This window comes from Artemia franciscana, chromosome 8 (genome assembly GCF_032884065.1).
Source record: "Artemia franciscana chromosome 8, ASM3288406v1, whole genome shotgun sequence".
In the NCBI taxonomy this organism is placed as follows: domain Eukaryota; kingdom Metazoa; phylum Arthropoda; class Branchiopoda; order Anostraca; family Artemiidae; genus Artemia; species Artemia franciscana.
Window position 1 is genome coordinate 42,724,471 of NC_088870.1, and position 144,179 is coordinate 42,868,649.

The following is a 144,179-nucleotide window of genomic DNA, read 5'->3' on the forward strand; positions in this document are numbered from 1 at the left end:
ATTACAGGAGAAAATTTTTAATAGTTAAGTGAAAAAAAGATTACCGTAAGAGTTTTATCATGTTTTGTATTGTTTCGTCATGCATGCCTTACACGAAACTTCCCTAGAATGAGGGCGAACCACTCTGTCGATTGATGTCAAGACGGGGTCAAAACTCAACAAGGATCGGAGATTCACCCATTCGGCTCCACGGGTTGACAATTTTATTTGCGAAGATAAAATTTATACTTCTTAAGCTAAAGTATCCCTGGAATGCTTTTGGAGAAATTCCTCTTTTTCTTACCAAATTGTCAAGATGGATCAGGTAAAAGTCTATTCTAGGCTGTATCCAAGCAGGGGTGGGCTGCGAAGCTCTCTCCCTCCAAAAAAATTGATCGGACTCGTAAAAATGTAACAAAACTCACGTGGACCAATATTGTGTTCTTTACGTTTTTTCACCCCCCCCCCCAAGCAAAAAGTCCGAGACACGCTTAGCGTGTTTTACCAAGCATTTGTTTTATCGAACACTTTTGCCGATCGTTTTTTTGCCGTTGCTACGCAAGCGCATAAACTCTGGTCGGTAAACGTTCTACCATTGCAACATCAGTTGACCTCAATCGATCTGAGAGATAGTAAATAGATCTAAAACAGTGAAACAAGATTTTTTTTTTCATCCATAGTGTTGTGCATAGCTTGAATAGAGAAGATATATTTTACTGAGCAGTTTTTCAACGAACATTGTGTTTTTTATAGAAAATAATTGTAAAAATGACAAATTTGCACCCTCCCAATACACCTTACAAAATCCATTGTATCCCCTATATATTCATATAAATTTATTACACATACAGGCAGTGGGGGAGGAACTGGAAGCTATTTTAAAGATCAATAGGTAGAAGTTTTAATTTAAATGAATTCAATTTTTTTAAATGGTCTATTGTTTAAGGTACATAAATTATGATAAATGGATTTTGATTTGTTCCGAGTCGAAGGCAGGGGCTAATTTGGGCCAAATCCTCTGACACTTCAAACTTCCTTGAATTTCTGGACACTTCCAAATAATTAATTAGTTTCTTAATTTATAACCCCCTTTACAGGAAATGAAGTGGAGTAACACAAGAAAAGAGAAAAAAAAATACATTTAACATCAACGCAAATAAATAAATATTACACTTAATGCGCTATGGCTACCCGGATAAGAGGGTGGTTAACACCCAAGGTGGCATAAATATTCTCTTGAAGACGGCTACTTTGTCCGACAAAACAACTTACAATATCTGGAGCGCCAAAAATCCGCATAATATTTCTATTACTATATCTGCGAGGCAGATATAATAAAAACTTGCAATATCGGAGACACATTATTCTAATATCGCCAATATCCCTTGGTCAAAAAGGGATTTAGTCCCTTCTTTCGATACCATTGCACCATTTAGTTTAAATTAATTTTGTGTGTTTTTATTTAGGTTTTAAAAGTATTGACAATAAACCTCATAAAAAGATCATGACATAGCACTTTTAGTTTCTACCTAACGTCATTTTCGAAGGTTTTCAGACTATATTTCAAAACTCAAGAATTTCGTTTTCACATTAATTCTATAATCGTAATTATAAAAAAGGCCTGTTTCTGAGTTGGTTAGCACGCCGATTCAGTTATAAGAGTCTCATCATTGCTGTTCCCTAGTCAACTATAAATGAATTTTTTTTTTCTCACTAGCCAGATTGTTTTACATGTTTTTTTTTATTTTATTTTCGGTCACTACGACCTCGTTCTTTATTAGATTGCAGCTATCCCTGCAACCATAAAAGAAGAAATTACATCCCATAGCTATCAAATGTCTGCGTTTGGGGTCATAAATCAAAACAAACTACATGCGAGCAGGTTGTCAAAAAGTTGTATCATTATGGCTGCAGCATTACTTTAAAGAGAGGCTTGGTTAAAAGTCTTGGCACTAAAATACATCCAATATTGACAACATGGTTCATTCTTTAGAAGGTTTATTTAAGAGGCGTAAATTTTTTATGGGGCATGGGGGCAACTGCCCAGAGGCGCCATTTGGGGGGGGGCAAATTCCCACCCCAAATTTTCCAGGGGGCCCAAGATTCCACCAAAAAGGGTCCTTTGCCGGGCATAATAATAACAACATTTGCTATTAACCATTGTAAACTTTGAAAGCAGGTTAGATACATAATCTAATTCTTAAGTTCTGCCAAATACCCGTTTCCTAGATGATTATATTAATATTATAAATTCTGAATATTTGCAGTAATTCCTCTAAGCTGATAGACTAAAATAGGTCAGTTCCTGGCCTTTCATGATGGAATCGTTCCTCGTTATCTTCCAATTGCACTACATAGAAGCAATTAAGCCGCGACTAGACCCCCCTCTGTTGGTCAGAAAGGACGACCTTGAAGAATTCAAAAGATCACCAAGCATCGGAAACAATTTGTGACAACTTTGACGCTAGGAAAGAATTTCATCGAATCTGGAAATTGGACTACTACTTTGGCGGATGAAATGAAGCAAGAATACTTCAAAACTTTTGACCGTCTACTAGCCGAATTGGACAGAAGGTTCGCAGATAACTTGCCAGTGCTGATTACGTTCGAAGCCTTGGATCCAAGCTCAACAAAGTTTATGGACACAGAGCTGCTCAAGCTTTTCTCTTCTCTTTACGGCGAGCTGGATATTGACAGCATTCTTCTTGAATCTCAAGCTGGTATTGCCAAGCGTTTCTTGCTCAATGAGGAGAAAAAGCCGGAAAACTTCCTAGACATTGTCGACCATCTTCAGGCATTACCAGTGGCTTACTCAGAAGTAATTAAAGTACTTCGTATTGCTGCCACACTTCCTGAGACAACAGCGAGCAATGAGTGTTTGTTTTCTAGCCTAGAAATAGTGAAAAACTGCCTGCGGTCTACAACAGGAAATGATCGTCTCAGTCACCTCCTTTTGATATTTGCAGAGAAGGATTTAGTAAAATATTTGGACTACAACCAGCTTGTTGACGATTTTGCAAAGATGAAAGCTCGGCGGTTCCCCTTATTACCTTGAATGTTGTTATTTTTTTCTTGTTATGTTTTTCCTTTTTGTAAATATATTTGATCTGGAAGATTTCTGCTGAAGGGACACTGAGATTTTGGTTACAACCCTCAGCATAACAATGAAGGTTACTTTCACCGACGTATTGTTTACTTAAATAAGAAAGTTTCTCGCTGAGGAATGCCAGCCTGTAGTCTGGCTGAATTTTCCACTTTCAGTTTAATCACTTAACCTCGTTGATTGTACTCTTCGTTGTTATAATTAATCTTAGAGGTCAATGTGGCTGAGTTCCATATTTGGTTACAGTACATTTCCAAGCAACACACGGGTGCTGAAAATGCATTTTTACTTAGAATATTTGATCAATGTGCTGCCAAAACCCGGATTTTTCTTACGCGACACAAAGTGAATCGAGGGGGGGAGCATATGGAGTTCATACCCACCCCAAGATTTGGCCCAAATGGCGCCTCTGCAAGTGCCTCCCTACTCAAGCCAAAATTTATCGTCTTCAGAAATCTCGTCGAAGCTAGGAAAGGCCTGAATAATTCAAGCATCCACAGAAAAAGGTCAGTTATCTTTTTTACCCCCCCAACAAAATCCTGAATACAACCTTGAATGGTAGTAAAACTCTAAAATAAGCCAACTCTAGTTTCTTTATATGAAAAGTGACATATATTTGTGCACCGTAAGCCAATTAGGCAAAGTACTTGCACTGAAAAATGACAGAGTCAGTTCATTTTATGTAAATAGTTGTTCAGGCTGTGTTCAGGCCTTGCGGAAATCCAAACATCTTACTCCCTAGTCAATTCTTTTTCAAGGGCGGCAACTCGGTCAAAGACAAAGTTATTAGTTTTCTTCGTCGCTTCAACTAGATTAACATCAGAAGGTTAACCTAAGGGGTTTTTCACACAAAATTACGATTAGGCCCAGCTTATCCTTAGCAATTCTTCTTGTAATTACTTATACAATATAATTTTTATACATATATTTATTAACCGGCAGTTTGGTGTCTGCACGCTACTTATTCTCCAGACTCTGTTTAAACCGATTGCAACTAACTAATTTTTCACTGAATCGGTCAAGAACAATCCGAGTGGGCAGTCCCTTGGTCAAATTTATGCATTCTCACGCGCTCCAATTACAGCTGCATGTAGCCTTTTGAGGGGAATTTTTGACTTCGGAACACAAATATGTAAAGTATTTGAAAGGACTGCAGCCAGCAAGTAAATATGATAGAAATAAGTTTCTGATTGTTGAATAGAATATTTTTGCTCTATTTTTATATACCCCAATATAACAGTGTCAAGTGTAGCAATCTAGAATGCAAACCCGAAACAGATTTTATAATTATTTTGGAATTATAAAAAAAATAATTGTCAGCTTAAAGATTTGATTAGATCAAAACATTCACCAGATTTTTTTTTCTATCTGTTGAAATGCAAACCACCGAGATCACTAAGTCAGGAACGTCAGGCAAACTCCAAAGGTTTAACATGGAAGGTATAGGCAGATTAGTGAAGTATTAGGTAGCTGTAACCACTGTTACCGAAAATTGTCGACGGAAGGTCGCCAAGAAGTATGGAGATACGGAAACCGTTTATATGAATCCAATTATGCTAGGTGTAGGTAGTTGTCATGTGTAATGACTCTCTTATCCGAATATAAATTCATATATACAAATACACAAGCATCACTCAAGCTTTAGAATTTTTTTCTATGGACCTGTATATATAAATAAAATGAAGTAAATTGGTCACTTCGCTGCAAACAATTATCTAAATTTTATTTGTGTAAATAGGTCTGCATGAAGTAAAAACCCAAAAACATGAACTTTTAATTTATAATTTCCACAATTTTGTACCGCACCATGGCAAATAATGATGACCAGACCACAGGCGCGTACACAGGAGAGGGATTCAACCCCCCAGACTTTGCAAAATGCTTAATTTTCCCTGCGAAATGTTTAATTCTGCGGGTTTTTAGTTATTATTTTGCAGCAAACTGTAGGCTAAAAGCAATCCCCAACAACAGCGGAGAGAAACAAAAAAAATATAGTTTATTGATTAGAGTTAAAAACAAAGTCAAACTGAAGGGTCTTCATATTTGCTTCCATGAAAACAACGAAAACAATTTCATTCAGTTTTGAAATTTAAACGGAACTAATGAAAAATATTTTAGTTATTTTCGATTATCGAAAGCAAAAAAGGGATTTCCTTACGTGAACTGTGACTTTTGTCTCCCATAGAAAGCAAAATTCCGTGCAAGTTTTTGTGAAAAAACTCCTGATAATGACACTCCTTTGAGTAGGTATATAAAATATAATGAAAATAGTGCATTGTACTGGGGAAACAACATGTACTGGGGTTACTTAATATTTATTTAAGCAGCAGTTTTTCTGGTTGGATAAACTGATTTTTCGAATTCTTTATGTAAAACAATCAAATGGAGTATTTGTTTAATATATTTCTTTATCAAGCAGTTTGAATGCAAGATTAATAATCAAATCTCGACTCCGTTTGAATTCAACTGAATTTAAACTTCCGTTTAATTTAGTCCATGAAAACAATTCCTTACCTTAGACCTTGTATCTGCCTTTGCCCCCCTAGGCCCTCATGGGATCAAGAAAGATATACGCATCTTCAGTAGGTATCTTTACGTATCTTCATAAGGGAGATTCTAATTCCCAATACGGTATTTGGTCATAAAATTGACCAGTTAACATAGTGTTCATATAAAGTAAGACAGTCAACCTTATTGATTATGATGTAAATTACCAAAGTAGAATCAATACTAGGATATACAGGTGTGCTAATGTTAAGAGTAAATATCAAGACCTAGTAGTGCCTAAAGTTAATCAAATGATGAAATTTAGCAAGGTAACTACGTTCTGGAAAGCTGTGACACTGTTAGAATTTAGGATAGGAATTTAAGAGGAACTTTCCAGAAGCAGTTGTATATGTGACTGGAGAGCTTAAAATTTGACCATGGATATAATTGCCGAGGATCTGGAAGGTCCAGTCAGATATCATAATACAAAAATGCTGTATTGGCAAGTTAAGATACTGAGAGAAAATGGCGCCAAAGGCTTTGAAAGAGCATGGAATCAACTGAGAAGGTAAAATTCTCCTTCACTTAAGTTGTGTAAATAAACTGACTGTCCTAGATGGAAACGTTAGAAAAATGAATAAACTTTTAGAGGTTTGAGGATCTGGAGTGCTAGAATAGGGCGCTTAGCCTCGGAATAAGCGAAGGTAAAGAGGTGATGAGGGTAACGAGAAGATCCAACAAGTAAATTGCTTTATTTACCTAGGTAATATTATTAGTAAACATGGTGGATACAATGAAGCTGTTAAATGTAGACTAGCCTGGGCCCAGGTTTTTTTTCCAGTAGAACAAAGTTTGAAGAATAGGAAGACAGGTCATTGAAACAAGACTAGAATATTGGAATCTACAGTAATAACAGTGGCCAAGTGTGGTTACGAACCATGGGCGCTCCGAAAGACGGAGGATTCATTTGATGTTTTCCAGAGGAATTGTCTACGGATTGTTTTGGGTGCTCGTTTGCCTGACCGTAGTTCAAACATTAAAACTTTTGCGATAAATATACTTCTCTTCTGCTTTCTAGATTTAACGAGAGAAAGGTTGAGACGGCTAGGACACGTTCTACGGATAAAACATTGCCAAAAATTCTCCTTTTCAGCCGACCATCTAGGGTCAAACGAAAAGCAGGTCGTCCCCAAATTGGGTGACAGGTGTCGCAAAAAAGGATTTAAGGAAAGTTGGGACTTCTCGGAAGGGTACATAGAGCGAGGCTTTAACTAGATTGGAACGGAGGAGGAGCGTGTGTGGCTGTGTTGGCCTCAGGAGGCTTGATGCTGCAGTGAATTGTTGTTAGCAGGCAATTCATGTTTTTACAGAGCGCTTTTTACAAGAGTAGTAGTAGTATAAGAAAGAAACGCACTGTCATGAGAGAGCATGCTCTAGAAAACTAGAGGATCCTTGCTAGTAAATTGTTTTCCAGACACCCTCACGCTTTCTCTCCTCCTTTGTGCAGTCCCGCCAATTAAACTGAACGAACGATTTTTGGAAGATTTCTAACCAGCAATATGATTTCTTGAAAGCCTCTCAACTGATATAAACTACTTCAATCTTCTTCTCTAGTCTATGGGTTAGCGACCCTTCTCGTCTATAAAGGTACAGGCGCTAGCTGGGATCAACCACCCGACCCCGTTTTTCTGGGTAGAGATCAATCCACCATACCACCACAGGCATTTCATTCTTCCTTTAATTGTCAATCAGCCTACAGATTAGCGACGCTTCTCGATAACTTATGTGCTTGCGCCAGCCCAACGGCAGCTAAGATTAACCCCCCATCCCATGTTTCTGAGCAGAGATCTATGCAGATGTTGGCAATACAAACGAAATGTTGGAACTTTCGGGAGTTGTCACTTTGCTGAAAGAGAGACAAATCAGTGCTTCGCATGCGAATAGGTGATTATCCCTGGTATCATAGATCGGGGACTATAATACTCCTAAATAGTTTTCAAGTTAGCTTACTCATGAGCCTGCGAGCGTTATGTAAAGTCACCAGCAGTTCAAGTTTTTACAGAGCGCTTTTTACAAGAGGCTAGCCGAGCAAGTGCATCATTTAAACTGAATATTTTACCAGGCGCTTGTGATAAAACCGGCTTCTAACTTGTAAAAGCCTTAAGCTAAAAATCTTTCTTTTTTTAACCACTTCAGTGAGATTTTAGAGGTTTAGCGAAAAAAAGTTATCAACGAGTAGAATCGCATTTTTATAATGTTTTGCCATACATACCTTACACGGAAGTTCTCAAGAATGTGAGCAAATCTCACTAGCTCAGCGACATCAAATTGCTTAATCTATATACAATGCCATTTCCATGGTTTATAGAGCCATGGATTATAGAGATTATTCGATGGAAAACAAATTTAAGCTATGCGCGTTCTATCGATAAAGAGCCAATTTATACTGCTTGAGCTGGATCATACTTATAATACTTGTACAAAATAGCTTCTTGTTCTTTCCAAATGGTCAAAATGAAAAAGCGATGGGGCTATTTGATGATTCAAAAATATACCTCCTTTATTCCACCATAAAGAAGGCGTATTCAATATAATCAGTCAAGAAGGGTATGATATGTTAAAAAATAGTCCCCCCTCTCAACACAAGAATACAGAGCCGTCTAATGCCTCCTGTTCAATTCGTCACAAAGTCGAAAATGATTCAAAAATATACCTCCTTTATTCCACCGTAAAGAAGGCGTATTCAATATAATCAGTCAAGAAGGGTATGATATGTTAAAAAATAGTCCCCCCTCTCAACACAAGAATACAGAGCCGTCTAATGCCTCCTGTTCAATTCGTCACAATTCGCCTTAAGAGTTTCAAGAATTTTCAAGTTTTCAAGAATTTTTCCGAGTTTATTGATGGAAGTCATTATAAAAAAAAATGGAATTTTTCTTGCACACACTTACTGTGAACAGTAATATAAATCAAAACAGAAAAAATCAGCCCATTACTTATGAATTTTTCTTCTTGCTTCTCGTCCCTTACAAATGAATTAATCTTCGTCTACATCACGGCTTGCGCTGCGGCTGCGGGGACGACGGGGGCTCCTTGGATCTTCATCCCCACTGCAATAGGAAATAAATAAAAGGACAAGGAATATGCTGCGTGACCATAGTTGGCCACGTTGAAACCTAAAAAGTACCACTCTCCTTAATTTTTATAAACCAGGAGAGACATTCTAATCTACTATTTGCCCCCCCCCCCCCCCAGCATCCATGAAAGCCATTCCCTAAAATTCCATTCATGTTTAGTTTTTTTAACTTAGCATTTGCACTGAATTTTCATCTGGATCTTAATAGTATAAACAAGCGTGTACGCATAGCTGAAAAGAAACTTCCATAGCCCTGCGAGAAAAAAGAAAGAAAAAAAGAAAGAAAACAGATTCCAATGTAGCAAACAGAAGATCTGTCTGCAGAAACTGAACAGTAGAAAATGAAACATCTAGGGAGAGTTATCCCCCCTCGTGTACATTAAAGACGAAAGTGGTAGAACATATGCTGTACAGGGCTTCTGTGAGGTACTTAATACATCGCTGCTATTACAAATAAAAATTGTATGACATTTTCAATCTCCGAGGTGAAGGTGAAAAGGTGACTGTCCAAAGGCAATTGTAGAATAAGACTAAAGGAGAACTAAAAGGTCTACATAATATTTCGAATCTATGTGGTAAGTGTAAAAAGGTAATTCTTCAAGGTAATTCTTCAAAGGAAAATAGGGAATAAGATCAAAAGAGAGCTGAAATTCGTACGTGTCAAAAGGTAATTTGAGAATAAGGTGAAAGGAGGAATTAACTGGTAAATGTAGACGAGGATGATCAATGCACGATTATCAATGCATTCCCAACAAATCTGCGTAATGAATTAAGTCCACGAACGGTTTTTAGCAACTCAGAGGTAGTTTAATGGAAGAGTAACAGGTATAATCCTTTTAAATTTTTTTGAAATTTTGTTAAAATAAAGTAGAGGACGCAGGTAGCAGACGTATAAACAAATCAAATCCCTAATATTCATTTTCCCTATATTTTCATCATCATTCCTTGAAAATAAAACTTAGCAGATCGTTTTTAATTAATTTTAATGAGGCGTTATTTGGTTTTCAAACCTGTTTGTGTTTTACAGGATGGTCGCCTTGTAATAAGAAGAGCGGTGCTGCTGGTAGAAAACAACGTCTAGAGCCAGAAAATAAAAAAAATGAAGATGCAAAAATTGCCATTTTTTTGCAGATTTCTAGTTCAACCTCTATCTGAGTCACAACCGATCAGCATTCTAATTGGAAATTTTGTTTCTTGCTCTGAAGACTCAAGTGAAAAAACTCAAATTAACACTAATGTACCTCAGATCGACCATGGGCCGTGAACAACTAAATGACTTTAGTTGTTCGACTTTAGTTTAGTTGTTCTAAATGACGTTAGTGTTAATGAGCATAGAACGCGAAGAATTAGAAGCAATAAGTTGGGACGACATAATTAATATATTAGCAGAGGCTAAAGTAAGGAAAGCCACAATTAAATAAAAGAAAAATTATGTTAATAAATGAAAATTTTCATATAAACAACACTTTTTTAAAATTTTGCCTGCAATTTTAGGGAGACAGGGGGGAGGAGGGGTTGCGTTAATAAAGGTTTTGCCTTAGGCACAAGAGCGACGATTTTTAGACGTAACAGTGACGACATTTGAAGGTCACACAAAAGTAAAAATGATGAAAAATACAACCAAAAACAATTGAATATTTTTATTAGGTATCACAAATAAATCAATTCCTCGTATTTTTGAGCAATTGCTGTTTGAAGTCACCAGGTTGCAGAGGATATGCTGCGCCCCAAACAATGATTAATAAGAGAGACGACAATCTAGCAATTACACAACCGTCACTAATCGATGTATCGCTTTAATAATCAGCGTGGACCAAATATCTCGAAACTGTTTTTTTTCTCTCTAGGAAAGTATTTTTTCAGTTTAAGACCAACGACTTCAACAATACCATTTTTAAAAAATTTAAAAAAGGATCAGTAGAAACAATACCCGTTCAAGTGATATCACTTTTGAGGACGCATCGAATGCACAAATGATTTTGAACCGTCATGATGATAATAATGAATTATTTTGACCCATTATATGAGCTAATAGAAAATAGCAGAGTAGCGAAATTAGAAGAAACAACAACACGGACTAGCAAACATTAAAAACAGGAAGAACAATAGGGAATTATTTTCGTAAGACAGTAGAAATCTAATTTGAATGAATATTTTGACCTTATGTCCAAGGGCCGTCATAAACAAAACATATATATATATATATATATATATATATATATATATATATATATATATATATATATATATATATATAAAAGAAAAAAATTTACGACAAAATACGACCAATAAAACTGAATTTTTTTGTAAAGTCCCAGCATCCTTACTTCAGCAAAGTTCAACCAGGACTGATAAATAAAGTGAGACGAAACAAGACAATTCATTGAAATGAAAGAAGAATTATTAGAAACAAGTTTTTAGTGTTAATCTTACTTTTTTAATTTTATTGGTCGTATGTTGTTGAAAGTTTTTCTTCTTTTATATATTTATGTTTTGCTGATGATAACCCTTGAACATACGGCCTAACATTCATTCAAATTAGATTTCCACTGTCTTACGAAAAGAAATCCCTATTGTTCTTCTTGTTGTTAATGTTTGTGATGGAAAGGCAGTGTGATCTTCGTCGCTATTTAAGGACTAACAAAAAAAAGTAAAGAAAAACAACACAAATGGCGACAAGCAGAAAACGCATCATTAGACAGCCTAAATCAAGTAACAGGCTTAGATCAACTAATATGTATAAGATTGTACAGTATATCAGTAAAGGTCGTAGAACACGACATTTCATGAAACTTAATTATTAGAATCTAAACAAAAATCTTTTTTTGTATATATTTCATCTACCATTTTGTAATTTTTCTTTATATTGCGAGAAAGATTCATAGATAGAGTACCTTTTTATAGCAAAAAAGTACTTTTTTTATAGGTAATTTCATTTTTGTAGGGAGGGTTTTCTCCCGACTAACTGAGCTCTATTATTTTATAACCCCGGAAAGTTTATGCACTGCCTACTCCCATAAAATATCTCATTTTCTATATTGATCGGATTTTTATAGTCTTTATAGTATTAATCAGATTTTTTTTTTAGATTTGTAAGTGTTATGCCGGATAATATTATTCTAAACTAAAATTATTATTTGAGTAAAATAAATCCAAGTTTGGATCCAGATGTGTGCTAACTCTCTATAACCAAGAAAGAACTTTAGATTTTCCAAATAAACTCCACCTGAAGCCGAGTGAGCGTTTATGTAAAACGCATGTAAAATTGTATTTTTTTTAATATTATGTATATACTAGATGTATGTAAATTGCATGTAACAGATGTAAAATTGAGTTGGCGAAGAGAAAGCAACACTAATAAAAAAAATTCGTATGAAAATTCCATTAAATTATCCCAGTGTGAAACTGAAAAGTTCATTCCCCCGGGAACTTCTTCCCCTGAAAAATTCCCTCCGTAGAAAATCCCCCAGCGGAAAATTCATCCAAAATATATATATATATATATATATATATATATATATATATATATATATATATATATATATATATATATATATATAATATATATATATATATATATATATATATGTTGCGGCTAAAATTCTCTTTTTGCCCTTCTCCTCCTAAGAAAATGTCAATACATATCCAAAGAAATATGTCCATGCTACCTATATTGATACACATATAAAAAAAAAAAAAAAAAAAAAAAAAAAAAAAAAAAAAAAAAAAAAAAAAAAAAAAAAAAAAAGAGAAGAACTTACCGTGATTTTGAACGAGAGCGCGAACGGCTTACCGAACGATCAACACGGTTACGGGAGGGAGACCTGAAACATAAAAAATATCACCATCATCTTTATTAAAAAAGCCAATATTAACTTTATGTGTTTGAATGCTAAGATTTCACTTTCTGGTCTGTTATCTTTTTCTTGCATCACGGAAAGAACAGATATAAATTTAGTTCAATACGCTCATCTTTGCTTAAAATATATCATAATCAATTTCAAGAATCATTTTAGCCTCTTCAGCCAATATATTATAATGTTAACTTCTAACAGCACAAAAAACCTGACTGTGGGTAATTCTGGTGACGTATCGTCACGCCTCTTGTCAGGTGATGATTTTTAGAAATTTTCAGAGGACAAAAGTGATTTACCAAAGTCAATTTCTGAAGTTTACAACGTTAACAAATATAATTTGACAGTTCTTAATAGACAAACAGAGCCAATTTAATGTTCTTATAGACGAATCTCACGTCCGCCTAAGTTATAGACAATATTATCGTGTTTTGCCCTTTTTAGCCCATATGTAACGTTTTTTTGAAAACGAAGGAAAAATATAAAGATTCTAGCCTATTACAACTTTTGACAGCAAGTATTTCCCATCCTAGCCTAGCAGAATCCATATTTAAGAGTAGATACAACCCCCTCTCCTCCTGCACCATGGCTCCTCCTCAATATTTACTTGTTTAGCATTAACTACACTTTATCATTTCCCTAGATTTAAAAACCCAATCCCCTCCCACACAATCTGTTCTAAATGTTTTTGTTGCTATAAAAATTATCTAAAAGGCTACAAGGCGTATTCCCTCCGAAATCCCCCCCACCCACAGGAAATTTTTCCACATACAAAATTGAGCAGACAAAAAGTAAGTATGACAAATACAAAGTATAAAGAAGAGACAGAATTCCGGAATATTCTGCTTATATTCCTAAATGCAGACAGAATATGTAGTATAGAATATTCTACAATGGCTTATTAATTTTTTTTATTTTCATTTCTTTTGTGTGTTTTTGAGGGGGGGGGGGTGAGTTCTCAAAGTTTGTAGGAAAAGGTAAATAAAATAAATGAAATGAAAATAAAATATTTAAAAAATAATTTTTTATTGGAAATAAAATAATTTAAAAATATGAATTTAGTGGCAACTGTAGAAGAGTGGTCCTATGATGGAAGTACATAGAGATATCAGACTAAGACAAAGAAGTGTAAGTAATTACTCCCCGTGGACTTGATCTGGTACCAACCAGAGGCGTCACTAGCCAAAATGTTTGAGGGAAGGGGCGATGGGCTTTACCGACTGATTTTGTTGAAATTAATATCAAAATTACACACACAAAAAAAAACAACAAATTAACACATTTTCGTGATCTTCCTTCTAAAAAAAGGAATTATAAATTCCACATTTTGTAGAAAAAAAAACTTGAAGCCTCTACAACAGTGTTCTCGAATATGCTGAACCTGATGGTGCTATTTTTGATACGATCGCTTGTCTTTTGTTTTTTTTCTCTTTTTTTCGGATATCAGACAATTTTCTTGTGCTCGTGATGTTAGATGTACGGCAATAAACTTAATGAAATTTATAGTTTTGTAATCAGCTTAGAAAAAAAGATTCTTTTTGTGACGTAATTGTTACCAAAATGCCTTTTATTTTAGATTTTTTGTTACTATTGGCGAGAGTCCTTATTTACGGTTCGCTATCACGAACCGTTTGACCCTAAACCATATATTCTGTAAGTGTTTTGGAATGTCGGTTGAATTTCCATAATCCCCTCTTTCCTTAATTCTTTTTTATTGCGTTAATTGACTGTTCAATTTTACATGTCGGTAGAGTTTTCCAGGGGGAATTTTCCAGAGCAGTATTTTCCACAGGATGCACCTAACCCCATCTATAAATAACTAAATTAACAAACATTCATTAAAAAAGTTTTTCACAACCAAAATAATCAATAACTTTTTCTTTCTAAATAAATTTTTTTTTTCCGTCTACTCATTCATAACAAAAATAATACAGTTAATCATTTTAGAACAAGTTAAAATTATATTTTGTATTTCATATAAATGGTGTACTATCAACATTAGTGCTGATAAGCATATTCTAGGTAGCCATTTTACATTTGTGTGTATGTGTACGGGGGGTTATTTCCTTCTCTATGTAGAAACGCCAGTTCACGAAAATGTAGGACTCAAGGATTTGTTTATCCATTTTTTTTATATGCGTAATAGAAATATTTTTTATAAGTATTTTCCAAGTTTGGTAGCGGGATGGGCAATTTCCTTTTTAGGTCCTTTTTTTAATGAAAATACAAAAAAAGGACATTTTCCTAATTATGGCAGTTTTTTTTTTTACCTAAAAACTGAGAAAAGTTTTTCTTGGTCAAGAAAAACTGAGAAAGTTTCACTGCTTTTGCAAACAATTAAATCTAGTACACAAAATAATGTGCTAAATTCAGAGATAGCATGAATACATACTAAGCTCTTCGTTTTGAAAATTCCGTACAAAAGCTGTCTTGCAATTTTGAACTTGTTACATTATGGGCCAGCTATCTACTATTTTCCATATTTCAGCGATATATGAGATTAGGTTCAGTTACGCTAAGCCTATTTTACAAAATTTCGCAGAAAAGAAATGTAGAGAGAGTGAGATACCTAGTACGGGAGCGTGCCTTTTCTTCTTCTCCATTTCTGTCTTCACTTCGTTCACGGCGAGAAACTTCTGCAGAACGCTCGCGAGATTTGCTCCTAAATAAAATAGCCAAATAGTCGACAACTATAGATACTTTGATGACCATTTCATATATATATATATATATATATATATATATATATATATATATATATATATTAAAATGAGTTATCGGTTCATTCGGCTGAGCATGAGAATTAAATTGTTAACACAACGAAATTATAAATAAATTAATTATTTAAAAGTAAATAAAAATGTATATATATATATATACTAGCTGTTGGGGTGGCGCTTCGCGCCACCCCAACACCTAGTTGGTGGGGGCGCTTCGCGCCCCCCCCAAGCCCCCCCGCGCGCGTAAGTCGTTACGCGCCATTGTAGTTGTGTCCCTATGTCCCACCTGTGAATATAGATATATATATATATATATATATATACTAGCTGTTGGGGTGGCGCTTCGCGCCACCCCAACACCTAGTTGGTGGGGGCGCTTCGCGCCCCCCCCAAGCCCCCCCGCGCGCGTAAGTCGTTACGCGCCATAATAGTTACGCGCCATTGTAGTTGTGTCCCTATGTCCCACCTGTGAATATAGATATATATAAATATATATGGTTTTAACTACGTAAAACTTGCGAATATACAACATTCTTTGCTGTCCCATTGTCTTTGCATATAAATAGATTGTCAGGTTTACCGACTCTTGAACATGCAACATATAATGGTCCATGGGAAAACAATCTGTATTCAGATCTATACCTCATGATTCTAATGATTGCCCTTGAGCTTTGTTGATGGTGATTGCTAATCGACCATTCCCTGTCCCGGTGTCCCGGTCGTCATTTACATCCCCCTGTTTCCCCCGGTGTCCCCGTTGTAGTTGTGTCCCTGTGTCCCGGTCGTCATTTATATTCCCTGTGTCCCGGGTCCCGGTCATCATTTGTATCCCGGTGTCCCGGTCTGTATATACATTCGTTTTTTAGTTTTTTTTTTCTCCTTTATTTTTTTCCTTTTTTTTTCTTTTTTAGCTTATTTAGATTTTTAGATTTTTTAGTTTTTTTTATTAGTTTTTAGTTTTTATTTCTTTTTAGTTTTTTTGTCCCGGTCGTCATTTATATCCCCCTGTTTCCCCCGGTGTCCCCGTTGTAGTTGTGTCCCTGTGTCCCGGTCGTTATTTATATTCCCTGTGTCCCGGTCGTCATTTGTATCCCGGTGTACCGGTCTGTATATACATTCGTTTTTTAGTTTTGTTTTTCTCCTTTATTTTTTTCCTTTTTTTTTCTTTTTTAGTTTATTTAGATTTTTAGATTTTTTAGTTTTTTTATTAGTTTTTAGTTTTTTTTTCTTTTTAGTTTTTTTGTAGTTTTTACCTTCTTTTTAGTTTTGTTAATTTTTTTTTTTACTTGTGTCCTGGTCGTCATTTATACTCCCTGTGTCCCGGTGCTTTGTTGATTGCTAATCGAACATTCCTTTTGTCCTGGTCGCTTTCTCTTTGAGTGTCGTCATTTATTTTTTTCTTTTTTAGTTCTTTTAGTTTTTACCTTTTTTAGTTTTTTTTTAGTTTGTAGTTTTTTTAGTTTTTTACCTTTTTTTAGTTTTTTTAGTTTTTTTAGTTTTTTAGCTTTTTTATTTTTTTTATTAGTTTTTAGTTTTTTTGTAGTTTTTGCCTTTTTTTTAGTTTTTTTAGTTTTTTAGTTTTTTTATTAGTTTTTAGTTTTTTTTGTAGTTTTTGCCTTTTTTTAGTTTTTTTAGTTTTTTAGCTTTTTTATTTTTTTTATTAGTTTTTAGTTTTTTTTGTAGTTTTTGCCTTTTTTTAGTTTTTTCAGTTTTGACGTCACCTGATCCAGTTTTTTCAGGTGACGTCACCTGATCCACGATCCACAGATCCACAGACAACTTATTTTTATATATATAGATAGTTTTTTTTTTTTTACTTATGTCCTGGTCGTCATTTATACTCCCTGTGTCCCGGTGCTTTGTTGATTGCTAATCGAACATTCCTTTTGTCCTGGTCGCTTTCTCTTTGAGTGTCGTCATTTATTAGTTTTTTCCTTTTTTTTTTAGTTTTTTATTGGTTTTTACCTTTATTTTAGCTTATTTTTCAGTTTTTTCCTTTTTTTTAGTTTTTTTTTTATTTTTTATTTTTTTTAGTTTTTTACCTTTTTTTAGTTTTTTTAGTTTTTTTAGTTTTTTAGCTTTTTTACTTTTTTTATTAGTTTTTAGTTTTTTTTTGTAGTTTTTGCCTTTTTTAGTTTTTTCAGTTTTTTTTTTAGTTTTTTATTGGTTTTTACCTTTATAGTTTTTTTAGTTTTTTAGCTTTTTTATTTTTTTTATTAGTTTTTAGTTTTTTTTGTAGTTTTTGCCTTTTTTTAGTTTTTTCAGTTTTGACGTCACCTAATCCAGTTTTTTCAGGTGACGTCACCTGACACATCCATCCATCCATCCACAGACAGACAACTTATTTTTATATATATAGATATATATATATATACTAGCTGTTGGGGTGGCGCTTCGCGCCACCCCAACACCTAGTTGGTGGGGGCGCTTCGCGCCCCCCCCAAGCCCCCCCGCGCGCGTAAGTCGTTACGCGCCATAATAGTTACGCGCCATTGTAGTTGTGTCCCTATGTCCCACCTGTGAATATAGATAGATATATATATATGGTTTTAACTACGTAAAACTTGCGAATATACAACATTCTTTGCTGTCCCATTGTCTTTGCATATAAATAGATTGTCAGGTTTACCGACTCTTGAACATGCAACATATAATGGTCCATGGGAAAACAATCTGTATTCAGATCTATACCTCATGATTCTAATGATTGCCCTTGAGCTTTGTTGATGGTGATTGCTAATCGACCATTCCCTGTCCCGGTGTCCCGGTCGTCATTTACATCCCCCTGTTTCCCCCGGTGTCCCCGTTGTAGTTGTGTCCCTGTGTCCCGGTCGTCATTTATATTCCCTGTGTCCCGGGTCCCGGTCGTCATTTGTATCCCGGTGTCCCGGTCTGTATATACATTCGTTTTTTAGTTTTGTTTTTCTCCTTTATTTTTTTCCTTTTTTTTTCTTTTTTAGCTTATTTAGATTTTTAGATTTTTTAGTTTTTTTATTAGTTTTTAGTTTTTTTTTCTTTTTAGTTTTTTTGTCCCGGTCGTCATTTATATCCCCCTGTTTCCCCCGGTGTCCCCGTTGTAGTTGTGTCCCTGTGTCCCGGTCGTCATTTATATTCCCTGTGTCCCGGTCGTCATTTTAATCGAACATTCCTTTTGTCCTGGTCGCTTTCTCTTTGAGTGTCGTCATTTATTTTTTTCTTTTTTAGCTCTTTTAGTTTTTACCTTTTTTAGTTTTTTTTAGTTTTTAGTTTTTTTAGTTTTTTACCTTTTTTTAGTTTTTTTAGTTTTTTAGCTTTTTTATTTTTTTTATTAGTTTTTAGTTTTTTTGTAGTTTTTGCCTTTTTTTTAGTTTTTTTAGTTTTTTAGCTTTTTTATTAGTTTTTAGTTTTTTTTGCCTTTTTTTAGTTTTTTTAGTTTTTTAGCTTTTTTATTTTTTTTATTAGTTTTTAGTTTTTTTTGTAGTTTTTGCCTTTTTTTAGTTTTTTCAGTTTTGACGTCACCTGATCCAGTTTTTTCAGGTGACGTCACCTGATCCACGATCCACAGATCCACAGACAACTTATTTTTATATATATAGATAGTTTTTTTTTTTTTACTTATGTCCTGGTCGTCATTTATACTCCCTGTGTCCCGGTGCTTTGTTGATTGCTAATCGAACATTCCTTTTGTCCTGGTCGCTTTCTCTTTGAGTGTCGTCATTTATTAGTTTTTTCCTTTTTTTTTTAGTTTTTTATTGGTTTTTACCTTTATTTTAGCTTATTTTTCAGTTTTTTCCTTTTTTTTAGTTTTTTTTTATTTTTTATTTTTTTTAGTTTTTTACCTTTTTTAGTTTTTTTAGTTTTTTTAGTTTTTTAGCTTTTTTACTTTTTTTATTAGTTTTTAGTTTTTTTTTGTAGTTTTTGCCTTTTTTTAGTTTTTTCAGTTTTTTTTTAGTTTTTTATTGGTTTTTACCTTTATAGTTTTTTTAGTTTTTTAGCTTTTTTATTTTTTTTATTAGTTTTTAGTTTTTTTTGTAGTTTTTGCCTTTTTTTAGTTTTTTCAGTTTTGACGTCACCTGATCCAGTTTTTTCAGGTGACGTCACCTGATCCATCCATCCATCCATCCATCCATCCATCCATCCACAGACAACTTATTTTTATATATATAGATATATATATATATATATATATATATATATATATGTATATATATATATATATATATATATATATATATATATATATATATATATATATATATATATATATATATATATATATATATATATATATATATATATATATATATATATATATATATATATGTTTTTAACTACGTAAAACTTGCGAATATACAACATTCTTTGCTGTCCCATTGTCTGTGTATATAAATAGATTGTCAGGTTTACCGACTCTTGAACATGCAACATATAATGGTCCATGGGAAAACAATCCGTATTCAGATCTATACCTCATGATTCTAATGATTGCCCTTGAGCTTTGTTGATGGTGATTGCTAATCGACCATTCCCTGAGTCGCCATCGTCATTTATATATCCCCCTGTGCACCCCGGCGTCCCCTTTGTAGTTATGTCCCTGTGTCCCGGTCGTCATTTATATTCCCTGTGTCCCGGTCGTCATTTGTGTCCCGGTGTTCCAGTCTGTGATTTCTCTTTGAGTGTCCCGGGCGTCATTTATATTCCTTGTGTCCCGGTCGTCATTTATATCCCCCTGTGCCCCCCGGCGTCCCCATTGTAGTTGTGTCCCTGTGTCCCGGTCGTCATTTATATTCCCTGTGTCCCGGTCGTCATTTGTATCCCGGTGTCCCGGTCTGTATATACATTCGTTTTTTAGTTTTGTTTTTCTCCTTTATTTTTTTCCTTTTTTTTCTTTTTTTAGTTTATTTAGATTTTTTAGTTTTTTTATTAGTTTTTAGTTTTTTTGTAGTTTTTACCATTTTTTTTAGTTTTTTTAGTTTTTTTTTTTTTTATGTCCTGGTCGTCATTTATACTCCCTGTGTCCCGGTCGTCATTTGTGTCTCGGTGCTTTGTTGATTGCTAATTTATATTATATTTATATTTATATTTTTTATATTTATTAATATTTTTTTAGTTTTCTTTTTCTCTTATTTTTCAGTTTTTTCCTTTTTTTTAGTTTTTTCTTTTTTAGTTTTTAGTTTTTTTTTGTTTTTTACCTTTTTTTAGTTTTTTTTTAGTTTTTTTTTAGTTTTTTTATTAGTTTTTAGTTTTTTTTTTAGTTTTTGCCTTTTTTTAGTTTTTTCAGTTTTTTTTAGTTTTTAGTTTTTTACCATTTTTTAGTTTTTTTTAGTTTTTTAGCTTTTTTAGTTTTTTTTCTTTTTAGTTTTTTTTGTAGTTTTTACCTTTTTTAGTTTTTTTTCTTCTTTTGTATTAGTGTGAAATAATTCAGACGTCATATGCGGACAAACACGACGTCACTCGACAGACAGACAGACAGACATAACCCACAAACAACTTATTTTTATATATATTTATTCATATTTTTTAGTTTTCTTTTTCTCTTTTATTTTTCAGTTTTTTCCTTTTTTTTAGTTTTTAGTTTTTTTTAGTTTTTTACCTTTTTTTAGTTTTTTTAGTTTTTTAGCTTTTTTAGTTTTTTTATTAGTTTTTATTTTTTTTGTAGTTTTTGCCTTTTTTTATTTTTTTCAGTTTTTTTTTAGTTATTAGATTTTTACCTTTTTTTTAGTTTTTTTTTAGTTTTTTAGCTTTTTTAGTTTTTTTTCTTTTTAGTTTTTTTTGTAGTTTTTACCTTTTTTAGTTTTTTTCTTCTTTTGTATTAGTGTGAAATAATTCAGACGTCATATGCGGACAAACATGACGTCACCTGATCCACACACAGATCCACACACAGACAACTTATTTTTATATATATATATATATATATATATATATATATATATATATATATATATATATATATATATATATATATATATATATATATATATATATATATATAAACATATATATATATATTAAAATGAGTTATCGGTTCATTCGGCTGAGCATGAGAATTAAATTGTTAACACAACGAAATTATAAATAAATTAATTATTTAAAAGTAAATAAAAATGTAAAAAAAAACTTCTCTCTAATTGTTGTTTTCGCACATCTTATAACCGCGTGTCTTTACTCTTCATTTTCATTTATGACTCGCTCACTTGCTCTGTGTTGCATGTCTTCTAACCGCATGTCTTTGCTCTTCATTTTCATCACTGAAACGCTCAAATTGTCGTTTTCGTATATCTTCTAACCGCCCGTATCTTTGCTATTCATTTCCATTTTTGACGTTTTTGGATTTTCATTACTTCAGACAATTTATCAATGGCCTTTGCTTTAGCTGCCCGTATTGGTTTTATCGCAATTGATGGTCCAGGTTGTCGATTTTCATATCTTATCAAGTTTGATAGTTAAGGCGTTGGCTCCAAAGAATCATCATTTATAGCAACTACAACTGCAAATTTTTCGTTTTTTGGGCCTTCCAGCAGACATTATATTATATAAATAACTGATGTGTTGGAAACTCGATAAACTTATTTATGCTATGCATGATATCATATGAGAAATTGCTTATATGATGTCATAAGAAATGTACCGGGAGCCCGGGCCTTGGCACTTGGTAGGCATCATCACATTATTCTTTAGTTTTATTCATGAGACGTCAAATCAGCAATTTCAATTCAGAAATTCAGAAATTCTGGATGAAATTAATATTCCTCTTTCCTGTTACAGCACCAAGGAATCATCGATTTTATAGAATATATTTACTCTAGTTTTGTTGTTGTTGTGATTTTCACTGTTGCTTCTCTTCTAACCGTAGATTTCATTTACAACTTTACGTGTCCATCCCTGTCGCTGATCTTTTAGGCGTTGATTTCTTTTTCCTTTATTCCCATTTAGGATTCGTGGTGATGCTTGTTGTCGCACGTTTTCTAGCCACAGATCTTATTGGGCTTGATTGTCGTGCATCATTATCTCAGACATTTTACCATGCCTTTTGCTTTAGCTGCTTGGATTCATTCAAAATCATGTGCCATTTGGCATGAAGTCACAGATACCAAAAAACTTCTGTCCCGGGTTCTCCCAAATCGTTACATTTATGTTTTCACTGCGTTGTTATACAATCCAGTAACAACCAGCATGTTTCCATGCCTATGCCCTCTGAACCATCTGAAATGTGATTTTTTTATTTCTTGTTCCATGCCTTTTTCTTTAGCTGTTCAGAGTAATTTGTCATCTTATGTAATACAAGCGTCATAGATAATAAAAACGATGAGACCACTCTTGGTGGAAAAATAAAGAAAATTTTCCCCTTGAATTGAAATCCCCTTGAAACGTCACTCAAATGATTTTTTTTCTAGAGACTAAGCTCTAAACGAGTTTTTTCAAACTCGAGAAATATCTAAATTAATTTTTTTAGCCCAGAAATCCAAGGTTGTCAACTTTAAGCAAGAGCTATGAGCTCATATGGCACTTGTGACGAAGTCGGAAGAGTCAATAGCTCTAGCAAAATTCTAAGAATCAATAGATTGATTTCAAGGGAAAATCAGAGGCTTAATACCAGTCGGGATTTAAAATAAGAGCTCTGAGACACGAAATATTTCTGCATATCAAACTTCAGTAAGATCCGGTCACATTTCTACGACATTTGATTATTATACCCACCAAGTTTCATTCCGATCTCTCCACTCTAAGCGTTTTCCAAGATTTCAGGTTTCCCCTCCAGCTCCCCCCAATAAAACCAAATCTGGTCGGGATTTAAAATAACAGCTGTACGACATGAATTCCTTCTAAATATCAAATTTTAAAATACCAAAGTTAAAAATCTTTCAAATTTTTTCAAAGTTAAAAATACCTCACTTTTCCATTTTTTTCTGAATTAACACCCCCCCCCCACTCCCCCAAAGAGAGCAGACTCAGTCCGGTTATATCAATCACATATCTAGGACTTGTGCTTATTCTTCCCACTAAGTGTCATCCCGATCTCTCCACTCTAAGTGTTTTCCAACATTTCCCGTTTCCCCCTCCAACTCCCCCCAATATCACCGGATATGCTCGGGATTTAAAATAAGAGCTCTGAGAAACGACGTCTTTCTAAACATCAAATTGCATTAAGATAAAATCACCCATTCATAAATTAAAAATACCTCATTTTTTTCAATTTTTCCTCTCTATCCAGCCCCCAGATGGTCGAATCGGGGAAACGACTGTTATCAAGTCAATTTGTGCAGGTCCCTGACACCCCTACCGATTTTCATCGTCCTAGAACGCCCAGAAGCACCTAACTCACCAAAGCACTGGAAATCCCCCAACTTCCCCAAAGAGAGCGGATTCGGTCCAGATATGTCAGTAACGTATCTATAACTGTGCTTATTCTTCCATCAAGTTTCATCCTGATCTTTCCACTCTAAGCGTTTTCCAAAATTTCCGATTTCCAAGATTTCTGTTTCTCCCTCCAACCCCCTCCCCATGTCCCCGGATCCGATTCGAATTGAAAATGGAGCATCTAAGACATGAGACCAAGATAAAGATACCTCAATTTTCACGTTTTCTAATATTTACGGTTTCCCATCCAACTCCCCCCAATGTCATCGGAACTGATCGGGATTTAAAATAAGACTTCTGAAGCATAAGATCCTTCTAGATCTCAAATTTCCTTAAGATCTGATCACCCGATCAGAAGTTAAAAATAACTTATTTTTTCTAATTTTTCCTACTTAACCCCTCCCCCTAACTCCCCTAAAGAGAGCTAATCTGGTCTGGTAATTTCAATCATATATCTAGGACTTGTGCTTATTCTTCCCACGAAGTATCATCACGATCTCTCCACTTTTAGCGTTTTCCAAGATTTCTGGTTTCTTCTGCCAACTCCCCCCAATGTCACCGGATTCGGTCAGGATTTAAAAGAAGAGCTCCGAGACACAAGGTCTCCCAAAATCAAATTTCATTAGGACCCGATCACTAGTTCATAAGTTAAAAGTACCTTATTTTTTCATTTTTTTCTGAATTACCAAATTAGCCCCCCCAACTCCCCCAAAGAGAGCAGATCCGGTCTGAATATGTCAATCATGTACCTAGGACTAGTGCCTCTTCCTCCCACCAAGTTTCATACCGATCTCTCCACTCTAAGTATTTTACAAGATTTCCGACCCTACCTCCCCCCCCCCCAATGACACTCGATCTGGCCGAGATTCAAAATTAGAGATCTGAGTTACGAGATCCTTCTAAATACCAAATTTCAATAAGATCTGATCACTCCTTCGTAAGTTAAAAATACCTTATGTTTTCGAATTTTTCAGAATTAACCCCCCCCCCCCCAACTCCCCCAAAGAAAGCGGATCCGTTCCGGTTATGTCAATCACACATATAGGACTTATGCTTATTTTTCCCACCAAGTTTCATCCCAATCCCTCCACTCTATGCGTTTTCCAAGATTACAGGTTTCCCCTCCAACTTCCCCCAATGTCACCGGATCCAGTCGGGATTTAAAATAAGAGCTCTGAGACATGATATCATTCTAAATATCAAATTTCATTAAGATCCGACCAGCCATTCGTAAGTTAAAAATACCTCATTCATTTAAAAATAATTTTTCCGACTTAACCATCCCCCACTCCCAACCCCCAGATGGTCGAATCGTAAAAACGACATTTTCGATATTGGGCAATGAATCCAGCAGGTCTGGTCCCTGATACGCCTGCTAAATTCCGTCGTCTTAGCTTATCTAGAAGTGCCCAAACTAGCAAAACCGGGACAGACCGACAGAAATTGCGATCGCTATGTCACTAGGTAAATACCAAAAAAGAATGGAGCCGGAAATATTTAGTTACAGTTTGTAAAACAGAGCTCAAAATACAATTTTGACAAACATGTTTCGTCAAAAAGGAATCAAGCTCAGCTTATAAAGAAATAAATAAAAGAACGACCAAATATTTGCCACATAAAAAAGGCTACCTTGACTTGGAGGCAGTCCTGCTGCGATCTCTGGTACGGGAGCGTGAACGAGGAGAGCGACTGCGTGAGTAAGACTCTCTGATTGAGCGATCTTCGACAAGTCTAATGCGGCGACCAAATAGTTCAGTGTCATCCAGAGAATCCAAAGCATTTTTCATATCACTTCTAGTGGCAAAGTCAACAACTCTAAAAAAAAATAATTGTATGGTTTCGTCTTAGAATTAAGGTCTAATTTGCTTATGAGAACCTAAAATATCAGATTAAGACTCACTATATAATGCTTAATCCTCTCCCTCTTAAAACATATCCTCCCCCTCCCGAGAAATTAAAATTAGGTGCTCGTGAAAACAAGAGATAACACAAAATAGGCTAACAAAATTCGATTATTTTAAGTGCACGCCAGACTGCAATGTTAGCTCGTTTTACGTATTACGATCACCTGACTAAATTTGTTGTTACGTCACTTGAGACAAAGATAACATTAAATGATTATTGAAAACTAAATTAAGGAATCCAGCATTCCAAAATATCCATACCAGGAGGATCAGATGAGCTTAAACAAGAGACACATGTTCAAATCCCAGTACACTCTAAGTTCGAAGAATCGAAATTGTTGCAAACTAACAATATTTTTCTCGTATTTGAGAAGAAATCGTATGGTTACAGATCTATCTAATGAGGAATCATTATCCATCAAGGAGTCACGCTTTATTTTTTTTTTCCTTCAATAGCAATAACCCCGTAAAAGGAAAAGTCCTTAACAATGCGGTATGACCAATCCCTGGTCAGAAATGACCATTGATCTGGAAGTCCCCAAAAATTTTGAGGCCTAAAATTCATCTATTTTTGTATCTTCGCCTCTCATTCTCCAAAACTAGTAGAACCTCCTTTATCCCATTTTGTCTTCAAAGTTAAATTCCTTTCTTTCTTTAACAATCGAGACAAACAACTGCATCATTCTTAACATATTTACATTGCAAATTCATATTATGGATGTCACATTATCCCTCCGTGGCTAACATTTGTAGATATATTTTAAGACAATTTGATTCTAACTGAAATTGGAATTTAGAATCGACAAAAAAAAAGGAAATAGTCTCTCCTTAGGCTTTCACAATACCCAACTTGCAAAGAAAAAATCCTTTGGGTGTAATCAAAATTACAAATAAGCTGATTTTTCTATACTCGCAGAAGAATGTTAAGTGCCTGAGGTTGTCATGGGATTCCCATTCCTTAGACACATTTATATAATATCAATATAATGGTACTTTATAAATATAACTCTAACTATGTAGTGTATTAGGCAATATTAATATAAAACGAAGACGCCTATGGTACCAATTTTTAACCTACTCCAGAAATACTTATTCTATCACCATGGCAATCAGCTTGTACCGTCTTTTTTTGTAAAAAAAAAAGCTTTACAGTTTTTATCAAACAGTTCGTGGTAACGAACTGTAGTAAGGAGCGACCCAGCTCAATAGTAACCAAAACTCTAAAAAATGGAATTTTGATGCCAATAGTTGCATCAAAAGAATCGCATTTTAATGCTGATTTTAAATATGTAAGTTTCGACAAGATTAGTCTTACCCGTCAAAAGTTACGACCCTGAGAAAATCACACCATCAGATTCAGTGTATCAGAGAACCGTATTGTAGAAGTTTCAATCCCCTATCTACAAAAATGTGGAATTTTGAATTTTTTGCCAGAAAACAAATCACGGATGCGTGTTTATTCGTTGTTTTTTTTTTCCCAGGGGTGATCGTATCGACTCAGTGGTCCTACAATGTCACGAAAGGGCTCATTCTAACGGAAATTAAAAGTTCTAGTGCCCTTTTTAAGTGACCGAAAAAATTGGAGGGCACCTAGGCCTCCTCCCACGCTCATTTTTTCCCCAAAGTTACCGGATCAAAATTCTGAGATAGCCATTTTATTCACCATAGTTGAGAAACCTAATAACTGTCTTTGGGGACGACTTACTCCCCTGCAGTTCCCGTGGGAGGGGCTGCAAGTTACAAACTTTGACCTGTGTTTACATATAGTAATGATTACTGGGAAGTGTACAGACGTTTTCAGGGGGATTCTTTTTGGTTTGGGGGGAGAGTTGAGGGAGGGGGGATACATGGGAGGATCTTTCCATGGAGGAACTTCTCAAGGGGGAAGAGACTTTCAATGGAGGGGGCGCAGGATTTTCAAGCATTATTTAAAAAAACAATGTAAAAATAAATATGGAAAGTTTTTTCTACTGACAGTGAGGAGCAGCATAAAAACTTAAAACGAACAGAAATTATTACGCATAGGAGGGGTTTACCTCCTCGTAATACCTCGCTCTTTACGCTAAAGTATTTTTTAGTAATTTCAACTATTTATTCTACGGCCTTTGTGATTCAGGGGTCATTTTTAAAGAATTGGGACAAAATTTAAGCTTTAGTGTGAAGAGCGAGGTATCGACGAGGGTTGAGCCCCCTCATATACGCAATAAAAACATACGAATATAGAAGTTCGCTACGTAAGTTAATTAGTAATTTACGTATATTTTTTACTTATGAAAACGTTAGTAAAAAATTTAAAATTATAGTTGCCTTTTAAAGTAATCAAAAAATTGGAGGGCAACTAGGCCTCCTGTCTCGCTTCCTTTTTTCACAAAATCTTCCGATTAAAACTATGAAAAAGCCATTTAGCCCCCAAAAAATTAATATGCAAATTTCGTTTAAATTATTTATGCGCGGAGAGCCAAGATAAAAAAATACATTAATTCAAAAATGTCCAGAAATTAGAAAAAAACAAGTTTTTTTTAAAATGAAAGTAAGGAGTGACATTAAAACTTAAAACGAACAGAAATTATTCCGTATATGAAAGGGGCTTTTCCTCCTCAACGCCCCGCTCTTTACGGTAAAGTTTGACTCTTTCTCTTAACTCTACTTCTTAAAACAGTAAAAAATTTTAGCGTAAAGAGCGGGGCGTTGAGGAGGAAAAGCCCCTTTCATACACGGAGTAATTTCTGTTCGTTTTAAGTTTTAATTCATTTAAAAAAAACTTGTTTTTTTTGTTTAATATACAAAAAAGGCTATATAACTACAAGATAAAAAAAATTAAATTAGTGGCAATAAAATTAAGCTAAGAAAAGTTTTTCGAGAGGCTTAATGAAGGTCCAAAATATACAGAAAAAAAGAAAAGAATAAAAGGGTTATCTGTTCATATTTAGCAAAATAAACACACGGGAGTTAACGAGTTAGTCTATTCCATAAATTCCTCACATAATACTTTTCTCAAGAGCGACTAGCCAATTCCCTAACTTTCTCTATTCCATAAATGGCACCCAAAATCGGCGCTTTCAGTGCCCATCTATAAAAAGGAAATAGACGGGAGTTGCAATTAGCTTTGTGACCTATATACGTTGAAATCTATTTTATCAGTATTCTATATAACATTTTTCCAAAGAAGGCCTAACCAGTTTCCTAGCCCACATCCATTCGAGAGTTGGCACCCGAATCGGCGCTTTCAGTGCCCATCTATAGAAAGGAGATAAACAGGAGTGACAATTAGCTTTCAGACCTATATAAGTTGAAATTTATTCTAACAATTTTCTACATTATTTCACAATTTATTCTAACAACTTTATGTTGTGTATCAGAACAATTATTCTTTCAGAATAATGTATCATTAATATTATAAGAACAATTTATTCTTTCAACATTATTCCTGCTGTGTATCAGCTGTATTCTAACCTTTATTGTTCTATAAGGTGTTATAGAACTTGTGAGCATGCAATTTATTATTTAAACACTTTGCTTACAAAAGAATAAGATATTAATTTCTTATATATTTTGCAACTTATTCACAACTTATTTACAAATTATTCTACAATTTATTCTAACAATTTTCTACGTCTAAGTCGTAGAATTACAATTTTCTAAGTTGGTTCGAAAGACGGACTAACCAGTTCTATAACATTCTCCATTCCAGAAATGGTTCCCGAAATCGGCGCTTTCAGTGCCCATTTGTAAAAAAGAAGTGGACGGGAATAACAATTAGCTTTATGACCTATATACGTTGAAACCTATTCAAACTATTTTCTACATAACATCTTTCCAAAGAGGGACATAAAAGTTCCCTTACATTCTCTATTTCATGAATGACACCCAAAATTGGCGTTTTCAGTGCCCCTTTGTAAAAAAAGAGATAGACGGGAGTAACAATTAGCTTTCTGATCTATGTACGCTGAAATCTATTTTAACAATTTTCTACATAACATCTTTCCAAAGAGGGTCTTACTAGTTCTCAAACATTCTCCATTCCAGAAATGGCAGCCGAAGTCGGTGCTTTCAGTGCCCATCCATAAAAAGGGAATAGATGGGAGGAATAAATAGCTTTGTGACTATGTATGTTGAAATCTTTTTTATCAATATTCTATATAACATCTTTCCAAAGAGGGACTAACCAGTTTCCTAGCCCACCTTTATTCCAGAATTGGCCACCAAAAGCGGCGTTACCAGTACCAACTTAAAAAAAAAAAGAAAGAAAAAGAAAAAAAAGACTCCTAATACTTCAAATAAGCTAACAAATTAGTTTATTAAACCTTTATCTAACCTTGTTCGGATAGATCAGCCCCCAACCCTAAAACGCCAAAAGAATAATTAAAAGAAACAAAAGATAAAATAAAACCCACGGAACATTCTACACCATCTATTCTATCTGTATTTTGGAATATAGGTAGAGCATTCCAGAATTATCTTTCTTCTCTTCATTCTTTTTATGGTCTTACTTTTCCGTTGACTGCTCAATTGTATATCTCGAGGAAGCTTTCCTGGGGGGGGGGGGGGTATTTTGAAGAAGGCAATACAACAGACGCAGTTTTTATGTCTAAAATTAACTTAACCGAGCAACAACTCACTCCCCAGATACTTTTTTTCCAATAAAAATACCAAAAGCACATTTTTCTAAATCTAGAGTGAGGGCGAAAACTCTTCCCTCTCCCAATTTAAACCACTGATCGTGAATATTATGAATCATGCGAGTATATTCCAAGCCAGAGAAATCCAACAAATTGGGTTGAAATAGACACAAAAAAAATGTACCACAAGAGCGACAATAAAGCCCCTACATAATTAAGCTTCAATCAAAAGGCGACAATGAAACATTTCAAACTCAACCTTAATTATCTCAAAAGCGTTTCAACAGTTTTAACTGATGTGCATTAAATTGAACCCCATGTTCTTGTATCAAACTACCAGAATAATGAAAAAAAAACCTTTTCTTTATACAACTTTACCTTTTACCATTTAAACTAAATTTTTTTTTTTAGAGATTCTATTTTTCCAAGTTATTATTTTAAATCAGTGGGAACCGTTTTACTGATATCCCTAGATAAATTCTGTGGCAATAACTATATTTCAAATAAAAGATCTAAAGCCAAACTGGCCAACCATGACAAAAAATCAAAGAAATGAATATAAAGACATCAAACGGGTATATGGTCAGTAAGTGAAAACGAAGCGAAAAAAAAATCAAATGAATGTTTCGCCGGTATACAACAAAGCGTCTTCAGCGTAAAAAAAAGAAGATCGTTTCTTTGTTTTTTAACTGTTTCAACGAATTACATACTTACATTTGAAATGTATTAATAATAGATATTACAAATGCCGACAAAATTACATTAAGAAGAGCGTAATGATTGTTTTTTTGTAGATGGCATATGAATCGTTAAGATATTATACTACTTCTATGGACAGCTTTAACAATCGAACCTTCTAAACTAAGTAATAAATATAACATATAACAAGGGCAAGCTGGGCAATATGTTCATGTCATTCACCAAAAACTAACACATAAATACAGCCTAAAATAGTATTACTTTGTTTTGTGCTAATAGCATTAGAAGTGAAGAAATGACAGGGCTAAAATAAAACATTAACTTCCCTATTTGAAATTCAGTATTAGACCAGAAAAAAAGAATAAACAATGTAATTAACTTTGCATATGGTACCAGTATGACAGAAAATGACGTCCACAAAAATCTTTTTTATATTCATTTAATTCGTTTTCAAATATCAATTTTCAACCTCCTCCCCCTTCAATTTGATACATACAATTCCAGTTTATTGCCCTTTAAGAAAAATCAGAAAAAAAAACAGCATAATATCCTGTATGGATTAACAGCAAAGAGTCTCTCTTTAAAGACATTTTCTAATGCAAGCTACTTCGAATTGGTGACTGTGCAGTTAATCAGTGTCGCATATACAGAGCCAGTAAAAAAAAAAAGATAGCTTTATAAAAAAGCCTATAGGCTAGAACAGCCAAAAAAGGTGTTATAACAAGTTTCCCACACCCTTTATTAGGTCACTAGGAGGATCAGCTATAAAAATTAGTTTAATATTTCAACTTACAGTTGCTATTACACCTTACCGTTACCATATCAGCTTGAAGATGAAAGTTGACAGAATAGCAAGTAATAGTTTTTTTTTTCGTCCATCTGACCCAAACAAAAAGCAGGTCGATCCCGAAAGGGACTGGCATGGGTAATAAGAAGGCATTTTAGGGGAACTTGACCAATATTGAAGGGGGATCAAGACCAAAGGTTTGTACAGATTGGGGCAGAGAACAATGCTCAGCTATTGGCCTAAGGCGGCTTGGTGTTGCAGGGAGTTGTTAGTAGTATCACAAGTATTACACACGAATAATACGACAAAAAAAATGTATAAAAGTGAACTCACCCTTCATTCTTTCTTTTGCGGTGAGCGTCTGCAAAAGTCACTTCGCCAGCTTTACGCATATAATCTTTAACATCCTAAAAGATAAAATATGAAAACAAAGAGAATATGAGAAATCCCACCCTCCAACCCCCTTGAAAATTCAAAGAAAAGATAAAACCGATGTTTCTTAAAACAATCTGCTTAAGTAATTTTTTTTATAGTAGAAAGGAAACAAAGACTTTAGAAGTTCAAATAAATTCTTGAAAAAAAAGAATAAAAAATTATAGCGTTGGGAACTAAGTAACCACGTAAGTTTACTTTTTTGTGTTATAAAAAAAGAGCATCCGACCAAGGCTAAACCAAGCAGCTTTGATTAATGCCTAGTTAACAGATGTACTCTTCTTGCGAATTATCGGAAATTGTCTGATTTTGAAAGTTTGACCAGTTATGATAAAAGTATTTCTTGAAAAAAATGTACATGAAAAGAAAGATGAAACAAGCAAGGTTAGCACAGTTGCACACTGATCCAAGCCCTACAGGATTAGGGGGGGGGAGGGGGGGGGGTAAAGAAGTATAGTTTTATACTATTAATTTTCAATTTTTCTCGGTTAAATCAGACCAACCCGACTTCAGAAATTAGAATTTAATTAAGTTAAAATTGGCCAGAATTGCCCCATCTCTGATGTAATGAATTCTACTAAGGCAGTAGACAGCCACACACGTTTTTGGCCACTAGGCAGAAATCATTCAAGGTTGGCTTTGATGTTTCAGCATACCCAAAATAAAGTTGCGTTATCTGACCATCATTTATTTTGCTCTTAGCAGAAATATTTGAATGGTAGGGATTTTAATGACGAAAAAGATGTCTTCATTTTTTCGCCAGCGAAATCTGACGTTTTATTTTATGGATAAAGACGCTGTATCAAGGAATTAAAGCCATTTATTGAACTAAAACCCCCTTATTAAGTGGTCATAAGAATTCACACTTCCTTAGCTGCTAACCCTATTTTCGAAATCGAGAAAATGAAGCGTTTCAACTGAACAATTATAACTTTAAAAACAGTCCAAGCATTTGGTAGGTGACCTTACCTGGATCAATAGACCTAAGACAATAACCCAGATTATTTAGGACTGTTTCTCAACTGGCCCCAAACAGAAATTTAGAAAAGCCAATTTGCCATTTTGAGCCAAATTGCCAAATTTGCCTGGATTGCCAAAGTCAAACCAATAAACCAAAAACATGTTTGAGCAAACCAGTGAATGAAATTGGACCAAAAACAGGTTTGTGAGAACCAGTGAAGGAAATTGGATTTGAGCCAATTTGGCCAATCACTTGAAAATATTAAACATAATTAATATTTATTTGTTGCAAAATATTACAAAAACACAATTTTTAAAATTAAATATTCCAGATCCGAACATCTTAAGTTTTAGAGCAAATTATACAGGCGAATACAAATAATTTATTCGTAACAGTAGTGCTTTATATATATATATATATATATATATATATATATATATATATATATATATATATATATATATATATATATATATATATATATATATATATATATATATATATATATATATATCGAAAGTATAACAGTTCAAAATAGGGATGAAACCTTTTAATCGAAAGCAAACAGATATAAAATTTTTTAACTGGATATTTCGAATACATATACAGTATTCATCATCAGCAGTAAAACTAAAAGACATCAATAAAAAACAAAATTTATACCCAATAAACTAATTACATATAGTTTATTGCTCTTATTTTTTCTTGAATAATTTTTTTTTAATTTCGATTGTTTCCCTGAAACAATCAAAATTAAACAATTTGCTTTAAACCTTGGTCCCTAGAAATCAAAGAAACATTTTCAAACAAAATAAAATGATTCGAAATTTATTCAAGAATAATTCCATTAACAGAGATACAGGTGAATTTGGGTTGAATTCAATTTATGATAATTTACTGAGGTCAAATAAAGTAAATCTTATTTCACTTAAGAGCTATGACATCTGTCCACCTCATATGTCAGATAAATCTAATGAACCGGAACCGAAAAGGTCAAAGAGATTTGCCTCCGCTGTTGCATTGAAAAAAATAAGAGCAATAAACTATATGTAATTAGTTTATTGGGTACAAATTTAGTTTGTTTTTATTGATGTCTTTTAGTTTTACTGCTGACGATGAACACTGTATATGTGTTCGAAACATCCAGTTAAAATTTTTTATATCTGTTCACTGTCGATTAAAAAAGTTTCATCCCTATTTTGAACTGTTATACTTTCGTCATGGAAAGGCAGGGTGGTTATATATATATATATATATATATATATATATATATATATATATATATATATATATATATATTTCATGACATCTTATCTATGAAATTCATGAATTCATTATTCATAAAATTTGTCTCTTTTATTGAACACATAGTAATATTTGAACCAAATATAAATAAAAGCAATTAGGTAATAAATCAATTTTTTCAATGACGGTTTTGTTTTTTTTTTAGTTTCGATGGATAATCAATCATGTTCCAATTGATAAAACATGCATTATTCACTTCAGATTTTTACAGCTTTTTTTTGGCATTTTATTGTCTTTTTTTACATACCATAACCTTAATTTTCCATTTAGTCTTACCACTTGCTTCCCGATTAAGCAAATACAGCATGCGCTAGAATTGCGCAAATACTTGTATGGAAAAGTCTCAATTGTCTTGCGAGACTCGTCAGAATAAGAATTCTTATCTACTTTCTTCTAAAAATTATCATTATTCAGGGCCGACAGATTCGCACTGAATGCAAGGGGGATAGTTGCACACCAAAACTGCTAAGGACAATATATGGAAGCTTTTTGACTGGAAAACACAAAGAAAGTTTACTGAACAAGTTCCAGAGCCTTGTTTTCAGGTCACCCACTTCCAACACGGAGTTGGAAACAGGTTTTGCAGATTATTGTTTTTTGAGTGTCGTGTTCAACAAGGTTAAAGTTTTCTCAGAACCTGCGTTCAACCATGCTATTGTAGCACATTACAATAACCCGCTTGGAACTCGTATGATTAAAACACTTTAAAGTTTTGCTCGGTTAAACATGGAGAACCCGAAAATGCTTTTTGTCGAGCCCACTCAAAACACGCTTCTAACCCGGTGCCTCAAAACACAACTCAGCACTATCGGGCTGTCCTTTGTCAAAATCCAACATCTTTCAAGTTTTCAAGAAAATTGATAAATAGTAATTTTTCAAAAATCCTGTTTAGAACAGAAGAAGCAGATTCAGATACTGCTTTTGCCACTTTACTCACAGGGTCGTGTCTAACACATTATAGCAGATTAAACGAAATCGACTCTATAATTGGAGTCACCGTTTTGAGATTAGGGACGGGGAGAGGGTCGATCCTTAACTCAAACTTGAACTTTTGTTTTCATACTAAGATTTGGCAGAGGGTAGCCGTAGGTTCTGCAATGCATTTCTCCCCATAAGTTGAGAATTAATTTGTGAGACACCCTGCGAATATATATATATATATATATATATATATATATATATATATATATATATATATATATATATATATATATAATATATATATATATATATATATATATATATATATAAATTAATTGGGAAAATTTGCAAAGGACTATTTGTAATCTTTTTTCGTTAGCTATCATACCTTGTACCAACTGAACACTGAAGTTTTCCATTTTATTACACTTAATATTTGATGATGAGCTTTAAAAAGCAACATAAACTTAACAACAAACAACCAAAACTACAACTTTAAATACAAAGTATGCCTAAGTCAGGTCAACAAGACAATACATAAATACTAAAAGAAAACAAAAGATAACTACAAAACTCGAGACTTAACAATGTTCGTTTTTCGAATATTGACGATGAATCTTTCAAGCAAAGAAAATAAAACCTTAATCTGAATCCTCCCAGATCCAAAGACCTTATTTTATTAGACTCAAAATGCCGGTAAGATACAGTGAGGCTCCCAAACCCAATTATCATTGATAATAGTTAAATATTTGTAATTACCTTCATCCTAAAACGACTCATGTCTGTGCCTTATATGCCCAGAATAAGAAAAACTTCTCTGCAAGAAGCAATTATTCTTGCGGCAGAATAATGAGGATAGTAGTTCGTTTTCCGGGATGAAAAACGAGCTATATAGGTCAAGAGTTGGCGAAAATTTGTTTAGGGTCTTAACTAATTTTGGAAAAACCTTTTCCATATGAACGACACCACAAATTCCCAGACGTCCAACACCGTAATTGTAGGTTTCACTCTAGAGCAAATAAAACTGAATTAAAGTTGTTTCCCTTCTCAATGAGCGAAGCTCAATTCCCTGGCATAACAATATAGACAGGATTATCTCTATGGGTAAGAATATACAATAAAGTAAATAGTGAGACGGACACGCCATTCAAGTACAATTCTTTTCTGAAATCCACACGCTCCTACTCCACCCCAATCTATTCAAGGCCTCCATCTTTACACCCTCCCAGGAAATTCTCATTTCCCTTAAATCTTTCTTTACGACAGCCTCCCACTGCAACCTCGGACGACCTGCTTTCCGTTTAACTCCAGACGGTTGACCAAAAAGGACAATCTTCGGCAATCTGTCATCCTTCATCCGCAGAACGTGCCCTATCCATCTCAACCTTTCTCTTGTCATAGCCCTAGAAAGCGGGATTGAACCACACCTTTCGTACAGCCTACTGTTTGAAATACGATCAGTCAGCTGGGAACCCAAAACAATCCATGGGCAATCTTTGGAAAATATCTAGCAAATCTTTATCCGCTTTTCGAAGCGCCCATGCTTCCGAGCCATACTTTACAACTGTCATCACTACAGCTTCCAATTTTCTAATCGTGGTTTGCAGACTTATCTTTCTATTTTTACAATTTTTTTCACTGTGAAAAAAACGCCCTGAGCCTTGGCTATTCTACTTTTAACATCTGCACTGCTCCCACCGTCTTTACTAATAATGCTATCAAGGTAGGTGAAGCTGTCCATGTGATCAATCTTTTGGTTACCCAACATCATCTTTTCATCTTCACTTATTCCTAGCCTTAGCGATCTAGCCTCTTCTTAACATTAATTTTCAAACGACTTGGGAGGCAATACCATAACGCTACTGATTATGGTGCAGGTTAACAATATTAAAAAGCCCTTTAAACCCATTTCAATGAACCTAAAGCAAAGCCCCAAACTAGACAAAAAAAAGGAATGAAAATAAAAACAGATGATTAAGCCACCCAAAAGTGTAAGCATGAAATATACAAAACTTACCCTCCAGGTAGCACGACTTGACAGGTTCTCAATTATCAGACGGTATTTTGTATTTGATGGTGGATCATACCTAATTAGGGAAAGACATAAATTAGTGTTTTAACATAATAATCAGAAAACAAAACTTGACTCATTCCTATCTTTTTTTTGCCTAAGATACCGAATAGATAGATGTATAGATTTATCATAAGCTGAACAAGTCCAAATAACTCAATATTCGATAATTCAAATCACAATATAGTACCATAGATGTACCTCCCCCCTCCCTCCCAAACAATAACAACAACAAAACAAGAACTTAAATTACTCTCCTTTCCTTACAACATTAATAAGATACACATAATTTTATTCATTTTCTCTTCCGCCTTCGTTCTTTTTTCCCTTTCTTTGTAATTATAAGCTTAACAAAGTCATAACACTATTCTATAACACACATCATAAATAATAATGATCTATCACCTCCCCCTCCAAAAAAAATCGAGTCATTATCCTTAAGTCTTTTCCATGTTCTTTCCAACCACTTTTAACTATTAAGAAAAAAAAAATTCTCTGAAATATTTCAGAATCACTTTTTTGGATTCGACCCACGAAACTGCGATGGAAAACTTTTCTAAGTATTAATAAAATATTTTTATTCCAAACAACTGGACTAGAATAATAACCTATTTTAAATAACTATAAAAAACTAATAATCTCATACGGAAATTCTGATTGATAATCTGGAACATGTAGTGATTTTATTTACCTTGCTATTTAACTGCGCATAGGTCTTGAGTTCCATAGAAGCTTATTCTGCAAAAACCTTTCTCTGAACAGAAAGGGTGAAGGGTATGGGTGAGGGGTGAAGTCCCCTCACCCATACAAAGATTGAAGTTCTTTTGCCTAAGCCATTTACATTCTCTATTGTACCTTAAAATTTCAACTTCATCGTCTGAGCCATAATCGACATTTTGCAGATAAATTGAAAGGTTGGGTATATATATCGTCTATTGATGTACGCGTGTCGTTTCCATTGTATGCTATCCCCAACAGCTGATAAGCAACCAAAACCAAAGATGGTGACCTTTCTGCTAAAAACTGTCGATGAACAATGGCTAATCTACATAATTTAGTGTCACGACCCTTGGCGCCGTAGGAAAAACGTGGTCCCCGGAGGCTTACTTATTATACCTTTTGACGTTACCGAACAAAGCAACTATTTCAAAATATTGGTCCAAAATCAAAGGGATTACAGAGACCCGTATAGCATTGAAGTTCTTAGGAAGGAGGCTGGTTGCACTCGATTCCCTTCTGCCTTCCAACAGGACACTAAAATTTCCACTTTTGAAGCGAATGGGCCAGGCCCCTTCCCATCCTTGTGTGGCCACCCTCTTCTTACGGAGTGGCACTGGAAAAAGGTTTTTGGGCCTTGGTTCAGCCCCATTTGAAAAAAATCCAAATATTAGTCCTTGGATTGCCTATAACACCCACAATGGCTGTTACTGACTACCCTTAAGAGTTGTACGAACCTGAATGTTAATCCGTATATCTCGCTACACAGAAGAAGAAGAAGAGCTTATCTATTTACCGACTTGAGTGTTTATTTCACATTAATATTTTTTCTTTTCTTATTGCAGTGGAAAAACTAATTGTCAAGAACATTGCCCCAAGAAACTTGCTTGCGGTCACGGCTGCCCCAACTTTTGCAGCAAGCCTTATATAACACTAGCTCAGTGCCACCTTCGCATTAACTTAGACAAAGGTGATCTTTAACTCTTTATTATTAAAAACTTACATAGTTCCCATTTATAATGATTTGTATCGATTCTTTATAAACTCATTTAGTATTGGCAACAGCTTGTTCTTTAACATAAACTTCATTAGTCAGACATTTTAGTACATTCTATATGGTCTAGTGGTTACAATAGCTTGCTCTCACCTAGTTGGCCCGAGTTTATTTCCCAGAATGGGAATTTTTTACCTTTGAGATTTTTTAAGGAAAATTATCATCTATGTAGTGATTCCTTATAACATTTCAGTTACTATAAACTACAGTTCGTTCTTTAGTGTAAAGAAAAAAAGTGTTGTGGAAGCGGAATATCGTGGTTTCAGCCACTTTTCTTGATTTTTAAACCAATATATTTTCCTTGTTATTCAAGTCAAGGGACAGTTAGTTTCCTACGTAGGGGTATTGGACAAGGCGGTTCTTAGTTTACTTTTTTTTATCTGACTTTAGTTTTAGGAGTAACTGGCTATTTTGTTTTTTACTATGGAACGTGATTGTCTCTTACTGGGTTGCTAGCTACCGCTGCAACCCAGAAACTGGATCTCGTTTGGAGATTTATCGATCACCAGTGCATCAGGGAAAAGCAACAGCCATAAAGTAAGGTTCCATAGTGGAACCGTTGGATCCATTCCTTTCTAAAAATGGTCAACTATATTATTAACACTATGTAAACAACCGTAGTGAAATACTGCTACACTGTTTAACACCCTTTTTATTTCAAACGGCGACAACAAACCCTTATCCACGACCTTAATTGAACCTATTTATTTCCAATACATATCACCTATAATCTTCACAAAAAACCTTGGCAGGCCTATTTTGAGGAGAAACATACTGATGATAGTTTTTTGTGTAAAAAAGAAGGATTCGATAAGATAAAACTAAAATTTTTAAAGAGAGAAATATTTAGGGTAGTTTCAAGTTCTCTGTTCAAGTACAAAGGGCAGGAAAAGTAGCTGCCAAGTTGGTTTAAAGGAATACTACCGACCCTTTAGGAACTTCGTTTTAAGATGAGTGGAGGGAAAAGCAATCAAGGGGAGAAAGATTAGAGATAAAAAGGGAGATCATAGAACAGATATAAATTGAAGGAGTAGAGAGAAATCGTAAGAGGGAAGGAGAGCATCCATACTGAGATTAATGATGATTTAACTAAATCTAGTATTTTTCAGCAGGATAGCAAGCACTTAAATAAATACAAAGAGAAACATAAAAACATATACCTTCCACTAGCTCTTCGTCTATCATAGTAGTCACGATCTCCTCTATCACGTCGATCATAGCGCTCATTTCTCATGCGCTCAGACCTTGGGATGCCTCTTGCATGCTCTACTGTAACCCTTTCGCCCATCAGCTCCCTTCCATTTAAATCATGGACAGAATCCTCTGCATCCCGGCGATCGTCAAAGTCCTAAAATGTAGAGATGGGCAGATGAAAATATATCCTACAGAAAAAAATACTGGGAAACAGATTTGTACACTCGTATTCAACCTAACTCTTTATCAGAAGAGTTACCACAAGGGAAGGGGTGGATACTGTAAGAGCACATTCTTTTAAATTCAAACAAAGGAGGCAGCGATTAAGAATCACCAGTGGCAGCACGCTTTCTCACTAAACCATGCTTTTTAATGCAGTGAATGTCCCGTGGGCATCAGAATAAACATTTTTGTACTCCACCCGCTACAGCCAGAAATTGCGTGACTGGATATGAAGTCCTCTTTCATAAAAACTTGAACTCCCAATTTTTCCTTTGTTTTGTTCAATACAGATTGAACATAAGTGGATACGCAAGTTCACACTTCAACTGTTAAATCCATTTTTTGGTACCTGGTACAGAAAATAGATGTTTATGAGTGCATCTCTCATTCCTCTGAATAAGCTTTCCTAATTATTAATTTTGACAAGTTCATTTACTTGTAAATTACAAGGTTCCAAAACTAATTATTTCAGAGCTCGAAGTCTTTTTTATTCCTTTGCTATGGATACAGAAGTAAATGACATTAAAGTAAGTATCACTGCTTTCATTTTAGCACATGACGTCATATTGAATATTAATGTTTGGGGCTCAAATAGAAAATACCACTAATCCTACAATGACACTAAAAAGGGCAAACAAGGAGGAAGTGGCAGAGCAACGCAAAACCAGGCTTGCAGCTAAAAGAGAAAGGCCCAGATTAGGAATGTCCAATTAACTTCAATAAAGGCGTGTCGAGAAATCGCGTGGAAAAGACAAAGATAGGAGAAAGAAGGGAAAAGGAAGATATATTGAAGCAGAATTTGAAGAATCCCTTCAATAGGTTGATGTTTCTGAGTGTCTCCCTGAAGTTGCAAAGCAAGATATCGAACGCATAGATTTTTAAACAAATACTAAGAAGAAACATTAGGGAAAATCTTTTCAAGACAGTGGAAATCAATTCTGTGAATATTTCGGCCCTATGTCCAAGGGCCGTCTTCAGCACAATACGAGAACGAGAGAGAAAATATGTGTATACTTACATTAATGTATAAACTTACATTAAAATGTGAGAATTAAAACTAATAATGCTTTTTTTAAAACATTTTTAAAAACAGCCCTAGCATCCTTACTTCAACGAAGTTCAACCAGGACTGAAAATAGCGTCTTTGTCGCTATTTTCGCATAGATTTTTCTGCGGAAGAGGATATATTCCGTGCTAAAGATTATAGAAATGAGATGATACTCAAGTCAAATCACGAATCTCGTCCTTTGTGGGTGTTGCCAAATGGTCAAATTTTTCTCGAGTCTTTCTCTCCAGTGTAAAAACACGCCCACGACTTTTTGGTTGCCATTGCTGAACCTGTTTCGCGACCCAAGTACATACAAGAGTACAAGTTGACTGTATATTCGCTGTATGCAGCCGAGAGCGTAGGACTGGAGACAAAAGACATTATTGAGTATTTGAAAAGACTAAGTAAGACAACAGTGCCTAAAAGAATTAAAGAATTTATTACCCACTGTATATTGTCCTATGGCAAGGTCAAATTAGTGCTTAGACAAAATCGTTATTTTGTGGAGTCTCAGTATGTTGACGTCATTCAGAAGCTGTTGAAAGACCCCAAAATACAAAAACCCGCGTAACTCGAGGCTCAGCGGATGAGGTTGTTAGAAGTAGTCAGGCAAGAGTGGCAGCCGTGACCTCCGGATCAAAGGCTATCACAACTGGACCAAGCAATGATGCTGTCATTACCGGCACTGGATCAGACGCCCCTCCGTTAGTCAGTACTGCAGATATTCCTGAAGATATTTCGAATTTCAACGCAAAAATTGATAAAGACGATGAATATTTATCCAAAGAAATTATATCGTTCGAAATAGATCAAAATCATTTGGAACCCTTGCAGAAGAGCTGCATCGCGTTAGAGTATCCTCTCTTGGCCGAGTACGACTTTATAAAAGATACTCAGAATCCGGATATTCCCATTGATTTAAAACCAAATGCAATCCTCCGTCCATATCAAGAAAGGGCTTTGGGGAAAATGTTCGGAAACGGACGTGCGCGTTCGGGTCTTATTGTCTTACCATGTGGTGCAGGAAAAAGTCTAGTTGGAGTTACAGCTGAAAGTACAGTTCGGAAGAAGGCTCTGGTGTTGTGTAATTCAAGTGTTTCTGTTGAGCAGTGGAAGGCCCAGTTTAAGATGTGGAGCACTGCCACTGACAATATAATATGCAGATTTACGTCCGATCTCAAGGAAAAACCAATGAACGCCAGTATTTTGATTACCACATATCCCATGATAATGTATGGACAAAAAAGAACACATGAAGTAGAGCAGACAATGAAGTTCCACAATTCCAGCCAAAATTTTTCGTCGTGTTTTAACAATCGTTCAGGTTCACTGTAAACTTGGATTGACGGCCACTTTATTGCGTGAAGATCACAAAACTGTTGATCTGAATTATCTGATTGGTCCCAAAATGTATGAAGCCAATTGAATTGAACTTCAAGAGAAAGGCTACATAACCAAAGTTCAGTATGCTGAAGTGTGGTGTGACATGGCATCATAATTATACAAGGAATATCTATCAGCCAAGTCTGCTAAGCAATTGCTACTGTACGTTATGAACCCAAATAAGTTCCGGAGTTGTGAATTTTTGATTAAATACCACGAGAGGAAGCAAGAAAAAATCATTGTTTTTTCAGACAATGTGTATGCACTCAAATTCTCTGCCACTACTCTTAGAAAACCTTTCCTCTGTGACTCTACTTCTCAGGCTGAACGACTCGAAGTCCTTCAAGTGTTTAAAGAACAACCCGGCAGTAAACACAATATTCGTCTGTAAAATTGCTGACACTTCTTTTGACCTGCCGGATGCCAATGTTCTTATCGAGATATCCACCCATAGTGGGTCTAGACGTCAGGAGGCACAAAGGTTAGGAAGAATCTTGAGAGCCAAAAAAGGCGCCATTGCTGAAGATTACTATGCGATCTTTTACACCTTGGTATCACGTGACACGACCGAAATGGGATATTCTCGGAGACGTCAACGATTTTTGGTTAACCAAGGCTACAGCTACAAGGTCGTTACACATCTTAGTGGAATGGAAGAGGGAGATTTACATTTTGAAACTAAAGAGGAGCAAATTCATTTACTTCAACAAGTATTGACTGCCAGTGACAGAGAAGGACAAGAGGAAACTCCCTTAGTAGTGCTGATGATGCTATTTATTCTGAAAGTAGAAGACCTGGAGCTAGATCAAAGCATCCGTTGTTTAAAAAGTTTTGTTCAAAGTAACACTCTACGAGTCAATAATTTTTACTGTCTTTCAGTTTTTGTATGCAATACATTCTTTTTAACTAAGAAATAAAAAAAAGTTGAAAATTATTTAAGTTCAGTTCAGAATCACTAAAGTTGTTATGTAAACTGCAAAAACATTTATGGTGCCCGAGCAATAATTTTAATGTTTTAATTCAAACTAGGGAAATACCTGAAAATTTAAAAATTAGTTTGTCTTTTAAGATAAAATCAACTAACTGTCATTAAGCTTACAGGTTTCAACGTAACCAGTTATATAATATAGGTAGGAAAGCCCAAAAACGAAAATTTACCACTATAACAAACGATGAGACTCTTATTTGGCAAGGGATTACAACAATTCAAAAACCTTAAAACAGAAAACCAGAAGTTTCAAGCTTAGTACAAATCATTATTAGAAATTGGACTAGCTTCAATAATCAAATATCTTTGAAGAGATACAGTATGAAAAGACATTAAATTGGATGCAGAGCAAAAAACTGGTAATTGCAATAATATTTGTAAATATTTAACAAGGGATTACAAAAATTAAAAAAAAACCCAAAAAAGAAAACAAAAACTGAGGCTTAGTAGAAATCGTTTAGAAACAGGATTTGATTTAATAATCAAATATCTTTGAAAAAAGACAGTATGAAAAGACATTAAATTGCATATAGAGCAAAAACTGGTAATTGCAAAAATATTTGTCTATATTTTAACGACAGATCCAAAAATTCAAAAACCCAAAAAAGAAAACAAAAACTGAAGCTTAGTAAATATCGTTGTTAGAAATTGAATTTGATTTAATAATCAAATATCTTTGAAAAGATTCAGTGTGAAAAGACATTAAATTGCATAGAGCAAAAAACTGGTAATTGCAAAAATACCTGTATAGATTTCAACAAGAGATAACAAAACAATTCAAAATCTTAAAAAGAAAGCCAAAAGTTTGAAGCTTAGTAGATATTGTTGTTAGAAATCGGACTTCCTTTAATGATAAAATATTCTTTGAAAAGAAGCAGCATGAAAAGACAGTAAATTATCTCATATTGTCTGCAGTTAAAAGATAAGCAACAACCAGAAACCATATATAGAAGCCTGCCATGTGCCAAGTACTGGGACCAGGACTTCAGTATGAAAAGACAGCAAATTGTCTGTGGTTAGAAGACAAGCAACAATGAGAATCCATATATAGAAGCCTGCCATGTACCAAATGCCAGGGTATATCAGCTGGTAATTGCAAAAGTATTTTTGTATATTTTAATAAGGGATTACAACAACTCAAAAACTTTAAAAAGAAAACCAAAAGTTTGAAGCTTAGTATATATTGTTGTTAGAAATCAGTTTCATTTAATGATCAAATTAGCAAATTGTCTGAAATTACCAAAGGGTTATTAGAAAAATAACCAAAGGGTTATTACCAAAGGATTAGGTATTTTATATAATGCGTTCAGAGCGGCCTACTTTCCATAATTCTTTGTTGTAGTTTCCATAATTTTGTTTCTAAAGTTATTATATTTTCATTGTATTTTGCTATATTTCATAATAATTACATTATAATGATTACATTATATTACAATACATTATGTATATTTCATTATAATTTCTTGACCTTTGTGTTTTCAGTGAAGCGCTAGTTTTCTGTAATCTTGAAAGCATAGGGAAACATAATTAATTGGTTTATTTGTACTAGTTTTGTTGAAATATATTAGATAAGCTGTGAAGTAATAATTTTTGTCCGTTTTAAGTTTCACTTCGATCTTTGCTTCCTTCGGAAAAAATCGGAAAATTAATCTTTGTCTGTTTTCTATTGAAATTTAATGTAGAAACAACGCTGCCATAATCTTTTTTATTTATACGGAATAATGTGTGTTTATTTTGAGGTTTAATGTCACTCCTTAGCTTCAGTTAGAAACTTATTTTTGGGTATAAACCCCAATTTATATCCCCCAAATTATTTTTGGGGCCCAACTTCAAAGTAATATATAAGCTAAATTACATTTTCAGAAAAATAAGAAATTTAACATTTTTTCACACAGTGTCTGTTCCAGATTTGAAAGATTAAACTTTATAAGGCAGCTCAAGAAAATTTCCAAGATAGAAGTCATGACTCTTGGATCATTATTTTTTAAGAGTGAGGCAATTTTGATCAACAAGGGGAAGGAGGCTCCTTCTGATCAACCAGATCAAATTTGAAGCAGCATGGTTTGTCATTATTTTCCAAGATTCCCAAAGGAGATCATTTGAACCTATCTTGGGGGAGTTGTGCAAATAACATAAAAAACATTCTCCTGACAAAAGATTGCTTAAGAAAAAATGAAAAGTGGACTTGAAATATTAAGTAAGAGCTACACAAAATATTATCTTTAAATCGATATTTAGCATTATTATTCTATACCAAAACTGCCAAGTTTCACTACTATTAAAATGAACTTTCGAATTTAGAGCTATCTTCATCCTTCTCTACAGTTTCAAACCATTTTTTATTCATCAAATCATATGACTTAAAACTTGAAATTACCACAAAAGCATATCCATTTTTCAGCAAGACTTGTCGTATTCTTCCATAGCCTTTGAAAAACCTTTCAACATCTCTTTCTATTGCTCTTCTGCCTAAGCCACCAATATACACTCTGGTTCCAGCCATTATTATATGAACCTAAAATGATACAAGTGTTCAGCATGTCTTGTTGCATACTATCATTTTAATCTCATTTAGTAATTCTGGTAAAAAATTCTCTTAATTAGGAATACAGAACTAAAGAAGCTAAACTAAACAAATTAACTCTTTTAAAAAACTTGAAAATATTGAATTAATAAAATAGTGCTCATCTGCAGCATAATATGAATAACTTCCATAAAATCAAGAATAACAGGTTTTTATTAGCAAGAGACATTTGATCTCTCACAGGATTTTATCCCTAAAAGCCCATCTGTTCAACTGATACAACTGAGTTAATTTACTAAATTTTAGAGTAGAGGGGCAAAAGTTATTTTTTCAAAATCTAGGGGAAGGGGGCTTTTTTCACTTTTAATTTTTCCTTTTCAATTAAGATACCAAAACAGGCGTTTTTCAACGAAAACGCACCAGATAGCATTTCACAAAATCTAGACAGGGGGTGCAGCATATTCTGATCCCCAAATTTACAACACTGACTCCTGAAGAGGATGTCTGACAGACATATCTCTAGGAAGAAAACCTATGTGAATGGTTGGATAATTCAGCCTCTTCAAAGATATGCCAATTCACTTTTTGTTTCAGCTCAGTATTTCTTCTGTTGTGTTTGATTTTGATTATTATTTTCTGTGTATTCAGTGACTTTATTTTCTGGTTTCTGTTCTAACACACATTTTAAATATCACAAGACCTGAAGATGACATACATAAGTATTGGCATAAATATTTTTTTGCTAAAGACTGCATGGTAAATACTCATGGTTATGTCAATGGTTGGGCAGTTGTATATCAGACCCTGTTTTAGAAACACATAGCAAAGATATATATAGAACCCTATCACTTACAGAAAATAATGTTAAGGGTACAACAAATAAAACAGTATTTAAATATAGACCAGGAGAAGGGATCTGAGTAGCTGATGTGTTATCCTTAATTCACATGTCTAACACTATGTCAGAGCAAAAATATAGCAGTTTCCAAACTTCACTGACAATCCAGAAACAACTAGGAAGAATGAGCAATTCCTGGCTGAATTCAGATAGTTCTAAGCTATATGCTTTAAAAGGAATTATTTTCAATGGTTAGGTAAAAAAAAACAAAAAAAACTTGAATATCAAGTCCCATGCAATTGGAAACTACCCCACACCATGAAAATTTCTTATAGAGGTGGATGACACAGAAAAGGACTTTTATAGTTTAATAACTGTTGTTGCACCCTAAAGAGTTTTTACAGCCAAAAATTGTTGTTACAGCCAAAATGTTTCTCTTTTTTTCTTTTTCTTTTCTTCACAAAGAATAGACAAAAATACAGGTGTTTAATGGATTTCCGCTGAAATATGTAAGGTTTTTAACTAAACAAAGATAAAAACAATAGATCTACGTTTTCTACCGTTGTGAGAGTAGATCCTATTAAAACGAAACCAGTGTCTCAAACACAGCTTATTTAAGACTAATTCATAGAGATAGAAAAAAGAATATGTGCCAAATTCTGCAAAATTCATTTTGGTCATATTTCGCTGTTAACCTTCAACAGTTATGTTGAATAAAAAAAGATAATAACTGTAGTTCCATTAGTTTTGTTTATATTGCGTGCTATTATTTTGTTTAAGGTCTAATGGAAAATGCTGATGACACAGAAAAGGACTTTTATAGTTTAAGAACTGTTGTTGCACCCTAAAGAGGACAGTTTAATGACATGTTTTCTAACACCTTACTCATAATAAACCTAGTATCATCTGTGACAAGCAACATATATCTCTAACAGGGAAATCTCTAGAAACTAATCTCTTAGATACTTACAAGCAAATTACCAAGCTTCTGGATAAAACCCTTCAAGAAGATTTCATTTTTATGGATCTAGCAAAACCATTTGATAAGGTCACACACAAACAGCTTTACTTAAAAGCAGTAGGAATAAATTTAGATCTTTGTTGGTAGAACACAAATGATATAACTATTCATAACAGGCAGTGTGTGTGAGCCTAGCCACAACCTAACAAGGTCATAAGTGACATTCCTTAGGGAATTAAACCAACATTGTTTCTTTTCTATATGAACAATTTTGTAGCTGAAGTATACAACCACCTAACCCTCTATACCAACAATCAAAACTATTTAATGTCTCTGACAGTTTAAATATAAAATCTGGCCTTGATTGCATATATCCATGAGTAGACAGTTGACATTTCTCCTTCAATATTTCAAAATGTGCCATGCTTCACCCTGATCACAACAATAAAAACCACCAATAAAGCCTAAGGGACAACCTGACATCATCCTCCATACCACTTCTGATTTGCACCAGCAGTAAACACCTGTGAATTACTATAGATAATGTCCCAAAGTTCCATGATGATTCTCAGTTTCCAAAGCAAATTCAAACCTTTGACTGCATGGCTAGTCAAGTAGAATCTCCCTAAAGGTCCATTTTATAAAGTGTGACATGGTACAGCTGTTTGCAAGGGTAGTCAAGCAGAACCTCCCTGAAGCCTATACAAGGTACTTTTAAGACCAATACTAGACTTAGAGCTTACCCTGAAGGTCTCTTTTATAAGAGTGTGACATGATACAACTGATTGAAGATGTACAGAAGATGAACACAGAATATATTTCTGTACTTGTCAAGAAACCACATTTATAGGCTACATGCCATAAAGTTACCCTTGATGACTTTCTGATGTAGGCTCAGCCACATGCCACTGACATACAAGTGTGTCAATCAAACCAAAAACAAGCTTTTCACAGAGCATGCCAATTTAAAACAAGTTTGAGGACACTCAAAGAGGCTTCATAAGCCCTCAGTCAACCACAGAAGGAGAGAAGATTTTTCCAACCAAACTGAGACCAATGACAGGAACAGTTGAAACAAGGAGAATGTTTCTTTGGCATCAGCCAAGCTATTCAAAGGAAGACTTGACATGGAATAGGGTGTCAAACGTTCAAAATACCCACTTCTATGTTACCATTCAGAGATCAATTCTAGTGTACCACTGAAGAGGTTTGACAGGTATAATGATGCAATTAGGATTGTAAACTTCTTTTTGGGCCTTAGTTGTGCTTTATCTATTTATGGAAGTTTCCCCTTTATCACACAAAGTTGGTCCAAGTTAATCTAAGGTTGGGGCCCTTTGGATAGAGAAGAGGCGAAGTTTAATGCTCCAAAAGACCTTCCTAAGCATAATTTAGGTCTTACATCAATTTCTGAAAGGTCTATTCATTAAACTCACTGTTCACCAATAAAACTTTATCCAATAGTTTACCATTGGAAGACAATAGAGAGTCAACTTGGAGGACAATGCAGCTTGTCATACCCAACCACAAACAACCATCTTCTAAGCAACAAAATTGTGTAAACTATAAACTAGTCCCTGAAAAACTTGCCAATGTCAACTGGAAAACGCTTATTACTGATAACATTGAAGAGAGTTGGTCAAATGTAAAAACAGAAATTCTGCATGTTGAAAAGTTTTGCACCAGAATTTTTTCAGGTTAAACAGGCAAAAAGTTTACTTCTTTCAACTACTAAAGTAAGCAAACAATCAAGAGAAAAAACACAGAGCATGGAATTGCTATAGAAAAAATAAGACCACCGAAAATTATCAAGTCTTCAAATGTAATATAACAACCAATCAAATAAAGGCTATGAGGTCTGCTGCTGGGGTTAGTTCTACCTTGGGACTGATTATGCATACTATTTCCATTTGTTTCCCTAAGGTCATCAGTCTTCTATATTGAGGACTTGTGCATCCTAAGCTTGAAGTTGGAATGTCTCTTACCTCCTCATATTTTAGAAAAAACATAAAAGTTCTTTAAGATGTGTAGACATGCCACTCTGGCATACAGGAGCTTTCCTAGCCTGTGAGACTATCAAAGCTGAATTTTGCTGCACTTATTTACAAGAGAAATAGAGGGGATTCCATTTTAGCCTATAAGTTATTGAGAGCTAATACTCTCCCAGCATTATTCCCTACTGTTGGTACGAACTCAAGAACTAGAGGTCATCACCTGAAACTTGTCAAGCAGTCTACAATATCTAGAGTCTGCACTTGATTCTTTTCAACATGCACTGTCAACAGTTGGAACAAACTAATGAAACAGTTACTGATGGATCCATACATGTTTTCAAACAAAGGCTAGATGCTGAGTGGTCCTCTAGAGAGTGTAAACTTGATTGGGATGCTGCTGAACATGAAACAGCACCTAGTCACTAATGAACTTTGTATACAACTCGAGTCATCATTCTGGAGTTCTACAAGAAGAAATCCTTAGGTTGCTCCTAGCTGTAATTCAAGGTAAGGTAATAGCCTGCATGTACAGCTTTAAACTGGTTTTCAGATTAAACTGGTTTTTGTTTCTTTAAATATTCTTGAGTTTTACACATACAACAAGACTGCTTTCCAAGGTGGGAAATTTCCCCTCATCTAGGACTCTACCACAATTAATTGGACATTTTCTTTCTTCTCATTTTGATGGTCAAATTGTTATAAGTTAAATTGTTAAAGGCTAATGTATAGCTTGTGTTAATTTAAAAGCAAACAAACACTAACAAAAAATTTAACCATATATAAAACTGAATGAGTATAGAGATAGGCTATTTTCTACTATCCACTTGTTAGCTAATAGCTTTTGTTAGAACAGCAAAAACAGGATTGTTAGCTAACAAATTATGCTGCTTTGCAGCATAGTTTACATTTTAGACAGCTTGTGATGCAAAATAAAGTTTAACCATAAAAGTTAAAAGATGTAGGGAATGATTGTGGGTCTAAGATATCCTCTAGGCACCCAATTTGAGTCTAATTGTCCAAATTTCTTTCATAAAATATAGCTGAGCCATCACAAACTCTTTACACAAATATTTACATATACAAAGTATCTAGGAATTATCTGTTTCTGACTATGTCTATGATTAAGATATGTCATTTAAACTTAAAGATCATATGCCAAAGATTATAGCATTTCCCAAGATTAGGTATATTTTAAACAAATTTATAGTTAAAATTTAGCACTCATGCAAAGAAGGCAGAAGCATCAGCTAGCTCATCACTAGGGCTCATAAGAAGAACAATTTCCTCCCATACCCCTAAAATTCTGAGCCTTTTGTACAAAGGACTCGTTCAGCCAAGGTTGGAGACAAGTATGGTTCTTGTATCCCACTTTTTCAAAAAAGATGTCTAGAGAAGAGCCACTAAGATGGTGAGTGGACTGCATGAACTCCCTTACCCTACAAGGCTATTCAAGCTGAAACTCCCAACTCTGGTTTATAGAAAAAGATTGGGTGATGCCACTCATGTTCAAAAACTTATTAATTCAAAGGCATTTCCTGATCTCTGTCCTATGGCATCTCAGGACTCGGTAAAATTCTAGTTAATTGACTTCTTGCTATCTCAGAAAGGGTTTAGATTAGGAAAATGAAACTTTCAGTGATGGGTCTACAGGCTAAAGTATGTCCCAGGAGGGTATTTTAAAATACCCACCTCCACTCCTTTGCCCTCTAGAGGGCCCTGAAATTTGCCTACATGACAGGTCACCTATTGAAATTTTGACAAAACAACATTTTACCTCAAATTTCAGTTACTAGTTGCTTTTCCTCTGCCTTTAGTTCTGGAAATGCAATTCCTGTTATTTGGGTAGAATTTTGAGTCATATCAATGTTTCTTTTTCAAAATTTAGGAAATGTATTTGCACATCTTTAAAACCTTATAAAATGGAATTCAGCAGTTATGAAGCTGAAAAAATTTGGTAAAATTCTAGTTAATTGACTTCTTGCTATCTCAGAAAGGGTTTAGGTTAGTAAAATGAAACTTTCAGGGATGAATCTACAGACCAAAGTATGTCCCAGGAAGGTATTTTGAAGCAACTACCTCTACTCCTTCTACCTCTACACGGCCCTGACCTTTGATGACCTTTAAAAATGTGTGTGTTATAAAAGTGAAACCTTGCAAAATAGATCTTCTGCTTAATTGAAGTACAAAAAAATTGTTTTCAGCTTCATAACTTTGCTCAATTCCATTTTATAAGATTTTAAAGATATACAAATACATTTCCTAAATTTTGAAAGAAAACATTGAAATGGCTCAAAATTCTACTCAAATAACAGGAATTGCATTTTTCAGAACTAAAGGCAGAGAAAAAGCAACTAGTAACTGAAAATTAAGGTAAAATGTTGTTTCATCAAAATTTCAATAGGTATGACCTGTCATGTAGACAAATTTCGGGGCCCTCTAGACAGAAAAGAAGTGGAGGTGGGTACTTTAAAATACCTTCCCGGGACATACTTTAGCCTGTAGACCTATCCATTAAAGTTTCATTTTCCTAGCCCAAACCCTTTCTGAGATAGCAAGAAGTCAATTAACTAGAATTTTACCAACAATTTTGTTGTACTTCAATTAAGCAGAAGATTGATTTTGCAAGGTTTCACTTTTATAACACACATATTTTTAAAGGTCATCAAAGGTCAGAGCCCTCTAGAGGGATAAGGAGTGGAGGTAGTTGCTTCAAGATACCTTTCCAGGACATACTTTAGTCTGTAGATTCATCCCTGAAAGTTTCATTTTCCTAAACTAAACCCTTTCTGAGATAGGCTACCAAGAAGTCAATTAACTAGAATTTTACCCACAACTCTTGTACAGGGGGACATAATCTGCTGTTATCCAGGCATTTCTCCTCAAAGTGGCTACACACCCATTTTCTTACCAAACATGTTGCCAACCTCTAGAACAAATTACTGTCAGGTACCATTGCTGCCTAAAAAGCTTTAAGAGCCATCTTGACAATAAATGGTCAACAAAAGAATGGAAGTAGGCCTATAACTGGGAAGCAATCAAATCAGCAACATCAAACCACTAGTCAAGTGTACATAGCCTATTCAACTATGTGTCATATATTATCAACTCTGGAGTTTCTAAAAGGAAAAATCCTTAGATTGCTCCAAGCTGCAATTTAAGGTAAGTTGTAAGATAATTTTGGCCCTTCTAATGGTGAAACAATCCATTTTCTAGAAGGTAGCTTATGATAGATTTTACAATGATTAAACTATTAAAAAGCAGATTAGTTGGCCAAATACTGGGTATCTAACCCTATTTTAACAAACTATTAAACCAATTGAAGAAAAGAGTTCCAGGAGGAAGATGACGTCCATTTCTAAAATAAATGATTGTTATAGCCTATTTTGGCTCTGGATGAAATTCTGATTCTAAATATGTGAATTTTTTAGCTGTCTCATTAGCCTAACCTAGAGAGATAAGCAAAAAAAGCCCAGAATTTCACCCCCTGCCCAGGTTTTTTAAGACCTAATTGTAGACCAGCGTTATTTAAACTATTCCTTTTAGATATTAACCAACCTTTAATGGACAATTCGGTTCTTTGTGGTTACTGTTTTCACAATAGAGAAAATGGCTGCTGAGATTTTTATATTCTTTTCTACGAAAAGTACCTGCAGAAGAACTGAAGAAAAGAAAATCGAATTTCAATGCAAAAAAGCCGGGTTTCAATTAGCACACGTGTCGACACCAACTTGATGGCAGAAAAAAGGCTCGTTGTTTTCCAAGCCAGCATTGAAATTTTAAACTACCAACAAAAATGATGTCTGATTCTTCAAGTTCATTAAATGGGAATCGTTAGTCCCTCTTGGGCCATCCAAAAAAGATTAGACGAGTTAAAAAAGTAATTGGATTTTAAGCAGAAACGGTTTCAGAAATAGGTAAATATTAAGCAACTAGCTCAAAATCATTGCCATCAGTTTCTGCCACTCCTTTAAAGGTTAAGTTACTAGATATTTCGATCCCATTAATTTAGCAGTGAAACTGAAGTATTACAATTAAAAAAGACTATATATATACAAAACAAAATAATAACATCTGGAACACACATAGCTCCCGATCCATTGGCTTAGATGATTCAATAGCCGGATTCATTCAAAGTCTTTGTTCTTTGATATTGCCTAGATGTAGGATGAATTTTTAATGAAGGTGGTATAATTTTCTTCTTTTTCTCATTGCAAATGAACATATGTGGATTATAGACCATGCAAATTTTATAAACGTAAATTCAGCAGCATTTCGTTTGTAATGAGAAGAAGAAGAAAATTGCACCATTTTCATATAAAAATTATCTTATATTTAGGCAATATTAAGGAACTTAAGACTTTGAATGAGTCCAGTTAATGAACCCTCTAAAATGATGGACCGCACACTATCGTTGACCTGGAAGTAAATATTTTGTTCCTTATAAATATAGTTTGTTTTCATTGTAATACTTTAGTTTCGTTGCTGATCATTGATGTTTGCGATCGAAATATCCAGTAACTTCTGTAACTATTTCTCGCTGTCTTATAAAAGAACCCTTCCCAATAGACTCTTATTTTTATGGCATTTGGTATTTACCGAGTGAAACATAGCGATCACTATTTCTGTCCGTCGGATTGTCTTTCGGTACCAGTTTTGCTAGTTCGGGCACTTTCAGATAAGCTAGGACGATGAAAGTTGGCAGGCTTATCGGGGACCAGACAAGATTAAAGTAGAAATAGTCTCTTCCCCAGTTTGACTATCTGGGGGGGGGGGGGGTGAGCGAGCGAACAAGATAGTTGAGAAGAATTTGGGCTGGAGGGAAGGGAAATTGTGAAAAATGAGGTATGTATCTCACGAACGGGTGATCGCATCTTAATAAAATTTGATATATAGAAAGATATAGAGGCTCAATTTTCAATTGGGATTGAATCCGAGGACACTAGGGGTGGAGGGAGAAACGAAAATCTTGAAAACCGGAAATATTGGAAAACGCTTAGAGTGGAGAGATCGGGATGAAACTTGATGGGCAGAATAAGCACAAGTTCTAGATATGATATTGACATAATCCGACCATATCTGAGCTCTTTGGGGGGGAAATTCTATTGCAAGTTCTAGATGCGTGATTGACATAACCGGACCGCATCCGATCTCTCGTCACAAGTGCCATATGAGCTCTTAGCTCTTGTTTCGTCATAGAAAGGGAGTGTGGTCTGGGAAAAGTACCAATACAAAGTTGAACTTATTGGTGCCAAATTTGGAGTGAAAAGGCTAGGATGAATGAAAAGGGCACTGTACTCATCTTTATGGTTGAAAACTTCAACCCTGACTTTTATACGATCCTTCCTTATGTGTGTTCTCCCTTTCACTCCCTTAGTAAGTTTAAAAAATCGTGGCCTGACTAGCAGAAGTAGCAGGCTACTAGAATACCGTAGAGCTGTTTAATGACTCATTCTAAATCTTGTTATCATACCCACGTCCTCTTTGTAAATTTTTCTTGTGCTCTTTGGTTTGGATAACAGATTGCCAAAGATTGTCCTTTCGGCCAACCGTCTAGGGCTAAACGGAAAGCAGGTCTTCCTCGTCTAGGATGGGAGGACGACACAAAGAAAGATTTAAAGGAAATGGGAACTTCCTGGGAGGGTGCAAAAAGGGAGACTTTGAATAGATTAGGATGGAAAAAGAGCGTGTGTAGCTGTGTTGGCCTCAGGCGGCTTGGTGCTGCGGCAAGTTGTTAGTAGTAGTAGTCTTTGGTAGTATTAGTTTCGTTCAAGCATCGCAAGATTACTTATTGGTCAAGCACTGTAGCTTGTCCTTAGCGTTTCACGAGACATAAATGAAGTCAGAGGTTAGTAAGATTACTGCTTGAAACGGTCTGGGTTAGTTGTCGTATAAGTTACACCGTCCAATCGTGAAAAATGCAGGATAATTGAGGATTAAGATAAGCGACGTCACATATAAGCAAAGAATTCAATCTTTTGAAAAATGAACAAGGTATGTGAGTTTATATGGAGAGAACAAAAAGAGACCGCAATTGTGAAATGTGGTACACCTTCAGGGGTTTCTAAATAAGGTATGTTTACGGTGGAGTGTGCCGGACTATTGTTGTTATATTAGTTGCCAATTGGGTTTCAGCAGGCAAGTTGCTAGATAAGTATTTGTTTTTATCTTTGACGGATTACACACGGAGAAGTTCATATTAAGCGGATAAGTCGGACAAGGGGTGCTTGAGCGCACTCAATGAGGCTCGCAATTGTCTCTATTACTTTGTCTGTCGTTCAACCCAGCCATGGATTCATTTAGGGTAAATATTTGAATTGAATTAGAAGTGCAAAGATAACGAACTTTTACGTCTTCTTTCGACTTAACTTTCCAACTTGTGAATACAGGCCCTTTAGCTACCATCTTGTAATCACCAAACCTTGACTGTTCTGCGGTGTTAAGTTTTTTGTTATTACTCTTTTTACGAAGTGATTTGAGTTGATTTGGGCTAGTATGTCTTCAATTTGACCATGATCAAACAGGTGGAACGGTACTTCAATTTTAACAGGAGTCGAATCAAGGATGTCTCTGTAAAGGGCGCGATCTATTCTGTGTCATTCACTCTTTGTACAAACATGATCATTAGGGGCACCGCTTGCGAATCGAGAATGGTACCAATAAGTTAATTCCAAGGTGATCGTAGGATTGTTCTCAAAGTCTAGATCTGCTTTAATTCCCAAAAGGAACGGAAAGTAACAAAAGTAATCGGTAGCTGATGCATTCAGGGATGTACTACAAACAAAAGTAAAACTCAGATTTTGAGGCCATAGTGTCTAGCAGATACCCCCAAAAATATATTAAAAACGGTAATCGTGTAGAAGCTGGCAGTTGAAGTCCCTACAAATAATAATCTTTTCTGACTTTAACTGTTCAGCCAACCTGCTAAAATTCACAGAAGCCTCAGTATATCGCAGTTCTGAGACAACGACGCAATTATTTGTAGGGGATTGCACTGATAAAACCAATAGGCCCAGGAACTCTGACCACTGTGGAAGAGTATCAGCTCAAGTAAAAACAACAAGCCTTTATAAGAACTCTATCCAGAACTGCCAAATAATCAGATGTTCTTGTATGCATTTTATGCTATGCTTGGTTTACTGATCACTTAAACCAAGCATACGGGAGTGTGCCCGTATATATTTCTACTGTACACGGAAGTACTTGCATTTATTGTTTACCTTCATTTGAATTAAGTTCTAATTGTTTATTACATACCAGGCATTGCGAGCTATGACATGGGAGTTTTCCAGAGTAATTAGCACACTTAGTATCATCGGTACATAAATTGCCTTTAAAATTCTCGTTATCACCAGAGTACCTCGAACACTTCTCATTGTTGACATATCACATAGAATCAAGTTTGCAATCATTTCCACTCTCTTCAGTATTAAAAATGATTTCTTATGGTGCGTTAGAGAATACATTATCCGACTTATCTACTTCGCACCTAACCTCCCCGGATATAACCTTTAAAAGATTACAGCAAATAGCTGTCAGACAACTTGTTAACTGAAATGCCGAGGAAACCTAGGGGAATAACAATATTAATCACGTACACTCCACTGTAAACATAGCTTATTTACAAACCTATTGAGGTATACTATATTTTTCAATTACTGCCCTTCTTGTCCTCTTCCTCTACTGTCTTTCTCGGTTGATTTTATTATCTTTTATTATATTTTATGTTCTTGTTTCATTTTATTATGAGATCAACTTGTTTTATTTTGTTCTTGCTTTACATCCTCCTGACTTTTGACGTCTCCTCGTGAAAACCAAGAATAAAAATTTACTCATTTCCGAAATTTATGAAAAGAAATGACATCACTTATCATTACCTATTCTACATTTCTGGTGTTAGCCCGGCCAATAATCCAATCCATTCCAAGGAGTAATCCACCTGACCTTTGACATCTCCTCGTAAAACACTAAGGATAAGTAATCAGTTCGTCAGATAAGTCACCCTGGGATGCTGGAACGCACAGTTAGATTTATTTATGTTTATAATAGTTTTTTTTTTACCTTCACTTACTTTCATTGTTTTTGCTAGCTCATTAATTATATCCATTTCCTTTGTTTTCCATTTATAACTAATACAAAACGGATATGTTGAAAAAATAGATATTTTTTAAAGACAGAGTATAAACAAAAAGCAAACAAACTTAAAACTCCTATTTATTCGGACTTGTGTTATTATTGAAGCTTTTTCTATGTCTTATTGAAAAATTTGGCCGTTTTTGAGAATATACAGTTGGTTTTGATCACTCCCTAGTATAGATTTCTGGACGTAAAGCTTGAAAATAGAGGACAATTTATTTATTTGAAATGTATACACCATACAATAAGTCTTACCAGTTGAACAATAGAGGAGGAGGGCTAAAGTACGAACCAATCGATACGCAAACTCATTTGTGCCTTTTTTCACATCAGTTTTTAATGCTGAGTTGTAGTGTGTGATTTTTGTTTAAATGTATGATTTTTGTGAAAAAACGGAATTTAGCTATGCTACGATAGTTTTTAAATATACCGATCTCTCTCTCTCTCTCTCTCTCACGTATTACGTCCCTAGTAAGGTGTAGTTGTAATTTTTAGTTAAACTATATTTGGTTTTCACGTAAAGTGTAGAACGAAGTGCTGTTTCAGTAAAAAAAAAAAAAAAAAAAACTTTCCTCTTCCGTTTTTGAGAATATACAGTTGGTTTTGATCACTCCCTAGTATAGATTTCTGGACGTAAAACGTGAAAATAGAGGACACTGTTTATTTATTTGAAATGTATACACCATACAATAAGTCTTAGCAGTTGAACGATAGAGGAGGAGGGGTGAACGTATTACGTCCCTAGTAAGATGTAGTTGTATTTTTTAGTTAAACTATATTTGGTTTTTACGTAAAGTGTAGAACGAAGTGCTGTTTCAGTAAAAAAAAAAAAAAAAAAAAAAAAAAAAAAAAAAAAAAAAAAAAAAAAAAAAAAAAAAAAAAAAAAAAAAAAACTCAAATCAAACCAAAAACCGATTCTTGGGGCTTAACTGCAACAAAATAATGCAGTTTTATTTAACAAACTCAATCAAAAGTAATCACCCATACTAAGTTGGAAATCCGAAAAAAGACAAGGTCACCTAGGTAATTTTCTTTTATGTCGATTAACTTCCCCAAAATCTGTTGATATAATTTTTAACGACTTGAGTGCATAATTTTCGATAGAAAAGCAATTCACAATAAGACAGATTTAAGGAATTTGGATAAAAACACTTTAGACGACGTGAAACTGTTCATAGTCGCTAGAATTAGAGTTACATAAGAGTTACATTAGAGTTTAGATAAGTCTTAATAGACCGATAACAGGCTTAACAAACCAGATTTGATCAATTAGGAATTGTAAATATTTCCTTAACTGAAAATTCAATATCTATGATTAAGTTATAAAAATGGTACAACCAAAAATGCAACAACCCAATTAAGGCTAAATTACGCCCTTTTTATGCCACTTTCAAAAAACGAATAGAATAGTTACTATTCAACAAAAGCCCCTTTAACTAAAATCAATTTAGAATTTCAGAGATTTGGCAATGAGAGCTGCAATAGCTTGGGTAGAGTCACCATTAAATCGTCTTAATTCTTCTAGAACATCCTCTTTTTTAAACCCTTTGGATATCAAGTCTTGTACTTGGGCCTCTGTAAATGGTTCATTGACAGCTGATGATGAGGTATGCACTGCGGAGCTTTCAATTAGCGCTTTGGCCAACTCCCTATCTTCTGCTTCTCTCCCAGATTCTAGAAAAGAATGGAAGTGAAAAGTTCTCAAGTTCTCAAGATGGAAAGAAAAAAAAGGGAGAGAGAGAAAGCAAGAGAAAAAAACAACCTAGATTACCTTTACAAATGGACGTAAGTACGATACACATCTGAAAAAACAACCTATTGAGATTAGCAGGCCAACCTACTCACACTGGTGTGTAGGTTAGTCAGTCAGTAGGCTACTTAATGTCTTGTAGACTAATCAACATTATGAAACGCAAAACCTATTTAGTTGTCACCTTTTATTTTAGTTTATTTGAAGAAAATAAGAAAGGATTTCAATGTTCCAATTTGATGACATAAACGTAGTGCGAATAGCACGTTAATAACCAGGCTCCCAGATGTCTGAAAAATCTGAATCATTTCCCATTCTGAATGAATTTAAAAAAACAATACAAACTATTCAACTATTCAAATACTATTCAACTAAACAATACAAACTACAAACAATTCAAATGCAAATTCTTGTCAATTCAGTTCAACACTGATTTCAAAGATTAGTGAATTTTTTCCTGATACATATACCACAAGACAGAATACCTTGCTAAAAACTACCAGATATGTGAAGCCAAAAATAATCATCCCATAGCCTACTTGTCTCATCGCGGGGACGAAAAAGGGAGAGGCGATATTCCTATCTCTGCTGTGCACTTAACAGATGTCTGAAAAGCAAAAGAAGTGGGGTTCTTCATAAAACTATGTTCGATCTCCTTTCTAGGGATATAACAAAGGACAAGTTACGATGTCAAGGTAACACTTTACACATGACAGGTTGCCAAAAATCTAACTTTTTAGTAATCCAGCTAGGACTTAGTGAAAGCACGAAAGGAAGCAGGGAACCAAACGAGAAGCAAAGGGGAGTTAAGTTTCCAACAAGGTGTGGTGGGGGAGAAGCATGTGCTGCTTTATTGCCCTGAACCGGCATTGTTCTGTGATAAAGTATCAGTAGTAGCACTAGGCCTATGTACAAGCAGTATCCCATAATATGGGACCTATGACTTTTTGTACCTGTATATAGAGCTTCATATAAAATAAAATTTTAAAAATCATTTTGTATTATAATATAGATAATGATTATTAAAATGAATAATCCTATAGTTTGGATGGATTGAGCCGAATTTTCAATCGCAAAATTTCTTCAGCAACAGTGAAATAAATTATCGATCCTGGAACGATGGAAAACATGACATAAACTTAACATAAAAACGATTTTCCAATTACACTCTTTCGAGGAAATATTTAATTCCGAAGGCTAATTAGCCATGTGTAGCTTAAATGCAGTATGTATTTCTAAAAAACAGAGAGAGACAGTGATATCCATTTTTTATTGATTCACTGACTACTGATCTACTTCCCGACGTCAAAAATTTTCCCAACTTGTACACAAACTCTATTTCAGCGGCAACACGTCATTATAAAAAATTCGACCAAAATCGAGAAGAAGGAAGGTGTCATGAAATTGAGAAGGAGTACTTATTAGTACTAGCAAAGCGAAATCTATGAAAAAATATTATAATTTACAATTAAAGCAGTTATAGAGCTCCAATATGTTAACACTATTCTGGAAATCGATAGCAAAATTAATAGCCCACTTCACATTTCATTTTACCAATTCAACTCAGTTTGCACAGAAACTCAGACCTGATATATTAGACTATTATACAAACATAACGATACGTAGGGGGAAATGAAAACAAAATTAATAAGCTCACAAAAATTAAAATTATGCCCTCTTTTTCATGTGAAAAGAAAGAACAAAAACATCATACAATTTCTTTTTGAAGAAATTCTTGCAGATAATATCAAAATATAGGCTTTTATTTCTTTCTAGTTTTTTTTTTTTTTAAAGCAAGTCCAGTAAACTATACCTTATCTTATAAAAGTTGGAATAAATCAGACTAAAACTTGAAACAAGTCACAGAACAAAGTGACTGTGCAAGCTCAGCCGCCGTGGTTCTACAGATCTTAAGGTTTAACAAATCCCCACATCAAATCTTCAGATGCAAGGTGAGGCGAAAACATAGAAGGCTAAGGCTAAGACAGGACAGAGTCTTGTCAGTTTTTTGGCTATATTTTCCTTAAGGTTTGCCACTAATCCAGGGCTAAGACCTTGCGACAGACGGGTTTCAACCACCGTCCAAGGTGCAACTCTGTAGAACAACTAAAAACATTGGAGTTTTTCTATATCGACTATCCTCTATAATTTCCTGCATTTACTATACATAAAAAAGTAAAAGGAAGTAAAGAATTGATCCAAGAATGTACCTTCCATTGCTTCATCGACTGACGGTCCGCTCAGACGTGCACAGTCAGGAAGCTCGGATTCGGGTAAAAATCTCGTGTCTGTTCCAGTCGTTCCAATCACCAGCACGTTTCTTTTCAGATCCAACAAGCACTAAAATTATGCGTTATAAATTATCTAGAAAACTAGTATAAATTAAAAAAATCGTTGGAAGTTATAAGAGGAGAATCACAGGCACACACTATTGTGTTTACATACCGAATTATAACTAAATAATCTATTATATTTAGATTTTTTTTTTAGCTGAAAAATTTACGATTAATTGATCCGCAAATTACACACCCCCGCTTTCCTCCATTTCAGTGTTGCCTGAGTAAGTTCCAACTCACAAGCTAATGTCCTTTAGATTTCAGGAGTTTAAATGTAAACATTTTAATACACATTGCTATAATTTTCAACAATATAAAGCCCCTGAAATAGTATTGGGGGTCAGCGAAAGACCCTACAATTTGTAAAAGAAAAAACATCGATTTTCCTTATTTTAAACATTTGCTGTTTTCGTATGTTTTAGAGATATAACTATAAATGATCATTTTTTACTATAAAAAGGTAGAATGTGAATGAATCAAAACTAAAATTATTATTTAAACAATGAACATTATTTTTATAACGTTTGGTTCTAATAGGTAGAATGTGCGATGCCTCGAGGAAAGTATAGCCTAAGAAACGAGACATCATTTGCATTGGATTCTACTCAATGGGTAATCTCTGTAAGTTTGATCTGTTCTGATGGGCTTTTTTAGGGCGAAAACTTTCTACCTGGCGAAGTTATCTATTATGGGTTGCCTCCTCGCAGTAGCATAGTATTTGTAGACTTGAATATATAATAAGTCGGAGGTAATAGACTTGAGATTCAAACTCTTGTGGATAGCAGAGCATCGCCAAGTATAGGAAACTAAGTTGTGATCAAGATCGGCCCAGTATTGCATAAAACCTCCAGCCATACTGAGGTCCAAGGAGCTTCTCGCTGCTCGGATGTAAGCCGGCTTAAGCGCATTGTGTAGACTTGAGAAGATGTGTTAGTCCCCGTCCTGCAGTGATTCTAGGACCATTGCTTTCCCTGAGGCCATAATAATTCCAATGATTTACAGAATATGAAAATTGCAGCTTGAAATGTTATAGGGTTAAGAAACAACTATCGTATCGACAATTTGACTGACGAATTCGGAAGCTTCAAAACTAGACTTGTCAGATCTATCACAAACTCTTACTACAGGGATATGAAACATGAAACTTAGTTTAAGTAGAATTGATTTACTCAGACAGGAAGGGTGGGGTACATAGGCAGGGAGTAGCGTTCATGATGAATAAAGTAACTACTAAATCTTATTTAGGCTTGGAAGATCTTAATAATAGACTGATAGTTGCTCATTCTCAGATGCAACGCTATAGCATTGTCTATAGTACAGGCCATAAGGCTTCAACGTTTTTATTACTTATTTATTTTTCCCCAGAGGCACTTCATATGGATGTATAAGCTTCGGACGGGGGGGGGGGCATTCGATTGGAAATTGTAAGTTCTAGTGCCGTTTTAAGAGTCAAAAGTGATCGGAGGGCAACTAGTCCCCACCCACCCTTTCCCCGCAAATGGTTCCGATAAAAATTTTAAGATAGCCATCCTGTTCAAAGTAGTTCAAAGATCAAACAACAAAAACTCCAGGATCGATACAACCCCACCGAGCAAGGGGGCAGGTGTTGTTATGCCCCGGGGCATATATGGTTTTTTTGGAAGGGTTTTTAAAATATTTCAAAGATCTGAGTCTGTCTGACCCGGGTTTATCTATTCGTTTTTTCGAATTTCTGGTCATACTGAGTTTGATTTATTGTAGGTTTCTATTTCTTCAGATCTAAAGTTTTAAATGGCCTTTAGTTTTCTTTGAAAAACTTCTTTTTGAGAGTTTGTTGTAATTATCATCATTAAAAAGTGCAGGATATCAGGCATAGTTGCAGAGGCCCCTATAAAACCGACTGATTGAGAAAGTAGAGACTCAAATGAATTTTAATTACTGCTACAAGAACAAATACACGTGATCCCAGGTAGAAATATGGTATTTAGTCCTTAGCATTGTAGACTATAAGCAAGTGTCTCATTCAGCTGATATAAGCTTAGTGAAGGTCCTGTTCTTGTATGGCATACCAAATAAATACACTAAATTGATTAGGGCCATATAGGAAAATAACCTCGATGCGGTTACGGTCGGAAATGACATTAGTAGTTGGTTTTGTGTTAAATCTTGAGTTAAGCAGGGTTGCGTTCTATCCCTATTTATATGAATGATTTTGTTGAACTTTTTCCTAAGGAGTCCAGAAAGGGCCATGGGAGTACATGGAATCAATTGGGGAAGTAATCTCCTAGACCTATATTCTGCTGATGATTAGAGCATCTTCGATGAGAAAGTTACTAAAATGAAGGAATTTTCATAGGTTTTTAGAGTTCAGGGTGATAGAATAGGTTTGAAATTTAATGTTAAGTGAGACTTTTTAATGTGAAATGGACATCTTCATTTACCTAGGTAGTATTATTAATACGGTGGGCGCAGTGAAGAAGTTAAAAATAGAATAGTCAAAGCACAGGGTGTTTCTTCACAGGTGAAAAAAGTTTGGACGAATAGGATTATAAGTCTGCGAACCAAGATTATTATTTTGGAAGCTAGAATGACAATGGTCAAGTATGGTTCTGAAGCGTGGATGCTCTGAGAGACAGAGGAGAACTTGTTAGATGTTTCCCAGAGAAATTACCAACGGATTATTTTGAGTACACAACTGACTGACCACATCCCGAACAGTAATCTGTGCAAAAATGTGGTTCGGTCCCACTTTTCAGGGCTGTAATAAGAGAAACGTTGAGATGGCTAGGACACAATCTATGGATGTATGATGACAGATTGCCACAGATATTCTTCGTCGGCCAGCCATCTATGGCCAAACGAAAAGCAAGTCGTCTTCAATGGGGATGGGAGGATATGAGAAACTATTTTAGGGAAACAGGAACATCTTGGGATGGAGGAGGAGCATCCATAGTTGTGTTGGCCTCAAGTGCTTTGGTATTGCAGTGAGTTGTTAGTATTAGTAGTAGAATACGCGATTTAAGTAGCTTCTCATGTTTATCCATTTGTTTTTTAACTTCTTTGTAAGGTGATATGAATATTCAAACTGTCCTTTCGTGGATGAAATTTTTTAAAAGCTCTAGTTTTCGTTATCTAGTTAAGTAGTTTCTACACTGAACGAGTTTCCAATTCCACAGTGATTTGAATAGATTGGGATGGAGGAGGAGCCTGCATAGTTGTGTTTGCCTCAAGTGCCTCAAAACTGTAAACCATTGTAAGCCCTTAACCGTGATTTCTCAGGCCAACGAAAAGGGTATATACCAGGTGGTGTTCCTCATTCCACAGCTTGGGAGCAAATAGCTGAATGAAGTTGAAAAGAATATTCCAGTTTAGCTGGATTCACTCCATTTAGATTTGGCAAATTTTTGTTTTCGAAGTTTGATCTTACTTACATGACCAAGAACAATATGAACACAATATGTTCAATATGAATATCAATATGTTCTATATGAACACGACCAAGGATTTTTTGTGTTCCAACCCCTTTGAAACCCTCTAAGTAAAATAATATTTTCGTCCCTATAAACTGATACTGATTTTATATTGGACAACATTCATAAGAGATATTTACAACTTGGACAAGGAAGCTTCTCTAACTTTTTAAGTTCATCTTAACGACAAAACTATGTTAAAGATGCAGGCAGAAAATCATTTTCAATTTGAATCTGCACCATATGAACACGACCAAGGATTTTTTGTGTTCCAACCACCTTTGAAACCCTCTAAGTAAAATAATATTTTCGTCCCTACAAACTGATACTGATTTTATATTGGACAACATTCATAAGAGATATTTACAACTTGGACAAGGAAGCTTCTCAAACTTTTTAAGTTCATCTTAACGATAAAACTATGTTACAAGACAGCCGTATTCATCAACTAACCTGGTGTCTTTTCAGCATATCCAATCCTAATAGCATGTCCATCGGTTGATCTTCCAAGATTGAGAAAGATGCAGGCAGAAAATCATTTTCAATTTGAATCTGAACCATATGAACACGACCAAGGATTTTTTGTGTTCCAACCCCTTTGGCAATTCCAGCCCATCTATGATCGATCAAGCGTTCAATATGACATCGCCTGGCACAAGCTGAGGACATGAGAGTGGCCTGAGCTCCTGTGAATTGAAAAAAAAGAAGATAATGGTTATTTATAAGAGCCTGGGAATATTTTTTCGTTCCATGGTGTATCAGTCAATCTGATATTGACCAAATGTTCATTGTGATATCATCTGGAAAAGAAAAATACTTTGAGACTCTATGAATTGATACAAAACACGCAAAGCGGGATATCACAAATAATTTTAGCTCCAAACCAGATAAAATGGTGAATGCACGTTGAACTGTGCCATCTTCACCAAAAAATAATAATCGACAAAAATCTATATTTGTTCTTTTATACCTAAACACAAAACTACAAGCTATTCATCTGAATCTAAAATTTACAATAGAACGTAGTTTAAAAGACATAGATCCAAAACACTTATTTTGGTTCAGGAATATGGTCTAAAATTACTACTAAACTGTACAGTCTCTCTCAGAGAATAAAAAAAAGATTGAGATTGGTTCTTTTACACTGAACATTAAATAAAAATATCAAAAATCTTCATGTGCTAGAAGACATCCTATGATGCTAATAACCTAATCTGCCCAACTTTGGAACAAAGTCAAAACTTATCGTCAACGAACACAACTAGGCTAGACTTGCCACTGGATCCCAAGAAAATCAACTGAATAACTGTCTCAGGATTACTAGTCTAGATAAAAATTAGCCAAAGACACTAACCTATTTTTCTTCATTTCCCTCTTTTCTTCAGTTTTTTTACGTCAAAACCGTCTAACTATTTTTCAGCTTTTTTCCATTGAAGATGCTAATTTGTTACTTTGGGGGGATTTCAATTTAAGGAAAATAACAACACGAAAACAGGCCAATTACAATTTTTTTTTGAAAATTATTGAAACATACAAATAAATCTTAAGATTATAATACACTGGAAGGGAAGGTTAGGGGAGAGGGAGGGTGAGTACAAGTTCAGAGCCCTACCCAGCTCCTCCGTACGTGCCTGAGTATTCTCTTTCGGTATTTTTAAGAATTAATTAATTTTTAGGAATTTCTTAGATCACATTAATAATAATAATTTATTTATCGCCCACTTTACAAAAACAGAGGTTAAGTGGAGTAAAATACAAAAGAAAAACAGCAAAAGTAATACAAGAAACAAATTTAATCACATACAGAAAAAAGATGGATAAGGCGATGAAAACATCCTACCCTATAAATCGCTTCAATAGCTAGATTGGCAGATAATTTTTCGAAAGCACCAATAATATCTGTCGCACAATAATTTTTAACCAGTTTTGTATTCCGGTAAGAACGAGGTAGATATAAAAGAAATTTGCAGTACCGGTAATAATTTATACGAATACGTTTTAGATCACCAGTCAACAGAAGTGGCCTAATACCAGAACAGAAGAGTACAGAATGATCGCAAAAATTTGAGTAAAGCCGAGTTAGAGCTCTTCTCCTATAGTGTCCACGATTTGCTACAATCTTAGAGTAACCGAGCCTCAGCTTATCACTAATATCTTTGACAGCATGAGACATTGTTTTTCCATTTATAAGTAAAATGAAATGAAAATACCAAAAAAAGGAAAAAACTTTTAATAAGACAGTGAACTTTGCAAGAAACAAACAACAAATTTTTTAACAAGCGAAAATAAAAGTCCGAGTATTTCGGCTCCCCATTCGAAAGCTTGGAAATAGATTAAAAACAAAACTTTTAAATATGCTGGGGTGCCTCTGAATTCCAACTATTCATATTGACAGACTCATTGAAAGAAACTTTGCTGCTTTCATTCTCTTTTTTTTGCGGCACATTCTAATCGTGGAACACGCAGAATCAGAGTGACTCCCAAGGTCCCTTCTACGATAAAATAGATACGTCCAGCTCATGAGCCGCAGGTTACCGAACACTGGTACAGACTTTATCGAGTAAGTAAAAGTCTAAATACCAATTCTTGTTTCAGCTAAAAATAAGAACAGGAGAACAAATTAACATCTCTTAAAATTATGTTTTTGTTTTAATAACGCGAATGTCCGGTACACCTTTGTGGATAATTCTTACAAAAAAGATATAGAAAAGAGAGTGTTACGAGCGACAGAACAAGTTTTGGCTTCTCAACCTTACTGTACGAAAAGTCTCCTTCTTCTGATACTTATTAATTTTGTAACAATCAGAAAGCTGAAGACCCGGAACTTCCTTTCTGAAAAAATTTACATTAATCATTAAGCTCATCGAAAATCGTGTTACTTAATTAACAAAGCACAAAATCCGCTATAAATAGAACTATCTAAACTCTCAAAGTGAAACTTCAGTTTAAGACAGTAAGTCGCAACTTTAAATACAGATAGTCCATTACCCAAAATTAGGGGATCCAAAAACTACCAGAAACCAGACTGCATATCGTGAAACTTTTATTATTCGGCCATGGTAAAAATTCTTTGGGACGGACTGGTAAGAAATCAAGGAAAAAAATTCGATAAAAGCTGTTCTTTAGCGTAAAGAGCGTCTGATGGCGACAACAGCCTTCCTCATACATAGTCAATCCAATTTTATTGTCTAAAATATATTCAGTTAAATGACTCATTATTCCCGAAAATTCTTACATCAATGTTAAACTTCAGCAACAAAAGCGACGAAATGAGGGGGTAATAACCCCTCCTTCTATATTTGCGAGAATCCAGAAGATGATGATAGAATCCAACAGAAATAAAATGAAAATTAGTTTCTCTTCAAATGAAAGCCTTGAAATCAGAGCCAATAATGCAGCAACCAGACCGTTATAAGATGAACTGAGTTTTACATGGAGGAAAGCATAAGCAACGAATAAAAAGCTGGTCAACAGATATCCGGATACATCTCACTAACGCATAGGATGGCAATTTATGAAGAGAAAGTAGGGAGCCAATAAAATGTCTTTCCTCCTTGACATATCTTAGGACTATTGATACCTAAAAAATACAGTATACTAAGATTTTATTATGGGTGTTTCAAAAACGGGAAGTATTTAGGGTATTACTAGAATTTTGTCAGTGTTGCTATGTCGAAACGTAAAAATAAGTAAGCAAAACTAATGATTCCCGTTATGATTCCCAAAGAGAACTACAACTTTAGAGAAAACATACACCTTCTTAAGCTATTTGGTGGTATAAGCATGTTTTTAGCTTATTTTTGGCTGATTTTTCACCCAGGTTCTTTTTTTTAATTGAGCGGCCGCTACAAAACTGCATAAATATACAAGGAAGTCTTTTTCCTTAAGAAATTGTAATCTTGATTTTTTATAATTACTAAAATATATATGGTTGTATAAACTTTCACACGAGTAATTTAAACCAACAGACTTCATTTTCGCCGTTCTCGGTGGTTTAAGATCAAGGCAACATTACATCGTACAATTGCAATGACTATACTGAAAAAGAAAAACGTTTTCTTGGCGACACACATAGCTCCAAGCCAGGCAAATAAGAGCATTATCAAGCAAAATTTTGCGAAAACAAAACTAAGGTAATTCACTCAATGAGTTATATTATCACTAAGGTTTTGATTGCAGATAAGTCATATATCCGATCAAAAGAAAATCAATGGTCATTAAAATTGTGAACCTAAATTTATTGCAATTAAGATGAAAAATAAAACAAAAGGTAAGAGTTTCAGGTGCATTCTCTCGACTTAGTGGAATCTCTGAGAACTACTGAAGGTGGAATAGTCTAGGTGAAAGCAAGGCACGAAGCCAAAACACCGTGAAACTTTGAATGAAGATTGAGGGAAAAGCTAAAGGGGATAAAACTCCGTTTTCCGTGTCTGATGCCCCCGTTTAGAGGGGCCATGCCTTTGGGCCACATCTTGAGCTCACTACTAGCGCGCCTGTCCCCCAGACAGTGAATAGTCTTGCATACACTCAATAAGCACAGGGTGGCAAACCAGAAAGGATGGCTAAGGCTGTACGCGGGGGCTGCTCCGGGGTCACGCCCTAGTGCAAATCTGGACAGCGTTTTGACGTGAGTGGGGGTCCTAAAATTGGCGATCAGAAACTAAGGCTAAGAATAAATTTTGTTTGATGAGATGGAAAATGTTGATATTATAAGTAAAACTGTGGATCCACACCCGCAAAATCCATGAGCGTGGATGAGGAAGAGTTGCTGCAATATGACAATAGATCCTTGTGACTAAAATTGACTAAAGATCTCTCCAAAAACAGGATGAATGGAGTTTTCAGGGAGGAAGTTGAAATAAAAAAGCACATTTACCTAAAGATCACCCTCAGTAGAGGCACTGCAGAAACTTTTCTAAGCCCATTTATAATAAACTTATTTTTTCCCGATCGTTTTTACATCGATCCACAAAATCATATTTTGTAACTAATAGAGTCTCAGATAATACCCTACCTGGCAAGCGATTAACGTTTAAGAATACTTTATATAAAATCAAATTATAAAAGGCCATTCAGTATTGTATTTTTTTATTCAGTTACCCTTTCATCGTTGCTTCGAAAGGGTCCTTATTTTAGTTCCAGTGTTTATTTTGAAGTCTGGTTTTTATACTGTCGTTTGGACTTTTATCTTTTTTTTTTCTTTATTATTCTGCATCCAGGACGGTAGAGCAGAGGTCTCAACCAAAATATTTGCACAATTTTTTCTTCTATTTTTCACTGGCTGTTATTGTACTCGTTTCTCTCTTCTTTGCAATTTTTTGTTTTGTCATAATCAGCCAGTGTCGTTTCAGATATTTTTTAGAAGAAGAGAGGTCTTGGATCAAACATTTTTCATTTTACAACATGAAGAAATGGTAAAAGATTGAACGATCTTCTGTTATTCTCAGACCACCGCCTAATAAGATTTAAAGTTGATGTATTTCAATAGATGAGAAAGCTTATCAGGAATATAAGCGACAAAAACGTTTTAGGTCACTCATAATCAAGTTCTGGCTGGAAAAATTGCAATTTTGCCATCAAATTATGAAGAACCTGAGGAAGACCTGGGTAGGGTGATACAAGAACTTACAGAAAGAATGAATACGATTACTTTCAGACAAGCAACCCTCCTAGCTCCAGTGAAGGCAAATAATTGATGGACTTCAGAGCTGAGTCAAAACCGAAAGCTGATACGAAGACTACTACAACGGAAATCTATCCGAAAGAAATGTTCCCGAAGATCAGGGATGCATGCCCAGAAGGATTAACACTCCTTAAAAGAGACATTAGGAGGGCAAAAAGGACCTCTTGGAGGAACTTCTATGAAAGTATAGTTAGGCGAAGCTAGTACTAAGCTACTAAAGACCCTTAAGAAAGACCACCGGGGACGCTAGGGGACTGTATCGCAAGCTTATGACAATCCAACAATTGACCCAGAAGAAACCCTAAACTGCATTCTTGAAGTACATGTGAATGACACAGAAGAATTAATCCGAAACCGACCTATAAAAGTAGATTAAGCTTAGGAGAGCTGGCAAGGTAATGGTCTGGGGGATCCATCTTCGGTTCTTCTTAATAAACGACTAATTCATTGTTCAAATTTATTATTTAAATACCATAGCTCAACCGGTCTGGTCTTGTTCTGGACTGATCCAAACTAATGTAGAATCACTAATCTCATCTCAACAATTTGATATATTTCTAAAGTGGTTTACCAGAATCAACAAAGGCTTTAATTGGATAGCCATTGACTTTGCAATTGATATATAGCATTGTAACTGTTCCAAACGATTCCGGGTGATATTCCATGGCTGCTTCCATATTGGCTTCGATGTTTTTCCTCTTAATTTCTTCTTCTATATGTTTTTGTGCTTCTGCGTCAAATGGGTCAGACGTCAACAGTCTCAGTTTGCGACGCTCTTCTTCAATTCTTGCAGATTTTTGCTCATGTAATATGCGAGAAAACTTCTCTGAAAATAAAGAGATGAAGATTCACTACTTTAGATTTTAAGGTGTATTTAAAACATATTCTTGACTATTGAAATGGAACATTAAAAAGAAAAGGAAATTCACTTCCTTCTTAATTATTATTATTTATTTTTCACCCACACTATATAATCGATTAATACAAAGTAACACATAAAAAACATAAAAGAACGAAATATAAAAACACGAATATTAAACACATACCCAATAAATAAACACAAAAAACATAAACACAAACAGAAAAAAAACTAACAAGTGAACCTAATGAAGCTGTGATGCGCAGAAATAAGAATGCAAGCTGTGTTTTAGAGCTTTTTCTGTCGTAATTTTACTTTTACTGTGATATTCGGAACAAGAAATTTTCCAATAAAAACACAGTTTTTTTCCAAGGCGGTAGAAACAACAAAATTTACAAGACCAAAATCAATTAGTTCGGATTCCTTTTTATTTTTTGAGAATCAAAAAAATTCCAGAAGCAAAGGCAATTGAACGATCACAGAAAATTTAGTAAACCCTCCTCTATTAGCAACAATCCTAATGTATCCTAATCAGATTCGCTTATTAATATCTGAGACCGTGCGATGGCCACCGTTTTGAAGACTGTTAGAAACAGGAATACCAAACCAGAGGAGAGAATCTACGAGAGTGACAGTAAGACCACTGCACAAATGAGGAGAACTGAAAATTTTACTAAAAGAAGGAAGTTCAAATTTAATTACGTTAAGAGAAATGCCTATATCCGAGAAGGAATGGCAACGAGAGATAATATATTAGAAGAACAGTTTAGTGTGACTTAAACGAATCAGATCGAGGGAAGATGTGAAACATCAGAAAACAACTCATGGATAAGTGCCCAATATATTAGCCAGAATATATATATATATATATATATATATATATATATATATATATATATATATATATATATATATATATATATATATATATATATATATAAAAAAAAAAAAAATCAGATATGACGAAAGACAAAATCTTCCTTGTCTTAAAAGTCTTTTCGCTTTAATAGTAGTTGTTGGCACCGATTTCAACCGAAAAAAAAAATGGAATACCAATAAGAAAGAAGAATTTTAACCGAAGTATTAACATCCCTAACCTAAATACAGAAAAAAGCTATCAATCAAAAGCTTTTGATAAATGAAAAGCACAAAGATATAAACATCCTATCTCTTAGAAGAATTTTCAAGAAGCAAAATAATATAATACAAAATGCGCACAGATTACTCCAGGCCAAAAACCAAACTAGTTCTCTCCCTAACATATATTGTGTTCAAAAACTTTACTTAAAGTGCAATAGATAGTAATTGGTCGGTAAGAAAATTAATCAAAAGGTGATTTTACCATTCTTAAATTTGAAGAAACTGTGCCCCATTAAATATCTTCGATACCAATATACATCTACGGGTATTAGACTTAGTACTTTTCAGTTGTCTATTGTTACCTCTTATATTGTCGTTTCCCTTTAAAACGACTAAAACGTCGTTTCGGAAAATAAGTTCAGAAATTCACACTCACCAAGATCACCACTAAGTAAAGCCTCCGCTAGTCTAGGGTTATTCTGTTTCAATAGAGAGAGTTGGTCCGGGTTGGCCAGCAGCATATCTCTAATGACAACTGGGTCGTCTTCGGATCGTCTAGTGGGTTGTGCACGAGAACCAGAAGCCAAGGCGTCTGGTACTCGAATAGAGCTGAAGTCCATTACTGTACAAAAAAAATATATACGATTACTTATCAGCAAAAATACCTCTATGCCAAAAAACGCACCCATCAACAGACGTTGTGTGTCAGAACTACTAGAAGCTGTCAGCGACGGAATTAGACATGTACAACAAAAAGCTTCTAGGGAAAGGGAGATATAGACGGCTTCCTAAAAAAGAGAGCTTAAAACACAGCCATGCCATCTATATTTAACTATCCGGAATATTCTAATACAAATAGATGGTATCACAAAATTTATGTGGCCTGAGAATAACAAGAAAAAACTTGTGTAATTTATAGAACCTCTCAGGAAGATTTTGTGAGGAAACTCACAAAATCTTTACAAAAATGCTGAAGTTGAATAATTCAATATGGTATTCAATATTCAAATAATTATCCCATACACCTGGCTAAGAAGTCACATGAAGTTTAAACGACCCATGGACGAGCATTGGTGTTGTAAAACGACTGTAAAACAAGAACCTAGTAAGGAAAATTGGTAAAATTAGTAAAATAAGGTACTCTCAAGGAAATATAGGGGAGAATTGGTGTTTTAGAGTTACCCTGTAGCTAAAACACCAGTTGAACATTTTTTTTTAGTCTATCATTTTTTTTTAGCTTTTAATGCAATTTTTTTAATGATTTGGGTTTTCCTGGACTTAAAAAAGGTAATGCCTCTCCTCTAGAAATCCAACGGTTGATTCAATTTACGGGCACACCTGTTAAAACTATAATTTGTTAAATTTGTATCGTTCTGAAACGCTTTGTCAAACAAAAAAGACTAGAAAAGACTGGATAAAAATGCTATTGGTCCAGGAAACAAATGATATTGCTTTCTGAGATTATTTTAGTGTAAATATTGCGTGAACTGTTCACTAAAAGATAATAAGCATATGTATATAAGGTGATATACTGCAAGAGAAGAGCTAGTCAAATACGAATTTATCACTCAATCACCAAAGCCTCACAACGAAATTAATCAATGCAATTTGTAATTCTATCGCTTTCGATAACCCTGCTGCATATCCAGTGAAAATCACAATAACAATATCTTATTCAAACATGTTTCTCCCAGACTTTGGGTGGTTTTGTGCGGTGAAAACTACAAGGCTCTTTGAAATATGTAAGTAAAATATATAAAATACCGGTAAAAGCGTAAAATACTTAAATTACGTAAAATACCATTTTCACGGGGGTCCGTAAAATTAAGGTAAAATACATAAAATAACCCAATTTTACATTTACAACACTAACTATCATCAGCAAAAAAAGGATTAAATATTGACAGCCAAAAAGTCGACAACCCAAATTAAAGAAGAATATTTTTTACACCGAATATTAAATTTTTAAATAAAATTTAAATAAAATTTATGAGGGCAGTTTTATGATAAATTCTACGATATCTTTAATGAATATAAAATTAAGAAACGGCTTTCTCAATTAAGCACGAAGTATATAAGGAAACGTTGGGAAATTAAGAGGCGTTACCTTTCACCTTTTCTAGATTAACTAAGCTGGGCACCTATTTTTTTCAAAATTTACTTATTAATTTAATTTAAATTTATTTATTGAATTTATCTATTGGAAACTTCAACTTATTAATAATGGCTATTTTCTAGATCATATAGAACTATTTCGATTCTGATGCAATTTTATAAACTAAAAATGCTGTTCTGATGGTTTTTTTTTTCATGCTTTAAAATTCTTTAGTTTTAATCTCTAGGCGCCGCGATCCGGCTGTCTCTGAAGCTTAAAGCTTATTTTTTTTATAAGTTCACGCTTTTTTCGAAATTTTTGGCTTTGATCAGTTTTACTTTCTATTTGTGTGTTGATCTTCTTATTTTCCTTACAATTGCATTTCTTAGAATTCAATAGAGAGCTGTACTTTTTATATCATTGCGAGACCATTCTAAATATAAATTTTATACAAAAAATTAAATTATCATTTAATTTTATTATTAGACTTAAAATTTCATTTGTCAGAAAATGTACAATAGCATGAAATAAACTATTTGACTATTCGAGTATTTTACGTATTATTTTGTAACTGAATAATTTTTTTGTCCCATTTTTTTTGCATCTTATCTCTAGGCTTCAAAAATAGATAAGGGGGCAAGCGATTGGAAAGAGCTGGAAAACACGTTCCACCATCCTAGACTGTAGATTAATTCCCGACATTTTGATTTAACTAGCATAAAAACTTCCTCAGTTAGTGAAAGGCCCATCTTCAACACAGTTTTATTTCTGATAGAACATTATTTCTTAATAAATTAAAAAGCAAGTTTATTCCTTCCTGATTTGATATCAGGAAACAAAAATACAAAGTAAACAGGAAATTGACATTTTGCTCTTTAGCAGATGATTTGTACCTTTCTATGGTGACTAAAAATAGCGAATAAAGACCATTTTCTATAATAGAATGCATTTTTATACATATAATATATATAAATCTAGCCAATGGCAATCCTGATATTTGGTAACACGTAAAAAAAAGAAGAAAAAAACAAAGTAAACAGGAAATTGACATTTTACTCTTTAGCGGATGATTCGTACCTTTCTATGGTGACTGAAAATAGTGAATAAAACACTTTTTCTATAACATATTACATATATATATATATATATATACAATAATAATAATTTCCAACCAATGACATTCCTGATGTTTGGTATCAGAAAAAAAACATTAAAGTAAACAGGAAATTGACATTTTGATCTTTAGCGGATGGTTTGAACCTTTCTATGGTGACTGAAAAAAGCGAATAAAGCACTTTTTCTGTAATATACTACATTTTTGTAGATATAATACATATAATATATGTTTCTAGCCAATGGTAATCCTGATATTCGGTATCAGAAAAAAAACCAAAGCAAACACGAAATTGACATTCTGCTCTTTGGCGGATGATTTGTACCTTTTTACTGTGACTGAAAATAGCAAATAAAGCACTTTTTCTATAATATAATATATTTTTGTGCATATAATAAACATAATATATATTTCTAGCCAATGGCAATCCTGATATTTGGTATAAAAAAGAAAAAAAGAAAGAAAGTAAACAGGAAATTGACATTTTACTCTTTAGCGTTATATTCACCGTGGTATCAGGTATAAAAAAAGAAAACCAAAAAGAAAGAAAGTAAACAGGAAACTGACATTTTACTTTTTAGCGGTTTATTTTTACCTTTCTATGGTAACTAAAAATTGCGAATAGAGCCCTTTTCAATAGCATAATACTTTTTCTCATATAATGGTATAATATATTTTATAATATAATACATTTTGAATAATATAACATAATTCAGTTTCAAAAATAATAATTAAATATTAATTACTATCCGCTTTTGCTAAGCTAATTAAATGATTCTAATCCTCCTTACCATACTTGAACATGAAAAAACACCAGTTTTTTAAAGTCTCACCAATACATTTAAATTGTCAGCTTGGATTCATAATTTCCCTGGTGACAAGAAATACAAAAGCCGTTTTTTACTGTTGTCGGTAAGAGACGAAAACGTCAATATGATATAAAATTGAATGTCTGAGGTGTCGAGAGAGAATCAAATCAAGTCATATATGCTAAGCCACATCGTTATAAGCAATAGATCCTTGTTTTCATTAATAGCCAAATTTGTACCAATGAATTTAATAAAAAAAGACAAAAAAGCTTACAGGGAGCAGCTGGAGCAGTTCCAGGCAATTTTTGGATTACAATGACGTCATTTTCTTTAATTCCAAAGGAGGTTAATGTCTGTGTGTCACCATACAAAGGTTTTCCATCAAAAGTCAGCAATATTTCACCAGCAGGGATACCAGTTTCAACTTCACAAAAGGCCTACCGACAAAAAATAAAATACATTAACAACTTGAATATATATATATATATATATATATATATATATATATATATATATATATATATATATATATATATATATATATATATATAATATATATATATGTGTGTGTATTTGGCTTGATATTTCCACTTAATATGCCCAGTTTGATACATTTTCTGCTGCAATTGAATAAACTTTCTTGCAGTTTTGCGGAAGGTTTCAACCCTCTGAATTATAGAAATCGTAGGCATCTTGCACCTTGTTAAAACTTGTTAAAACCAAATCATGCAAAGAATTTAAGGCTTTGAGAAACAAGTTGGGCAGATGACTCCTCAAATTACACACCGCCGTTAACCGCTGAATTTTGAACAAAAAAGTCATCAGTTTTTCCTTGCAAGGATCTTATACTTTTGTAATGATTCACGTGCATTCCTATTTTGTTTCATTCTGATTGGTTAGGAGGATGACCATATACTCTCTTTGATAATCTTAAAGCCTTGCAAATATTGTTTGAAGAATATTGAACTTCAACTGATAACCCTCTGACCTTCATTGGGTAAAAACCTTGATGGACTATCCATGACTTGATTTCACCCTATATAATTAGGTACAGCATTAGCTGTACTACAATAAGTTTCAATAAGTTTTACAATAAGTTACAACAAATTGTCTCCTTCGTTTTCCCATAAGCACATATCATTTTCCAAATTCCGGTACCTCCATTTTCAAGTGAGGAAGAGGTTCAGGATTTCAGGTTTCTTTTTATGATGGCTTTTTTCTGTTGACAACCAATATATGCTCTAAACGTTTTCTTTATGAGGTATTTGCAACAATTTGTCTCCTTTGTTTTCAAATAAGCACATATCTTTTTCCACTGAGGAGTGATTGTAAATACCAATTTTTAGCGTAACTTTTTACAGAATTAATATGAGAATAAGTTACATCATTTTAGATACGGATACACAGCCACCACGGCTGCACATAGAAGGAGGGGGGCTAAAGAGACCTATAGCTGCAATTTAAGATTAAACTATTACCAAACCACCAAGAAAATCTGGCTTGCGGAGCCTACAATTTTTAAGAGCTATGGAGTTACATCCATAGTTATACATAGGAAAATAATTGTAAAGAAACTTAAAAATTGCAGTTATTAATATCAGTTTTTAGTTGCTTCATTACTACTACTACTACTAATAGCTCACTGCAGCTCCAATCCGCCTGAGGCCAACACAGCTATGCACGCTCCTCCTCCAACCTAATTTATTCAAGGCCTCTCTCTTTACACCCTCCCAGGACATTCCCATTTCCTTCAAATATTTATTTATGACATCCTCCCAACCCAGACAAGGACGACCTGCTTTCCGTGTAGCCCCAGACGGTTGGCCAAAAAGGACAATCTTCGGCAATCTGTCATCCTTCATCCGCAGAACGTGGCCTAGTCATCTCAACCTTTCCTTCATTATAGCCCTAGAAAGCGGGATTGAACCATATTTTTCGTACAACCTACTGTTTGAAATACAGTCAGCCGGGTACCCAGCATACGGTCAGTCAGGCAATTTCTCTGGAAAATATCTAGTAAATTTTCATCTGCTTTTAGGAGCGCCCATACTTCAGAGCCATATTTGGCCACTGTCATCACTGTAGCTTTCAATATTCTAATCTTGGTTTGCAGACTTATCTTTCTATTCTTATTCTATTAGTACTACCAAGGTAAGTGAAAGTTGCTTCATTAACCAGTAATAATGTTTTATTTTTGTTATTGGTGGCATTTTGAACTGTTTAAATGTTTTAGTGTTTACTTTCACCCAGGTATACACAGGATCTTACCCTAAGAGAGGAAAGGGGACGTCAAAACATGGAAAAATTTTTAGACCACCAATTTTTCCATGGAGGAGGCCCTTAGAGACAATTCCAAATGATGGGACCCCTTCAGCCTGTAAGCATGTTTACTTTACATCCACCAGGGTCTTTTTTGCACAGAACATAAATTTAAATTCTATACAAATGTTTAACCAATCTAAACCAATTAAAATGTTTATTTTTTACATATGGTTAAGTATGTCCTTTCTCTCTAACGTGCACTACCACATAAAAGCTATCACGCTACGTGATTCGTCACTATAAGAACACCCAAAGAGCTAATTCGTATTTGAGTAAAATAAGTTTGAAATTATTAATCGCAAATATTGCAGTAGTTTAACATTTTATTTTTGTTGGAAACACGGCATGATAGTTTGAATAAGTGTAATGGGTCAGATGTTTTCTAGTGACTGGAGTTGGCACTGGGAAGGTTTCAACTCACTAAAAATTCCTAAAAACAAGCCAAAGGACACAACCTCACTAGGTTCCAGAACTGAGAAGGTAGCATTCATAAACAAGAGTTTGCTTTAGTTTGCAGATCTTTTTAAGCAGGTAATTTAACAAAACAAGTAAAAAAAAAATACTAGATTCAAACTAAAAACACAAATAGATAGGATGAATATCTGCTGAGCTTCTGAAACATACTTTGGACATACTGCTAAGGCTCCAAGTGTCATTGATTGTTACCCGGAAGTCCTGAAGATTGAACAAAGGGCATAGTTACTTTTTGGAAAAAGGTATATTTTGGGCATGCCAAAAACACTTCTTTATGTGCTCAAAAAACTATTATTTTGTGGTGGTGATCAACCATTACCTTAGTATTCCTTGTAGATTTGTAAAAAGAGGAGAGTCGAAGAAATTGAATTCATGCAACGAAAAGTAATAGTTTAACAGATTTTTACCATGCACTAATCAATAGAAAAACTAGATTTTAAATGAAAGCTTGCGCCCTTTAGAGATACCTTGGAATCTGTTACTGGTATTGAGCATGGATAAATTTGTTTTTATTTTTTTCAACGAAAATACCAAAAAACGTATTTTTCAAAATTAGGGATCATTTGCCCTCCCCTCAATTAAAGCCCCTGAGATTAATCAATTAGGAGAGTACATACCTTGAAATTGATTAATTCAAGGTCTTCACTGACATCTAAAGTGAATATGTTGTCAGACAGGGTGGTGATTGTTACTTTCATATTAAATCAAGATTAATAACCTGCAACAGCAAAAAGAAATCAGAAGAACACAACCTAGAATTTGCAAAATAAGCTTACTTGTCATACACATTTGTTTTCAAATTTTGGTTCAAACTCTTGGATACTATTATCAAAATACCAGCGTTTAACGCATCATTTTCTATTAAAAAGGGCCACTCTATCCCAAAATTAAGTGGCAACTATTTAAAGACAGAAAGAGGGACAAGAAAGAAAAGAAGAAGAGGAAAAGAAAAAAGGAAAAATGTGGGTAATAAATGTATGGCTGAAAATCTGGCCCATATTATTTATTCCACTGCTACACGATAACAGAGAAAACTTTTGAAAAGAAAATTTCTGCACGAATATTGCACCCAGAAGGATACTTTAAATACACAAAAACAGAGACTTTTAGAGTGTTAAAACACGGTTAGACAGGACAAATATCTGCTGAGCTTCTAAAACATGTTGTAGAGACATTGTTATGGCTTCAAATATAATTCTTTGCTACTTGGAAGTCTTTAAGACTGGCAAACAGCAACAATTATACCTTTTTGGAAAAAGCGCACGTTTTTGACAAAAAAACAAAAAACAAAACAAAACCCTTATTTACGTGCCTAAAAATAAATTTTTTTGGTGGTCCTTAACCATTACATAGTATTCCTTGCTGATTTGTAGAAAGAGACGAGTTGAAGAGCCGTAGTTCATCCAATCAAGATTGACAGCTTAGCAGATTTTTTCCATGCACCCACCAATAGAAAAAACTGGAATTTGGAAAGAAAGTCTTGGATGGTTTAGATGGACAAAAGTGGACGCAAGTCCAATGGAAATAGGATGGGAACTTGAAAAGAGAATCTTAATCACTTTAGTATGGCTCTTAGAGTAAGTCCTGAAAAACTAGTAAAACAGCCACAGTATGCAAAAACTCATTGAAAATGGCTAAGGGTTCACACTAAATTACTTGTATATTAGAAATCAAGATAGCATCTTTAAAAGAGGCATATGTATTTTGCGTAAAGATTTTCAACACTCTTGGATGGCTTGGATTAGCTCCTATCCTAGTTTTTATTTATTTGGATATAAAACCAGGATCACATAGTTGTTAGTTAAACTTTGCTTTTGCTTGGAAATTTATTTTTACATTTATTTTGCAGGCTCTAAGACAGCTTTTTTGTTTGTCGGAAAGACAAAGGAATACTATAAAACCCAAACCAAGCTATTTTCACCAATCTCCACTAGTCTGTTTATTGTGGGCAAAGTGAGGATTAAAAAAAAAGGATTAAGAATCCCCCACAATACCCAAATGGCCAATTAATTGTATTCTGTCGCCGAGATACCTAAATTATCTTATTGTTCTCAGTGTGTTGCCAAAGTTTAGTTTCCAGCAATACGGTATAAGGCATGTAATCTGAAAACAGGTTCATTAATTCACAAAAATGTACGCAGGGGTAAAAAGCATTTTTCAAAATCTAGAGCGAATGGGAATTCTGTTGTTTTTTATTTTTTCAATGAAAATACAACAGGAGAGTACTTTTAATGAAAAGAATAAAAAACAGCACTAGCATTTTTAAAATACAAGGGGAGAGGAGGGCAATTGCCTCGTATAGTCTTCAGACTGATGTGGTCTTTTGGTATTACCAACATGACAACAAATATCAACTACAAAATCACTCAGTAATAAATACACCAATGTCAAATTAACAGACATACAATTAGGTACTGATTAGGAAAACACCTTGCAAGGAAACCAGAACCTTACCCTCCTTCATAAGCAAAATGGCAGAAGATGTATATGAAAGATCCAAGTTGTGACACTACAATAAAAATATGAGTTGTGAAATTGTAATTTTGAGAAAACTAAACATTTCCATGTTTATTATTTTCCATGTTGAATTCTGCAGGCCTTTTTTCTTGTGTGATTGCTTGTTGCGTCCTGGTTGAAGAACTGGCGGCCTCCTAGTTGCACAGAAACTTCTGGTGTAGCCACTATCTGTCTGAATTGTCCTTGAGTGAATTTGTTGACACAGCAGATCTTCTGTCTTCCAAGAGTTTTTTCCATACGTTGGAAACTCTCTGGCTAAAGATGTTACTTCTTTCTCTGGTGGCATGATGCTGCTTTAAAAGTTATTTCACATGCCGTATAGCCACTTGGTGCAAGGGGTGGATAAGAAGAACAGGAATTGATCGGCTGAGAAGCATGCCAAATTGAACAAAGATTTTCAAAGACAATTTCTTCTTCTGGGACTAATCTCATGGGAGGACTAGAAATTTATCTGTACTATTGAAGTATGATACGTCCTCAGAATTAGACCCCGGCGCCGCGTCGATAAGGGAAGGTCGATGGCGGCGGGGGGAAAATAGCAGCGGCGGCACACCGCTAGTACGATCATTGTTAACCGCAACCATTTATGTTTTGACTAGTCTTTCTCAAACCCAAGCTTTACTTTACCACAGATTTAGGTCTATTCACGAGCTAAAACTGCACGAGTTGCTGGCTGGACGCTGGTCTTCTTCGTTACTCATCAAGAGAAGCAGAAACTTGGTAGAATCAAAATGACTTTGGCATTTCAGAAGTCTTGCATAATAGTTGAAATATCTAACAGCTATGTATCCCTAACAGAATTAATTATCAAAATTAGTGACATTTTTTTTTTAATCGAGCAGCCGTCACCATCAAGAAGAACTGTCATCGTTTACATCACAGCTGGGTTGGTAGGAAAATCTTTCCCCTAAGCTTTCATACCATCAAACATTCATAAGTGATTTGGAAGCTATATACCCTTTCAATCCAGATGGGTTTGATAATGAATATCTGTGCTCTTGAATACAGACCAACCAAATGTATTTTAGCCCATGAAGGTGGTGGCAAATTGCCAAGCTCATCAGAGGTTCTAGCTCCAGCCCCTTCTCTACCTGCACTGCCATCCTCTCGCCCAATTCTTTCAGTAAGTCCTGTAATTTTGGAGCCTTTGTAATATAGAAAAGACACACCTAAATATTCACAACCACATCCCAGCACCACCAAGAAAACAAAATGCTTCAAGAATGAAAGGAGGCAGAACAAAAGTGCTCACTGATCCATCAGTGAAGGCCAAGATTGAAGTTGTCTTTGCAACAAGGAAGGTAAAGAAGAGGTGGACAAGAAAAATGAAGCAACAAAAGCAAGCAGAACAAAGAAGCCTGCTGTTAAGAGATTGGCAAGAAGACAGCACTGAGGGTGACAATGAAACTGAAAATTAGCGATTTTATTGATTCTATCAGCTTCTGAAAGAGTTCAGTTTTTGGCCAGTTTGTCACTTAGTAATAGGATACATAATGACGATGGAAGTTTTTATTTTCAAATCAATGTGTTGTTAAAAACAACGAAACCGGGAAGCCACAAATCGGTAGTTAAATTTCGGCCTTTTCAAGGCCAAAATAACGCTGCGCCCAAGTCATTAATTTCTAGATGGATAAAAGAAGTATTCTTTTTCTTGCAAGTATATATATCAGTGTTTATGGTATTCATAGCACACGGTCTGCCTTAATGTCCCACTTTAAAGCAAGAGGGGTTGATGTGGACAAAATTGTAAGATATGTAGGCTGGATAAATGCCAAAACGTTTACAAGGTTCTATAATAAACCAATTGAAAGTGGACATCAATTATCTGTCTTTTGAAATTGTATTTGTCTCATGAAATGTCATGTCATGAAATTGTCTTGTCTCATTGTATTTTGTTACATTTGGAATATCTTACTATACAGCAGCCTCTTTTAATGAATAGGGCTGTTATTGGTCATCAGTGTTGGTTTAGCTCATGCTGAACCTTAGAATCTCAGTTTAACTCAAGGCAGAGCTAAAACGCTCCTTTTGGAGTAAAACTGATAAATTAAACAAAAACTTACCAAGTTTGAAGTTTGATTCTAATTTTACTCCAAAGAAGGAGCGCCAGTGTAGCTGAGAGTTCAATTGCCCTCTTAATTTCCCTTCCCGTTGAACTCTCAGCGTTTCTTCATGAGCTTAACCACCGCATACTACAATGATTTTAAAACACTGGTGTTGGTTTTGGTCAACCGAGGCGACTGCACTCGTCTCAGTTGAACTTTGGGGTAGAATTACAATCAAACTTCAAACTTGGTAATTTTTCATTTAATTCATCAATTAAACTGCTCTAACGTTTATGAAGTCTTTCACAAGGAGTTCGAAAAAAGTCAAATTTCAGCGTAAAGAGAGAGGGGTTTAAGAGGGGGAAGTCCTCTCACATATTGAACAATTTTGTTTTTTAAAGTCTTAATTTAGGTCCTTACTGTCAGTTGAAAAACTTATTTTTTCTACTTGATTTCATAAAAGGGTTCCTATATTGAAATAAAAGACACATCATTAATACAGGATTTTGATTAATGGACATTTCTTCTGAGCTTTGTGTGTTTTGGCAGGCGTTTTCAGGATGAAAAATCTCTTCCTAGCTAATTTATCTACTATGGGTCCTCTATTCGTAGTAGCATAATATTTGTAGGCATGGAGATATAATGAGCAGGAGGTAATAAGATTGAGACTGTCTGTGCAGGATTTCGACTCTTGTTGATAGAAGAGCATCGCCATATGCTGAAAACCATGTTGTGACAAAGAATAGGCCCAGCATTGTGCAAAGCCTGCCTTCATACTAGATGTCCCAGGGACTAATTGCTGTCCAGTTCTAAGCCGGCTTAAGCACTTCGGTGCAGACTTGAGAAGATGTGTTAGTCCCCGTCCTGCATTGGTATCCGGGACCATTGCTTTTCCTGAGACGAAAATAAATTCAATGATCTAAAGAACATGAAAGTTGGAACTTCGAATGTTTTGATGTTAAAAAATAACTCCCATTGATATTTTGACGGACAAACTGAGACGATTCAAACTTGACTTATTAGAAGTTTCAGAAACTTATATCCCAGGGATAGGAAGCATGATAGATAGGGAGTAGGCCTCATGATGAATAAGGAGGCTACCAAGTCTTGTTTAGGCTGAGAAGGTATTAATAATGTGAGTAATAACCACTCATTTTATGACAAAAAGTTCAGGGTATCAGTTATAGTAGAATATGCCCCTGTAGAGCCGACTGACAGAGATACTAGTGATTCAGATGGATTTTAGTTACACTCACAGAAGCAAATAGACAGGATTCCAGGTAGAAATATGGTGTTTTTATTAGATTTTAACGCCTAGGTTGGTATAAATAGGGATAGATGGTATCCTAGCATAGGTAAATTTGGTGTATGAAAAGAAAACAGCAATGGTTACAGACTGTTGCAATTTCGTAGGTATAGCAATCTAGCTATAGCCTACACGGTGTTTGGTTATAAAATTGTCCATAGGTTAACATGGTATTCACGTGATGGTAGGACAGCAAACCTTATTGATGGCAAGACAGCACACCTTATTAGCATATAGGAATGCTGTTATTGATGTTCCCGGAAAGTTCTGAGGTTAGCAGACTCCAGTTTGAAAGAAACTTTTCAGGAACAGTTGAATACTAAACTGGAGAGCTTGAAATTTGACAATGTGGAAGATGGATGGAATTATTTTAGGAAAGCAATTCATGAAGTTGCTAATGGTGTCCTAGGGAAGAAAGTTAGGACTGCAGCTAGGAATATTTGTGAACAAGATTAGTGGGGCTTGTACAAGAGTTATCTGAGTAATAGATCAAATGAAAACAAAAGGAATGTAAAGAAAGTGGAGAAAGCATCAAAATATGAACTAAGGAGGTGTGAATTGGATGCCATGGATAAATTTGCCGAGGATCTGGAAGATGCAGCTATACGGCATATTAGAAAAATATTGTAGTGTGACCTTAGATGTGAAGGAAGATTTGTTTTGTGAAGAAAAATTAGTGACAGTACTAAAAGGATTAAAAAATAACAAGGCTCCAGGTGCTGATAGTGTGGTAAATGTGTCTCTTAAATATGGCGGCTCTGAGGTTAGAAATAAATTACTGAAGATTATGAATCTGAATTTTGAAAAAGGGGAAGTACCTAGCGATTTTAGGAAAAGCTTAACTAAACCACTAAATGAAAGGTGATAAGAGTGAATGTGGTAATTATCGAGGCATTAATCTGGTCTCTATAGGTAACAAATACCTCAGTAATAAGATATTTTTTAGACTTAAATATGCTGTAGACAAAGTTTTAAGAGAAGAAAAGTGCGGTTTTAGACAAGCTAAAGGATGTGTTGAACGAACTTTCACTCTTAGGTTAATAATTGAGAAGTGCCTGAGTTATCAAACACCTTCAGTCCTCAGTCTTATAGATTATGAACAAGCGTTCGATTCTTTTGATAGAAGAGCTTTAGTAAAGGTTTTATCCTTGTATGGTATCCCCTTTATATGGATCTTTTTGATGGCTGTGACTTAAGAAGCACAGGAAAGGCAATGGGAGACCATGGAATCGAGGGGGGGGGGGAATCTCCTGGACTTAAATTATGCAGATGATTTAGGATTTTCGGATGAATGTTGATGATTGGACTGATGAATATTATAAATATTTTAATAACACATACTAAATTATCAAAAACATCAGTGCCCGCCCAGAATTATTACGGTTCTCCCAATTTTTCATGTAGAGATTCCACGGAATGGGGCATCTCCATTCCCATCGGAATGGAGTAATCGAGAAACCGAATAGAGATTAAACTCTTATTTAAATGAAAGAATGCTAAGGAGAATTTGTCGGCTGAATCGTCCACAAGCAATTTTACAGGGAAGGGGATTCTCAGCAAGGATGGAAATGTCTGGAGGGGATATGAAGGGGGAAAGGTTTAAGTTTACGTTGGATGAAATTTCATCGAAGAATATTTCCGTGAGGGGGAGAGTTGCCCCCTCAATATATGAAGGGTGTCCTCCTCCTTACCTTGCTGTTTACGCTAAAGTTTGACTGTTTGCCCCAATTTTTGGAGATTTTTTTTTATTAGAATAGGGGGATTTTTTTAAAGTGCTAACAGCTTTGGCGTAAAGAGTAAGGTAAAGAGGGGGGGGGGGCTAACCCTTCCTATAAAGAATAAATCTTCCGAAATTAATTTGCAAATTTTGTTTTGATTTTTCATGTATATGGTGAGCCAAATTCGAACCTGCATTAGTTGAAAAACGCCCAGAAATTAAACGAAAAACAAGTTTTTTAATTGAAAGTAAGAAGCAACATTAAAACTTAAAACGAACAGAAATTATTCCGTATAAGAAAAGGGGTTGTCCCCTCCTCAACGCCTCACTCTTTACGATAAAGTTTTTATTGTTTTATAAAGTTGTGAGTTTTCAGAGTTGTGACAGAGTCAAACTTTATTGTAAATAGCGAGGCGTTGAGGAGGGAACAGTACCTTTCATATTCGGAATAGTTTCTGCTCGTTTCAAGTTTTAGTGTCGTTCCTTACTTTCAGTTAAAGAACTTTTCATTTAATTCAAAAAAGAAAATGCCATTGCTTACACATAGCATTTGTTATTGGGAAGTAAACAGACATATTTCGCGACACGAATTTTCTCTGGGGGATTTTTCAGTGGTGGAATGTGGGAGATACCCCCTCTTAAATATTTCGCTGTTTACGCTAAGTATGACTTTGTATCCCATCCTTTATTCTCATCCTTTATGAACAAAAAGTGAAACACAAGGTTATAAGATAGCTTTTTGAACATTCTAAATAAAGTTAGCGTGAAGAGCGAGATATTGTGGTAGGGTTGTCCTCCCCCTAGCGTAATTATTTCTGTTCATTTAATTTTAATTTTTGATCTTTACTTTCAGTTGAAGAAACCTGGTTTTTCGTTTAATCACGAAAAGACACAAATGATTTTCAGGAGAAAACACTGAAATACCCCTGATATTGAATAGCCAAAAATAGCCAGTAGTTTATTTTTCTTTATCCTGAGACTTAGCCTGTGTAATTTCAAATCTAGATTTTGATGGTAAGCATTTATGTCATCGAAGCTTGTTTTAGGCTATACTATTCAATGCTTGGAAAAAAATTGTCAAAAATACTCTTTAATTACAATTTTTGTTACTGAACTTGGGCAAAGTGAGGAGTTAATTAACTTGAGCAAAACAAAAAATGATGGGATCTATCAAAATCCTAGTAACAAATATAGAAAGTGAAAACATCAATACATCATTGAATCAAATTATCACCCAACACATCCAATTTAAAGCGAAAAACCTCATTGTAAAACTTATCTAATAAGACTTGAAGTAAAACAATAGTTCGGTTTGGATGCATGACCTAAGTTCCTATAGGCAATTTTGCCTCTGCATCATCTTTGTCAACGTAGCGTTAATCAGCCATGCAAAGGGAGAATGTGACGTTAATTATGCAAATAAGGTACACAATTTTTCTGGGGTTCTGACCATAAGACAATGCAACCCACAAGAACTTCTCTCTTCTGGAGTCTAGGAGGGGGGGGGGGGCAATTGCCTGATGTGGTCTTCTGTTCTTATGGTGCTAATATGACATAGAAATTAATAAAAAAATGTATTCAAGAATAATTCCATAAATAGAGATACAGGTGAATTTGGATTGAACTCAATTTATGATAATTTACTGAGGTCAAATAAAGTAAATATTACTTCACCTAAGAGCTATGACTGATGTCCACCTGATATGTCAGATAAATCTAATGAACCGGAACCGAAAAGATCAAGGAGATTTGCTTCCGCTGTTGCACTGAAAAAAAAAGAGCAATAAACTATATGTAGTTAGTTTATTGGGTATAAATTTTGTTTGTTTTTATTGATGTCTTTTAGTTTTACTGCTGATGATGAACACTGTATATGTGTTCAAAATATCCAGTTAAAAATTTTATATCTGTTCACTGTCTATTAAAAGGTTTCATCCCTATTTTGAACTGTTATACTTCAGAAGAAAAATTGATTTTCAAGGCAATACATTTTCCTTGTTGTTCAAGCCAAGAGACGGTGAGTTTCCTATATAGGGGTTTCAGACAAGGCAGTTCTAATAGTGTACTTCTTGTTTTGATCTGATCCTATTTTTGGAAGTTATGGGTTATTGCAGTTTTTACTAAGGGACGTGATCGTCTCTTACTAGGTTGCTAGCTACCGCTGCAACCCCAGTGATTCTTCAAAAGTCATGTTAAATTTTGCTTGACATTATATATACTAAAAATCCTCATTTTCTTTTCTTTGGTGCTTCAGTGTCTCTTGACTAGAGCTCCGTTTTTACTGTAAAACTTTGTTATAACTTAGTTTGTTCTTTACTGTGATTGCGGTTTCTATCGCACATACAAAAGGCATTATATGTGGCAATTTTATTTAAAATAAGCCATTAAACAGCTCTTTGCGATGTTCCCGTGCCCCAATATCCGAGGAAAATAAAATAAAAAAAAAGATGCTGTATATGCACAATATTGTGGTTGCAGCCACTTTTCCATATTTTTAAGCCAATATATTTTCCTTGCTGTTCAAGCCAAGGAAAGGAAAATTTCATATACAGAGGTTTCAGACAAGGCGGTTTGAATAGTATACTTCTTGTTTTAATCTGACAGTATTTTTAGGAGTTATGGGTTATTTTAGTTCTTACTAAGGGACATGATTGTTTCTTACTAGGTTGCTAGATACTGCTGCAGCCCGGATTCTAATATTTAAACTTCACTAGGTCTATGTTATCCATCAAAATTTACAAGCCTCAGAAAATTCTCTTGCCTGATTTCGAAAAGAGGGAAACATCTGCAAAATATTAAGAAATCTTAGTGAAAATTCCACCACCAGATTCAGGATTATCAGAGAAACCAACTCTACTGGTTTCAAGCTTCTATTTACAAAAGTGTGAAATTTTGTATTCTTTGCCTGAAGAGAGATCACAGACATGTGTTTATTCCTTTGTTTTGTTTTCCCCAGGGGTGATTGTATCAAACAATGGTCCAAGAAGACCTGGAGAGGACTCATCCGAGCTGAAATTAAATGTTCTAGCGCCCTTTTTAAGTGAACAAAGAAAGTACCACAAATAAGTTGCATTTACTGCCATTTTGTGGCACAAAACTATAATTTGGTCTCAAAGAGGAGCAAGTTGCTATCAGTTGAAAATTCTGAGGTAGCCTATCAGTTTAAATTATCAAAAACTATATATTGGCACATTTGTTCCTGAGAAGTCTTCTAGTCCATTCAAGATAAGAGGCTAACATGAAAATTAATCTTAATGCTTAATTTAACCAAGTTAATTCTGTAAATCTTCAATGAAATTGTAATCGGGGATGTATAAATGCACAATCAGCTTCTATGAGGAAGGAGTGGTGGGACCTTGTGCAAGCAAGGGGGGCAGATCAGACACCTAAAATGACACATTCCTATGCACAAATTTTCTAAATGTCCACAATCTTTCAGATAAATATAAAAAGAACTATGGGGGGAGAGGAAAAATTCGATCTCTCATTCCCCTTTATTTAAGCTAAGCCTGAAAAAGGGTACCATACTGCAGGGTGATACCTCCCTGTTTGTTGCAAAAAATGTTTCTGACATTTATTCTAAAGCTCAAGGGGGGGGGGGCCTCAAAGAGTGTATTTTTAAGCTCAAACATACCAACTCTCATTGATTCTTCAGACAAAAATAAAAGGAGTTTTTTTTTGAAGGGGGAGGGGTATAATATTCAGGAAAAAATTGGTCTACACTTTTATTTTTGGTGCTAGTGGAGAGAGGGCACAGTAAAAATCTTTTTCTATATAGTATAAAATATAACATTCTGTTTAGAAATAGTGATATTTCTCTTTTCCTGCTTGTATCAATTTTTCAATGTGTTCAAATACATGTATACAGTGTATTGAGATATCAGAGAATCCTATTTTAGGGGTTGCAATGGCTTCAGCTGCATAGAAGGTCCACCCAAAATTCCCATGTGAAAATATTATTGGGCTTATTCAATAAAATAACTACTACTACTGCTACTGACAACTCGTCACAGCACCAACCCATCAGAGGCAGAAACAGCTATATATGCTCTTCTTACATCCTGATCTATTCAAAGCCTCCCTGTTTACACTCTCCTGGGAAGTTCCCACTTCCCTTAAATCTTTCCTTATGACATCCTTCCACCCCAACTGAGAACAACCTGCTTTCTATTTGTCCCTAGACAGTTGCCTGAAAAGGAAAATCTTTGGCAATTTGTCAACCTTCTCCTGCAGAAAGTGCCCTAGCCATCTTAAAATTTCTCTCATTATATCCCCCGAAAGCAGGATTGGAACATAATTTTTGTACAGCCTATTGTTTGAAATACTGTCAGTTAGTCAGGTACCCAAAGCAATTCATAGGCAATTTCTCTGGAAATATCCAGCAAATTTTCCTCCATTTTTTCAGAACCATATTTTACCACTGTCATCATTGTAGCTTCCAATATCTTATTTGCAACCAAGAAGAAGTTTGCCAAGGAATTTCTGAACCACCAAAAGTAAATCACAGAACAGACATCACAAAAAAAAAAAAATCAAATCAAAGATAATCCTCATTTCATTTGGTGAACACTCCATCCAAGTGGAGGTGTAGTTCTAGTGTTTTATTGGGAGGAGGGGCAAGATGGGTCTACATCCAAGAGTCAAGGGACATGGACCTTTCTATAAAAGGTCCACAGTTGGACCTTTCTATAAGTCCAACTGTTCTCTACCAGACCACCAGCTTGAACACAAATATGTTGAAGAGCTAAATCAATTTTAGCATGAATTCCCTGATTCTGACTATATAGTATCTGTAATATCTATGGCTAATGCTATTATGCATCTTAAACCAAAGCTGTCATGAGGCATGAATGGATTTGATGCTCTATATATCAAAAATGGTTTTCTTGTGCTTTTAGAACACCTCACATTACTATTGTTGATGATTTTTACATAGGGCTTGGTTCTGTTGACATTATGTGTGGTAGATCTTTCTCCTATTCAGAAAAACTAAAAAACTTCCAATCAATGCAAATTTTTCCAACTCACAACTGTATCAACCAGTTTATGCAGGCTTTATGAACTACTGTTCATAAAAGTGCTTGAAAAAAAAAAAAAAAACGTTACATGCCTCCACATCAATTTGGCCTTCAATATTGCATTGGATGTGGAGACACTCTTGTGGTTATTGTTAATGCTCTGCAGTTAGTTCACTTGCCATGGCCAGTTATGTTGTTTGTCACACCTTTGATACCTTATGATGTTAAGGCTGCTAAAAGAGGAGTAAATCCAGCTATCATCAGATCTCAGAGGGATATGTTTGCTAAGCTAAGAGTCCAACTTAAAATACCTCTTAAACAAGATAAAATGGCAAGGCCACTGGATAGAATTATACCAGTTAAGAGAGAAGCTAGGCAAGGTGCCCTTGCCTCAAATATGCTAATGACATTTTTAACCTCAGCCAAACTTTAGACAACATTTTTGAAACTTTCCAAAACTGCAAACACAATACTTAAAATCTAGTCTTGAACATAATGCTGACAAGTCTAATGTAGGGCTTTTTAACTGGAAAGGTCCAATTCCTAATGAAATTGTAGGTGGAATTCCAAAGATCCACCTGTCTGACCAAATCACTTATCTTGGTATTCCCATTGGAAATACAATTTCTCACACTTGTCATCTTCTAGCAGAAGGGGTCAAATGCCACATATCAATTTCATATGCTTCTATAGTCTCTGTTAAGCTTTGTTTCACTCACTTTTACCTGCCAAGGCAGTAATAAACTGCTGCTCTCCCCAACATCCTCTACATTGTACCCTTCTGGAAGATTCTTACAAATGACCATATTTCAAACAGTAGGTTGTATGAAAAATGTGGTTCAATCCTGGTTTCTAAGGCTATAATGAAAGAAAGGTTGAGATGGCTAGGCCATGTTCTGTAGATGAAGGATGACAGATTGCCAAAGATTGTCCTTTTTGGCCAACCACCTGGGGCTACATGGAAAGCAGATTGTATTTGTCTGGGTTGGGAGGATGCCATAAATAAAGATTTAATTTGGCCTGTTAAGAAAAGAAACATGTTAATTAAACATTTTTTACTTCATATTATGCAGAATAATTGTAAAAATGTTAGTATATTTTGATTGCAGCTCTACTATGAATTACTATCAACACCTGAGTGTGCAAATATATAGCCTAAATTATACATTTCTTATACTTTTTGCCATGTCACCCTTGTTTCAACCTATAACTTGAAACAACTGTGCTAAAAATCAAACCAAGAAATCACATGGGATATACATTATTTGGGCTCTTTACTTGCACATTATGGGGATGGGGGAGGAGTGGTAAATGAAAATGGAGCTGTAGTCAAAAAGTTTAAACTACAATTATTAATGTGTATTATGTAGTAAGAACTGTTTTCTTAACATGTTTCCTTCTCAACAGCCCTAATTATAGACTTATACTTCTTAATTATTATGCTTCTTTACATTTGTATCTACATTTTTAAATAATATTTAATATCCAACAGATCCTAAATTCTTTTGCATTCAGATAAGGCAAAGGCTTTTGATGGATAAAGAACCTGATAACAAAGAAATACAGAGCAAACACTTTGTTCCAAAGTGCAAAATAAGCATTAAGGGAAAAAAGAAAAATATATTATTTAGGGCTATATATCAGACCTCTAAGGATATATGAGAAACATTGTCAGAAAACCAGTCCCAATATTTGGAAAGAGCATAAAATAAAGATTCTAATGATGCTACTTTTATTTAGCCTATTAGCATGTTCCCATAAGATGCAGTCATGCACCAGATATTTACTGAGCTATACAGCAATTGCCCAGGGATTTTCACCAGAATATAGGCTACCCTACACATGAATTTTTGAAAAATATTCATTAAATTTAGGAATAGGCTAAGGTCCCCAGAATTGTGATGATTTTAGATTACCACACTGTCTAAGACCTTGAGAAAAAATTTACCAGAGACTACTGTCGACTGAGTTCACCAACTGACTGCAAAGTCCTCGAGAAAATAGTAGTCTGACAATAGACAAGATTGACAAGTATAATTTGAATTTACCTGGGCTCGAGACAGAACGCCAAATACTATTTGTAAAGACTAAATTACAAACATGCTGATTCAACACCGTAAAATATGAACACTGAAGTACTTTTAAATGAACCAAACTACAAGTCATAAGGATCGCCCCTGAATGGTCAGTTAATTTTTATAGCATATATATCCCATGATTTTTGGCTATATTATTTCTATTACACAACGTATGAAGTACAGTTCCATCTTTTTTCAGCTTTAAGCTGCTTTCGTTGCAGGATATTGAAATGTGTGAAATGGCTGGAGATTATGTTTTTCGGCCACCCGTCTAGGAATAACGGGAAAGTAGGTTGTCCCTGGTTTGGGTGGAAGGATGTCAAAAAGAAAAAATCAAGGGAAATGGAAACTTTCTGGGAGGTTGTAAAAAGGGAGGTTTTGCATAGATTAGGATGGAGGAGGAGCGCGCATAGCTGTTTAGCCTTTGGTGGCTTGGTGCTGGGTAAGTTGCCAGTAGTAATAGTAGAGTGAAATGAACTTGGTCCATCCTCCCTTTGAAATTTTTCTATCTCACAATTTAACCTTCTACCTCATTAAAATTTACACAAATTTTCTCATACCGAAATCAACTTGTAATCTAGTTCATTAAAGCCTAGTGGCCTTACTGCCTTGAAACAACACTTTCTAAAATATACATTCGTTCACTTGCTCCATAGTTCATTCTCAAAGCCCAAATTGAGACTGTGGCTTCTCAAGTATAATTTCTATTTTCTTGAAAAAGGCTTTCTAAACACATCAAACACAATAATGACAAAAAGTGATAAGAAAAAAACTAATGCACAAGAAAAAGAACTCCACTATTATTATTACTACACTTGAACATGTGAAGTAAAAAGAAAAAGGTAGGCTTTTATACATATGGTAGACAGGTGAAGAAAAGTAAATAGTAGTAAAAGAAGAAAGAACGACAAATTAGCAAAACGTATCCAGGAGTATTAAAAATCTTGTCCAATATAAAATGAACTTAATTTACTATATAATATAGTAGCACTGGCCTCTTTTAACGCCTCAAAAACTATATTTTCATGTGTATTCTAGTGAAACTAATGCAAATTACTTATAGTTTTTTCCCCTGTGATTGATTGGGAAAAATAAACGCCACATTAGTGTTTTGGAATTCTTGTTTATGCGTTTGTACCTTTAAAATATTTTCAATCAATTTCTTGTCATTGTTTTTATATTCATCAGTTATATTCATCGCGTTTTCATCAGTGTTATCTTTCTTTTAAAATTTATTGCTTTCAAATATATATGAAGTCAATTGATAAACAACTTACAAATTGTAAAATTCAAAACATTGCTTCTAAGAACAGAAGACACATTCCCGTTTTAAGTGTTTTTTAGTTACATGTTTTTCATAGTTTTTAATGAAATGGAATCAAAGGAAAATACTGTGAGAAGAAAATGATTTTTTTTGCAGTTGATTTGATCCGTAGTCATGATGATAGTTATAGAAATTTTTTCATCTTATTGCTCCATATGTCGATTGATTGATTACCTAAATGTTTTCCTATGATAAGAAGAAAACAAAAAATTGCAATTCTTCCAAAACCCATCACCAGAAATAAATAGGTATAACAAAGAATGTTATATTAAGTTTAAAAGCAAAATTGGAAAGAAAAACAAAGTTATATCTCATATGCAGCTTCATCTCAAATCATCACCATGACTTCCGTAAAAATTGTTCTGCTGTCTCCTATACACGACTCCATCCAGTCTGCCCTGGACCGTATGATTCCAATAGATATTATCCTAATTGATCTACTTAAGGCCTTCGACCAAATATCCTTGTGAAAAATCAATTACTTCCTAGAAGTCTATGGAATCAAGGGATAGCTAAAAAATTGGCTCTCAGCATACTTGACTGATAGAAAAATAGCATTCAAGGTTGCAGACACACTATCCACATGGATGGATGCAACCAGTGGCGTCCCTCAGGGTAGTTTTCTCGGCCCAGTCTTGTTCGCCATGTACATAGACATTTGCATAAATGCCATTTCCTAAACCGACTTTGGGCTGTTTGCAGACGATACGAAACTCCTTGGAGACGCTAGTGCATCATCACAAATCCAAGCGACTTGGACTCCCTGACAGAGAAGCTCAAAGAATGGCAAATTTCACCAAATGTAGCAAAATGCTCTGTCGTCCATCTTGGACGACCGAAATCCGAAGTACTCATACAAAATGAAAGGTATCGACCTGACAAAATCTGCCTGCAAACAGGACCAAGGTGTAATTCTGAGCTTGGACCTCAAACCAGAAACGTATGTCGGCCTGGTTGTGCGTAGAGCATCAAATACTCTCAGGCTACTCACTCACTCCCTACGATACCTTGATATTCATTCAAAGATCTCAGCATACACAATCTACGTCCGGCCACAGCTTGAATACGCCACAGTCATCATCTCGCCATTTCTCAAAAAGAATATTGACAGAATAGAACGAGTACAGAAACGCTCTGTAAAAGGACTTCAAGGATTCAGAAACCTTCCGTATGATGAAGCTCTAAGAGGGCTCACTCTCCATAAACTTGCGACAAGAAGAACGATCTAAGACTTAAAAACCCTCTTCAAAATAGCTCACGAGAATTTTGGGAATGTAAAAGACAAGCTTGTCCAAATAACTCCCCAAAGCAACACAAGATCGCACAGTCTGCAATTGGACCCTGTGAAGATGAAGATTGCAAGATTTACTTCTTACCATCATTCGTTCATACCCTGGGTCATAAGGATATGGAATAAACTGCCATTCCCAGTCGAAAAGATGAAATCACTGGAAGCCTTCTCCAACTGCCTAAACATAAACATACCATATCTCGAGACTTTTATCGTAGGACAACTTTAAATGGCAATCGTGCCGCAGCCGATCCACTATTTGCCCTGCCATTTTAATAAGGTGTCAGTTATGTGGAAATTTTATATCTAGAGGCGTGAGGAATAAATTATTATTACAATTATTATATTATTATACGTATAAAAACTCCATTAAAGAAGTAATCAATAGAAAAAAAGCTGTAAAAAAGTCGTATATGATGGTGTAGCTATTGCGGCCAAGTGGACCAAACCCCCGTACTACGCAAACATTTTAGCAGAAAGTTATTATATTATATTTTTTTCAACTGTAATAATGCAAGGACATCCAAATTGTAGGATTGGAAGATTGACCTTCAATAGCCACCCCCTTCTTCTTATTGTCGAGAAATCAGTAACCCTTGACATTCCATTAATTTTAGAAATTTATCCGTAATAAGCCTTCAACATTACATATGAGGGTGTGACAGCTCTGATCTCACTGCTGAAAAAATTGTTTTTAATGGGAGATATAAACTTTTAAATAACAAAGTAATATGATCAGAAGTTAAACTTCATTGAAAAGTACAGAATTCACGATAAATCTATTCGATTTTAAAAATTTAATACGCCTAATTGAGTCCTTCTCTTCTAAGCATTGATATTGAAAGGTTGAATTTCAGTGTACAGAGCCAAGACGTAGGCATGAGAGACACCTCCTCTAGTTCCATTCCTCCTTTACTAGTTTGCAGCTACCCTTGCAACCGTTATTACGGTAAATAATCACCTCCTGAACCATACTTTCTTTAATATCTAATAAAATTCATGCAAAGAGCCAAAAAGAGAAATTGAAACGATTATCCATTGAAAAGATTGTATTTACACCTCTACTTTTTACTTTAGAGATTGTACTACTTTCAATTTTTCTAATTTTACTTTGTTACATTTTTTACTTTTATTCTTACTTTACCTTACTTTTAGCCCCCTTTTTAACAAATTAAAAAACTGTTTAATTTAACATTACTGGAGTAAATAAAAAACAAAGTCACTTTCCCCCAATATTCCAAGAACAGATAGTCTTCTACAAAAGGAATTTAGTAAAATTTTTTTTTGTTCCAGTTCCTCGAAGTTGATAGGGCTTATTTGTTTGTAATTTCTTTGAATAATACAATTTCTAGTCTAAATTATTTTTTATAGATAATCGATGGATAAAAATTTTGAAATCTACTAGCAGGCAAGATGTGGTGCGCGTTAAACGCCTTAAATAAAGTCTGGGATCGTTTTTTTCTAGTTTAGGTTTTAGTGCAGTTTATTATTGTTATTTCAGAAAAATATCTACTTTTTATTTGATATTAGGTGATCACTATTTCAAATTTAATTTAAGATTTATAAGATCACAAATTAAAAGCTAAATTAGAAATAGGATTATATTTAAAGCTCAAAGCTTATGCAAATATAGCCTTACATTTAAGCAAGATCAATTATTTAAAGTGTCTCAATGAAGCTCAAACTAAAAACGAAATTAAAATCCAGATTTAAATTCAATCTCAAAGTTTATGTAATCGTTGTCTTACATTTAAGCAAGGTCAATTAATTTTTTTTTTATATAGATTCAGTTTCAGTCAAGGATAGGTTGTATGCAAGAGAAAAGGTTGAAAAAAGATACACAGCTATATTAGTTTTGCCACTCTTGCTGATTCGACTTTATATTTTTGTACCAATACAAAGTAAAAATAAAAAAGGCTATAAAGACTAATCTTTATGTAACTTGAATTTAACTTTATTTATTTTTATTTAACTTGATGGTCCGTTTGGTAAGACTTAGGTAGCTATAGCATTGCTTGTTGTTTCGTAAAGGCGAACTTAACAGCAAATTTTATCAAACAGCTCAAGAAGGTGTGACTTTTTTTGTGAAGGTTAAATTATCTTTGGAAGACAACAGAATGTTAATATGTGATTTCTTCGGACGAAAAGTAATGCCAAATTTAACCAATTAGATTTGTTAATTTATTCTCATCACTTTACTTTGCAACACTGACACCACTCGTGCAGCACACTGAAAATTTTCTAATTTTGAAACAAATCCAACACGTGCAAAAATTATTGGCTTTAGGACAGAATCGATCTAGGATGGACAAAGAAAAAATCTTTTTTTAGGTGTCCATCTGAAATGTAATCCAGTGATTTACAAAAAAAACTTCAGTTGTTTTGTTATCAGACATTTTCCTTTTCCTTCCTTTTTAACGTTATATACTTTATTATTTTCAGACCTTGAAAACAATTTACAATCTAAATCCGATAAATATATTTGCAATTATTGGTAATTAAAAGGGTCAAAACAATAAAAAAGAAGCCCTTCTAATTCTTCTTTTGATAAAAAGGAAATCTATCAAGTTGCAGGTAATTGGTGTAATTACCTTTAATTTGTTAAAAGCTTTGTTATTCTGTTAGAATAGCTAAAGTATTTCTTTTAACATCATAAGTTGAAAGAGGATTCGCAGAGAAAGAAACACGACCGGAGGGTTAGGACATTTACAAAAAATTTCATTTGTTCTTTTGTGCATATAACTAGATTTAGAAAAAAAAATCCAGAGGGGGAGGGTTGTTTTTTGAGATAAGCTTAAACCAAATTAAGAATTATTTCCGAGTGGTTTTAATGAAAATGCCATGTCTTCTGAGCCAAGACTGTGCATATTCACGCCACCGTGACAATATGTGATTGACTGGCCCCCTAGCGAGCAATTACAGTGGGGCCTCCAAACATCCAATTCTACCAGAGGCCTAGAAACTATTTGGGGCCCTAGCGAGCAATTACGGCGGGAACCCCAACTACCTAATTTCAATGGGAGCCCCCAAACAAACAATTCCAGAGGGAGGGGTTTGTTATTAGAGATAAGTTTAAACCAAATTAAGAGTTATTTCTGAGAAGTTTTAGTAGAAATACTACGTTTCTTTGAGCCAAGATTATGCATCCTCGGTTGACAAGCGCACATTTGAATAATATTTTCTCTTCAAATTTCACGTAATCTCTTTGGAGGTAATTTTAAGCCAAATTAAGATATTTTGAGGGCTTTTAATGAAAATTCCTTGTTTCTTTGACTGAGCATTAAATTCCAACCAAAAAAAATGGCTGGCACAAGGCACCCTTTAACAGGCACTACTGCACATATGACAGTTTTTTGGACTTTTTGTTACAAAATATTCCTTTAGACTAGAATTGACGGCTTAAGCTTAATAAAAAAATCTCTCATTTCTTTGACTGGATGCTAGACCTCAGACCCACACCAACACCCCTCACCTGAACTTTAAGCTGTAGAACATGTTAGTCCAAACAATTTCCAGCCTGCGAAACAAGGCTGACACAAGGCACCATCTAGCAGACATTATCGCACTTATTGCTTTCTTGCTCATTTCCATGCAAAAATATTTGTTTACACTAGAATTAATAGTTTAAAATTAAAGAAAATTCCCATCAGCGTATCTTCTAATGACTCCTGGCAATTGAGATCAGCTTGGAAAAATGTACCACCCCTAGTGACACCCTTCTGGCGCACACTATCACACCTAATGGTTTTTCAACCTTTTTCCCTAAGAAAATTTATAAACTGAAAATAACTATTTTTTGATTTGGACCATTTGTGTGCTGGTTTTTCTTCCAGAAACTTGATGCATGTTGATTTTTCTCTTCGTGAAGCTTGTACATTGATTTTTCTCCTCTTGATCTGATTTCGTCCATGGAACTTGTGCGCTGATTTTTGTTCGTGGAACTATTTTAGTGTTCATTCCTTGTTCGTGAAATTTGCTATATGTTGATTTTTCTAGTCGTGAAAATTCTACATGGTTTTCCTCCTCACGAAACTGATTTTGTTAACGGAATTTGTTTTGTGGTGATTTTTGTTCGTGGAACTTGTTGCGTGCTGAGTTTTGTTCGTGAAACTGGTTTTATTCTTGGAACTTATTTCGTGCCGATTTTGTTCATGAAACTTCTTGCATACTGATTTTTCTCCTCGAGAAACTGATTTTGTTGAAAGAATATTTTTGTTTGCTGATTTTTGCTTGTGGAACTTGTTGCTTGCTCATTTTTTCTCGTGAAACTTGTTGCATGTTAATTTTTCGCTTTGTGAAGCTTGTAAATTTATCTCTCTCCTCACTAAATTCATTTTGCTCATGGAATTTGTTAAATGCTAATTTTTTGTTAGTGGAACTTGTTGTGTGCTCATTTTTACTCGTGGAACTTGTTGCATGTTGATTTCTCTTCGTAAAACTCGTACATTGATTTTCCTCCTCGTGAAACTGATTTTGTTCATGGAACTTATTGCGTGCTGATTTTGTTTGTGGAACTTGTTGCGTGCTGATTTTTCCAGGTGGAAATTGGGTCCCCTGTTTTAATTGGTTGATTGGGGTCCGGTGAAATTGCTTACTAAGGTTTGACGTCTTGAAGGTGCCCCGCTAGTGGGCTCTGAAGATTTTTTCTTAACCTTTTTGGGTTTTTAAGAAAAAACACTGTATTACACAACAACCAAAAGTAAAAAGCCCTATTACATATCAACCATGGTAATCCCGGGCAATTAACACCTGCGTCTTAAGGAATTTTAAAAAAGTGCCAGGACTGGGATTTGAAAGGATACTGCGTAATGGAATCCAAAGGGTGGTCAGCACTCATCCCCTCATGATTTATAAGGCATTTTCAGATACTTTCTAGTTAAAATTCATGCATTAAATCAACTGGTTCATGGTTTAGAAAGCCAGCCCCAATGAGAGACACCTTCTGAATTCATGACAATGTGTCACAATATTAGTTGCCCTCTGGCACCCTATAGCGTCCCTCATTATTCTTAAGACATTTTCAAAATATTTTCTTGTTAAAAGTCATGCATTAAATCCATTGGTTCATGTTATCGCAAACCATCTTAAACATAATGCACCATGTCAATTGACGCCACCATACCACACTATTTCTGTCTTTTTGGCACCTTCTTCAGGCATTAAATCCATTGGTTCATGTTATCGCAAACCATCCTAAAGATGATGCACCTTGTTTATTGACGCCACCATAACAAACTATTTGTCTTTTTGGTACCTTTTAGCACCTATTCATCATTCCTAAGACATTTTAAGAAATTTCCTTGTTAATTTTCATACATTAACTTGCTGCACGTTTTTTTACTTGTTGTATGTTGAATTATATTTTCGTGTACCTTTATTTATCATGATATTTTTTTCGTGAAACTTATCACATGTTGTTTTTTTTCATGAAACATGATGCATGTTGATTTTTGTTTTTGAAAATTGTTGTATCCGGATAATTTCTTCAAGGAACTTGATGTATCATGATTTATGTCTTCGAGAAACTTGTTATATTTTTATTTCTTCTTCACGAAATTTGTTACATAATGATTTTTCTCTTCGTGAGACTTGTACATGAATTTGTTTCCTGCTGTAACGGGTTTTGTGCATGGAACTTGTTAGCATCTTGATTTATCCTTTCGTGAAACTTAATGTATCTTGACCTTTTTCTCCGTGGAAAATAATACCTATTGGCTTTTTCTTCGTAAAACATAATGCAACCTGATTTTTGTTCGTGAAACTTGTTGCATGTGGATTATTTCTTCAAGAAACTTAATATATCTTGATTTATAATTTTGGAAAACTTTTTGCATTTTTACTTCTTGTTCATAAATTTGTTGCATGCTGAATTTTCTCTTCATGAAACTTTTACATTGATTTTTTACTTCGTACAACTGGTTTTGTTCATGGAACATGTTAGTATCTTGATTTTTTCTTTCGTGAAACTTAATGTTTCCTGACTTTTTTTCTTCGTGGAAAATGCTACCTATTGGTTTTTTTTTCTTAAAACATAATGCATGCTGATTTTTGTTCACGAAACTTGTTGTATGTGGATTATTTCTTTAAGAAACTTAATATATCTTGACTTATATCTTTGAGAAACTTTTTATATTTTTACTTCTTCTTCATAAGCTTGTTGCATGCTGAATTTTCACTTCTTGAAACTTACATTTTTTTTCTTCGTGAAACCGGCTTTGTTCTTGGAACCTGCTAAGTACCGATTTCTGTTTGTGAAATTCAATTTATTTTCTTATTTTTCTTTTTAAAACTTGTTGTATATTGTTTTATTCTTTCGTGTCATTTAATTTATCTCATATTTTTTCTTCGTGAAGCTTGCTGTATGTTGGTTTTTTCTTCGTAAAACATGATGCATGTTGATTTTAATTCGTGAAACTTGTTGCTTGTGGATTATTTATTCAAGAAACTTAATGTATCTTGATTTATGCCATCGAGAAACTTATTATATTTTATTTCTTGTTCATTAAATTTTTTTTATTTTGATTTTCTTTTCGTGAAACTTGTACATTGACCTTTTCTCATCATTCCTTATTCATAGATTTGTTGCATGCTGAATTTTCTCTTCATGAAACTTTTACATTGTTTTTTTTCTTCGTGAAACCGGTTCTGTTCATGGAACATGTTAGTATCTTGATTTTTCCTTTCGTGAAACTTAATGTTTCCGGAATTTTTTTTCGTGGAAAGTGATACCTATTGGTTTTTTCTTCGTAAAACATAATGCATGCTGATTTTTGTTCGTGAACCTTGTTGTATGTGGATCATTTCTTTAAGAAACTTAATGTATCTTGATTTATGTCTTTGAGGAACATTTTATAATTTTACTTCTTCTTCATAAGCGTGTTGCATGCTGAATTTTCACTTCAAGAAACTTTTACATTTTTTTTTCTTCGTGAAACTGGTTTTGTTCTTGGAACTTGCTACGTACCGATTTTTGTTCGTGAAACTTAATTTTTTTCCCTATTTTTCTTTTTAAAACTTGTTGTATGTTGTTTTATTCTTTCGTGTCAAATATTTTAGTTATCTCATTTATCTCATATTTTTTTTATCGTGAAGCTTGCTCTATGTCGGTTTTTTCTTCGTGAAGCATGATGCATGTTGAAACTTGCATGTTCGTGAAACTTGTTTCTTGTGGGTTATTTCTTCAAAAAACTTAATATATCTTTATTTATGCCATCGAGAAACTTATTATATTTCATTTCTTGTTCATAAAATGTATTTATGTCGATTTTTTTTTCGTGAAACTTGTACATTGACTTTTTCTTCCAATAGAAACCGGTTTTGTTCCTCAAACCAGTTGCGTGCTGGTTTTTGTTCCTGAAACTCTTGTGAGTCTTGTTGTTTGTTGATTTATTCTTTCCTGAAACTTAATCTACCATTTTATTTTTCTTCGTGGAACTGAATGCGTGCTGATTTTTGTTCGTGAAACTTGTTGCTAGTCTTGTCTTCAAGAAACTTAATGTATCTTGATTTTTGTCTTCATAAAACTTATTATATTTTTATTTGTTCTTTATTAAATTTGTTGCACGTTGATTTTTCTCTTTGTGAAACTTGTAAATTGATTTTTATCTTCGTGAAACCAGTTTTATTCATGGAACTTGTTGCTGGAAATTGATTATGAGGGGATTCGCCAACTCGTCAATAATTCGCTCCTTACACTAAAGCTTAAATTTTGTCCTAATTCCTTAAGAATTACCCCTGGATCGCAAAGGCCGTAGAATAAATAGTTGAAATTACTAAAAATACTTTAGCGTAAAGGATGAGGTATTAGAAGGAGGTGAACCCCTAATATGCGTAATATTTTATGTTCTTTTTAAGTTTTAATGCTGCTCCTTATTTTCAGTTGAAAAAACTTTTTCAAAAAGTTTTTTCAAGTAAGTTGAAAAATTACTCCGTGTATGAAAGGGGCTGTTCCCTCCTCAACATCCCGCTCTTTACTCTAAAATTATTTACTGTTTTATAAAGTAGAATTAAGAGTAAAAAGAGTCAAACTTTAGCGTAAAGAGCGGGAAGCTGAGGAGAAAACAGCCCCTTTCGTACACGGAGTAATTTCTGTTCGTTTTAAGTTTTAATGTCGCTCCTCACTTTCAGTAAAAAACTTGTTTTTTATTTAATCGTAAATAGGATCAGTATTTATGTTACCAGTAAATCTAGTAATTGATAAACCTGTGAAAATAAGTTTTTTTTTTTTTCTAATGCTTCCATAGCCTGTTGAGTGAAACAATTATCATTGTAAATGGCCATTGGTTCCTCGGACTTTACAAAATGGTCAGGATAATAAAAAAAATCACTTTTTTATCCTCCTGACTATTTTGGTCAGGATGGCTTGGGAATTCAATATCTCCTAAACAGCTTAGGGTATTAGTTTAAAACTTTCAGAGATTCCTTAGGAAATGTTGAAGTAAACCAAATTGCTCTATATGCGCCCACGTTGTCAAAAAGCGTATCTGCAATGTCTCTGGAATTACTAATAAAACTGAGCAGAAACTTTCAGGGAATGTTGAAGAGGATTTTTATCTTAATCAAAAGCCACTACTTGCATCCAGGCTGTTGAAAGGTTGTATCTACAATGCCTCAGAGACAGCTAAGGGTGCTAATTTAAAACTATCAGAAAATGCTGGAGGGATGATACAAAATAAGATACAAAATCTATGCAAATGTAACAGAATGTAATGCAAAATGTAAGGAACAACAAAAGATATTCAGTTTACATCTGACAAGGCATTCTGAGGGGGATGTTGGAGTAAATCAAAAGGTATTGTGCATTCAAGTTGTAAAAATGGTGTATTTGCAATATTTCAGGAGCGGACAAGAGTATTAAGTTGAAGCTTTTTGTGCATGCTGATATAAATCAAAACACAATACTTTATATGCTTCCAGGCTGTCTAAACGGGTAGATCTGCAATATCTCAGGAACAGCAAGGGATAAGATGAAACTTTCAGGGAATATTTAAGAAGATATTGGACTAATTCCTAAGACGCTATATGGATCCAGGTTGTCAAGAGAACATATCTGTAATATCTTGGCATGGTGCGAGGCTCAGTGCTGCGACTCTGTAAGCTCACCCAGAGTCATCAAAGCTTCAGATGAGTTGGTAAGCTAAAAAGGAAGGGTATGTGAAAGAACAGAATGGCTCGTACCCATTCCCTTATTGTAGTTCCTGCCTGAAGGGACAAGAAACGGAGATCAGCATCGCCTGAAAGGACTGCAAAGTCCATCAACACAGTCTTTAGCCTTTTTTACCTTTAAGTATTTTCCTAGAAATTTAAGATTTTAGAATAAAAGTAAATAAAGTTGCAAAAACATACTTGGTGTAACTGACCTTGATGTTGTCCCAACAGCAATGATATAATATTCGATGGCTAGATCTGCTTGCTGGTCATCAAGTATGCCTGCATAATCAGAGACACATTGCACGGTTATCTGTATTCTAAAGGAAATGAGACAGTTTGATGCAAGTTTTTGTACCCAATTGTTTCCACTTATTCTTTGCTTGGAACTGCGTGCACGACATTTAAAATCCTCGCTTATTTATTTTGCTGTTGTTTGGCTGACAATTGAGAGATTCAACCACTCTTAAACATGCTATTCGTATTTCTACAATAAATTAAACATCCTCATTTCTTTAATCAAGATGACATCCAAATGGGTGCATAGAGAAAACCGGGGAGTGTAAATGGGATAACTGCTGATCCAATACCGTATCCTTTACTTTTTTCAGCTTTACATATTTTCCTAGAAATATAAGGTTTTAAGTTAAAAGTAAATAAAGTTTCAAAAACACACCTGGTGGAACTACCTTGCTGTTCTCCAAATGTCAATAGCATGATCTTTAGTGGCTAGGTCTGCTTGTTCATTACCAAGCATCCTCGCATGACCAGGAATATATTGTACGGGTAGCTGTGTTCTGGAAGAACTTAGGCATGTTCGATTAAAATTTTGTGCCCGACTTTCCACTTATTCTTTACCTCAAACACTGTGTTCGATATCTGAAACCTTCACTTTTGTCTTGCTATTGTTTGGTTGACGCAAACAGTTTGTGAAATAATATTTTTATCTTGCATTTTATGTCTTTAACTCGCCCGCTATAACTTGAACCGCTCATATGTATAGCCTATTTGTTTTTGTACAAAATATCAAATATTTTCATTTCCTTAATTAAGATGGCTTCTTTTAATATTTACTGCCATCTTTTCATATTAATTAATTATTAACTCCAATAGAATGTTACCTTTATTTTTATTGATAAAATCTATAGAAGTATTTTGTAACCAGAAGAAAAAATGTCTCTCGCCAGTAAATATTACTGAATTTTTATAAGCAAAATGCTTAAAAGTTACTGAAGACTGACAGTTCTGAAAGAAGAGAATCTTTATAGTGGTTTGATCCTTCCTGAAGGCCAAAAAAAGTTAGCCAGACTATGTTAAAGTCTGAATATATTCCTGAAGTCCCATATAAGTGTCTAACTGAAGATCTATGCTCAACATTAAAAGAATTCTCATTGCTCTATTCTGGAGTATTTGGAGAGATATAAATACAAATGGAATAATAGAAGCCCAAACAGAAACACAATAAAGAAAACATGGGTAGATAAAAGAATAATAAATTGACTTTAGTATATTTCTAGAAATCAATAACGAAGACGTGATTGAATACCAATATTTTGGGGAATTTTTAACTGTTAAAACATTAACAGTTTATATTGAAAATCTGTAAGACTTAAGTTTTGTAAGAGGCAAAGAATGATTTACAGTGCCAAACGCCTTAGCAACATCAAGAAAAATTGCCGAAATATGTTGATCACCATCTAATGAATCTTATATTTAATAAAAGTTCATGAATTGCCAGTTCAGTTGACTTTCCCTTTGCAAATCCATATTGAGAAGTGTGTAATATCTTATTACGAAATAAATATTTTTGTAGTTGGCTATTTGCAATTTTTTCCAAAATTTTACTAAAACTGAAAGCAAAGAAATACCTCTATAATCTGAACAATCAGTAGAGTTACCAGGTTTAGGTAATGCTATAACATTTGCTTTTTTAATAGCTCGGGAAAAATTTCATGTTGAGTGATAGATTACAAATATGTGCCAATAAAGGGGAAAAGCTCGACGCTACCTGTTTAACATTTTGCGCTTAAAATCCAAAGTCATAAGCAGAATAGCCTTGTTTAAGCTTCATAATAATTTTTGTATCTCCTGAGGCACAATCTCAGGAAAAGTAAAGATTTTTTCCCCATGTTGCTCATTATCTGGAATAACAGGGGAATTCAACTCTACACTCATAGTCGATGCAAGTCTAGAACCAATATTACTAAAATAGTCTCCCAAAGCATTTAAAATATCTTTAGGTTGTGTAATGTTTCCCCCATTTATTTCCAGGCAATCAACACTAGTACACTTACAGCTATAATAATAATAATAATTTATTTTTGACCCGCTACAAAAAATCAAAGCGGAGTATCAATAAAAGAAACAAAATAAACACTACACAAAACAGAAAAAACAAGAAACTAAAGCAAACGAGTAAGGCCTCCGTGGGAGGGCAGATACTCATAAGTAGACTGGGGTATTTTGCCAGCAAGCTCTGTGAGCTTCGACCCAATATCCGGGAAACTATAAATAGATATGAGGCTCCTATTCCTATACCATGGAGGCAGATACAATAGAAAACGGGAAAAACGGAAATAATAAGAACGAATTGAACTGATATCTTTTTTATGAAAAATAGGGTAAATGTCAGAAAGAAACAAAACCGAATGATCTGCAAAAACCGAGTATGATTTAGCAAGAGACTTTCTATTGTATCTACCTCGGTTAGCAACAATTTTAGAGTAACTTAATTGGATTTTCTTCTTGCAATCATCAACAGTGAGAGTCCGTAAGGATTTTAGAGTTTTACTAACGTTAATTCCCAGCCACCGAAATGAAGAAACCGACGGGATAGAAAAAGATCCACAGACTAGAGTAGTAGTGATATTGCTATTAAATGAAAGATATTCACACTTTGAAAGATTAAGAGAAAGTCCAATCGCATAAAGTTTAGATGCTACTGTTGAAACAGACAAAGAGAGCCCTTTTTTTAATTCTACTGATCAAAAGAATATCATCCGCATAGGCAAGATAAAAAATATTTACAGAATTGAGGATGCAAGTAGGTGGGATAGAGGAAAGGACAGATGATATACAAAGTTTGAAAATAGAGGGGGAGAGGACAGCACCTTGCCGGACCCCACGTCGTATTGGAATTTTACTATCTGAAACCCTCATATCCATTTTAATCCGCAAAAAGGAATATTAATAACAATATCTAAGAAGAAAAATTACCGATATGTTGATACCGTGACTAAAAAGGGAAATATAGCTTGGGAATGCGTAACAGTGTCAAAGGCTTTGGAGAGATCCAAAGCACATAAATGTAACTCGAATCCCTTTTTAGTAGCATCAGTAAGAACATTAGCCAAAACTCGATGAGCCTGCTGGCAACCTACCCCAGCTGAAAACCTAATCTGATCTTCACCAAAATATGCCGAAGAATTAACTGATGGCAGGAGAAGATACTCGAACATTTTACTTATATTGCAGGAAACCGTTATAGGCCTGTAAGATGCACACTCAGTCGGAATCTTTCCTCTTTTCAGGATTGAAGTAACTATTCCACACAAAAAACTTTCAGGCACAACCGAGGTGCATAAGCACATTTGAAACAGAAGTTGTAAATGTTGGACTAGAGCTGGACAATCAACATTTAGGTGTTTGACACTTATACCATCACAATCAATAGAGCTAGACTTAAGCTTCTTTATAGCTTGTGCCACCGAAACTAAATTAACTGGGAAGATCTGGTTCTGGCGGAGTGATATGGGAAGCGCAGAAATAAGAAACCTCATAAAAGTAGCATGAAAAAAATGGTTTATAGCGTTCAAATTCTGGTCGTAATATTTGCACCAAGCAGCAGGACTAATTGGGCTACTTGTTGACGAGGAGTCATCGATTTTATTTGAATTTACCACATTTTTCCAATCGAAATTACTTGACGGAAATTTACAAATTTTAGATTTTGCAGACCGTAAATACTTCTTATACTCTAATTTAGTTTTCTGTTTAAGCTGAAATACTACACCTCTACGTGGCCGTTCGCAAGAAACCCAAATACGTAGCCAAAAATTGGCTTTATTTTTCACTGATTTTAGACCCGGATCCCAAGACCATTCAGGCTTCCGCGTATTAAATTTAACACGTTCTTCGGGAACAGCCACCCTCTCAGCTTCCTTCATGCATGATATAATATCAAAAAATGTTTTATTCAGAAAATTCTTATCATTTACAAATTTAGATCCAACCTGAAGTAGCTGAAAAGGAACTTTTATCCTAGACAAAAAAGCTGTAAGGGTAGAAATATAAAGAGCCCAATTAGCCCTATTCCCTTTTCGTCTGGTAAACTATCTACGATTCCCACGTCTAATAGAACTATCTTGCGACAGAGAAATACCAAGCATGAAGGATATTGGTAGGTGGTCTATATCGCTTTCTATTTCGTGTACAGAAATAGTCGAAACAGATAAATTGGGAGAGGAACAAACATGATCAATATTAGTAAGGCTCCCAGAATGATGGATGTAAGAAAACAGACGATTCTTATCCACTAGCTTAAACTCAGATAAAGAATCGAAAACCATATCAGGCCGAATATTTGAATTCAGTAAATCAGCATTAAAATCCCCGGCGACAACAAATTGATAACCGAGAGATGATGCGGATACTGTCACTTTTTTCAAAACACCCCAGGTCTTGGCAAACTTATTCATTGATTGAACCGACTTACGATCAAAGGAAAGTACACGTTAATAAGTATTAAATTGGCAATTCGCACGGCCAAGAGGTTTTCGTCACTATGGAACAGCACAGGGGTCATGGATGAAAAGGAGCTACGTCTCAGTATACAGGCGAGGCCTCCGGAAGGTCTACCAAACGTAGATCTTGCAGCACTCACAAAAGTAATATGGTTTGCACTCCGTTTCAACAAGTTGGTATTATCTGAAGATAAAAGATGCTCTTGAAGACAAACAATGTCATAGTTGCTCGAAAGTTCGTCAATGATGTGCTCTTTTTGACGTGTTCCATTTATATTGTACGAAATAACCGAGAATTTTTGTGACATCATTTTTTCACAGCGGTCGCAATACGAGACTTGAGCACTGGAACTTTTTGACGATATGAAGTGTGAGAATTGCCGCAGTTTGCACATTTAGGTCTATTTGTACAGGACGCATCTTTCAAAAGTATGTGATTTTCGGCGCAGCGCGCACATTTTTCCACCTGACTGGTACAATCGTTGATAAAGTGATCAGGAGACCTGCACTTAAAGCAACATCGCGGTACACTTACGAAATCATAAATTCTGAAAATCTCGTAACCTATTTTACTCCATTCTTCATAGCGTCACGTTTTGCAAACGAATCTGAAAAAGTCTAGCTTGATAGTTTGGGACAAACCAATTCGGTTTGCGTCAACGACTCCTGAGTGCATTTTGAATTCGGAAGCATTAAATGACAGCGGGATTCCTTTTATTATTCCAAGGTAACGTTTCTGCAGAATCTTCGTGCCAATACCCGAGACTACAGACTTCACAGAAATCAGAAGCTACCGATTTTTCAATGTTTACGAACAGTTTATCTCCCACCGGCCGAATACTAGCAACCGAATCATGACCACTTAATTGATCGATAAAGTCTTTGCGGCTTTTCGGATCTCTAATAGATGGTGGCAATTTAGAGACAACAATAGTTATCAGTACCACTACTGATAACAACAGTAGAGTGGTTATCAGCAGGTTTCGAGGCTCCAGGCTGTGGTAATGGCGGGAAATGATTGGAAAACACATCAAACTGATTAGAAATAGTTTTTAGCTGGATACGCAGCTCGTTTACTCCCGAAAAGAGAGCAGAATAAGCTGTAGCTGGTATCAATGGGACTTCACTAGGGTTTAATATACAAAATACCGGGATGTCAAAATCATCTGTATTGCCCTTCTTGATAAAATCCAGTATATCTCCTAAATGACTTAGTGGCGCTTTCAATCCAGTTCGCTTCTGAAATAAAGCATCTGGATACAGCTTGGACCCAAGCCACTTCTTCGCATTCACAATATTATCGACGTCAAAAAATTCTGTACCAAACTTCTTAATCATCTCATCATCAATTCCTTTTTCAACATTTTGCTGAACAAAATTTAACATCGGAGAATAATGCAAATTGTCCTCATCACCTCCGTGCATGTTAACTAATTATAGCGCTTTCACAGTGAAATGCGTGAAATGCACAGTGAAATAAATTGAATGCGGCTAACAGTGATTGCAATCTTGATTGCAAATTAGATCATGAGCGATGGAAATTAAATAATAAGCGAGGGAAGCGTAGTTTCTTGCTACCTGATCCCAGCAGTTTAAGGGAGAATCCACTCCTGGCAGGTACAACGGCCCTTGCGACAAGAAAACTCCCCTCTTCTGCTCGCTTATTATCGCGTAATACGGCGCTTCTACCGTTACAAAAGTTAACAACTCTCTCTCTTTATTTACTCTTTTCTCTCTTTTTCCATCAGAAATATCGATCAATCAAAGGTCTAATTAATTCCTTTTTTATCTTTTTATCCAGCAATGGAATTGGAGTAAACCAGTCAGACAAGTTTTAATTAAAACCAATCTTTTGCCAAATTTTTCAAATTCTACTAGCTTCACTGGGATTAAAATTTAATATCCATAAGGTAACTGAGAAAGCTTACTCGTTGATTTCGTTCATAAATATCCGAATTTGAGATAGATGCATTCACCTTGAGCTATAAGGACGTCATAACTATGAGGAGACTCCTTGTCCCAGGATAAAACTTAAAAATGTAATAATTTAAGCAATATCAATAATAATTTATTTGTGACCTACTTGAAACAGCGGAGTATAAAAACAAACACACAGAAAAAAAAACTTTTGATAACACATTAAATTACTGTAGAAAACATTTTAGAAGATCATGAAAAGGGTTAATAGTAAAATGTATCGAGTTGGATAGTTTCTGGTGTAGCACTTTAAGTTTATTTAATAAATCTGGAGCTCCGAAATTTATTACCATATCAATGTTCTTGTACCGGGGAGGAAGACACAACAAAAAATGGAGGAAACGAAAATAAGATGAATTGAGAGCCTTTAAATCTTTTCTTTTTAAATACAAATTTTGAAAATTTATGGAGATAAAACTCCACCTTGTCTCACACCTTGTCTTACGGTGATCTTTAACTCAGAAGGATCAGAAGGAGAAGATTTAACATGAAGGAAAGAATGACCATACCAAAATTTTAATAAAGAAACAATAGAAACATTCACTCCACATTTACGCAAAGAAAACAGGGCTTGGGAGCGAACTACAGAATCAAAAGCCTTAGATAGACCTAAAGAACAAAAATAAAGATCATAGCCGTTCCCAGAAGCATCAAAAGGCAAAGTAGAAAGAACTTTATAGGCATGCTGACATCCCAGACCAGGCTGAAAACCAAACTGGTTAACTCCAAAATTTATATTATATGTTATAGAAGGGAGGAGTAAATGCTCAAGGACTTTGCTTAAGGTACAAGAAACAGTGATAGGACGATAAGATGAACATGAAAATGGATCTTTCCCCTTTTTAAAATAGAAGTAGCTGTGCCATACAAGAAACTGTCCGGCACGACAGAACAACACAAGCACATTTGAAAAAGTAGTTGCAGATGCGACATCAAAGGGGAGCAATCAGGTTTTATATGATTCACTGATCTTCCATCGGTGTCAACTGACTTAGACTTAAGCCTTTTAATAGCCAGGTAAATTGAATCAGCGGATATCGGTAATATATCCTGCTGAGATAGAGCAGACGGTAGCATACGTTTCAAAACAGCTGAAAAACGTGAATGAACTGCATAATCAATCCGGAAAAAATTAGCAGTACAATGCGATTCCCAAGCTGACTTAAAAATATAATTGCCAGGACCATCACTAATAATTTTACTATAATTTAAAACATTCTTCCAATCACTTGGATTTGATGGCAATGAAATATCTAAAAGTATTGCTATGCAACATCTTATTGATTCAATAGCTAACTTAACCTGTCTAGGTCACGTTAGAAAATTTAAGACGTTGTACCAGATAGGTACATCTAATAGAAAAAAACATCAATAGTATTGGGGTGCTTTTGTGGTCTCATGTGGAAAGGGTTGAAAACATTTGAACAATTTAATCTCTCTGGATTCTTCTTTTGTGCAATAGGTTATCATGTAGAAAATATCCCCGAAATCATAAAAGTAGAAATACTTTCGTGGTCCACCTGTCAAGCACTCCATTCTATGGTAGCCCTATCTCTTTCAAATCCTAGTGCGGGCAAAAAAATCTTTAGTGTCCCGGAAGCGAGGCCGTGTCATCCTTAACATAAGTAAACATTCCACTATTGCATAACAACCAAAGAAATCCTGAAATACGTCTTGAAAAACGTCTTGAAGAAAAATGTCTTAGAAAACGTCTTAAAATGCCTTGAAACGTCTTGAAAAAACTTCTAGGAGAAAAATGTCTAAAAATGTTTGGTAATATCTTGAAACGCCTTGAAAAATGTCTTAAAGAAAAAATTCTTAATGAAAGTTCCCGCATGACTAGTGGCTTCTAACACATCCTATTACGTAACAATCAAAAGTAAACAAACCCTATTATGGAACAACCAAAAGTAAACAAACCCTATTACGTAGTAACCAAGGTAAAAACTCCTTATTAGTTAACAGACACCTGTATCTTGAAGAAAACATTCCCTGTTGCTTAGCATGCACCTGGATCTTGAAGAAGTTTAAAAAAAAATATGATTCGAAGGGGATGGGCTGCGTTTCAAATTGTTGAGGGGATTGAATACATAAAAAGAATTGGCTCCTTATGCAGAACCAAGGTAAGTATCAAAATGTACAAGTCTGAGAAAATATGTTCGATTTTTGATAGGGAAGAGCGAAAACCCCCAAAAACTGAAGCAATCTTGAAATTCCACCATCAGATTCAGCGTATCAGAAAACCCCACCTTAGAAGTTTCAAGTTCCCGTCAAAAAAAATATACAATTTGTTATTTTCTGCCAGAAAAAGCTCATGTTTGTTTTTTTTCCCAGGGGTAATAATATTGAACCAACGGTCTTAGATAATAGGAAGGCAGATCATTCGAATGGGAATTAAAAGTTTTAATGCTTTAACTAAGTAAACCAAAAGATGTGAGGAGGCGAATAGGCCCTTCATATAGCCATATTTCATAAAGTGATCTAATGAACATTTTGAAATAAGTATTTTATTCAGCATAGTTAAAGGGCCCAATGACTTAGGCTCTGTATTTGAGATTGCTCCCTGGGCCCCCGAAGAAGGAGTTGTTAAAACCGAAAGTTGCTCATTTTTTACACTTATTGTTTATAATTTGAAAATCTACAAACATTTTTCAGGGGGGGGGGATTCACAGGGTGAAGTATCTGAGATGAATTTTCAAGAGGAAATGTTACACGGGCAGAGACTTAGCTAGATTTCCTACACAAAAGTATTTTTATTTGTCTTACTTTCTTTTTGGCAACACAATATGACACGTGAAGATGTTCAAGAGAGATTATTCCAGGTAATTTTTTTTAGCGGGGTTTGTTTCGTCTGGGATTTTTTTCTGGAGCGGGATTTACCACAGATGAAATTTTCCGCGGGGGATTTTCTCCGGGAGAAATTTCCCATGGGTGGATTTCTAGAAAATAATTTTCACGGAGGGGGATTTCCGGCATGATTTTAAAAATAACCAGCAATTGACTAAAACAGATTTTTTTTTTCAAATGAAAGTACTGAGAGTTTTTCAGAAAGAGTTGTTCGCAGAAAATTTTTGAGGGGTTTTCACTGACGATGAAATTGTCAAGAGAGAATTCTCCGGGGAGAGCGGGAAATTTCATGTTTGAAAGTTTTCCTCAGAGGAATTTTTCGCGGAGAGTGGATGGCATTTCTTATGGAGGGGTAGAGGCAGATTTGCTGAATTAAAAAAAAGTCAGAAATTCAGTAAAACAAGTTTTCAACTAAAAGTAGGGAGCGACATTAAACGTAAAACAAACAAAACCTGTTCCGTATATGAGGGAGGCATACCTCGCTCTTGATTTTAAAGCTGGACTTTTGTCCAAATTCTTTAAGTATGACTCTTGAAACACATGAGCGGCTTAATTTGAATAAGAAGCTTTTTCAAAAACTTGAGCTTGAAGAGCGAGGTATCGAGGAGGAAACAACCGCTTCAGTAAACAGAACTATTTCCATTCGTTGAAAGTTTTAGTGTTGCTCCTTACTTTCAGTTGCAAAAAACTTGTCATTTTATTTGCGTGCAAAGGAACTTGTAGCTCGCCCTTTGCTTCTTTTTAAGTTGTGCCATTGGAAAGTTAGCACACAACGATAAAATCACGTTTTAATAATTTGAGTTTAAACTACATTTTCAACGCTGACCGACGACACAGGGAGAGTAGATAAACTGAAGAAAAAAGAATGAATAAAAGCAACAAAAGAACTCGTTCTTGAGACGCACCTTTTAAATTTTCAAAGGACTGACCGATTCATTGTTGTGCCACATATAAGGAATTGACTTGTGCAATGATTTTCACGAAACCAGCCTTGGTTCTGAGCTAGTGTGAAAACGAACGAAATCCTATTTTGGCGTGGAAGGAAATTGGGAGACACTATATGGAACAGTAATCTCCCCATCATACCCTCTCCCCGTAGCAGAAAGATGGGAAAGTTGAATCTTGTTTCAAGCAGAACTAGGCAGGCATCGTTAAATTGTAGGGTATAGTTGGAGGCATGAGATGACTCCGTGACCTTTCCAACACATCCTACCCATCAATAACTTTACCAGCTAAAAGCTAGGCATATTTTTTGACTCTGATTTGCTTGATCTTTTTTAGGAAAATGAGATGAGATGATAATCTTTTGGGGTACATTCTTCTTTGATGACTTTAGCAAGAAAGTGCATTTGTCTCACCAATACCACTCCCCTGACAGTAACTCATTTTTTTTGAAGGAATCTTGTCATACCCTCTGTTTTTTTTTGTTAAAACTTATCTTTTAATGCCGTTCACACTCGCAGTGCTTTTTCAGTTAAACCTCTAACGACTTATGGTGCTGCGACGGTTCTGTAATTGTTTAATTAAGGTTTGGTGATTTCTCAAAGGTTAAGGTGATTTCTTAAAGTCGGTCACCCCTTGCATTTGAAAAATACTATCACTTGCCAATTTTGGCCTTAATCATAGAAGTGAATTAATAAGAAATACACATCTCTTATTTGGAATGGATGATGGTATTAACTCAAATTCATGAGTTAATACCACTTAATACCACTTTTGACTAATTCATTTGTAACTAGTCTGAATCATGAACGGTATCTTACTTTGCGGTAATTTAACGACAAATTTTATTCTGCCTACTGGTCTTCATTTTCTCATCAAATCGAGGTATTTTTTTTTATCCATTTATGATATGATACTCCTAGAGACCAAGAAAAAAAAGAATAATTTAGAAACTACCATCACTTTAGGATGTACAGAAGAAGCAGCTGCGCTTCGATAAGATAAGTCCAACAAGACTAAATGCAAGACAACAGTAATTTTCCCACAAGTATCAATCGTGGGAACGATCAAGAGGAACATGGAATTCATTCCAAATACCTTGGATGTACTAACGAAAAGAGAGGCTCTATTGTGATTCATGTCCTATATAGAAACGCTCTTAAAGTAGGCTGAGAAAACACTGAAATTACAAACTTTTTTCTCCGCCTAAAGCATCATTTTCAGTATTAAATCTGACTATAATTGTTCTCTTATATGCAGCATATATAAACAAATATTATCATATTAGCCTTAAGTGCCAGTTGAACGGAGGGCATTTGAAAGAAATGAAAAAGTAGCTAAAATAAAAAAGAAATAAAGATAAATAAAAATAAAAATGAAAGCGTTCACTCTTTTGTGAGGAAGAATGCCAAATACAAATTCCTAATTTAATCCCCCTCCAAAAGTTTCCTTGGAATTTTCACTTGATCAAGTCATGGGACAAAACCAATAAAATATAAAACCATTTAAAACAATCTACACTTATTAAACTACTTATAAAATTGGTCACCTTCTAATAAGACCTCTGGGCTATATGCCATTTCTATGACAAAAATAATCGCTAGCCTACACGGCTCACGAATATAAAAACGTTTACTCTCTTGTGAATGTCCAAAAACCAGCTCACTCTGATTATCTAAGTGCTCCAGAGAAACCGTTTCTCTTATATTAAATAAAAAAAACAGGGTTTTTTTTTAACTCGAAGTAAGGACCGACATTAAAGCTTAAAACGAACAGAACGTTCAGAATTTCTGAATGTTTTTGAGTTAATCCATGTTTTAACTTCGGCTCTTCAAAGATGAATAATTAAAATAAAATTTGCATATTTATTTTTTGGCTAAATGGATCTCTCATAGTTTTGATCGAACAATTTTGAGAAAAAAGAGCGAGGGAGGAGGCCAAGTTGCCCTCCAATTTGTTGGTTACTTAAAAAGGCAACTAGAACTTTTAGTTTTTTACGAAAATTTTCATTAGTAAAAGATATACGTAACTTACGAATTAGCTTACGTAACGATCTTCTATATTCGTATGTTTTTATTACGTATATGAGGGGATTCGCCAACTCTTCAATAATTCGCTCCTTACACTAAAGCTTAAATTTTGTCCTAATTCCTTAAGAATAACCCCTGAATCGCAAAGGCCGTAGAATAAATAGTTGAAATTACTAAAAATACTTTAGCGTAAAGGATGAGGTATTAGGAGGAGGTGAACACCTAATATGCGTAATATTTTATGTTCTTTTTAAGTTTTAATGCTGCTCCTATTTTCAGTTGACAAATTTTTTTCATATTTATTTTTTCATTGTTTTTTAAAATAATGCTAGAAAATCCTGCGCCCCCTTCATGGAAACTTTCTTCCCCAATGAAAAAATCTTCCATTGAGAGTTTGCCCCACATAACCCCCTCTTCTGAACCCCTCCTCCCAACCAGAAAATCCCCTGAAAACGTCTGTACACTTCGCAATAACCATTACTATATGCAAACACTGGTCAAAGTTTGTAACTTGCAGCCCCTCCCACTGGGACTGTGGGGGAATAAGTTGTCCCCAAAGACACAGTTATAAGGTTTTTCCGACTATGTTGAATAGAATGGGTATCTCAGAATTTTGATCCGACGACTGAAAAAAAAATGAGCATGGGATTGGGCCTAGATGCCCTCCAATTTTTTTGGTCACTTGAAAAGGGCACTAGAACTTTTCATTTCCGTTCAGAAGATTCCTCACGGAAAATTCTACGATCACTGGGTCGGAATGATCACATCTGGGAAGATAAAAACAAAAAACAAACAAACAAATAAACACGCATCCGCGATCGGTCTTCTGGCAAAAAATACAAAATTCCACATTTTTGTAGATAAGAGCCTGAAACTTATACAGTAGGGTTCTCTGATATGCTGAATCTCATGGTGTAATTTTCGTTAAGATTCTATGACATTTAGGGGTGTTTTTCCCATTTTCTAAAATAAGGCACATTTTCTCAGGCTCGTAACTTTTAATGGGTAAGACTAAACTTGATGAAACTTATGTATTTAAAATCAGCATCAAACTACAATTCTTTTGATTGAACTATTGGTATCAAAATTCCGTTTTTTAGAGTTTTAGTTGCTATTGAGCTGGGTCGCTCCTTACTATAGTTCTTTACCACAAACTGTTTGATAATGCTACGAGCAATTTATTTTTTACCCACTACCATTAAAATAAACTGGTGTAAAAAAAGAAAATAAAAAAAAACACACACAAAAGAAACAAATACAAAACAATATGAAATAAAAAAAATAGCAATGAAAATCAATAAAATCACATGGATGTAGATCCTAGCGATCGTTCTTAGGTTTGCGATTGACTGGGTTTTATGTACGTTTTCTAATTAATATAAATACTGGAGAATTCTTATTCGAGACGCAACTCTACGAGAAGAGCAGCATGGTTTCAGAACTGGGAGATCCTGTTCTGATCTTATATTTGTACTGAGAATGCTTGTCGAAGAATCAAAAGAATGGAACAAGAAGCTCTACCTCCTATTCATTGACTTTGAAAAGGCGTTTGACTCAGTTGACAGAGATTGCTTGTGGAGAGTTTTGAAATACTACGGAATTCCCGAGAAAATAGTAGATATAATTATAGCGCTTTATGAAGAATCGGAATGTTGCGTAAAGACCGAAAAGGGTACAACCAGATTTTTCAAGATCATGTCTAGTGTTCGTCAAGGATGTGTACTTTCCCCCATGCTCTTTATAATTATAATGGATTATGCCCTGAGATTCGCATCGGGTTACGGGGTAAAAGTAAGCAACAAGCAACTGTTTGATCTGGACTTCGCGGACGACGTTGTCCTTCTCGAAGAGTCTAAAGAAAGGTTGCAGCAGCTGCTTGACACTATTACCGAGAATGCAGAGAATGTCAGGCTAAAGATAAACACTGACAAATCGAAGAGCATGGCCATCACAACCTCGCCACTTGTTCTCCATTGCAAAAACAAAGATCTAGAACAAGTCCAGGAGTTCAAGTACCTGGGTGGCTGGACTGATTGTGATGGAGAGATTTCGACCGAGATTAAACGTAGAATTGGACGAGCTACAGGTGCCTTCAATAGATTGAAGCCTATTTGGAGAAATAATAAATATTTAATGCGACTGAAGCTTCGACTCTTCAACAGCAATGTACTCTCAATTCTCCTTTACGCAAGTGAATGTTGGAAAATAAACACCCAGCTTGAAAAAAGAATCCTTGAATTTGAAAATATGAGCCTCAGAAGAATGTTGAATACAAGCTGGCAACAAAAAACTACAAATGCAGAAATACGCAGAAAAACAGGTCAACCTCCAGTCATTGAGTTGCTGAAAAGAAGGCGGTGGACATACCTGGGACACGTTCTTCGTATGGAAGAGAGCCGCCTTCCTCGAACAACCTATGAATGGAAGCCAGACGGTAGAAGAAAGAGAGGCCGCCCCAAAAATACATTGAGACGAACACATGACCGAGATCTGAGGACGGCCGGCACCATCAGAGAACCCTACTGTAGAAGTTTCAAGCTCCTATCTACAAAAATGTGGAATTTTGTATTTTTTGCCAGAAGGCAGATCACGGATGCGTGTTTATTTGTTTGTTTGATTGTTTTTTTTCCCAGGGGTGATCGTATCGACCCAGTTGTCCTAGAATTTGCGAGAGGGCTCATTCTAACGGAAATGAAAAGTTCTAGTGCCCTTTTTAAGTGACCAAAAAAATTGAAGGACACCTAGACCCCCTCCCACGCTAATTACTTTCCCAAAGTCAACGGATCAAAATTCTGAGATTGCCATTTTATTCAGCGTAGTCGAAAAGTTGAGATGGCTAAGGCACGTTCTGTAGATGAAGGATGACCGATTTTCGAAGATTGTCATTTTTGATCAACCATCTAGGACTAAACGGAAAGCAGGTATTCCTCAGTGGGGGTGGGATGATGTCATAAAGAAAGATTTGAAAGAAATGGGAACTTGCTAAGAGGGTGTAAAGAGGGAAGTTTGGAATAGATCAGGATGGTGGAGAAGCCTGTGTCGCTGTGTTGGCCTCAGGGGGCTTGGTGCTGTGTTGACTTGTTAGCAGTAGTAGTAGTAGCAGAAACTACGTCTTTGAGGATGACAACCCCGAAACAGCCCTCAGGGCCAGGGTTGTAAGCTATGCCCTCGGATTATATAAGGTTTTAATAGAAAGAGTGGTCGTATATAGTTTTGAAGAGGCTAATTGGATGGTAATCAGAAGTTAAAGCGCCCTTTTTAAGGAATCCAAGTGATCGGAGGGTAGCTATCCTCCCACGTTGTTTTTTCTCCAAACACATCCGATAGACATATTGTATATTTATCAAAAATAGTTCAAAGATCACATAAGAAGGGCTTTGGAGTTTACACAACCCCCCAGAGTCTGGGGTAAGGGCTGTAAGCTATATCCTGGGGAAATGTAAGGCTTTCTGTGGAAGGGACAGTCGTGTGAACTGTAGAAGAGGTTCATTTTATTGGATTTGTTTAGTTCTAGTTGCCTCTTAAGAGTCAAGCGTGATAGAGGGGTAATACCCCCTCCCTCTTCCTGGCAATTTCTTTCCCCCAAACTCATTCGATCGAAATTGTCAGATAGCAATTTTGTTACCAATAGTTCAATGAGCATAAAGCAATGTCTTTAGGGTGAACATAATACCTTGAGTTCAGGGGCAAGGGTTATAAATCATGCCCCGGGATATGCAAGGTTTTTATGGAACGGGTGGTCGCATAAAATTTGGATCAGATGGGTTCCATTCAGTTTGACTCTTTTTCACAGCTCTACTTTTTAAACAATAAAAAATTTTAGAGTAAGGAGTAGGGCGTTAAGGATGGGACAGTCACTTTCATATAAGGAATGATTTCTCTTCGTTTGAAGTTTTAATGTCGCCCTTACTTTCAGTTAAAAAAACTTGTTTTTTATTTAATAAATAATAAGAGTGAAAGTGTATCTGGGTTGTCAAAGAGCATAGATCGAACCTTTAAGGAAAAAAATTAAGTTTAATTTTTCAGATCAAGTTAATGAGGTATAAAACTAAATGAAAAAAAAAATACTATTTGTGTAAGGATTTAGAATTGTTGAAGAAGTTTCTCCAACATACAAATAGTAAGCCAAACAATGGATTCTTGTACAAAGAAAACCGAAAATATGTAAATATATTTTTTCCATGAAAAAAGACTATGCAAATACAAACGAACGGGAATTAATTTAAAAAACTATTTCCACAAAACTAATTTTTTCAAAGAAAAATAAAAAGCTCCATTAAGCCAAAATTGAGCAGAAATAAAATTAACTAAACTTCCAAGAGTAAAACTACCAGAAACCGCTGTTAATAAATAAATGGCAATCAAAGCGAAGAGAAATGACGATAAATAACCGAGTAAAACTAAAAACGAGTAAAGATTAACAGGAGTAGGTCTGATAACCTTCATCCCTTCCCAAGTCCAGAAAATAATTTGTGCTTAACTTAAAACAAAATACATTTCAAATGTTTTTACTTCTTTTTTACTTTAATAAATTAAAGAAATATTAAAAATTTTAGGAATAAATATCACTACATATAAATTAAACTGACAATCTACGTTCTATTGTTGTTTTTTTTTCACTAAAGTTTTTTTTAAGTTTTTTTTTAAGTTTTTTTAGTTTTTTACACTAAAGATTACTCGACTTTATTTCTGCTCATGTTCGGCTTAATGGAGCTCTTTACTTTTCTTTGAAAAATTTGTTTGGCAGAAGCAAGTTTTTAAAAATTAATTTTTAAGAATAACAAAATAGATTAGGCAGTGTTGCATATTTTATGGAAAAATAAACTAGTCTTTGATCATTTGTAAAGCTAGTCAAACTCATTGAGTCTCAGGAAATGGCAAATAAAATATATTTAAAACAGAAATAGAGTACCTTACTTTAAGATTGTCTTTAAAGAGCTTGTCATGATCTTCTGATGACCACATTCTTCTTGGGATATATCACCTTAATGACTTGAGTTGTTGAAAATTACAGTATCTAATCCATGGTGAAAAACCAAAGCTGACGTGTATTATGAGAAGCCAGACATGAGAGCCTGGTGCAATGAAAAACTGTTGAGACATAATTATATTTTCCTGATTGAACCTATCTACGGGAAGCAGATATTTGCTCCTCATGTAATATTTGAATCCCAATTAATGCTCCTTGCAAATTTTATTTTGCTAAAAAAATTATGCAAATCAGAGACATAAATTTGTAGTCTAGTAAAAATGTGGTTTGACCTCAAATAAATCACTATACAAATGATTCTTTCACTATAGCAAAATAAAATATGCAAGGAGCATTAATGGGGATTCAACGAGTTTTTTTTTATTTTGAGGGTAAATTTCTTTATATAAAGCATGCCAGACTGAAAAGACAATTCCGAATTTAGGAAGTAGTTTATGGGTTTGATTTAACATCCTTAATACATCAGAACATTACAAAAACTTGAATTGAGGATGGAGAGGGTGAGGTAGTCTCTGAGGCATATTTGAGGTACATAGAAGTCTGACTTTAAATTTTCCGCGAATTTTTTTTTAAATTGTCCACGAGTTTCGATGGATTTTTCAGTCTCCGAATCTTTGTCTGTAAATTCTACTTTTTAACTGATTCTGGTAAAGGTTCGTGGTAGATACAGAGGTAGATTAGAGGTACAAAAACTAACGAAATATCTCATTTGTAAATTGAAACTAGAATAATTCCTGAAAATTTCAGCAGAATCGCTAAAGTTATTATATAAACTGCAAAAATATTTCTGGTGTCTGAGTGACAATTTAACTTTTATCCAAACTAGAAAAATACCTGATATTTTACAAATTAGTTAGGTTTTCCTTTTGCTTAAAGTGACTCGTTATGTCACTTTATGGGGGTGAAATTCTAGTCTAGAATGAAGATTTCTTTAATCTGTAAGAACAAAATACTCGAAGCGGACGAGGAAGTTGTTGTGACTGAAGTAGTAGCGAGAGCCATAAACGAATCAGGTAAAAAGCGAAAACAAACTGATGTGGCGGCTTTTGCTGGGGATTGTTTTCACAGGTCATGCCGAAGTTCTCACACAAATGCAATGGCCATTGACCAGCCCTTGTGATTCCTAGTCAAACAAAATGAGTTCCAAAGGAGGAGTTAAAATCTCCAGATAAAACAATTCGATTTCAAACCGATGGTTTATTTTGTTCGAGCAGAGTCGTTTATGAAAAGACTCAAAAGAGGGAAAACAGCTTTTGCGTCCGCACAATAGAGTTCGGTGAGACACTGGTGGGACTTTGCCAAAAGCGAAATGATCACTGGTCTGAGAAAGTTGACGGCCGAATTCTAGCAGCGAAGATGTTCTAGCAGCGACATCTGCTTGCAGCAGATGTTGCATACCACAAAACATGCATTGAATCTTTGCAATGGCTGCTTGCATCTGGCAAGAACCTCCCTTTGAAACACGCAGGAAATCTTACTGACAGACTAAAAGAAAGAGAGGTAGGAAAGTAAACAGGAATCAAAAGCAAGGAAGATTGAAGCAAATGATGACGAATAGTTAATAGTTCGTGATATGGTCAAGACTATGAGTGAGTTTCTCGGTGATTCGAAACAGCCTGTGTATAGCCAATTTTACATGAAAAAGATCGTCCTATAATAACTGTAAAAGTTTTTTTGTGGACAAAAAAGGAACATTATTCTAGATTTTGCTGTCCCTTAAATCTTAAAAGGTTTAAAAGTATTATTCCAAAATAATGCTTTTCTTCTTTAAACAGAAAGATTCCAAATCTTTGACTTAAAATCATTTGTTTCAACCTAGACGACACTTTATTCCCTGAATACATGATTTTCATTTCAGGACGTTTCCAGAATACTAAGTTGTCTTTCCTGTTTTCTGAATTTGGCAGCAATGAAAACGATCTATTGTTCTTTTCTAATCCATGTCTTCATGAAAAATGGCTTCAATCAATAAGAAAGAAGATTAAATAACATCATTGGAAAATTACTAACGAAAATATTCTTAAATATGAAAAGTTTTGAGATTTTCCCAAAGCTTGTTTGTTTCTTAGTCCGAATGGGCTACATAGAAAGTATAATTCCTGCAAAGCATAACCTTATGAAATAAATTTTGGTCAGAATCGTTAAATGACCAACGGATATATTTATTTGTGTTTTCTGCAATGTTTGTAAAATATCAATGCAATATTCTTGCATTTTGGTTACGAATATTTTTATTTTTTTTCCAGATATGGCACGTCATAAAACCTGGACTTACTTTTCTTCCCTAGGGTGTATGCAGAAATAATTAAAACGTAGGGAAGGGGGTGAAATATTAATAAAAGAACTGTGAATTATATTCCCCCCTCAAGATTCAACAAAAAAGGGCGTAAATTTTTTACATAAAGTACAGAGAAAATCAAACATGAAAATCGAGCAGAAATTATCATAATCATGAAATGAGCATAGAACAAATATATATTATATTAAAAACAAAGTAAGATTGAAGTAAACCCAAATTTTCAGAAATAAAGGTGACGTTGTAAGCCCTTTAAGCACATATAAGGCTAGAGACATATTATCTCAATGGTGAATAAAGTCAAAACAACTTAAAAAAAACATAAACAAAAAATTGACAACCTGAAAGAGTGGCACCTTCGAGCTGATCCAGACATTTTGTTCCATATTATATGAATCGCCATTAAAGGATTAAAATCTGACCTTAGGCATGGAGTAAAATGAATTTTAATGTTTTTTTTTGTATTTTACGAAGATGATAATTATTCTTATTAGATGTAAAAGAGGGTGGAACACTCAGGGGCTGGGAGAGATCACCATGAAGCTGAGAATAACTAAACGATCTACACAAGAGAGTGCACAGCAATTCGAGATCAAGTAAAGGGACAACTCCTGAACGACTGGTTTTTGTGAAAAAGGTTTCTAGCTTTATTGTAAATGTTAGAATGTGGTTTTAAAAGAAAATAAAAAATTAAAATTCATTATATTGGACAGTGAAAAACATAAGACTCGATCAAGCAGTGAAAAAGGACCTTCAAAATTGATCCAGGGAAAGTATGTTTGAGTTTCCTTCAAATCATTTATAGTCAGAACCTATGTTACCAAGAGGCTAAAAACCCGGGTTGAAGACTGATTTTATAGAATATGTTCGGCTTATTATCAAACAGTTGTAACGAACTGAGAGCAAGGAGCAACTTGGCTCAATAGTAGCCGAAACTCTAAAAAGTGGATTCTTGACACCAATAGATAGGCCTACATCAAAAGAATTACATTTTTATGCTAATTTCAAATATATTAGTTTGATCAAGTTTAGTCTTACCAATCAATAGTTACGAGCCTGAGAATATTTGTCTTATTTTCAAAAAAAGGGAAAACATTCCATAAGAGTAATAGAATCTGATTGAAAATTACACCATCATAATCAGCGTACCAAAGAACTTCACTGTAGAGATTTCAAGCTCCTATCTGCAAAAAAATGGAATTTTGTATTTTTTTTTGTCAGAAAAAAATCCCAGATGCGAGTTTATTTATTTTTTTTCTTCCCAGGATAGATAGTATCAACCCATTGGTCCTAGAATATTGTTAGAAGGCTTATTCGAAAGGAAATCAAAAGTTCTAGTGCCCTTTTTAAGTGACCAAGAAATTGGATGGCAACTAGCCCTCCAACGCTCAGTTTTGCCCAAAGTCGCCCGATCAAAATTATGAGATTTTGTTCCGCTTAGTCGAAAAATCTATTAACTATGTCTCTGAGGATTAATTGATCCCCCACAGTCCCCGGGCCAAGGGCTGTAAGTTGTTAACTTTGCCCATTGTTTACTTATATTATTGGTTACTGGGAAATAGACAGGCGTTTTAAGGGGGAATTTTTTCTGGTGGGGGATCGGGGGAGAAGTTAAAGTGGGAAGATCTTTCAATGGAGGAGTTTTTCATGGTGAATTCTGTTTTAATTTGAAATGCTTTAATCTGTTTTAATTTGTTTTAATCTGTTTAACATGGGGAATTCTGGAATTATTTTATGGATTATTTCCCGGCATTATTTTAAAACGATCAGAAATTAAATAAAAAGGCAAGTTTTTTAACGGAAAGTAAGGAGCAACATTAAAAATTAAAACGAATAGTAATTATAATGTATATGGGGGGTTCACCCCTGGTCAAAGCCTCGCTCTTTCCGCTAATGTTTTTTTTTTTAGTACTTTCATACTAGTTATTTAGTCTAATTAAACCCTTTGTGATTCAGGGGTCATTCTTAAAGAATTGGAACAAAATTCAAACTTTAGTGTTGACAAGGGGGCGAACCCCCTCATATACGTAATAAAAATATACGAAGAAAGAAGTTCGTTACGTAAGTTAATTCGTAAATAAAATTAAAATTCATAAATAAGATTGAAAGTTCTAGTGCCCTTTTTAAGTGACCAAAAAAATGAAAGGGCGACTAGGCACCCTCCCCCTCTCCTTTTTTCTCAAAATTGTCCGATCAAAATTTTGAGATAGCCATTTAGCCAAAAAAAAGTAAACTTAATACGCAAATTTCGTTATAATTGTTCACTTACGTTGAGCCAAACTCAAAATCTACATTAATTAAACAACTTTCAGAAATTAAATTAAAGAGATTTTTTTTAAGCGAAAGTAAGGAGCGACGTTAAAACGTAAAACGAACAGAAATAACTCCGTATATATAAGGGGCTGTCCCCTCCTCAGTGCCTCACTCTTTACGCTGAAGTTTGACTCTTTTTAACTATTAAAAAAAAAAATAAGAATCTTTAGCGTAATGAGCGAGGCGCTGAGGAGGGGACAGCCCCTTTCATATACGGAATAATTTTTGTACGTTTTAAGTTTTAATACCGCTCCTGACTTTCTGTTCAAAAAAGCCTGTTTTCTCTTATTAATCTGTTAGAACCACCCATACCTGGAGCGGCGTAGTGGGATAAAATTTCTGTCCCTGTAGGCATGTGAATGTAATGTTTTACAGTACCAGGGCAAACATTTAATTGCCACAAGGTACTGAATACATTAAATGTGCATTTAGAGGTTTAATATACTATAAGGTGGCTAAAGATTAAATTCTATTTAAATAAACAAAATTGAAAAAGTAAAACTCTTTTTTATAATAAAAAAAATGAATGAGTAAAATTTGAATGGTTTAGTTTTTATTTTCATTTCAATGCGGAAAAGAGAATATTTGTAATATTGCAATTGTAATATGTAATATTTGTAATATGTAATATATTGAATATTTGTCCCTGTTATTGAAGTGGTAGTGACGCAGTAGGCTTTAGATTTATACACCTAGGGGAGGGGGCATTAGCTAAATTCTTGCTTGTTGTGAAACTAAATTTGTTGTGAACGGTTTTGGGAAGAAATAAGACAAAACTAAACTTTTGATAAATAATAATATCCACTGCTGAATAGCCCATCATTTCAAAATTTTATTTTACTTTAATTTTATTTTTATTTTCAATGTTGTGATAAGTCCCTCCCAGAGATTTTTCATCCTATGGAAGATTCTCTTTATAGAAAACAACCCTCTAGAACAACCCCTCCCTTCAACAAGATAAATTGTCTGTATACTTCCCTATAGCAAACACTATACGTAGATAATGGGCGACTTTTATAACATACAAACCTCTCCCCACGGACTGTGGGGGAGTCATTTTACTCCTAAAGAAATAATTATTTGATCTTTCAACTATAATTAACAACATGGCTGTCACAAAATTTTAATCAAATAATATTGCGGAAAATATGGGCGTAGGAGGGAGCTCAATTGTCCTCCAATCTCTTTGGTTACTTAAAAAGGGAACTAGAACTTTCAATTTCCGTTTGAATCATCCTATTCTGATCTTCTAGTACCATTATTTCAATAGAATTATCCTTTAGAAAAATAGCTAACTTATCTGGAAGCGCCTAAACTAGTAAAACCAGGACCAACAGACCGACAGAATTTGCGATCGCTATATGTCACTTGATTAATACAAAGTGCCATAAAAACCTTAGGTTTTTCTTTACAACGACAAACGACAGGCTACAGAAAAACCGGTTAGAATTTTGGAAAACCTATGTTCCAAACGTACCGATGATCGTACCGATGAAGTCCTGCAAAAATGTCTAGTGGTAAATTATTAGAAATTTAAAATGGTAATCCGACTGATGTCAAACGTCCCGATAGCCCTGATAAGAAAATACCTTTGGCCATAGTTCAACCTCTAAGGAAATTTGAAGGTAAGAAAGATATAAGGCCTTTGTTCTAAAAAGTAAAAAAAAACTATGAATATATGAAAAAGCTATCAAGCTCTGGTTCAATTACTAATCGAATAAGCCCCCTCTCTAGTTCCTTTGACCACCCATTCAAAGCAAAATAGCGAAACTTATAAAGTTTTGTCCATTTTCTGTCTTTTGTCTTTTGTCTAGCCCTATTTTGGTTATTATTGATTTCTCCCCCATTGCTTGTAAAGGGGCCGTTTTATCCGAAGCCTTAAGATACAATTTTTAAAGTAATTATAAACAGTTCTGGTCTTAATTTTCATCAAGAACTCTTCCTTGTTATGGATGCTTTACCCTTTTTTTAAAATAAGGTAAATTTTCTCAGGCCTGTGGTGTTTGACCAGTACTTTTAAAGTTTATAAATTTGGCTGTTTTTTAAAATCAGCATTAAAAGCTGCTTTTTACAATTAAATAGTATTATAAAAATTTTGTTTTTAGAGTCTGGTTAGTACCAGCAAAAGTAATTCTTCACTTGCAGTTTGGTAGAGCAAAATGGTACAAATAGAGTTTTCTTCTATTTTTGCAACTAATAACCTCAACATGACAACAATAACCGATAAACACGATAAACACGACAACCTCGCCATCTTATGTAAAAATGTAAGAAAATTCAGTTTAACAAAGATATTTTCTTACGCTTTCTTGAAAAAATTTGTTCTTTTATCTAGTAACTTAATTATCTTCTTTCTTAATGAATTTGTCCGTAAAACGTAAAACGTTATCTTTTTCACTGCTAGAAGTAACCATAAGAACTTGCATTCAATTCAATGCAGGAAATTTTGCATGAACGGTAATCTGATTTATGAATAGAACATTTTCTACGATCAGTAAAAAAAAAAATAACTAAACAAAAATTGTTGTAAAGCTGCTTAGTAGTGTCACCATTTCACAAAAATTTAAAGGGGACGAGGTTTTTCCAACTTTTAAAAATGAAGCTAGAGAAAAAGGCATTAGTCAAAATCTCTAGGAGGGGAGTGGTGGATTTTTCGATTGTTTTGCTTAAAAACAAAAAGAAATATAATTCAAATTCTGAGGGAATGTTTAACCGGTATTGCCCTTCCATTTGGTAGCCCTGAAACCTAGAACTTTACGTGTATCTTGTGCAGGCTGTATCCTCAACTAGAAGTAAGCTTACATGTAAAGAGTTAAAAAAATTTATTCCGGACTGAAATCTTAACAAAAACATTGTTTAACAGCCTATGTTTCAAAATTTCCACTTTTTCGAAAAATTTCCACTTTTTCACTTATTCGAAAACTCTTCCCAGAAAACATTAAGGAACCTGCAAAAAACATAAATAAAAGATCAAGTATGTTTTGTGCCAGAAGAACTAGCAGGCTAAAGCATTTCTTCACTACTCTGTTTTTTACTTAAAAAACTAGATGATTAATATAAGAGAGTTTTCAAGTTCACTTTAAAAGTTCTAATTTGATGTTTAAGGTATAATACTTGAATAAAAGACTGGTTTTCAAAATAATTCGTTCATCTCTTTATTTCAGTCAAATTTAGCTGAAATTTTGATGCATAATAACATGATGGGCCTAAATCTAAATTTCATGTTTTATTCGTCAATTAGAAGTTCTAGCGCTAACAAGTGAAAAAGCTATACTATGTCTGCCATTTTTTCTATCAATATTAGACAGAATTTTAAAATAGAAAAATTTCCACACTTAAGTATTTTGTCTGTCCAGCAATACTTCATGCTTTAGTTGAAAATAGCGTGAAAGGCATACATTTGCTTTGCTTTCATTTTTCTCATTTACTCTGAGGTTTCCATGTTATTTTACTTAGAGATATAAATCTACATCTGTCGTTTTTTTTTAAATTTAGGCTATACATGTAAAAGAAAATATTTGATGCTATAAATCTCAAAAAAGAAATAATGCCTTGCTATAACGATCTGAACTTAGGCTATTATTAAGATCTTGCTTCCCACCGTATTCTAGTATCATACTAAAACATTCACATTATGTCTATAATATTTGTGAAGCTTTTGTACTGCTAATAAATATCTGACAAACGCTTTATTTGTGCAAGTATATTTGATTGCTGAAAAAAACAGTTTAGAAGAAACAGTACGAACAACGATTGCAAATGGTAAAATGAAATATCTGATTTTGATATTAAGGTTACGAATTTTAGATTGTTGGAAAATTGTTTGGGCGATTGAAATTCTGGTCATGTTTTAATTTTACGTAAAATTTACTTTTACAAGACTTTTAAAAGTTTTTAGGTTAATTTTCCTAAACAATTTGGAACTACAGGGCTTGCAAAAAAAAGGAAAAAAAAAGAAAAAAAAAGAAAAAAGAACAAAACAAAATGCAACAACAACAATGAAATACAATGAAATTGCAACAACAAAGAGCAACGGAGAAATTCTGACAAAGTTTTGAGGTCAACATAAAAAAAAAACAATAGGTAATACTACATTTTTTTTGTTCCCAAAGACTTTGTTTACAGTGGTTCTATGAATTGCTGCATAGGTTTGTGTTTTGAATATACAATGAACTTTGTCATCAGAATTGCCAAGCCAGAATTGAAAGATGTGGGGATACATTTCAGCACGCACAAAATGCTATATTTGAACTGCTCAGATTTCAAGTATTTTTATTCCATAAGGACAAACAGCCTTGAAAATTAGAGAGATGATTCCATCCTGTCTAAGACAGAGTGGTATTGTCCTGGCTAAGAACAAAGTTTTAAGATCAGTGCCAGAATAACTTTTGGTTCAAAATTTAAACAAAAAATAACTTTCGCTGTTTTTTTACAGCTAGACAGTACCGCCCAAGCGAATTGCATAAATTGCAGCCCTTGCCCTGAAAGGGGGGGATATTTTTGAGTTCGAGTCATCACCCTAAATATTAAGATAGATGGTCTTTAAGCTAGCAGTACCAAAAATCTTCGTCCTAGTTTCAGTTGGTTTCCAGTGCCCTTTATGAATATTTCCCAAAAACTGTGAGAGTATTTGAGAGTCCTTAAATTTTGTCAGACCTTTCTCGTCACAAGGACCTTGTAAGTACCAAACATATTTTAGAGAGCTAGTAGTACCAAACATATTTTAACCGAATTTTACTCTTACGAAGTATGTTATCCGTTTTTAACCTGTTACCAAGATTTTTTTTTGTGTTAATATTTTTTGCGTTAAGTGAAAAATATATTTCTTGCTGTTCTTTTTTTGCAAGCACTAGGAAAAATATTAGTACTAACAACAAAATTAACGCAGCATCAAGTAAAGTCTCACACCTTTTTTTACCAATTCATTGGCTCAACTTACGTACATGGATAAGATGTTACAATAACTCACCGTTAAGTACTTTAACTTACCGATAGATGCACAGTACATTTATTTTACAAGTTGCTACTTTTCCAAGAATTTGTTAATTTTAAGGGAACTGGAAGTTTGCCAGGCTTATAATGAACTGATTTTGTTTCGTCATCTACAGGTAAGTCAGGTCCATCGCTTTTCCCCTCTGGAACCTGAAATTACAAATTTGGCAAGGTTAACATTTAGGTAATTAAATCGGTTGTTCGTGCTTGTTCTTAAAATAAAAATCTAAGTAAAAAGGTGAAAACATTCTTTTAGTGTAGAGTTTGCTCCAATTTTGTCAATTACGTCCTCATTTCAAGTTCAAGTTTATTTCATGAGCCCCCAGTCACTAACTGCATAGGTGTGGTAATTCTTTTTACAAGAGATATGTGGTAAATTTATAAATTTTTTCACAAAAAATCTAATCGAAAAAGGGGGAGAGTCTAAAACCCCCAGAGATTTGCTCATCAACTACCATTGTAAACTTTTGACCCGCACAACCTCAACTATTAAATAAACTTATAAACTAAAAAAACTTATTTTTTTTTTACAGGATTAGTAACATACAAAAGTAACATATAAACAAAATCAGTGGCCGCGATAATTTCAGGTCCTCGTTTCACTCAGCTCCTCTCCGATTTTCGATTCCTCTTAATTCTTTTTAAAATTTTTTATTCTCATTGACATTTTGACTGATAGACTGCTGCTTGCCTAATGTAAGCAGCAAAATAGCTCTGTGTAAGTAAAGAGCCATGTAGGGTCAATGTAATGCTTTTTTTTAACCGAGGCAATTTGTTTAAAGGAATTATTGAGTAATAATGCCACAATACATCCCGTCAGCCAAATAGGAAAGCCCTAAGAACATTCTCCAATACGTAGGTTCTATCGTTTATTTTGTCTGTTGGGAACAGGTACTTGATACATCATAGTTTTAGCCGATTCTGTTTACTTATGGAAAATTGAATGTATAAAATCTTACGGGCCAGGTAGAAAAAGCCCTCACGAAATTCTACAAGACGCTATTCTATTGTTTATTTATGTAAATTTGAATTAAGATGACGTAGTTTTCAGGGTCAACGACATTTGTTTCGGTAGGGCTTACGGATGGGTTTGGATTGGTCCAAGAAGCCACATGGATATAGACACTGGATATTTGCTGTTAATTGGCCTACAAAAGGGTTTGTTTTGGCCCAAGAGGCCTCGTGGATATAAACGTCAGATATTTGCCGTTACTTAGCTTACGCAAAGGTTTGTTCATGTGCAGGGTTTTACGTTTCACTGCACAAAACTGTCATTGATACAAATGGCTTTGGGAGGCTATACTCACGCATGGTATTTACAAAGACTCCAATAATATCTTATCAGAGGTTTGTTTAAGTTTAACTGAGGGCCATATTGAACTGCCAGAAGTAGCTAAGCAAAATAAAAAGCAACATCGTTCACTTGCACGTGTTCTGGATGGCAAAAACAAGGGAAAGGATTTAAAAAGCATCTTCTTCAAGCGGAAGGTCACTTCTTTATACTTTTTATGCCGATATTTGCTAGATTTGTAAACAGTTTTCTCATAAATATGGCTCAAACCTACAAGCTGACATCAAAACAAACTCTTCCTTTCACCAAAGGAGTATTTTGAGGATAATCTCAGTAAATTTATTAACAATGAGGCAAATGCTGACGCTGAAAATTAATTTTGTTTCAAAATACAATATGATGAGTGGACAGAAATAAACCTTACTGCGATAGTCCACTCAAAGTAAATGTCATTAATTGCAAAAAGAAAAGTCTCAAAATTCAAAAACTTTGACACCACCAAAACCAAAAGAAAAACAACATACGTCATTATCTACAGTTTTGACAAGTATTGCAGACCTATTACCTCAATCGTATCGTGATCAATATAAAAGACTCTTGACTTATCTCGCTGAAAGTTAACATTTCAAAATTGATGGTAAAAGAATGAGGTTATAATTTACGGCAACACCTACAATCTAATTGTTTTGATATCAGATTTTATAACAAATCATTGAAGACCTTTATCATATGACAACTATTTCCATTAATTTTTTAACTCGTGAATTTTCGCAAAAAGTCTTATTGTCAATAAACATATTTTAAAACGATTAATGGAATATAGTCAAATATCATAAGGTGATTTTAAATTAGTTTTTTAAAATACTAGCACGCCGGCTAGCGATGACTTTATGATGAGAGTGGGGGGACGTAAGTAATGGTGTCTTAGTATCAGTGCATCACTCTCACTCGCTAGTATGCAAAAAGATAGTGGACACTTCACTAATTGTTTTTGTTCAAAATGGCTCAAGTTTTGAAACATGCTCATGATAATATTGGTGAAGCGGGAAGTTTAAGCTCCCCCATCACACTTGCTCAAGTCACTGGGCTTAAAAGGAAGATAGCAATAGAATATTGACACAGTTAACCACGTTACATTCTTCCGTCGAAGTCGTAGAACAGTGGGTAGTTAATATCCAGAAACTAAAGCACTTTTCAGATTGTAAATATTACTAGAAGATCTTTTGACTTTAGACAAGATTTAAAGACTTCAAAAAAGTATATCACAAAGATACAAAACAGTCGAACTCATAGGTGTAAGAGACAGTTACTTGTCGTTGGCAAGGATAGAACTCTGTTTTTGATTTATGGATAGTAACTGAAGACGTGTACAATGCCCAATCCCTTCTATGTGACACTCATGTCCAGTGGCTCTGACCACCTCTACGGTGATTTGAAAAAAACACGCAAGTTTTGAACAAAACTCTCCCCTGCTATCAAACTTGATGGATAGTATGAAGTTGCTTCTGCTGAATGTATTATTAAAAATAAACATGATATCCTGAGAAAACATCGTACATATGACATCAAAGTTGGACGAAACTATTGGCCACTCCTTACCAAAGAACGGAGAGAATCACATAAATCTGATGAATACCCTTTGTCACACTACCATGCAAAGAATTTGGTAGTATGAATGATTTGTGTCATGCAATCAATAGAAAAATCTTAGCTCGTAAGAATGGTACATTCCAGTTTATCTGTTCGATTGAACATGGCAAGATTTACATGTGCTTTCTAAAAAACATGATAAAATTCATCTCAACGATAATCTCAGAGATTTTCATGTTTTTCAACAGACTATAACCATTGATAAAAGTGCTTGAACCACCAGTATATGGAACGTGTTATTTTTGCAGACTCTGGACTCGGATTCTCTAAGGACACTTGTATATTTCTATATGTATTTTTTGTTGAGACATTGAGAGTTTTCAGTAGCAATCTCCCCCTCCTACGTGATCTTGAATAAAAGCCCACTCACGATTACACTCATCACTACAATATTAAGCATATTCAGTATATTCCTGTAAACACTTAATACTTGAAACTTTGTCAGTTAACACTAAGAACTGAATTATCTGATCCCTTGGCAATAACAAGAAGTTTGGCGGTGATTACATGTCGTCTCCGTCCCATTCAACAATGAGATGGCTAATAGAAAAATACATTCGTTTACCGCGATATTAACTGCTATTTTGCTGTTCTTAGACCAAGGAAATTCTTCATGGAATAAACTATTAAAAAGGTCTTTCGTCTGTCTTGGGCTACGGTTCTGGCAATTGGTTCGCTGAGTTTTTGCTCTGTACTACTTTTGGCTAAAAATCTATTACTTCTGATTGCCACGGATTTTACGTCCTTTTACACTATACGATTTTGGCTTTGGCAAGGACTTGTGTTTCACAAAATCTCAGGTGTAGTGTACGATCTCTCGGTGAGCCATTGAAATCACGACAAAGCAGGAAAGGTTTCAAAGGTCGAGAAATACCTCATGACTCATCAGTCTCTACTTAGGTCTGAAACGAAAGACATCACTCTTGTCAATCAAAGCCCAAATACTGCGTAGGGCTTATTTTATGAAGGCCTTGTACTACAAAATTTGTTTAGACGGATCAGTGTCTGGATAAATGGAACATTAGTGAGCAACTAGGAACGTTGAAAGAGCACTAGCAGTCTTTCAACCTATGGAAGCAACATACGATTTATGTTTTTGACTCCAATGTCCTTTATGAAATTGAAAGGTGAATATAAAATAGACACTGACTCTGCTAATATAATTAGAAATACGAAAACTAGTGATTTACACTTATATGGGTAAATAAATCCTGAAAGATTTAATATCCCCAATGGATGCCTCCCAATGTTAAGATTTACATTAAATTACAACTTGTCCCGTCCAATTTTACTTTGTGTAAGGTTCCTGCTGATGCACCTGATACAACAGTCTCTCTAAGTTCAGAAATACTTCATGTAAAAAACAACAGCTCTTTTGCTTTGGCAATTAAAAAATGTAGAGCCAATGGAAATAATGTAAAACTGTTCGTTCCTCACCCAATAACCAATCAACGACATATTGCCAGAAGTTTACATACCTGCATCGATTCCTCATTTATCAATGGTGGACATCCTTTAGAACTAGATTAGGCGTTTGCAAAAAGTGCAAGTGCCATAGGACCATGGACAACTTCACCACACAAATTTGAAATGTTCAGACTTCCCTCTCTTGTGTGTAAAGTAAATAGAATTACATTCAACAATTTATCCTCTGATAAACCCTATAGGACCCCAAATTAATTGACAATGCAATCCCCAGATCGAGCATCACAACTATTTGAAAATGGTACAACCAATACAATGTTTTCAAGAAGTCCCGGTATCGTTGTATTGGAGTTGTCTTGGGCTCAATATATGAGTTTTGTCCGAACGGGTACTATATGTTTAGAGTGTAAATTTGCCAAGCCATTAACAGAGCAGATAGCTTTAATCTTGCTAAATCAATTTGAAATCTACTGGAAAATTAACCCCGATGGTAGTGTTTTATTAGACCTTGCGCCATGAACAAGAAGCAAATAATCAGTGTATTCAACTAGAATGCATAAATGTCCAAATTTGATTTCTGTTGTACACCCTTGGATTTCCTTTGACACACTCGTAACACTTGTGATAGTATTATCATTCTTAATGGTAGCCCATCGAATGTAATGACGAGTTATTGGCTCTGCCTCTTTCAAACAGTGAAAAATATAGAATTTTTAATCCTCTTGACCTGCCATATGCACTCTAAACGCTTCATATCAAAGACTTTATTGAGCAAAGCGGAAAATCTGTTATTCAAAATCTGAAGCGAGTACAAGATTTATCGAAAAAAAACTGTGGTTTTCATGCAATACTATATTTTATTTTTTGATTTCGTGATAATACTTACCATGAATTTCTCAGCATTTATATGGACAATCATAGATTAAATGACTTAATAGCGGAAAATACCCTTTCCTGCCTGTACAATATTTATTTCTGTGCCCTAAGAATAAAGAGTTTTAATACTGTTTGTAAATTTTTTAAAATAAAAAAGTAAGCGCAATAAAAGTCTTTGTTTTCATCTTTTAGATTTCTTCTTCTACGTGCAGTTGGTCATCAACAACTAGTAGTGACGGCATATCATTGTGGTATCTTAGCCTGCAAAGTCAGAGTCAAATTTCTACAATACATTGTAACTACACTTATATTAAATCTCTTTGTACAGTCAATAATACTATGTTGGTTCATATTATGAAATTCAGGTTTTTCAATTTGTCCATTTAAAGCAATGTTACACATGGTATTTTCGTATGAAAAGTAGCTTTCTTTAGCGTTCAAGTAAAAATTAGTAGGCTTATAATCATAGTAGTAATTGTCTTCACAGCGATGACGTACAAACCATGCTCTCTCACTTTTCCAACAGTTGGTTGTATTCCTGAGACTTTTGTGGAGTGAAGCATAAAATCCTGCAACTTAAAAAACCCTTGCGTAAGCCAAGTAATGTGAAATATCTGGTGTTTATATCCATAAGGCTTCGTAGACCAAAAAAATTCTTGCGTAGGCCAACTAACGGGAAATACTCGGTGTTTGTATTCAAGAGGGTTATTGGGTTAAAACCAACCTTTTATACTTCCAGTAACAGAAAATATCCGGTGTTTATACCCAGAATGCTCCCTGTACCAAAACAAAACCTTGCGTGAGCTCTACCAAATTAAATGAAGTTGACCCTCAAAACTACGTCATCTAAATTTAAATTTGCAAAAGTAAACAATTAACTAACGTCTTGGAGAATGTCCAAAGGGTTTTTACAACCTTGCCCGTCGATTTTTAGACATTTAAATTTGCTTCAGTAAATAATAACATCCGCTAAATTATGACGTAACAAGCACTTGTACACGATAGACCAAATAAACAATAGCACCTCTGACTTGGAGAATACCCTTAGGGTTTTCTCTACCTGGCTCGTGGGATGTATTATGGCATCACCAATGTTATGGTAGAAACCGTGGAAGGATCTCATTCGATTAGAAATTGAAAGTTCTTTTGCCGTTTTTAAGAGTAAAAGTAATTAAAGGACAACCATCTCCCCTCCCATGCCCGTTAATTCTCCAAACACTTCCCATCAACATATTGAGATATCCATTTTGTTCAGCATAGCCGGAAGGTCAAGTAACTATGAATCTTGGCTTGTCGAACCCCTTCCAGAGGCCTCAGAAGAAAGGACATAAGTTATGTACATCATCCATTATTTACACGGGTTGTCAAAGGGGCTTAACTCAGGAATGACTTAGTGTATTAATTTGGAACGTGCAGGGAATGGTGAGGGGTTGATCAATTGACCAAAAAGACAGTACCTGCACGCAAATACTACTACTACTGCTACCACAACTACTGCTACTGCTGCTATCGCAACTACTACTACTACAACCATTAATACTACTAATACTATTTCTACCATTACAACTACTGCTTCTGTAGTGAGTACTACCAAGGCTGAGGATATTGAAGTGAAAAATTTGAGATGTTGAGGAAAAGTTAATCTTAGTTGATGCTAAGTGTGTATAGATTGCTAGAAGAATGTATCAGCAATATCTTTGAAAAGTCTATCGTAAGCAGCTAAAACTTCCAGGGCACTGCTTCTGTAGTGAGTACTACCAAGGCTGAGGATATTGAAGTGAAAATTTGAGATGTTGAGGAAAAGTTAATCTTAGTTGATGCTAAGTGTGTATAGATTGTTAGAAGAATGTATCAGCAATATCTTCGAAAAGCCTACCGTAAGCAGCTAAAACTTCCAGGGCATCATTAAGGGGATTTTCAATTGAACAACAGGCAAAATCTGCATGTCCCTACAGCTATCAATATTGCTGCTTCTATTGTTACTACTACCTCTACTATTACCACTACTATTATGCTACTACTACTATTAAGGCTATGACAGTTTAACCGATAATTTGGTATGACGGTGAAAATTTAAGAGCATATGGACGAAAAATTGAGCTAAGTCAAAACAGACTATAAACATTGATATTTTCAAAAGGGCCTATATCAAGAATGGAATAGGTTATTAAGCTGGAACTCTTGGGTAGTGCTCCAAAGAAAAGATCTATTGACTAAAAGACAATGAGCGCGCAATACCACTAATATTACTGCCACCGCTGCAGCTAAAACTAATGCGACTACTTTTACTGCAATTATTGCTAATACTCAGAGTAATAAGATAACAATTTCAGGAAGTGTTGAGGAGGAGGTTAACCTAAATTGAAACAGACTGTGAGCATATAGGTTGTCAAAAGGTCATATGGGAAATATAAAAGCAGGGGCTAGTTGTATTAAAGTGAAACTTCCAGGGCTTTATGAGAGTGATATTCAACTTACTTAAATGTAATATACTATTACTATTGCTGCTATACCATTACTACAACAAGCACTACAAGTACTCCTACTATTACAGCTGGGACTGTTAATACAACTACGGCCAAGGGTACGAAAGTGAGTTTTTGATAGAATATTTAAGGTGAAATTGACATGGATCATAACACCCTGTCTTATACAGGTTGTCAAAATCAGCATTATCTCAGGAATGGTTTTGTATGTGAAGTTGAAAGTTACAGGATTTGTTGTAGCGGATGCTCAACTAACCAAAACACAGTATTTGCATCTTACTACTACTACTACTACTTCTACTGCCACAAACCCTACTACTAGTGCTGCTACTACTACTATTAATATTAACGCTACGACCATTACTGCAAATGCTAGGGCTACTACCGCTGTTTCTACTATCACTAGTGGTGCTACTACTGCTGCTACTGAAGATAAGATATTAAGGCGAAAAGTTTGGGGAATCTTAAAAGAGTGTTGAACTAAATAAAATACAGTCCTCGCATACAGGTTGTCAAGAGGACGCATCAAAAATGCATAAGAAACAGCTGATGGTATTAAGTTGGAACTTTCAACGTCTGTTGAAAAATCCAAAGGTGCTATGTGCATACGCTACTAGTGGTACTACTATTATAACTACAGCTGTTGCATCTACTGCAGCTAAGGATATTAAGATGGCAATTTTAAGGATCTTTAGAAGGATGGTGAGCTTAATAAAAAAAAAACTCCAAGCAAGTAAATTGTCAGAAGATTGTAACAGTAATATCTCAAGAACGGCTTTTATTATTATGTTAGAAATTCCATGATAGGGTCTGGTGGATCCTTAACTAATCAAAAGGTACTATATTTATACTACCAATGCTACCACTATGTCTGCAGTAGCTAATAAGTTTAAAAATGAATCTTTTAGGGAACATTCTTGGGGAGTTTCAAAATGAAAAAAACTATATATTTGCATGTAGGTTTTGATAAGGGCATATAAGCATTATTTTTAAGTATCAGGCAGCGCATGGGTTTCATAAAAATCTTTAAAGAGCTCCTGTGATTGAAAATCAAAAGTTTTAGTGACCTTTTTAAGAGATAAAAGCTATTGGAGGATGAAAATCCCCTCCAAGGTTAATTAATCCTCTAAACACATCCACTTGATATCTTGATATGGTTATTTTATCCAGCATAGTTGAAAGGTATAGCAACTATGTCTCTGGGAATGTTACTGTTATCAGCCCCCCCAGTCCTCAGAGCAGAGGCTATAAGTTATGCAATATGCATATTGCTTAAAGAAAGTACTTGTTCCTGAGAAAGTTGGTGTGTTTCATCCTTGATGCAAAAACAAGTACATTCAAATAAAGCTTTCAGGGAATGTTGAGGGGAGGGTTGAAGTAAATTAAAACATATTTATCTATACAGATTCTTAAAAGGGGAAGAATGAAGGTAATAAGTCGAACCTTTTTACGAATGATGTAGGGGATGATCAACCTATCAGTGGCATGTTCAGGACGATGTTGAGCTAACCAAAATGCAGCATCTTTCTGTTGCCACTATTGTTACTATTATGGCTGATAGGATTACTGCTTGTTCTGAAGTTAAGTATGTTGAGATGAAACTTTCAGGGAGGAGTCTTTTCATATTGCTACTCCTACTACTGTTGCTGCTTCTTCTATTATTACTTGTATTTTTACAACTACTTCTACTGAGGCTAAAGGTAAGATATTGCAGCTTTCAGGAAGTGTTTGCGACGATGTTGAACTAAATTAAAACATATTCTCTACAAACAGCTTTAAAATGGGGCTTATCAGCAGTATTCCAGGAATGGACTAGGGTATTAAGTTGAAACTCACAAGAAATATTAAAGGGGGAAAAATGCAAAATGTGCATACTGCTACAATCACTAACACTGCTACCGCTACTGCTACTACAGCTACTACTACAACTGCTGCTACTACAAATATTGCTACAACTATTACTTACTTACTTTTACTTATACTTATTGTACGCTCAAGCTGCACCAATGCTAATCAGATCAGCAGACCACGACATTTATACTTCCAGAGGAAGCCTACTTCCGGATTCCCATGATGTAACGCAGGTATTTGTGGTTGAACGTATGCAAAATCAACTTTTTGGCTGGTTTCAGTGGCCACGTTTCAAATCCATAGAAGAAAATGGAAAGGAAAACCATAGTTTGATACACTCAGTTTTTTTTCCATATCAGAATTTTGCTCTACTTTCATAAAGACTTTTGTGGTTGAAGGATTGTGTTCTAGGCTGACGATATGCAGCTCGAGATCTCTTCTGAAGGCACACCAGCAGGGTTTACCATTGAGTGTAGGTATTTGAACGACTGAACATCTTCAATCTGACTACTGTTTAGGGTCACAGGGGTTTCATCCCCCCCCAGCCATTTGCATGGTTATTATTTTTTGTAGACTTATTTGAAGGCCTGTCGAGAGGGCTTCGTTTGCCACGTTATTGATCATAGCTTGGGCTTCTGCAATAGATTTAGCATGCAAGCATGTCCCCGTCATCAGCGTAGTTA

General features: G+C 34.7%; 3 protein-coding genes and 1 pseudogene across 7 annotated transcripts in view; 1 reads left to right on the top strand and 3 right to left on the bottom strand.

Annotated features, from left to right (window-relative positions):
* Positions 1-8,445: 8,445 nt before the first annotated feature.
* On the bottom strand, positions 8,446-53,881 carry LOC136030447 (serine-arginine protein 55-like). Its single transcript, XM_065709432.1, has 9 exons — positions 53,797-53,881; positions 46,302-46,439; positions 40,250-40,437; positions 37,265-37,334; positions 31,962-32,035; positions 25,249-25,434; positions 15,129-15,221; positions 12,467-12,529; positions 8,446-8,679 (listed from the first exon to the last, which is right to left on the bottom strand). The coding sequence occupies exons 2-9, from the start codon at positions 46,425-46,427 to the stop codon at positions 8,607-8,609; spliced, it is 873 nt and encodes a 290-aa protein (XP_065565504.1). The 5' UTR covers positions 46,428-46,439; positions 53,797-53,881; the 3' UTR covers positions 8,446-8,606.
* On the top strand, positions 41,006-43,780 carry LOC136030574 (general transcription and DNA repair factor IIH helicase/translocase subunit XPB-like; annotated as a pseudogene).
* Positions 53,882-58,571: 4,690 nt separating the features above from the next.
* LOC136030448 (protein DDI1 homolog 2-like) lies at positions 58,572-95,021 on the bottom strand. 3 transcript variants are annotated; one of them, XM_065709433.1, is made up of 9 exons: positions 94,897-95,014; positions 89,605-89,696; positions 80,963-81,063; positions 77,824-77,986; positions 73,968-74,153; positions 72,164-72,418; positions 66,363-66,595; positions 62,335-62,464; positions 58,572-60,048 (listed from the first exon to the last, which is right to left on the bottom strand). In XM_065709433.1, exons 3-9 carry the CDS (start codon positions 81,041-81,043, stop codon positions 59,822-59,824), a joined length of 1,275 nt encoding a protein of 424 aa, XP_065565505.1. In that variant the 5' UTR covers positions 81,044-81,063; positions 89,605-89,696; positions 94,897-95,014; the 3' UTR covers positions 58,572-59,821. The 3 variants fall into 3 exon arrangements, with proteins under 3 accessions (XP_065565505.1, XP_065565507.1, XP_065565506.1); XM_065709434.1 differs by having other exon boundaries at positions 59,635-60,048; positions 94,997-95,021; XM_065709435.1 differs by lacking the exon at positions 89,605-89,696 and having other exon boundaries at positions 59,022-60,048; positions 94,897-95,019.
* A 36,709-nt stretch (positions 95,022-131,730) lies between these two features.
* The window catches only part of LOC136030450 (hemicentin-1-like), a 214,279-nt gene continuing 201,830 nt past the window's right edge, over positions 131,731-144,179 (bottom strand). For all 3 annotated transcript variants that reach the window (XM_065709442.1, XM_065709443.1, XM_065709441.1), the window contains 2 exons: positions 133,915-134,067; positions 131,731-131,872 (listed from right to left, as the gene is read on the bottom strand). In XM_065709442.1, the coding sequence (XP_065565514.1) occupies positions 133,939-134,067 (129 nt within the window). In that variant the 3' untranslated portion in view covers positions 131,731-131,872; positions 133,915-133,938. The remainder of the gene's footprint in view (positions 131,873-133,914; positions 134,068-144,179) is intronic.

What these genes read in the sequence shown, in the direction of transcription:
- LOC136030447 (XM_065709432.1), bottom strand. Translation starts at nt 46,427, where the DNA reads ATGGCTGGAACCAGAGTGTATATTGGTGGCTTAGGCAGAAGAGCAATA. An exon ending in AAAATGGATATGCTTTTGTG is followed by an intron (nt 40,438 to 46,301) that starts GTAATTTCAAGT and finishes TCTACATTTTAG; the next exon opens with GACTTTGACGATCGCCGGGA. An exon ending in CGCAAAAGAAAGAATGAAGG is followed by an intron (nt 25,435 to 31,961) that starts GTGAGTTCACTT and finishes ATTTTTTTTTAG; the next exon opens with AGTTGTTGACTTTGCCACTA.
- LOC136030448 (XM_065709433.1), bottom strand. Translation starts at nt 81,043, where the DNA reads ATGAAAGTAACAATCACCACCCTGTCTGACAACATATTCACTTTAGAT. An exon ending in AACTGCTCCAGCTGCTCCCT is followed by an intron (nt 74,154 to 77,823) that starts GTAAGCTTTTTT and finishes TTTTTTGTACAG; the next exon opens with TAATGGACTTCAGCTCTATT. An exon ending in TTTACTTAGTGGTGATCTTG is followed by an intron (nt 72,419 to 73,967) that starts GTGAGTGTGAAT and finishes CTTTATTTTCAG; the next exon opens with AGAAGTTTTCTCGCATATTA.